Source organism: Eurosta solidaginis, chromosome 5, assembly GCF_040869045.1.
Source record: "Eurosta solidaginis isolate ZX-2024a chromosome 5, ASM4086904v1, whole genome shotgun sequence".
NCBI classification, from domain to species: Eukaryota; Metazoa; Arthropoda; class Insecta; order Diptera; family Tephritidae; genus Eurosta; species Eurosta solidaginis.
In genome coordinates, this window is record NC_090323.1 from 26,633,573 (window position 1) to 26,740,074 (window position 106,502).

The 106,502-nt window shown below is 39.2% G+C and overlaps 7 protein-coding genes and 1 long non-coding RNA gene across 30 annotated transcripts in view; 5 read left to right on the top strand and 3 right to left on the bottom strand.

The window, feature by feature from the left end:
- The window catches only part of LOC137254054 (hydroxyacylglutathione hydrolase, mitochondrial-like), a 141,825-nt gene extending 135,532 nt beyond the window's left edge, over positions 1-6,293 (bottom strand). For 4 of the 5 annotated variants that reach the window (XM_067791750.1, XM_067791746.1, XM_067791749.1 and 1 more), the window contains exon 1: positions 5,948-6,267. The gene's annotated coding sequence lies outside the window, so the exon portion shown is untranslated. Of the gene's footprint in view, positions 1-5,947 lie in introns of all 5 variants that reach the window. The other variant, XM_067791747.1, reaches the window with a different exon arrangement.
- Positions 4,866-5,680, top strand: LOC137254058 (vacuolar ATPase assembly integral membrane protein VMA21 homolog). Its single transcript, XM_067791756.1, has 2 exons — positions 4,866-5,022; positions 5,089-5,680. The coding sequence occupies exons 1-2, from the start codon at positions 4,969-4,971 to the stop codon at positions 5,341-5,343; spliced, it is 309 nt and encodes a 102-aa protein (XP_067647857.1). The 5' UTR covers positions 4,866-4,968; the 3' UTR covers positions 5,344-5,680.
- LOC137254053 (glutaminyl-peptide cyclotransferase-like) lies at positions 5,952-20,589 on the top strand. 2 transcript variants are annotated; one of them, XM_067791742.1, is made up of 2 exons: positions 5,952-6,099; positions 19,190-20,589. In XM_067791742.1, exons 1-2 carry the CDS (start codon positions 5,962-5,964, stop codon positions 20,126-20,128), a joined length of 1,077 nt encoding a protein of 358 aa, XP_067647843.1. In that variant the 5' UTR covers positions 5,952-5,961; the 3' UTR covers positions 20,129-20,589. The 2 variants fall into 2 exon arrangements, with proteins under 2 accessions (XP_067647843.1, XP_067647844.1); XM_067791743.1 differs by lacking the exon at positions 5,952-6,099 and adding an exon at positions 18,737-19,068.
- Positions 8,965-9,635, bottom strand: LOC137252927 (uncharacterized). Its single transcript, XR_010953685.1, has 3 exons — positions 9,508-9,635; positions 9,248-9,443; positions 8,965-9,171 (listed from the first exon to the last, which is right to left on the bottom strand). It is a non-coding gene; the product is annotated as an uncharacterized lncRNA (long non-coding RNA).
- A 44,362-nt stretch (positions 20,590-64,951) lies between the features above and the next one.
- On the top strand, positions 64,952-65,962 carry LOC137254014 (glutaminyl-peptide cyclotransferase-like). Its single transcript, XM_067791671.1, has one exon. It carries the CDS (start codon positions 65,132-65,134, stop codon positions 65,897-65,899), a length of 768 nt encoding a protein of 255 aa, XP_067647772.1. The 5' UTR covers positions 64,952-65,131; the 3' UTR covers positions 65,900-65,962.
- A 485-nt stretch (positions 65,963-66,447) lies between these two features.
- Positions 66,448-76,123, top strand: LOC137253577 (tRNA (guanine(26)-N(2))-dimethyltransferase-like). Of its 18 annotated transcripts, none has more exons than XM_067790768.1 (11): positions 66,448-66,470; positions 66,835-67,507; positions 67,564-67,950; positions 68,019-68,396; positions 68,466-68,634; positions 68,821-69,271; positions 69,668-70,140; positions 70,214-70,379; positions 70,442-71,417; positions 73,533-73,917; positions 73,977-76,114. In XM_067790768.1, the coding sequence occupies exons 6-7, from the start codon at positions 69,069-69,071 to the stop codon at positions 70,071-70,073; spliced, it is 609 nt and encodes a 202-aa protein (XP_067646869.1). In that variant the 5' UTR covers positions 66,448-66,470; positions 66,835-67,507; positions 67,564-67,950; positions 68,019-68,396; positions 68,466-68,634; positions 68,821-69,068; the 3' UTR covers positions 70,074-70,140; positions 70,214-70,379; positions 70,442-71,417; positions 73,533-73,917; positions 73,977-76,114. The 18 variants fall into 18 exon arrangements, with proteins under 18 accessions (XP_067646869.1, XP_067646885.1, XP_067646884.1 ...); XM_067790772.1 differs by lacking the exon at positions 66,448-66,470 and having other exon boundaries at positions 66,558-67,302; positions 67,380-67,507; XM_067790773.1 differs by lacking the exon at positions 66,448-66,470 and having other exon boundaries at positions 66,558-67,238; positions 67,380-67,507.
- A 4,546-nt stretch (positions 76,124-80,669) lies between these two features.
- Positions 80,670-82,306, top strand: mRpS31 (mitochondrial ribosomal protein S31). Its single transcript, XM_067792320.1, has 3 exons — positions 80,670-80,938; positions 81,002-81,478; positions 81,539-82,306. Exons 1-3 carry the CDS (start codon positions 80,901-80,903, stop codon positions 82,209-82,211), a joined length of 1,188 nt encoding a protein of 395 aa, XP_067648421.1. The 5' UTR covers positions 80,670-80,900; the 3' UTR covers positions 82,212-82,306.
- Positions 82,307-88,779: 6,473 nt separating this feature from the next.
- Positions 88,780-103,224, bottom strand: LOC137254134 (uncharacterized). The gene is made up of 3 exons (XM_067791873.1): positions 99,499-103,224; positions 94,885-95,764; positions 88,780-89,383 (listed from the first exon to the last, which is right to left on the bottom strand). Exons 1-3 carry the CDS (start codon positions 103,222-103,224, stop codon positions 88,800-88,802), a joined length of 5,190 nt encoding a protein of 1,729 aa, XP_067647974.1. The 3' UTR covers positions 88,780-88,799.
- Between the last annotated feature and the right edge of the window lie 3,278 nt (positions 103,225-106,502).

Sequence of the window (106,502 nt, forward strand, 5' to 3'; positions counted from 1 at the left end):
GAAAGTCACAATGACCGTAAAATGACTAGTCAAATGGCGTGGAGCGTTTTTGTAGGGCGCTTAAACTTTATATGGACTGCTAAGCGACAAACTTTAAATACACCTCTGAAATTACTACGCATAAAATTAGTACTACTAAATTTCAATACGCATTATACTCGGATGTAATTGAAATATGTGTCTATGTTTCACCCTCTGCACTAATTCTTTGTATTCTTGTATTCTATGCGCGTCCACTATTTATCAAAACTGATTCAGCTATATATATATATATATAACAGCATAAACCTACCTACAACAAACGAACAAGACACACTGAAATAATCTTGATTAAAAATTATAGAAGAACCTAATAATTCTTTTTTTCCTACGTTCCTATTCTAAGCTTTTTATGCTCTTATTAAAATAATATTCAACAATCTCGTAAAGTTTGCAAAGATTTTTAAAGCAATTTAAATGCAATGTATAACAAAAAAGTATTTTGACTATAAATATTTGTGATGAACTTACCTGAAATATTTCAAAGTTTTTTCCTACGTTACTAAGCTTTTTATGCTCTAATTAAAATAATATTCAACAATCGCACAAAGTTTGCAAAGAATTTTAAAGCAATTTAATTGCAACGAATTTGTCAATAATTTTTAACCAAAAATTTATAAACTAGATGTATAAGAAAAAAGTATTTTGAATATAAATATTTGTGATGAACTTAACTGAAATAATTCTAAGTTTTTTCCTACGTTACTAAGCTTTTTATGCTCCAATTAAAATAATATTCAACAATCGCACAAAGGTCGCAAAGATTTTTAAAGCAATTTAAATGCAATGTATAACAAAAAAGTATTTTCACTATAAATATTTGTGATGAACTTAACTGAAATAATTCTAAGTTTTTTCCTACGTTACTAAGCTTTTTATGCTCTAATTAAAATAATATTCAACAATCGCACAAAGTTTGCAAAGAATTTTAAAGCAATTTAATTGCAACGAATTTGTCAATAATTTTTAACCAAAAATTTATAAACTAGATGTATAAGAAAAAAGTATTTTGAATATAAATATTTGTGATGAACTTAACTGAAATAATTCTAAGTTTTTTCCTACGTTACTAAGCTTTTTATGCTCTAATTAAAATAAAATTCAACAATCGCACAAAGTTTGCGAAGATTTTTAAAGCAATTTAAATGCAATGTATAAGAAAAAAGTATTTTGACTATAAATATTTGTGATGAACTTAACTGAAATAATTCTAAGTTTTTTCCTACGTTACTAAGCTTTTTATGCTCTAATTAAAATAATACTCGAATTTCAGAACCTGCCTGAATATTCAACAATCGCACAAAGTTTGCAAAGATTTTTAAAGCAATCTAATTGCAACGAATTTGTCAATAATTTTTAACCAAAATTTATAAAATAGATCTATAACAAAAAAATATTTTGAATATAAATAATTGCTGATGAATTTAACTGACAGTACCAATACCATCAACTAAATAGTCCTTATAAATATTGTAATCACATAATTCAAAACAAAAAATTACTATGAGTACCTACGTTTATTATTGCAAAATCACGAAGAAAGAAAATTGCATGAAGTACATTCAATCTAAAATTATGCCACAGAATGCATATATCGCATTTTAAACTAAAAAATATGAAAACTTAAAAAAATTTCAGATCGGTATTTAAGTGTAAATCGATCCATGAAAGCATCGTGAAATAACTTTTTTTTTGGTAGTTAACGTTATCGTTTAGCCTGGTTTTGTTACCAATTTTGTTATTTTCGTGGTATAAATCAACATTCAACACAAATCTTCTCTGATTATGGGTTGAAATACTTTTTGGTTTAGGTTGTGATATGTAAAATTACATATTTTTGTACACAGTTCTAAAATGTAAAGGGAAAAAATTTATATTTGTGTATTAATTGAATTATTAAAAAGATATTGTTATATTAATGATATAGAGAAGCGCCAATACGAATGTAAGTGGTTTCAAACCACTGGTAGGCAATTCACCAATTTAACTGTCAAAAAAATGTTAAATTGTTCATTTTATGTAAAAAAAATTTGAAAGTTGCAATTGAAGTTCTGAAAGCTCGGAAATTTCAATTGAAGTTCAAATAATTACAATTGAAGTTCACAATTTTCAATAGAAGTTCAGTAAATTATAATTGAAGCTCAGGAATTTCAACTGCAGTTCAGCAAATTACAACAGAAGTTCAGAAAATAACAATTTAAGTTCAATTATAATTTTCTGAACTACAAACAGAAATTCTGAACTTCAATTTTAATTTTCTGAACTACATATTGAAATTCTGAGCTTGAATTTAATTTTCTGAACTTGAATTGAAATTTTTGAACTTCAATTGTAATTTTCGAACCTCAATTGCAGCTTTCTGAACTAAAATAAAAAAGTTATAGCATTAAAATTGGCGAATTACAAGTCAACTTACCCAAATTGTGAATTGCCTACTCACGATTTGATGGTTTACTGCAACAAATAGTTCTGTTAGTTCTTTTCTTTTGTTTTCTATATCATTAATTAATTTATTTAAGTTTCCCTTAACTTTGTATGCATACAATCGCATATACTAGGTTCAAACACACACCAAATTGGCAATTTATACTATTTGGGCAATTTATTACGCAATTTGTCATATAATAAATTGTAATAATAAATTGCCAATTTAAAAAAAATTGCGTAATAAATTGTTTCAAACTGCAAATGCAACATTGTAAAGTGTGTTTATTGAGTATATTTAAACGTCAGCTACGCACGGCTGAACTATATGGTTGGCTCATCTCACAAGCTGATTTTATGTCTTTCATTTCACTGGATTAGGGATTGTCAAAAGAAGATGGCAAACTCAAAATGAAACCAAAACATTGAACACAATTTCTTACAGCACACAAAAATTTCAAAGTTTTATGTTTTCATTCCATTTCATTCGCCTAATACCAACACGCACATTTTGACAGTCTGAACAAAGGTATGTTCTTGCTGCAGAGATGAGCCAACCAGCTATCAAATTACTATTGTGTAAGCTAAATCGAGTTGTATGAACAGCACTCAATTCAAATCGAAATTTCCTCAATTTATTTTTCTGTTTGAACATAGTAATACAATAAAATTTGTATTTATGGGTCACCAACAAGACTGAAAAACTATTCCTTAAGACTTATAGTTAATAATTTACAACTATTATAAATAATGTAATATATTGTAAAAATGTTTAATAAAAGAAATGTTAATAGATTTGAATTAAAGAAATATTTTATTTATATAGCAGTATAATCCAAGTAAAAAAACGGTCATAACACTAGTCAAAAGACGGTCATATTAACGTAAAAATACTCGTAAAGTTACAGGTATATAACTCAAAAAATGATTGCCAGAACGTGAATGTAAGAACAGTACAGCACTATAGTTTGTTTACTTTTCGATAACCTAAAACCGTATATGTGTGAGCAGTATGGACAATCACATAAATAGGTACGACGAAATGGACTGGTCACGAAAGTTACCGCTGCCCTGTACAAATGCTACTTAACGATTTACGTGTTCCATCGACACAGCTGTTAGTCATTTTCCTAGTCAATTTACGGGCACATTTTTGCTGGGTTGTGTTTAAAAATCTATCGACTCAAATACTTTGTTATCAAATATCAAACTATAAATGTGTTATCGAAGCGACATCGCATCTTATGCGGCAGTTACTCACGAACGTACGTACCAAAAACGTGTCAGCTGACACGACCTATCTTATGAGTGTACAATGTAAACGAAAACTCACCGACGTGCAACGCCCGTACGTACGTAGCCCGGAACGTAGAAATCAAAACAATTTTGATTTTTTCCGTAAGAACGTGTCAGCTGATCGCTCTCTCACTAGACAGAGTTGCCTAGTAAACTTTTGTGCGCTAATTTTTGACCGTTTGCAGTTTTATGCAAAAACACCAAATTAAAGTTTGAAAAATTGTGAAAATAATTCGAAATAATTATGTAAAAGTGCAGATTATAAATATGTGATCTATTTATATTTATTTAATATTAATTCCAGCCTTTTACAACATCAAAAATTAAATTGGAAAAATTTGATGTTTCCAAAGCATGCTTGCAAAATGGTCAATGGCAACAGTGCTTATCTGTAAACAATACACACACAAATATGTTATGTGCATGTACACAGACTCACACATTGATTCCTACGGGCTTGAGGGTTCGGTCAAACGTGTTTCGTACGACAAACGTTCGTACGTACGGCACACGTCGATGGGTAATTGCCGCTTTATGAGTGTGCAATGTAAACCAAAACTCACCTACGTGCAACGCCCGTACGTATGCAGCCCGGAACGTAGAAATCAAAACAATTTTGATTTTTTCCGTAAGAACGTGTCAGCTGATCGCTCTCTCACTAGACAGAGTTGCTAGTAAACTTTTATGCGCTAATTTTTGACCGTTTGCCGTTTTATGCAAAAACACCTAATTAAAGTTTGAAAAATTGTGAAAATTCGGAAATAATTATGTAAAAGTGCAGATTATAAATATGTAATCTACTTATATTTATTTAATATTAATTGCAGCCTTTTACAACATCAAAAATTAAATTGGAAAAAGTTGATGTTTCAATGAGCATGCATGCAAAATGGTCAATGGCAACAGTGCTTATCTGTAAACAATACACACACAAATATGTTATGTACATGTACACAGACGCACACATTGATTCCTACGGGCTTGGGTGTTCGGTCAAACGTGTTTCGTACGACAAACGTCCGTACGTACGGCACACGTCGGTGGGTGATTGCCGCTTTAGTTGAACCTGCGTCAAATGTCATCACGTGACGTTTTGACATTTGCCATTTACGAAAGAGAAAACAAAGCAAAAACCAAAACGCATTTAAAGGCTGTAGTTGTTGAAAGAAATTAAGTAAATATAAGAAATTTCATTTATTATTAATTATAATGGCTAATAAAAAGGGCAATAATATATGCTATCGAACGCAGCAACAAAAAGATGTAACTTAAGTGCACGCATCTAAAATATTTCTCTACCAAACTAATTTCTACTTTCTTCCACAACAGGACTCTAAAGATTATAGCACATTCAAAGTTGTATTCTTTTATTGTTCACTAATTGTTTTCCTGCCAGTCGCAACCTTCTTTCTACTCAAAGCAATAGTGCTGGATAGATTCTTTACTATGTCTGAAGTGACGGCCAATATTTATTCAGCTGTAGGCGCGGTTGTGGCGCTGCATGTAGCTTTAGGCTTATACATTTATCGTGCCTACTTCAGTGGTGATGGACATACGCCGGAAACATATAAAAAAGTTGACTGAGCGATAAGGAACATACAAATGAGAAAGGTGTTCATTTTAGTAAAAAATGGTGTAGCCAACTATTAACATGTGACACCATTTGGGTATTACATATGTATATTCATAAAAGAAGTAGGTAATTTGTATGCCGGTAAATGCACAGACTAACACTTATACAAACTAATAGTATATAAACTAAATCTTATTTCTAATTATGATTGTTTGATATTTAAAGAGTTTAATTTTTTTTGAACTATTGTGTGAGCTGCTAGTGCTGTTGAAGTGTGTATGCAAAAGTACGTCATTTTGTAAATAAAATACATTTTTGGGGAACAAACTGCATTTTCATGCGTCTTGACAGTCATAGCGTGTTGGTATTGTTGTAACAATATATGGCTGTGAGCACACGGAATATAAACATAAATAGGTGAGCAACATTCATTCTCATTTATCAGTGATTTACTTTATCTTCAATTTTCTGTTTTGTTATACAAATCAGGAAGAATACTGACAACACTGTTTACATAATTTGATACTGCTTCTAAACCACATTGTACTTTGTGGTTTACACGAAACGTTAACAATTTATTAGCCAACAAATATCAAATAATTAATTTGTTCTTACCTAAACAAGTGACTATGAAAGTTTTGCCTTTGTACCTTGCTCATACTTGGCGTCTTTATAGTCAATGGCTGAAGCAGCTGGGTGATACAATTTGTTTGCGGCAGCGCCCGAAACTATACAATCTTGGTGCTTGCTTCGAATTGGACGACTTAGTAAGTTAGTCAATTGTTGACGCTGATTTAGTGATACATCGTTGATTAATTGTTTATAGTAAGTTAAGTGTATTTTGCAAGTTATATCAAGTATTATGTATAATTTTTATATTTTTTATAAATACCACCCACCAATTGCGACCCATATGCATTGTTTACTATATAGTTTGGCAGCTTAAATTGAGGTTATGTTACGAATAGAGTGGAAGGCCATTAGGGGGACTCATGAAAGCATATAAACTTATAAGGTGTAAAATTATATCCATTTACACACGCTGTTATATGAACGCACCTAGAAATACTCTTGATATACTTGATTGTTTATCAGCTGTATTATTGCCAAACAAAATTTTTTGGATTTTTATACAAATTAAAAAATGCCAAGATTAAGTGAAAAATCAAAACTAAAACGTCTTTACTAAGATATTCTTTTAAATGACTTGCTGATGTTGGAGATTTCTGATGAAAATGCTTGCTGCAATGTCTGCAAGGTTGCATTCCTTTGAGTTTACCGCGTTTACACAATGAAATGTGCGCGTAAATTTATACAAATTGTGTAAATGATTTTTCATACAAAATTTGACTGTTCGTTTACGCACTAGATAAATTTATACGTTTACACACTATAAGGCATTTATACGGTTACATGAGTCCCCCTATTGTAAAGGTCTACAAGTAGGATATGTAGCAGCACGCACATACGCAGCCACGCTCACCTGATAAAATGCTTGTTCTTGTTCGTTTTTTTGTGGATGCTATTTGGCACTGTTGTACTTCTTAGGTCCAAACAAAAGTGTAGTAGCTGCTAACGAAAACTGCGTAAAATTTTTGTCGTAAAATTACAAAGAAATATCCTTGTTTACTTTCAAACGAGCACTTAATTACATCTCTCTTTAAAATTCATATGTTTTGGACAATTTTAATTAACAAATTGTGATACTTTATTACTGGGGACGTTTGCTAAAACACGACCAAAACCGTCGGGGGAGGTATTAATATACGCGTTTTTGCCTCGGTTCGACCTCGGTTTCAAACTGTTTTTCGCGGAGAACTTTTGAACGGGTAGAAAAACTTAGCACCCGTGTTTGTATTTTTAATACTGGAATAACTACGCGTCCTCAGATACCCCAATTCAAGACTTTTGTATAATTTTCTGTAGGACCCATATAGGTGCGCTACATTTTCATACTAAATTAGTTCAAAAAAGTTTACCATCACAGCAACCCATATCTTATATTCCGGTCCTTTTTTTGTTTCCCTGCGTCGCTTTCCACGACAGCAACCCCGGTAATTTTGACACTTCGTTCAGTGTCAAACGCATGTTCCACTGAGTTCCACAATAGTTTGACACTGACCGAATTGTCAAACGGCAGTGTGTTAGAAAGTGAAAGGAATTGTTTCCTTCTCATACATATCATACTTGTAAACCTGTACTATGTGGAAGGCACTCGAATGAAGTATAATGAAAGAATGATGTTCGCAGTTTTTTTCAAAATTTGCCCAAAATCCTGAATCACAAAAGGGAGTGTAGTTAAGTAGGAAAATGAAAATATATAGTTAAGTTTTGCTCCATTTTTAGCAGGAGGTTTTCATTAGGGGGAGTCATGTAACCTTATAAAAGCCTTATAAAGTGTGTAAACGTATAAATTTATCTAGTGCGTAAACGAGCTGTCAAATTTTGTATGAAAAATCATTTACACAATTTGTATAAATTTACGCGCACATTTCATTGTGTAAACGCGGTAAACTCAAAGGAATGCAACCTTGCAGACATTACAGCAGGCATTTTCATCAGAAATCTCCAACATCAGCAAGTAAAGACGTTTTAGTTTTGATTTTTCACTTAATCTTGGCATTTTTTAATTTGTATAACAATTAAAAAAATTTGGTTTGGCAATAATACAGCTGATAAACAATCAAGCTGCGTTCATATAACAGTGTGTGTAAATGGATATAATTTTACACCTTATAAGTTTATATGCTTTCATGAGTCCCCCTATTTTAAAAACATTTTACAATAACCACCCTTCAAAAAAGCGAGTACTCCATAAATAATGTAAGGAATACTCCTTTGGGAGTATAGGAGTATTCCAAAACTAATCTGTATTCATACAAAAAATGTGCTCCAATTAACATTGCGATGTCCTAGGAGAGGAGTAGGTGATCCCACTCTCGCTTTGTTTGTGAGTATTCCATAGAGTACAACTGTTGATCGGAATCTCATGCATTCAGACACCCCAAACGCTAGAAATCCTATTATTATTAAAATGTATTTAAAATTTGTAATAATTTAAGTTTTAGGCTTAAAACGCCGTTATAATAAATAAATAATAATAATAATACGTGAGAGTACTTTCACTCTAGTACTCCATGGAGCACCCACAGAGGATCATATGCTAAAGTACTAAAGAGGAATTGTGTCGGAAAGAATTATCGGAGTGAATTTAATTTAAAATGAAGGTAAATGAAGAGGGGCAATACAACTTTTATATTGTTTACTACGAATATTCTTATGTTATTTAGCATTTCCGTGAATAAAGAAACTAATATTTCTCTATAATATAGTATGTATACATAAAACCAGGGCTCGAATTACATATTCCGTGATCGAAATGGCAATCGTACGAATAAAGATTACGTGACTGATCGTACGAATGGCAATATTGGTATTATGAGGTACGTTCAGTAACGTATCGTAATTTATGACAGGCAGTAATAGATTGAATGGTGATTTGTAATAGATACTTTGACAGTTAAATGTCATATTCTGATTGTAAATAATAAAAATTATTTATTTACATTGTGGAATAAATTCCTAAGCAACTTTTAAAAGAAAAAAAGGGGAAAAGAATTGCTTACAAAGAAATTAACACAGGTAATTCTAGTGATGAGTGCACAATTAATAATAAATATAAAAAAGAGGTGGAAGAGAGTTCCTCCTCTTGCTTCAATGATATTTTCCTCCGCTGATGTTATCAATTTCTCCTCGTATGGTCCACCACCAGTCCGAGACTTTGAGCCCGGGTTAAAAGTTAGTTTTCGCTTCGCTTGGTATTTTTGGTCAGCATATACCTACAAATTATAAATATCACAGAATTACAAATTATCATACCAAAAGATGTGTGTTCCGATCGGTTGTTTGATTTACCTTTCTCCACATTTTTGCATCTTTCATAGGTGGGCCTACAGCGTTAAGTTTTTTAGATAGATCCTCCCACAATCGTTGAGATGTCGCCTTTCCTTGGGCACAATTTGGTATGATGTTTTTGGCCAGGTTGGGGTGCTGCTGCATAAATTCTCCCATCATCTCCTTTTGCTTATAATTAAGCTTATTTAGATGCGTCCTTTGGGGAAACAAACATTTTATATTATAAATACTTTTAACTAATTTTATATTTATTTACTTACATTATTAAACTCGAAATTTTCCTTTTAATGTTTGATAAAATTTTCCTTTTTAGTTGTGCTAATATCACTTTACTTTTTTAAAAACAAATTTAAAACGTAAGAACTATAAATTAATTCGTTTAATTTTCAAACTACAACCAATTTTTAATGCACTCGAACGTCTTTTTGCTATCGTATGAAATTTTTTGACGTTTACGATTTGTTGTGTACGTTCACTGAACACATAATACCGAATTTCGATTGCAGCTATTCGTTCACGTATCACGTAATACCAAATAAGTACTTTTAAGAGACGAGTGTTCAGTTCACGGAATACGTAATTCGGGCCCAGTGCGCTGTTGCATTTTATCAGAGTTGCCATAGTAAAATTTTATTATCAGTTATTTGTATGCAATATTTTACTTTTAGCAACTCTGTTCGATCGTCATCGTGTCGTGATCACGGTTGTTATAAAACGAGTAATGATCGGCTGATGGTGGTCCGCAAACGCATTGCAAAGGAGTATTATTAGAGTACTCCAACATGAAAAAATGGAACACGTAATCCAACAATTTTTTCAGGGCAGGTAAAAGCATCAGAGTTGCATTTTAAATGTTTTTTCATTCGAAGCTAGTTATCATTGTAAATTTTACCAAGTTGCGCAACTAACAGCTGATCGGTGAAAATTAACACATTCACACGCACAGTTCTCGACTCAGTTTCCAAAAAAAAACTTTAGATTATTTAATTCAAATTTTAAAGTGAGATAACCCTTACAAATTTATGTATACAGAATATATATTGCGTGTTTGTTGTTATTAAAACAATAGTTTTATTTATATTAAAGCTTTTATCATTTTTTTTTTTAACTTTGAAAAACTCCGAACACCATTCCTTCATTATATGACATTCGACTGCCTTCCACTCTATTCGCAACATAACCTCTACTTAAGCTGCCAAACTATATAGTAAACAATGCTAGCTATAAAATGTCAAACTTTGTTTATGTTTGCATTTTTTGTTTATTTACTTTTTATGTGAAAATTTATTAGGTAATTCTTTACTTTAGCTCATAACTACTAAAAGTCGTCCAAAAATATCGGGAGAGGTGTCAAAAGACGCGCTTTGGACCCAGGACCATGAATCCGAAAACGGAAATTGAAATTTTTGTTTCCTTCCAGATATATTTACAAACAAAGTTGACAATTTTCATGTGGCTGTTGTAATTTTGATGGTGTTGTGTTCCCACAAAAAAAACTGTGGGTACAAGTGTTTTGCGCGAATATAGATTTGGTCTCTCATGGTAATTTTTTATAAGCAGGAAGGTGATCTGCGCAAAGATACTATGTATTCCACCGCCGCTCTCCGGTGCCATTTTTCAGTTTTTTGGGAATATTTTTTGACAGAAATAAAATTTTCGCTTTCGGATTCGTCGTCCTGAGTCCAAAACGCATTTTTTGACACCTCTCCTGATATTCTTGCACGAGTTTTTGCAGTTGTGAGCTAAAGTAAAGAATTACCCCGCAATATCAAGGAAGAGGAAATATTGGGAAAAGGTTTGTGGCGTTAGCTTCCCTAAAATGGCTTAATTTGTTCGCTGAATTTTCAGGTCTGTGACCTTATTGTGGGAGCTCAGAGAGTAAATTTGATGCCCAACTCCACTCCATCGCTATATTTACCGTCTTTGATATAAATATTCAGTTTCCCGAATGTTGTAAGATAAAAAATGTAATAGAATTTTATGTATAACTTAGCAGTGCTAATCAAGAGTTTGTAAAAAACGGAAGTTGTCTCATGTTGTTGTTGTTGTAGCAATGCTCGCCCCACCTAATAGCCGCGACCGATCACAAATTGCCGTTTCAACAGGGGTGGACCATAAGGAAAGGGGTGTTAGAGGCGTTGGTTCCACATTACAATTGAAGAGATGGTTGGTGTCATGTGGGGACACGTTGCAAGCGGGGCATACATTTTGTATGTCGGGGTTGATTCTGGATAGGTAAGAGTTTAACCTGTTACAGTATCCAGAACGAAGTTGAGCAAGAGTGACACGCGTTTCCCTGGGGAGTATGCGTTCCTCTTCCGCAAGTTTTGGATAATTTTCGTTAAGCACTGGATTCACCGGGCAATTCCCGGCATAAAGGTCCGACGCCTGTTTATGGAGTTCACCAAGGACCTGCTTGTGTTTTTTCACTTCATACGGCTGGGTTCTCAGGTGCCGTATTTCCTCAAAATGCTTACGGAGATGACTCCTTAAGCCCCTAGGCGGTGCTGGTTCATCAATCAGATGTCTGTTGGGATGCCCAGGTTTCTGGGTATTCAACAGGAACTGTTTGGTCAGCATCTCATTTCTCTCCCTGATGGCGAGTATTCTCGCCTCATTATGCAGATGGTGTTCTGGGGACATAAGAAGACAGCCCGTGGCGATTCTGAGAGCAGTATTTTGGCAGGCCTGTAGTTTCTTCCAGTGGGTGATTTTTAGGCTTGGCGACCATATGGGTGACGCGTAGCACGTAATCGGCTGGCTAAATGCTTTGTATGTAGTCATGAGCGTTTCTGTATCTTTTCCCCAAGTACTGCCAGCGAGGGATTTGAGGATTTTGTTACGGCTCTGAATTCTCGGAACAATTGCGGCTGCGTGCTCACCAAAATGTAGATCCTGATCAAACGTCACACCCAAGATTTTGGGGTGTAGGACAGTCGGTAGCGTAGTGCCATCGACGTGGATGTTCAAAATGGTCGACATTTGGGGCGTCCATGTTGTAAATAAGGTCGCGGAAGATTTAGTCGGCGATAATGCCAGGTTTCGCGAGGCGAAAAAACTGGAGAGATCAGGGAGGTAGCCGTTTATTTTATTGCACAGGGCATCGATCTTTGGGCCTGGGCCTGTGGCCATTATTGTGCAGTCATCGGCGTAGGAAACGATTGTGACTCCTTCCGGTGGTGAAGGTAGCTTAGATATGTAGAAATTAAACAAAAGTGGGGATAGGACACCACCCTGTGGCACCCCTTGTTTAATTCTCCTTGGTTTTGATGTTTCGTTTCTAAATTGCACCGATGCCTGCCGACCACCCAGATAATTTGCGGTCCACCTTTTAGACATGGGGGAAGGGTAGACCCTTCCAGGTCCTGCAGTAAAGAGCCATGGTTGACCGTATCGAAAGCTTTTGATAGGTCTAGCGCTACGAGTACTGTTCTATGGTGGATTTAAACCGCAATTTATCTGAGTGCTAATGACATTTAGCGCGGTGGTAGTGCTATGGAGTTTTCTGAAGCCATGCTGATGAGGGGATAGCTGCAAATTTGCTTGGAAATAAGGGAGCAAAATGGCTTCAAGCGTCTTTGCCACTGGCGATAGGAGAGATATCGAAAGATACGACTCACCTATGTTAGCTGGTTTCCCAGGCTTTAGTAGCGGGACCACCTTGGCCATTTTCCATTTCTCAGGTATGACAAAAGTGGAAAGAGACAGATTGAAGACATCCGCTAAATATTTGAAACCCTCTTTCCCTAGGCTTTTAAGCATCGGCATGGCTATGCCGTCTGGGCCCACTGCTTTGGATGATTTAGCACGACCAATGGCGTCCTCAACCTCTTTAGCGGTGATGGTGATTGGTGACGCGCTGAATTTGTGTTTATGTGCGTGTCTATTGGCTCTCCGTCTATCTTTGTCGACCGTAGGATGCATTATATATTGTCGGCAGAAAGCGCTCGCGCATTTTTTTCGCGTCTGACAGCACTTTGTCGCCAAAGGCGATGGAAACTTTGTCTTTGTGCTTAGTCGGATTCGATAGGGACTTTACGGTGGACCAAAGTTTACCCACACCGGTAGAGAGGTTACAACCTCTTAGGTGCTCCTCCCATTTCGCCCGCTTGTGTTCATCCACAAGCAATCTGATGCGTTGGTTTATATCCCTTATTTGGGGGTCGCCTGGATCAAGCTGTCTTATAAGGTCAGTTATCTCGCTAAGTTTGCGGCCTCCGCCGGGAAGTGGGGCCGGATTTCGGGAATTCTCCCGGCGGGAATGAAATGTGCCGAGGCGGATTTAATGACCTTACGGAAGGCACGCTCCCCTTTGACGGGCATCAGTCGGGATAGGGAGGGCAGCAAAGCGGCTGTCTGTAAAGGATTTATATTCTTCCCACTTCCCTTTTTTGAAGTTTATGAAAGTGCGTTTTTCAGTGACGATGAAGTCGGCGGTACGCTCAAGCGAAATAAGTATGGGCAGGTGGTCGGATGCCAATGTTACCATCGGCTGCCAGTTGACGCAGTTTACGAGTTCTGCGCTCACGATTGAGATATCTGGCGAGCTGTGACAGCTTCCTACCATACGTGTGGGGGCGTCTCCGTTTATTGTGCAGAACGTCGTTTCTTCTATTTGATCCGCCAACATCTCACCCCTACTGTCCGCCCGCAAGTTTGAATGCCATAGATCATGATGGGCATTGAAATCACCTAAGATAATGCGATTGTTGCCAGTGAGTAAGGCCCTGATATTAGGGCGGTATCCACTGGGGCAACAGGTGGCAGGGGGGATGTAAATGTTGATGATTTCTAGGTTTGCATCGCCTGACCGGACAGATAGGCCTTGACGTTCTAAGACATTGTCCCTGCGGTCGATGCCAGGATCAAATATATAATATTGCACAGAGTGGTGTATGATAAACGCGAGACCGCCTCTATTTCCGCTCTCGCGGTCTTTTCTGTGGACGTTATACCCAGAGCAGGTCTGCAATGCAGATCTTGCTGTGAGTTTAGTCTCTGGAATCGCAGCAATGCGGATGTTGTGCCGCTTCATGAAATCGGCTATCTCCGTAATCTTCCCAGTTAGTCCATTACAGTTTAACTGCAGGATTCTGAAGTGCATAAGGGGAGACGTCGCCACTCTGGGGGTAAGTGACGGGTGACTACGCCTGGGTTGTGGAAGGCCAGGACGCAATTGCTGTTGTGGCCCTGGGACTGGGCGTCCTTGGGCAAGCATTGGGGTACCCGGATGATTTGGGTTTGCGACCTGGCAACATGGCGCGATGAAACCCGTCGGGGGAGCAGGGGCTGATGCTCAGCATTGCTACCGACTCTACTACGAAGGTAGTAGTTATGAGTGGTATCAGCTGTTTGAGTTGTTGGCGCCGTGGGGCGCGAGCAGCAGCGGGTACTTGTTGTGGCTTGCTGGGCAGCGGGTCTGCTGGAAGGTAGTGGGGGCGCTAAAGCGTAGACTACGGGACGCTCTTGGGCGTGAACAGCAAGGAGCCACAAAAGATTTATAAAAGTTACGTGGACGTCGGGTTTTGGGATCAAGCCCAGAACAACCTGTCCGATGCAACCATCCCTTGCACGAGACACACTGAACAGAGTATGACCGTCCTAAAAAGATTCTTTCCCGGCAGATGCAGCAAAACCATTTCTCAGGACCGGGGTCAGGAGACGGACCCGAATTGGATTCGATGCCTTCCCGGAGTAAGAGAATATGGAGCAGTCCTGCTGCAAGGAGCTGCTGGGAGGATGACAATTTGTGGGAGGGATGAAACAAATTAGATGGGGTCACACTGAAATGACAGTCCTTGGTCGGGAAAAATCCCGTGTCGGTCCGGTACATAGAACCGACTGCCTTGGGAAGAGAAGTCTGAAATTACAGAAGGGTTGAAGAAACTGATTGAAATTTGAGCAATTATATAAAACAGAGATGAAGTTGTCTCATGTTGTTGTTGTTGTTGTAGCGATTAGGTTACTCCCCGAAGGCTTTGGGGAGTGTTATCGATGTGATGGTCCTTTGTCGGATACAGATCCGATACGCTCCGGTAACACAGCACCATTAAGGTGCTGGCCCGACCATCTCGGGAGCGATTTATATGGCCACATTAAACCTTCAGGCCGTCCCTCCCTCCCCACCCACAAGTTCCATTAGGAGCTTGTGGTCGCCAGAGCCTCGTCTGTTAGTGAAACGGGATTCGCCGCTCGAAGGTGAGGTTGACAATTGGGTTGGAGAAGCTATATATTGCGGTACACAACCCCTTGAATGAGTTGTCTCATCGTACCCAACGGTCATTCCTACAGTTGTCTACCAAAATATCGGACAATACTTTCGCCGCTACAACGTGAAGAAAGGACAAAGGATAAATAATAAAGTCCCTCTTTAGTTCTTTGGCATATGATCCTCTGTGGGTGCTCCATGGAGTACTACAGTGAAAGTACTTTTTTTAATCAATGAGGTATACGGAACTTTCAATTGACAACATACGGCATTTTGTGTCATGGTTTGCGTAGTTTCAGTTAAAAACTTTATGGAAGTATTTTCTTAGCTTATTGAAAATAAAAAGGAATAAAGAATTCCTTATGTTTTTGTTATTAGGTTCAAAAAGGGTTCTATAAAAGCTGTTGATGAAGACATTTCCATCAACGTTGGACGTGACCGCTTCAAGTGATTTAACAAATTGGTTGTATTTCCACCTGTTTTGCATTTTTTTCCATACGATTTCGCCCTGCCTTTGACTAAAATACTTCCAGACAACAGATCTGTGAATCTTTGGATTACTTATAAGATTGAATTTCCCTTCAGTCACTTTCAATTGGCTTACTAGAATCTAAAACTGTTTCGTACTGAACACAATCAAAGAGGTTAAATACAATAAGAGCCGTCACTCGTTATTTAGTGACGAGTATTTCGCTGGAAATTGAAAAAATTGATGCCGAATGTTTTCTGAGAGGGACATTTTTAATTGTCTCGCATTTACCCATGCCGTGTAGGCCCCTTGTGCAACTGTGATTTTTGGAAAGAGAATTAAATAAGTTAGTTAAATACAGTCGGAAAAATAAACACAAAAGACCCACGAAAATGTATAGAAGACATTTATAAACATCCCGCCCAAAAAAAAAGTAGCGACTACCTCTCAGTATACATCGAGTAAATGCCTAAAAAATAACGAGCGACGGCTCTTATTGTATTTATCCTCTTTGACACAATATCATACCACAAAATAGATAAACTCATGTCCAATATATTGCTTACCAGAAGTGCGAAGAAATTTCTTCATCTTCTTTCTCTCGAAGCCACCAACACAATAAAGCTAAATTTATAAAAACAAAAATTACAGAATATGAATTTCCTCAAACATCCGTAAAGTAGATATTGATGAAAATTTCAATGCCCAAAGAATCGAACGATTTAAAGCAGAGTCATTGGTGCCGTTTGTCGTATCGCTGTAGTCATATCCCTAACGTAATCAGCTATTTATTGTTACGGCGGAAAACCAAAAACCAATTGGTTGGCTACAATACGGTTACGACTTTAAGCGCCAAATACACGACACGAACATTCCGCAATCTTGTTCGCAGCTTTGGCCATACACCATACGAACTTTTTGCCGAACATTAGTTCTCTTTCAGACAGCGATGAATACGGACAACAATTGTGCTGCAGCAACATTGATCGGTGTGGCAATTAAGCGTAAAAAAAATCAATAATCATAAAATCACTCAGAAATTTTTTATTGTCCATTTTACTTTTCCGCGCATGTCCCGTTCAGAAATTACTACGATTATGAGCTATTTCGTCATACACGCACGAACAGTTCGCGCAAATGTTCGCCAAAAATTAAAATATTTTGATTTTTGGCGAACATTTGCGCGAAATGGCAAACACCACCATACACGACAGAAAAGGTCGCAGAAACATGACATAACAGGAATATTCGCGGAAATGTTCGTGTCGTGTATTTGGCGCTTTAGCGGCACCAATAATCGATTGCATTGATTCTCATAAACGCCAATTACACGGCTCAAGTATCCTTGTGCCAATTACCAATTTGCACAAGGATTTGCCTGGTGTGTGCACTGGTTGCGCTATTTGCGCAGAGAACTGCGCTAAAATCAAAACGATTTTGATATTTACGCATGTCTGCAAATATTGCACATGCTTTTTTCTTCATGTGTGGTGAATCTTACACAGTTTACCTGTGGTTCCTGATAATATAACATCAATAATTATTGCTTAAAAATGTTAATATCGAAGGCGCAAGGACCATCTCTAGCTTGTAACAGGAATTCACATAAATTCAATAATACATAATAATTTTTTATACAATTAGAACACATGTTTCATTTGGTGCGCTAGTTGAAAAATGAATATTGCGCAGTGCTGCAATGAGTTGAGCTGGTATTGCAACTAAAATATAAAAATTATAAATACAATGGAAAATAAACGCTTCTGGTGCGAGTTTTCGACTTATACTGTGAATTACCAGCACTGTGGAAAATAAATAGTGTTTTTTTATACAATTAGTGCCTTTTTTATACAATTAAAACACATGTTTCATTTGTTGCGCTACATTAAAAATGAATATTGCGCAGTTTTTTTGAGCCGTGTATGTCAAAATTTTCATTTGCACAAATTCCGTCGTTTTATATTTGCGCATGGCTTTTGTGTCATGTATGTGCCGTCTAAGGTTGGTCGAAACAGCTGTTATAAAGTTACCGATAGACGGCCCATACATGACACAAAAGCCATGCGCAAATATAGAACGACGGAATTTGTGCAAATGAAAATTTTGACATACACGGCTCAAAAACACTGCGCAATATTCATTTTTAATGTAGCGCAACAAATGAAACATGTGTTTTAATTGTATAAAAAAGGCACTAATTGTATAAAAAAAACACTATTTATTTTCCACAGTGCTGGTAATTCACAGTATAAGTGGAAAAACTCGCACCAGAAGCGTTTATTTTCCATAGTATTTATAATTTTTATATTTTAGTTGCAAGACCAGCTCAACTCATTGCAGCACTGCGCAATATTCATTTTTCAACTAGCGCAACAAATGAAACGTTTTCTAATTGTATACAAAATTATGATTTATTATTGAATTTGTGTGAATTCCTGTTGCAAGCTAAGATGGTCCTTATGCCTTCGATATTAACATTTTTAAGCAACAATTACTGATGTTATATTATCAGAAACAACGGGTAAACTGTGTAACATTCACCAAACACGAAGAAAAAACCATGTGCAATATTTGCAGACATGCGTAAATATCAAAATCGTTTTGATTTTAGCGCAGTTCTCTGCGCAAATAGCGCAACCAGTGCACACACCGGGCAAATCCTTGTGCAAATTGCTAATTGGCACGAGGATACTTGAGCCGTGTAATTGGCGTAATACGGTTACCGATAACTCAACAATGTCTGCAGCTTAAAAAAAAGTCGATTCTACATTTCTATAAAAAAGATCGATTAAGAATCGAATCTAGATCCAGCTCTAATGAAATACACACGAAAACTTTAAAGTAAACAAGCATGTGAGAAATGCGAAGAAAAACACCTGTTTTTAAAAGTAAAAATAAAAAAAAGTGTTCTATACAAAGTACTTGTTGCTTCTGTAGGGCAAACATCTACCTTCAATAATACAAGAGAACGACATGTTTAGTTTACCATTTTATACCGTGCCTGTGACATAAGTACTGAAAACTATTTAAAAAATGAGCTTCAATATGGCATGCACTTCAAATTTTATCACCTTCTTCATACTAAGCATGAGTGTATGTGCTAAACAGGATTTGGGTGATGACTTTTTTGTGGGACGTAGTCAGGTATTAATTAATGACATACATACTTCTTACTTATTGAAATACGGTGCATTGATAATTTTTTTAGAGCGTAGTAGTTTAGTATAAAATATATGTAATTATTTATAATTCCATATACTTACAGATAAAATATCGTGCTGAAGAGCTATCTGAGGACAAATTCTTAGAATATGGACCACTTAAAAACGTGACACATTTACGTGAAGTAGTGAAAAATATACTTATACCACGTGTCATAGGCACAAGCGGGCATAAGCAAGTACGCCACTACATCAGTGATAATTTACGTCAGATGCAATGGTCTGTTGAGTATGATGAATTTCATGAGACAGTGCCTATTTTGGGCAAAGTACATTTTCATAACATAATTGCAAAACTCAATACAAACGCAGAACGTTTTTTAGTGCTAGCCTGTCACTATGATAGCAAATATTTTGCAAATTTTGAATTTCTAGGCGCTACAGACTCCGCCGTACCATGCGCTATGCTACTTAATATGGCGCACGTTTTACAATCACCGCTTGAACCATTTCGTAAAACAAAGCTAAGTTTAATGTTTATTTTCTTTGATGGTGAAGAGGCTGTAAAGGAGTGGGGACCACACGATTCCATTTATGGGGCGCGTCATTTAGCTAAGCGTTGGGAAGCGGATGGTACTTTAAATAGTTTAGATATATTAGTACTATTGGATTTGATTGGTTCAGCCGATCCGACATTTTATAGTTTCTTTGCAAATACAGAAGCATGGTATTCACGTTTTATAGCGTTGGAAGAGCGTTTATCAAATGTTAATATGTTAGATCGTTACATAAGTAATGGTGTTTCACGTCAATATCCAAATCGTTACTTTCAACCGAATACATTACGTTCTTCACATATAGAGGATGATCATGTACCATTCCTAAAACGCAACGTACCAATATTGCATCTAATACCATTGCCATTCCCAAGCGTATGGCATACTAAAGATGATAACGAGTCAATAATTGATTATGCTGCTACCGAAAATATAGCGCGTATAATACGTTTATTTACAATGGAATACCTGTTGAGCGGTATATAGAAAAAATTAATGTATTATTACAGACAAATAACAGGAATAGAAAACACGTGTTTTCGATGCGTGCTATGATAAATGTAATCAATGTGATAAATTTAACCTAATTGTTGAAAATGGTGAAGCGTTAATATTTATTTAAGTAACCATATAAAAGCTCCACGATAGTAAGAGTAACCATAATGTGTGTATATGCACAAGTGTTTGTACACGTCACAGTATATCAATTTATATCTATAGATAGGTAAATAACTAATTAATATGTACAAAAATATGATCATGTTTAACGTGCAATAGAGTTGACTAAACTGGATTTAGTTTAAGTAAAATTTATAAAGACATACGATCGCCATCGAGTAATTATTTATAAATCTTAATTTTAAACTGATCGTTTTATTTAAGCATACGTAAAGATCTAACCACTTGATAAAAAAAAAAAATACAAAAGTTACATAAAGCTATTTAAATGACATTTTTATAAAAATTTACAATAATAAGGGCTTGATTAAGGATTCGGTGGATGAAATGCTATCCAGCGCTACTACGGTTAGGGAATTTAACATCTACTCTGATAGCCAAGCGGCTATAAAGCCCTTGAGCTCAACTACAGTGGGATCGAGGGTGGTTTGGGAGTGTCTGGACTCACTTGCGATTGCATCGAATTATTTTACAATTAAGATTATCTGGGTCCCGGGCCATAGTGATATTCCGGGTAACTGTGAAGCGGATCTCTTAGCCCGACGGTATAACTGAACCGGATGAAGATGGCTGTAGGGATTTCGGAATTCCGTTAGCCACCTGTGGATTGCTCCTCCATAGCTGGCCTCGAGTCAGCTCAGTAAACGTTGGGCGGACACTACGTCTTGCAGGGTGGCAAGATCTTTCTGGCCGAAAGTGGATGAGAGGAGGTTTGCTGAAATAATTGGGTTCACTAAGGCTCACCTATCAATGGTCATTGGGGTTTTGACAGGGCACTGTCCCATGTGTATCCATGCGGTACGTCTCAATATATTGGAAACTCCATCCTGTTGTTGTTTATTTATTTATTTATTTATTTAGTCTAGTAACAAATGTTTAGTACAGACACTTATGACTAAATTACAGAGACCAGCAATGGAGAACATTAACAAGAAGAATTTATATTATTACAAATTAAGTAATTTTTTAGTTTAAGTTGAAAAGCGTATTTTGAGTCGGAGAAATCAATATCCAAAACACTAGAGAAGCAATTAATTTCTGATAGGGCTCTGTTAATAGGCGCTTTTGAGTTATAAACAGTTCTACACAGCCCTATGAAAAAGATTTCAAAGTGGCGGAGGTTTCTACAGGGAGTATTTAAGCATAGTCTTTCAAGAAGCAGCGCGCAGTCAATTTTGCCCGTGAAAAGATCGAAAATGAACAACGAGGCCAAAAGAATTCTGCGATTGTTAAGGGATAATAAGGATATTAGTTGGCATCGAGACTCATAAGACGGGATCGGTTCAGAGAAACGTAATGAAATAAGCGCGAAGCGCATAAAGATTTTTTGAACCCGCTCCAGGCGGTTGATGTGAACTGTGTGGTAGGGCCGCCAAATGAAAGCCGCATACTCAAGTTTGGACCGCACAAAGGACGTATATAAAACTTTGAGTGTGTAGGGGTCAGAGAAGTTTGCGGAATGGCGTCTGACAAAAGCAAGCATTGAAAGCGCCTTAGAAATTGTGAAGCTGACGTGAGTGTTAAAATTAAACTTTGAGTCGAAGTATACCCCCAAGTCTTTAACTTCAAGATTCGTTCGAAGAAAGGTTTCTGCAATATGATAGGAGGTATGAAGTGGCCTCAGCATTTTACCATACGTCACAGTGTGGCACTTACTTATATTAAGGAAAAGACGGTTCTTAACACACCAGATATAAAGCTTATTAATCTCAGATTGAAGAACAACGACATCATTATAACAACTGATCTCAGATCTTGTTGTAGCAATGCTCGCCCCACTTAATAGCCGCGACCGATCACAAATTGTCATCAATATCCTCTAACGGGAGTCCAAGGAAAGTTGCCGTTTCAACAGGGGCGGACCATAAGGAAAGGGGTGTTAGAGGCGTTGGTTCCACATTACAATTGAAGAGATGGTTGGTGTCATGTGGGGATACATTGCAAGCGGGGCATACATTTTGTATGTCGGGGTTGATTCTGGATAGGTAATAGTTTAACCTGTTACAGTATCCAGAACGAAGTTGAGCAAGAGTGACACGCGTTTCCCTGGGGAGTATGCGTTCCTCTTCCGCAAGTTTTGGATAATTTTCGTTAAGTACTGGATTCACCGGGCAATTCCCGGCATATAGGTCCGACGCCCGTTTATGGAGTTCACCAAGGACCTGCTTGTGTTTTTTCACTTCATACGGCTGGGTTCTCAGGTGCCGTATTTCCTCAAAATGCTTACGGAGATGACTCCTTAAGCCCCTAGGCGGTGCTGGTTCATCAATCAGATGTCTGTTGGGATGCCCAGGTTTCTGGGTATTCAACAGCAACTGTTTGGTCAGCATCTCATTTCTCTCCCTGATGGGAAGTATTCTCGCCTCATTATGCAGATGGTGTTCTGGGGACATAAGAAGACAACCCGTGGCGATTCTGAGAGCAGTATTTTGGCAGGCCTGTAGGTTCTTCCAGTGGGTGATTTTTAGGCTTGGCGACCATATGGGTGACGCGTAGCACGTAATCGGCTGGCTAATTGCTTTGTATGTAGTCATAAGCGTTTCTTTATCTTTTCCCCAAGTACTGCCAGCGAGGCATTTGAGGATTTTGTTACGGCTCTGAATTCTCGGAACAATTGCGACTGCGTGCTCACCAAAATGTAGATCCTGATCAAAGGTCACACCCAAGATTTTGGGGTGTCGGACAGTCGGTAGCGTAGTGCCATCGACGTGGATGTTCAAAATGGTCGACATTTGGGGCGTCCATGTTGTAAATAAGGTCGCGGAAGATTTAGTCGGTGATAATGCCAGGTTTCGCGAGGCGAAAAAACTGGAGAGATCAGGGAGGTAGCCGTTTATTTTATTGCATAGCGCATCGATCTTTGGGCCTGGGCCTGTGGCCATTATTGTGCAGTCATCGGCGTAGGAAACGATTGTGACTCCTTCCGGTGGTGAAGGTAGCTTAGATATGTAGAAATTAAACAAAAGTGGGGATAGGACACCACCCTGTGGCACCCCCTGTTTAATTCTCCTTGGTTTTGATGTTTCGTTTCTAAATTGCACCGATGCCTGCCGACCACCCAGATAATTTGCGGTCCACCTTTTAAGACATGGGGTAAGGGTAGACCCTTCCAGATCCTGCAGTAACGAGCCATGGTTGACCGTATAAAAAGCTTTTGATAGGTCTAGCGCTACGAGTACTGTTATATGGTGGGGGTATTGATTTAAACCGCAATTTATCTGGGTGCTAATGGCATTTAGCGCGGTGGTAGTGCTATGGAGTTTTCTGAAGCCATGCTGATGAGGGGCTAGCTCATTAGCACCCAGATAAATTGCGGTTTGAATCAATATCCCCACCATAGAACAGTACTCGTAGCGTTAGACCTATCAAAAGCTTTTGATACGGTCAACCATGGCTCGTTACTGCAAGACCTGGAAGGGTCTACCCTTCCCCCATGGCTTAAAAGGTGGACCGCAAATTATCTGGGTGGTCGGCAGGCATCGGTGCAATTCAGAAACGAAACATCAAAACAAAGGAGAATTAAACAAGGGGTGCCACAGGGTGGTGTCCTATCCCCGCTTTTGTTTAATTTCTACATATCTAAGCTACCTTCACCACCGGAAGGAGTCACAATCGTTTCCTACGCCGATGACTGCACAATAATGGCTACAGGCCCAGGCCCAAAGATCGATGAGCTATGCAATAAAATAAACGGCTATCTCCCTGATCTCTCCAGTTTTTTCGCCTCGCGAAACCTGGCATTGTCACCGACTAAATCTTCCGCGACCTTATTTATTTATTTATTTATTTAGTCTAGTAACAAATGTTTAGTACAGACACTTATGACTAAATTACAGAGACCAGATTATATTAAGCAATGGAGAACATTAACAAGAAGAATTTATATTATTACAGATTAAGTAATTTTTTAGTTTAAGTTGAAAAGCGTATTTTGAGTCGGAGAAATCAATATCCAAAACACTAGAGAAGCAATTAATTTCTGATAGGGCTCTGTTAATAGGCGCTTTTGAGTTATAAACAGTTCTACTCAGCCCTATGAAAAAGATTTCAAAGTGGCGGAGGTTTCTACAGGGAGTATTTAAGCATAGTCTTTCAAGAAGCAGCGCGCAGTCAATTTTGCCCGTGAAAAGATCGAAAATGAACAACGAGGCCAAAAGAATTCTGCGATTGTTAAGGGATAATAAGGATATTAGTTGGCATCGAGACTCATAAGACGGGATCGGTTCGGAGAAACGTAATGAAATAAGCGCGAAGCGCATAAAGATTTTTTGAACCCGCTCCAGGCGGTTGATGTGAACTGTGTGGTAGGGCCGCCAAATGAAAGCCGCATACTCAAGTTTGGACCGCACAAAGGACGTATATAAATCTTTGAGTGTGTAGGGGTCAGAGAAGTTTGCGGAATGGCGTCTGACAAAAGCAAGCATTGAAAGCGCCTTAGAAATTGTGAAGCTGACGTGAGTGTTAAAATTAAACTTTGAGTCGAAGTATACCCCCAAGTCTTTAACTTCAAGATTCGTTCGAAGAAAGGTTTCTGCAATATGATAGGAGGTATGAAGTGGCCTCAGCATTTAACATACGTCACAGTGTGGCACTTACTTATATTAAGGAAAAGACGGTTCTTAACACACCAGATATAAAGCTTATTAATCTCAGATTGAAGAACAACGACATCATTATAACAACTGATCTCAGAATAGATCTTGAGATCATCAGCATAAAGCAGAAATTTGGTAGATGAGAAGCAAGAGCTAATGTCATTAATGAACAAGATAAATAGTAAAGGGCCCAGAATACTGCCATGGGGCACTCCAGAGGTGGCCCAAAATGGTTTCGAATAAACACCGTCAATATTTACAACATTACTTCTGTTGTGCAGGTAAGATTTAATCCACTGTAGGAACGTAGAGTGGAACCCATAACAAGCTAATTTCGCAATTAAAATTTTATGAGAAATTTTATCGAATGCTTTGGAGAAGTCAAGGTATATTGTATCAACCTGAAAACCCCGCCTAAATGCCGCGTAGCAATCCTCAGAAAAGACAGCGAGGTTCGTTAATGTGGATCTGGCCGGGACAAAACCATGTTGATTGGCGCAAATCAGGCGTTTAATGCTAAAGTAAAGCTTGTCATTGACAACACATTCAAATAGCTTCGAAGTTGTAGACAATTTGGAAATAGGCCTGTAATTAGAACAGTTACTTTTGTTGCCAGACTTAAAAATGGGAGTGACGGATGCTTGTTTCCAGTCATCAATAAAAATACCCGATTCCAATGATTTATTGAATATAATCATTAAGGGTCGTACTAGAGAAGGACAATTTTTCAATAGAATAACTGAAAGATTATCAACATCAGTTCTGGAGGAATTTTTAAGTTTTATAATCCCCTCAATTATGTCTGCCTCAGTGAGAGTAAGTGACCCAAAATTATTAGCAGAGGGAGACTTAATTAACTTGTGTATGTTATCTGTATCTTCCACAGTTAAATCATTATCTGTGATAAAATTCGCCAAGAAGAAGTCAGCAAAGAGATTAGCAGCATCATTAACAGAGTTGGCAGTAATATTATTGTAGCTTACTGATTTCGGTATGCTAGATACGCTCTTCATGGAGTTAATGTAATTCCAAAAGTTCTTCGGATTGCTCTTGATGTTTACCTCAAAATTTCTGACGTACTTAGCATATAAAGACTTATTAAGATTGTTAAATTTTTTCTTATAAACAATAAACAAATCATAAAATCGACGCTGATTAGTAAACTTATATTTTTTAAAGAACTTGTTTCTCAAATTTTTTAGATGTTTGAGCGCACTATTGTGCCAGGGAGATTTGTAAATTTTATTTTTATATATCGGCACGATTTTTTCGCAAATCTTATGAATTTCATTTTTAAATACATTGAAAGACTTTCCAACTTCACTTTCGCCAAGCATAGCATCCCAATCAACTCCACGTAAAGCAGAATTTAAACGATTAAAATCACATCTTCGAAAATTGAACGATTTTTTCATATTTGATGTAGGAATACAGAAATACTCAAAGAACTGAATTTCAAGCTTTAAGGGCAGGTGATGCAAGTTTTGTGGCGAAATTGAAGACGCAGGTTCCGAGATAACAAAACTAATATTATTAGTTACAAAAATTTAATCAAGAGTGCGATGTAAAGAATTATGGAAACTGTTAATTTGAGATAAACCAACCCCTCCACAATTATCAATAAGATACGATTCATAAGAGCTGTTAATATTAGTAGGAGTTAAATAGAGATTGTTTTCAAGAGAGATCCAGCTAACATTACTTAAATTAAAATCCCCCAGAACACATAGCTGCGTTTCTCCTGAACTTCGCTTAAGATTTAAGATATTATTTACATGAGCCTTATAAATACTTTCTGGGCTGGACGGCGGAATGTATGAAGCACAAATGAGCAGTTGACCCAGAGAGCCATGAATCCGCACACAAAGTTGATCAAGAAGCGTGTCACTAACAGTTAAAGAAATAAGCGAGGCCTGGAGACCGACCCGGGCGGCAATCAGCACACCACCTCCTCTATTTAGGCCAGTCTTTGTTGCATCTCTATCCTTACGGAAAACATGATAAAGCTTAGGATCAAAAAATTCAGCATCTAAGAAATTACTATTCAGCCAAGTCTCAATGATGACAAATACATCATACTCCAATAAAGAACTAAATAGGCGCACATTTTCGGTCTTGCTTCTAAGGCCAGAAACATTTTGAAAAAAGATATTGATATATTTGCATGGCATGTGATTGACACTATGAACTAAGTCCGCTGTTGTAGTTTTGCGTCCTTTTGAAAAAAACGGAAGTGGCTGATCGTTACATTGACTGGCCACAACTCAGCCTTCAGAACTTTATCAAAGTGCAATTCATCTACACCAAGTTTAAAATTAACATATGTACGGTTAATCGACTCCGATTCCTTAGCAAGCTTGAAACACTGCAGTTGACGCTTATTTAGATTAGTATGTTTAATCACATACTCAATAATATCCTCAGGTTTGACCGAGAGTAAAAAAGAAGAAAGATGAAACCATCTGAAACGAGCAGCTACCCCAAGTTCAGTAGACACACAAGAGCCAATCACGCGCCTCCGTGAACGCCTATGATTGTTATTAACATTATTGTTGGTGTTACCGACATTGTTGTTGTTGTTGGCATTCTTGTTATTGTTATTATTATTATTGTCATTAGGCGAGCTAGGTTGGATGTCCAATCCCGACGATGTACTTGATTGCATATTAGGATTCCCACCACTAGCAGTAATATTTAACTCATCAGGGTTAACAGCAATTGCAGCAGGTATTTCCTTAAGTGTGCGCTTCTTTGTAGATTTTGATGCTTTAGCATTAGCAGTATCAGCAGCATCTGATTTAACAGGATTCGTAGAAGTATAAGTAGCATTGTTACGATTATAAACATCGTCAGCTGAAGAAGCCATGCATTCACACTGTTAGCAACAGCAGAGGCAAACGTTTGAGCACCAGTCGAAGCAATAACAGTCCCATCGGCAGAAGGTACGTTGCTCACGATAGCATTATTAGCAGACATTGCATGACCCTTAGTAACATTTGTTAAAGAACATGTATTTTGCACACTCACACCATTTGACTGTACGAATGCCGAAGTGCCGTTGACATTGCAAAAAACAGGTGATAACATTATAGGTATAGGGTAAACAGAAGGTGTAAAAGACAACGGCAAAGACGAAAGCGCAGCTGTAGCAGACCCGTGGTTATTGTTGTTTGTATTTTCGCGCACACTAACACAAGATGGACTGACGGCACTATGTAAGAATTGTAGGCCATTGGCATTGTTGATGTTATCACTGTTAAAGCTTTGAGGTTGCTCATCTGATTTGATAAGCGATTTCAGCCCCTCAACTTCCTTCATCAAATCCTCGAATTTAGAGCTGAACATATCTTTTAAAAAATCTATGCCAAGCTTTTGCGAAGCAGCAATAGAGCCTAAAGAGGATATAAAGCGCTCAGGCAAGTTAACACACCCTTGACACAAGTACACGATGTTACGATTAAGCTTAAATAATTTCACATCATATTCTGAAATCTGGCCATCACAACAGTTTCTATGAAATCTTTTTTGGCCCCAAATGTCGACCATATTGAACATCCACGTCGATGGCACTACGCTACCGACTGTCCTACACCCCAAAATCTTGGGTGTGACGTTTGATCAGGATCTACATTTTGGTGCGCACGCAACCGCAATTGTTCCAAGAATTCAGAGCCGTAATAAAATCCTCAAATCCCTTGCTGGCAGTACCTGGGGAAAAGATAAAGAAACGCTCTTGACCACATACAAAGCAATTAGCCAGCCGATTACGTGCTACGCGTCACCCATATGGTCGCCAAGCCTAAAAACCACCCACTGGAAGAAACTACAGGCCTGCCAAAATACTGCTCTCAGAATCGCCACGGGCTGTCTTATTATGTCCCCAGAACACCATCTGCATAATGAGGCGAGAATACTCCCCATCAGGGAGAGAAATGAGATGCTGACCAAACAGTTTCTGTTGAATACCCAGAAACCTGGGCATCCCAACAGACATCTGATTGACGAACGAGCACCGCCTAGGGGCCTAAGGAGTCATCTCCGTAAGCATTTTGAGGAAATACGGCACCTGAGAACCCAGCCGTATGAGGCGGAAAAACACAAGCAGGTCCTTGGTGAACTCCATAGACAGGCGTCGGACCTTTATGTCGGGAATTGCCCGGTGAATCCAGTACTTGAAGAAAAATATCCAGAACTCGCAGAAGAGGAACGCATACTCCCCAGGGAAACGCGTGTCACTCTTGCTCAACTTCGTTCTGGATACTGTAACAGGTTAAACTCTTACCTATCCAGAATCAACCCCGACATACAAAATGTATGCCCTGCTTGCAATGTGTCCCCACATGACACCAACCATCTCTTTAATTGTAATGTGGAACCAACGCCTCTAACACCCCTTTCCTTATGGTCCACCCCTGTTGAAACGGCAAGTTTCCTTGGACTCCCGTTAGAGGATATTGATGACAATTAGACGTAGACTACGGGACGCCCTTGGGCGTGAACAGCAAGAAGCCACAAAAGATTTATAAAAGTTACGTAGACGTCGGGTTTTGGGATCAAGCCCAGAACAACCTGTCCGATGCAACCATCCCTTGCACGAGAAACACTGAACAGAGTATGACCGTCCTAAAAAGATTCTTTTCCGGCAGATGCAGCAAAACCATTTCTCAGAACCGGGGTCAGGAGACGGACCCGGATTGGATTCGATGCCTTCCCGAAGTAAGAGAATATGGAGCAGTCCTGCTGCAAGGAGCTGCTGGGAGGATGACAATTTGTGGGAGGGACGAAACAAATTAGATGGGGTCACACTGAAATGACAGTCCTTGGTCGGGAAAAATCCCGAGTCGCTCCGGTACATAGAACCGACTGCCTTGGGAAGCGGAAACTCCATCCTGCTGTAGTTGTATGGAGCATGATGAGGTGGAATCACCAAATCACTTCATGCTTGATTGCCCAGCTTTTGCCAGAACTAGGCGAAAGTATTTCGGTCGCGACTCACTTGGATCTCCCGAGGAGCTATCCAAGGTTGAGATCGGCATCATTTGGAACTTTATCGTTGCTACCGAACGATTTTCTAAGTAGTTATATTTACGTCACCGTTATTTTAGTTTATTATATGTGGTATCACAACGGACCTTCATGTTGTCCAAGTGAGCTTCCCCTATCAGGGAAGCTACCACCCAACCTAAGCTAAAGAGCTTGATAAACCTATTTTAATTTTTATGAATAAGGGGGTAACAAAAAGTCGCCATAAGCAAAATTTATTCTTACTGAATACAAAAGTTGAAACGAAGGAAGTTCAGTTGTGTTGAATTGAATTGGTTGGTTATAACATGATCGACAGACAAGGAGTGTCCAAAATAAATCTCCCTGGGGACATGAATATAGATGTTATTGTTGTAGCAGCCGCCGTGGTAGGTATAGAGGTAGTGGCTGAGCGTGCCATACTAATGATCCTATGTGGGTTCAAGTGACTGGACAATTTATATCAAACAGCACCCCAAAATCGATAAATGTAACCCTGGCCCTGAACTCATAACTGTTTCAAAATCCATGTTAAACTAAATCTGTTACCTGCTCCAGTTACTTTGGGCGGGTGGCTTGGAATCACGTCCTTTCCAACCTCCCACACATCGCAGCCCTACTCATTGTGTGTTAAATATACATCAGCTGCTCGAAATCAAGTCCATTCCGACAGCACTAATAATGAATAGTTACTTTGTGCGGGTGGCTTGGAATCACGTCCTTTCCAACCTCCCACACATCACAGCCCTACTCATTGTGTGTTAAATATACATCAGCTGCTGGAAATCACGTCCATTCCGACAGCACTAATAATCAATAGTTACTTTGGGCGGGTGGCTTGGAATCACGTCCTTTCCAACCTCCCACACATCGCAGCCCTACTATTGTGTGTTAAATATACATCAGCTGCTCGAAATCACGTCCATTCCGACAGCACTGATAATCAATTCCGTTGCTCGGCATGACAGTCCATCCCGACAACTGATTCAATAATATATGTATATACATATTTTATAATATAATTTTCCTCACTATGTATGCTTGTTAATTTTACACTGTAATCCGCATATATATTCATTTATTCATTCATATTTAGTCTGATTGATTGTAAAATTTGTAGACTAACAAATAAATAAATGTGTTTGTATGGCATGGGTATCAAATGGAAGATATTAAAGAGTATTTTAAAAGGGAGTGGGCCATAGTTCTATAGGTGAGCGCCTTTTCTAGATATCGCCATAAAGGTGGGCCGGGGGTGACTCTGGAATGTGTTTATACGATATGGATATCAACTTAAAGCTATTAATGAGGGTTTTAAAAGGGAATGGCCCTCAGTTTTATATGTGAAGGCGTTTTCGAGATATCGCCCAAAATATGGACCAGGGTGACCCAGAACATCATCTGTCGAGTATCGCTAATTTATTTATATATGTAATACCACGAACAGTATTCCTGCCATGATTCCAAGGGCTTTGATTTTGCCCTGTAGAACTGTTTCATTTTCTTCTACTTAATATAATAGGTGTCACACCCATTTTACAAACTTTTTTCTAAAGTTATATTTTGCGTCAATAAACCAATCCAATTACAACGTTTCATCCCTTTTTTCATATTTGGAATTATGGCATTTTTTTCATTTTTCGTAATTTTCGATATCGAAAAAGTGGGCGTGGTCATAGTCGGATTTAGGCCATTTTTTTTACCAAGATAAAGTGACTTCAGATAAGTACGTGAACTAAGTTTAGTAAAGATATATCGATTTTTGCTCTAGTTATCGTGTGAAGGACCGAGCGGAAGGACAGACGGTCGACTGTGTATAAAAACTGGGCGTAGCTTCAACCGATTTCGCCCATTTTCACAGAAAACAGTTATCGTCAAAGAAGGTATGCGCTTACCAAATTTCACAAAATTTTTTTTCAAGTGGGCGTGTTCGTCAATCGATTTTGCTAATTTTTATTCAGCACATATATAGTAATAGGAGTAAAGTTCCTGCCAAATTTCATCATGATATCTTCAACACTGCCAAATTACGGCTTGCAAAACTTTCTAACTATCTTCTTTCAAAAGTGAGCGGTGCACGCCCATTGTCCAAAATTTTACTAATTTTCTATTCTCCGTAATAAGCTCAACCGACCTACCAAGTTTCATCGCTTTATCCATCTTTGGTAATAAATTATCGGACTTTTTGGGTTTTTCGAAATTTTCGATATCGAAAAAGTCGGCGTGGTTATAGTCCGATTTCGTTCATTTTAAATAGCGATCTGAGATGAGTGCCCAGGAACCTACATACCAAATTTCATCAAGATACCTCAAAATTTACTCAAGTTATCGTGTTTACGGACGGACGGACGGACATGGCTAAATAAATTTCTTTTTTCGCCCAGATCATTTTGATATATACAAGTCTATCCCCCCTATTGCGAGTGGCGATCGCTGAGCGATAATCGATTATCTTTATAATGTATACAAATTATGTTATATACATCGAAAAGTTGAAAAAATAGCAAAATCTGTCTTGTATAAAATAACTTTTTATAATGGTCCAAAGATTTGGCGATTAATTTGTATAGTAACAATAGCTGTGTTTTTTTTTAAACGCGTATACGTTTGGTTTGCGCGTGAAAAAACGCCTATCCACGCTTAGATAATGCTTAGAATACCCATCTAGCGGCTGTGGTTAAACAACTAGCTACAGCAACAGGGTGTACCGAAAAGCGGAGACACAACGCTCTGATGGCCATAGGGTATAACATCCCTACAAGACAGGTACCCGTTACCTAATCGATTACTTAATCGTTACCAATAACTTGGTCACCAATTATCGTCTTAATGACTTTTACATTGCTGTCGTGAAAAAGGTAACGCATGCGCTCTCTCAAAATAGTGTACGTGTGACTCGCTTTCTCGCTCTCACCTATTGTGTTTTCGACATTCCTTCTCGCTCGATGTTATTTACATTTTTAAGTTACTTCATTAGGTATGTTTTCGTTATCGCTAACCAAAACATATGCAACAACAACAACACGGGTAACTGGCCTATCGGTTACCCGTACCGGTTACCTTCTGTCAATTCCCTTTTTATATGAATGAAACGCGTCCCTTTTGTTTAAATAATATTTAATTATGAATAAATTATGTATACAATAGTTTTTACAAATAATTTCCTTAATTTTCTAGTAAACCTTACATATGTGCATATTTATATGTACAAACTACATATGTAAAGACATAAACTCATTCGTAGTCGTGCCCTTTCTGAAACCATTTTGAGTTTCGAACATTGTAAACCTTACCAAGTAGCGCAACTAACAGCTGATCGCTCAAAATTTGCACACACACACAAACATCACTAATGGCCATATTACGGAAATCTTAGGGAAATTGAAGTTAAATTTTTAAACAGACATAAAATGTTATAATTTTGGAATATATAGCATCTAGGACACCTTAATTGCAGTAATTGAAAGAAAATGTTTGCTTATACTCAAGCATTTAATTATTTTTTCTAAATGTATCTTTAATATTAATGCAATGATTGATCCAATGTAACTCTGGTCTTCCTACTGTTCTTCATTCCATTCGATTCGAGTGCCTATTTTCACGGCCTGCGAGTGCCTTCCACTCTATTCGCAACATAACCTCGAATTAAGCTGCCAAACTATATAGTAAACCATGGTTCAATTATGTACAGGTTGGCTCATCTCATCAGCTGATTTTATTTATGTCATTGCAAGGTCGAAGGGATTGTCAAAAGGAGATGGCAAACTCAAAATGAAACCAACACATTGGCAACATTTTACTTACACATACAAAAACTGCTAAGTTTTATGTTTCCATTCCATACCATTCGCACCAACACCAATACACAGATTTTGACAATTTGAACAGACATATTTTGTTGCTTTACAGATGAGCCAACCTGTATATAGTTGAACCATGATAGTAAACAAACCAAGCTGCGTAGTTCCACCCTTTTTTGGGTAAATACATCCAACCAATTTTGTACCGCATTCCAAAGCATGTTGGTTGTGGAAAGTACCTTGTTTACCGGTAAATCCTTGGCAAATGACACGTGAATCTGCATTTAATTGTAATATAACATTTTTTTTATTATTTAAAAATACACATACGTATGAATGAAAAGCAGAGTAAATAATGTTGCTTTGGTTGTAGCGATAAGGATACTCCCCGGGAGCGATTTAGTATGACCACCTGAAGCCTTCTAGGCCATCCCGTCAACTTTCAAATTCTAAAAACGGATCTCGACACGCGTCTTTTGATACCACCTTTGTTTAGGTTGTGCACTGTCTTGAAAACGTTACCTTTTTTGGTTTTGGAAATCGAATCTTCCAATTCCAATTGGTGGCAAGAGGACTTGGCTGTCTCTAGTTAATGCGCCAGGTTAATTTAGAATTGCCTAAACAGCTAACACATGTCACACCTAAAAGCCCGTAGCACAAGCACTTTTTTAGTTTAATTACCACAATTCTAGTTTTTCATCGTTTTAAAATGTTTCCCGGAATAATTAATAAATTGTCGTATTCATTGTTTACTATATAGTTTGCCAGCTTAAATAGAGGTTATGTTGCGAATAGAGTGGAAGGCAGTGGACTAGGCAGTCGAATGGCATATAATGAAGGAATGGTGTTCGGAGTTTTTTCAAAGTTTAAAAAAAAATATGATAAAAGCTTTAATATAAATAAAACTATTGTTTTAAAAACAACAAAAACGCCTTATATAAATTCGTAAGTATTATCTCACTTTAAAATTTGAGTTAAATAAACTAAAGTTTTTTTTTTTAAACTGAGTCGAGAACTGTGCGTGTGAATGTGCGAATTTTCACCGATCAGCTGTTAGTTGCGCTACTTGGTAAAATTTACAATGGTCGTATTAAGATGACGCTGTCATTTCGATGACAGGAAGAAACGTCGATGTGTTAGTGGAGAGCGAAAAAAGCTTTGAATGAGTGGGTGAACTATTTACCTCCGTCTTGTAGGGATTTGGCTGAACTAGTTGCGATGAATTGTGGACACACATAGAATACATAGAATTAGTGTAGAGGGTGAAACAAAGACACATATTTCAGTTACATCTGAGTATAATGCGTATTGAAATTTAGTAGGAGAAAATTTATGCGCAGCAATTTCAGAGGTGTATTTTGGCGCTTAGCAGTCCATATAAAGATAAAGCGGAAACGGATATTCGCATGTTAAAAAACACGGCCAATATTAAATGCAAAAAATGGATTCGACAAATTGTTGATTCTATTCCGATCGACACTCGCAATAGGGGGGTATATCTATCTCGATTAGTTTATGCCGTTACGGATTACCGTTATGCGAACAAAGTTAATATACATTGTGAGCTCTGCTCATCTGAGTATAAAAATATTTGATATAGTACGCAAACTGTATCATTGTGGTTACGTGGTACACTATGCACTATGAGCGGTGTTAAAGAAGAACAAAGCTATCAACATAAAAAACGATAACAAGCAATCAAGCAATATGCATACGAATACTAAAAAATATTCAGGCATGTGAATAACACGAAGAAAAACGCGCTATACAAATTTAGAATAAACAAATGTCTAGACGAAACGACTTGTTGCTTCTATGGGGCAAACATCTACCTTGATATAATACAAGAAAATAGCAAGATTAGTTAACCATTTTACACTGTGACATAAGTACTTAAAACTCTTTAATAAAAATAAGCTTTAATATGGCAGGCAGCTCAAATTTTATCACTTTCTTCATGCTAACCATCATACAAACACATACACTGTTAAAGAGTATTTGTGTGCTGAATATCCTGTGGGACGCCACTGTCAGGTAATAATCAAATAATTAAATAAGAACGCTACTTAATGAAATATGTTGCATTGATACTTTGGTAAAAGTCTAGAATAGGGGTCGACTTCTAATATCGATAGAGGTATTAAAAGACGCGTATTAATCCATTGTGGAAAAGAAAATGTATTGACGGTTACATCTATACAAAACCGTTTTTATACTCAGCGTGCTTTGCACACAGAGTATATTAACTTTTGTTACGTACAACAAGCAAAATAAATGTATGTTGTGTTATTAAATTATTGATGTATACGACCTTAGATGCAGGAACTTCTTATTGTACGCAACTTTATGCATTTGTAACGATAGCGGTTGTAAATGAAGTAACACACAAATTTGTATAAACTTTTAACTTTTTAATTACTTCAGCGGGTTGCACTATATAAAAATTACATTCAATAAAAGCAAAAGCAAGAAGAAGATCTAAAACAATGACATTTCATATTCTTTCATTACATTCCTTCGCATTGGAATAACAGGGTTGCCAGATGGGCACGAACATGCCGGCCGCCTTGAACGACCGATAAGAGTTCGAAATTAAATTCATGTTTACAAATTGAATTCACATTTCAATTACTAAAAATATCTTAGATAGTTAAATATTTACATTTCAAATACATATGTATTAAGAGATCAACATTACATTACAGACTCATCTTGTGTTAGCAGCAACGTTAGTTTCGCTATAGGCCGAACCAATTCACCATCGGCAGTCTTCAGTCTTACTACGCGTACTAATCCGTCTGTGCCAGGATGACACTGAATGACACGCCCAAGTCGCCATTTAGTAGGTGGGCTAGTTGGATCGTGAATGATAACGACGTCATCTTCCTTTATATTTGCGGAGGAACGAAATCATTTAGCCCTTTGTTGTAGGTTGACGAGATATTCGTTTCGCCAACGGGACCAAAAATGTTGTCGCATTGCGCTAATAGCTTGCCATCTTTGACGCAACCTTCCTGAGAAATTTTCGGTATCAGGTTCAGGCAGCGCCTTGATTGGCTCACCAATCAGGAAATGACCAGGGGTGAGAACTTCCAGGTCATCAGCATTAGCAGAGTGCCAATAGAGCGGTCGAGAGTTGACGCAAGCTTCAATTTCCGTCAACAGCGTAGAAAATTCTTCGTATGTTAATAATGAATTACCCAGAGCTCGTTTCAGGTGATATTTAACTCGCTTCACCCCTGTCTCCCAATAGCCACCCATATGTGGCGCGCTCGGCGGGTTAAAGTGCCATGTCAATTGCATATTTGCCAGATACGAGGTAACTTTTTCATCTCAAGCAGCGGTGGTAGGCGGCGTATAACTCTTTCTCTGCACCTACGAAATTGGTGCCGTTGTCCGAATAGATATGCTGGCAATAACCCCTTCTATTTATAAATCTCGAAAGAGCGGCAATAAACGCTGGTGAGGAGAGATCTCCGACGAGTTCGAGATGCATTGCCCCGGTACTCATGCATATGAAACTGCATATATATGCCTTGCATGATTTAGCTCCTCTGCCTTGAGAGAACTTGATAAAATAGGGTCCTGCAAAGTCGACAGCGCTGTGCAAAAAACATCGATAACTTGTTAGGCGGCTGCTTGGCAGATCCGACATCGCTTGACTTAGCGGTTGACGGTTTATACGTTTACATTTTACGCAGTTGTGGTAGACTGCGCGAACGAGATTCCGAGAACTCATAACCCAAAAACGACGTTAAAGAACGGTTTGCATAATTTGCGGACCGGCGTGAAGCGTGCTGCGATGAATGTCGAGAACTATTAGCTTAACCAGGACTGAGTTTTTCGGTAGAATTATAGGGTGTTTGACGTCTGCAGAGACCGAAGCACGTTTTATCCTCCCGCCAACACGGAGAATGCCCTCAGGATCCAAAAACGTTTGAAGCCGGATTAGAGTACTTCGCAATGGTATAGGTTTGTTTGACCTGCAAGAAACAATCTCTTTCAGAAAAGCGTTAGTTTGGATATACTTTACCAGAGTATTTTCAGCGTGACAAATTTCACCGCAGGTGAGAGCGCCAGTAGTGCGTTGACTGCTGATTGTTTGTAGATTTTTGATGAAGCGTATAGCGTAGGCCATAACCCTCTTTAGTTTAGTGTACGAATTATATCTTGCTAATAGGTCCCACTCTTCCATTGCTTGAGTGAGATGCGATGCGGACTTGGTATTTCGTAATTCGGAGCTAGCAGTTGGATCGAGTTTCATCATTTGTTCCAAATCTTCGTTCGTCTGATGTTGCCACTGATTTTCACCTTCGGATAACCAACTTGGGCCTTGCCACCAAAGACAATGCGCGAGTAGATACGAAGGAGTTAATCCTCTAGATGCGCAGTCCGCTGGATTATCCTCTGAACGGACGTGTCGCCAACACTGAGGAGCCAAAACTTCCTGCACAGCGGCTACGCGGTTCGCTACGAAGACTGACCATCGACTTGGATGACTTTTTAACCAAGCTAGCGTTATAGTCGAGTCAGTCCACGCATATAACTTTGTCATATTACCACCGAAGCTTAGCTGGATCTGCTTAATAAGTTTAGCGCATAGATGCGCTGCGCACAATTCTAAGCGTGGAAGGGTCGTACTCTTTAAAGGCGCGACTTTTGCGCGTGCGGCGACTAAAACTACCTTAAATTTTCCATCGAGTATTTGCGTGCGACAGTAAAGTGCGGCAGCGTAGGCGCGTTGCGATCCGTCCGTGAAGACATGGTACTCAGCGTGATCGTAAATTTCGCCGGTGCCAATCCAACGATTTAATTTGAGTGCAGTGAGTTCAGGCAACTGCTGACGATAAGCAAGCCATTCCTTCGCGACATCGACAGGCACTGGTTCGTCCCAATCAACATCCGATCGCCAAATTCGCTGCAGCCAAATTTTCGATAAAATTGTACAAGGTGCGATTAATCCGGGTGGATCGAAGATTTTTCTTGAATCCGACAAAAAAGCTCTTTTCGTAAGAACTGCAGGCAGTGGTGTTAAGTTCACTGCTATCGATAAGTAATCGTCGCTCGTGTTCCAAACAGTACCCAATGTACGTACTTCATCGCCGTCAGCCAACAAGTGCGAAATTTGCTTCGATGCGTGCGGTATATTTTCCTTAAGCTCATTGCAATTTGAGGCCCATTTACGTAACTCGAACCCAGCGTTAGATAGAACTACGGTTATATTACTTTGCAGCTTCATAAGTTCGTCGATAGAAAACGATCCCGTGAGGAGATCGTCCATGTAAAAATCGCGCATGATGACTCTAGCGGCTTCTTTGTGCTCTTCATCGGCATCTAAAGCTGCTTGGTGCAGAGAACGTACGGCCAAGTGTGAAGCCGAAGCGACGCCGTAAGTTACACGGAGCATTCGATAGTCTCGAATAGGTTCGGTTGGTGCATCACGCCAAACTATGCGTTGGTAGTCAGCATCTTCTTCATATACGTGAACTTGTCGATACATTTTTCGACGTCGGCCATCATAGAGTAGCGATGAGTCCGAAAACGTACCATTATAGAGAACAGACCCTCTTGTAACTGTGGACCTATCATCAAAGCGTCGTTTAACGAGAAACCGGTCGATGTTTTCATCGAAGCGTTAAAAACCACTCTAAGTTTAGTGGTGGAACTAGTGTCTTTCGCCACAGCATGGTGTGGCATGTAGAAGCTTTTATGCGGCGGCGCGTCGCCCACGAGCTCCATGTGACCCATACTTAAGAGCTCCCGCATAAACTCGGAGTATTGTCGACGTAGCTCGTCATCCATAGCGAAACGTTTTTCCATTCGTAGCAAACTTCGTATAGATATGTTTCTCGACTCACCTAAGGGTACAGACTCCTTAAAAGGCAGGCGAACTATATAGCGCCCGTCTTTGGCGTGACGGCAATGCTGGCGAAAGTGCTTTTCGCAAGCCTCTTCTTCAACAGTTAAAAATTGCTTAGGCGGAAACTCCTCGAGTTCCCAGAACTTACTCCCCATTCTAATGAGTGGCACATCACAATGAAGTGAGAGAAGACCAGTATTGGGACTAGATGAACGCATGGCTTTTCCGAAAAGTACCCAACCGAAAACTGTGTTTTGTGCCATAGGTGTATTAGGCGGCCCCTTACAGAGCCCAGATAGCAAAAATGTATCCATTTCGTCCATCCCTATTAAAACATCGACAGGGCCAGGTTTGGCGTAGTGCCGATCAGCGAGATCGAGATTCTGTATGTGCGGCCAAGATGGCATCTGTACACAAACGCTAGGTAGATCGTTTGTGATCTTCGATAATATAAGCGAATTGATTGTAAAATTCGTAGCAAGAGATCGAGGTGTGAGTGAGAGCACGGTCTCTCCTTTAACTTGACCGCCATCTGACGAACCAATCCCAGTGACATGAGCTGCCGAAGGTTTTCTAGGTAAACGAAGGCGTTGGATGCAGGCCTCTGTCACGAAGGATGCATGTGAGCCGTTGTCAAACAACACTCGTGCGGGTTGCCATCGACCTGCATGGTCTTGCAGGTAGACTTCCGCAGTTGCCAACAAGATGGCCTTGTCAGCTTCAGCGTGGTGAGATGCTACACAACCAAGATGCGGTGCATCAGGGTTGGCATTTATAGACGACGTTGCGGTTGAATCATTCGTTGTTGAAGACGGATAATTTTGTATAAAAAGATTGCGTTGCGGCTTTACGAACGGAGAAGCATGCACATTTAGATCAGCACCGGAGGTGTTACTTTCATTGCCACCATGAAGTAGGGTGTGATGTCGACGTCGGCAGATGTTGCATACTGATGAACTACGACACTTTGCTATAAAATGGCCTTTGCTCAAACAATTGAGGCAAGCGCTGTGTTTCTTAATAACTGCAAACCTAGAAGCAACATCTAATTTACGAAAACTTGGGCAAGCGTAGATGTTGTGTTTGGCATTGCAATGCATACAGGGTGCTACGTTCGCTACGGCACTAGAGTTGGAAGACGGTGTGCGCCTTTCACCAACCGCATGAAGGAAGTTTGTTGTAGTCTTCGCTGCTACTTTGAGCTGACGCGCTACTTGGGATGTCGTCGACAGTGTAGTAGTCGTCGGCAACATTTCCAGCGAGCGAGCGCGTATTTCTAAAAATTCGACCAACTCTTCGAAGGTAGGCAAAGCATCCTTCACTAACGAAAGCTCCCATTGTTTTCTGGTCTCGTAAGCCAGTTTTGAAACAGTGATGTGAATGAGCCAGTCGTCCCAATATTCGACAGGCCTACCTAACGCACGAAGTGAACCAACGTGCTGCATAGTGAAGTTTAGAATTTGCTTAATAGCCTTACCAGTATCTCGCGGTGCTTTTTCGATCGCGAAAATAGCTTTAAATGAGCGTCGACCATGACACGCAAAACTTTGTACCGTGCGGTGAGTAAGTCCCAGGCCGCACTGTAGTTGGCATCGCATATTTGTAGACTAATTACAAGTTGAAGTGCCTCACCTTGAAGACAGTTACGCAAATAATGCAATTTCTGACTATCAGACAAGCTCGCATTTTTATGTACGAGTGACTGAAAGGCGTCGTGAAAAGCCAGCCAATTTGTAGGATCGCCGCTAAACGTGGGTAACTGTAACTTGGGTAGTTGAACTGGAGACGATGAAAAACTTGTTGCCGTAGGTATACGCGGGGTTTCAGGGGTTCCGATGAGACGTTTGAAATTCGCCTTTGCTGTAATGTACCATTCTTCTGCCTGTGCACGCGATTGCTCTTCAACCGCTGCGCTTTCTTCACCGCACGACAACTATACTTCTTGTTGAGCGTCAGCGAATCGGAGCCACTGCTCCTCGAGAAGTTGTAGATATGTTTATACCGATTCCTTATCTAAGGCTAACTCATCCTTTTTGCTTGTTACCACATATCGCTTGATTGCATTCAATGCAGAATCGCGCACCTTTAGTTTTGACATGGCGTGATTTGCAGATTTGGGGATATGTTATACACGTGAAAATGTTACTACTAAATGTGTATTTAAACCCGCACTTGTACCAGCAAAAACCTTTGATTAGCTTTAGAAAAGTTTTACGTAGGTTTATAACCTTTTTTCAGCACAAAAGATTCAATTCCGATGAAATTTAGTTGCAGATTGTGACTCGCAACTATGTATGTATGTATGTACGTGTGCCGGCAGTATCCGGCTCGAAGGACCAGCTTGTTGCGTACAACAAGCAAAATAAATGTATGTTGTGTTATTAAATTATTGATGTATACGACCTTAGATGCAGGAACTTCTTATTGTACGCAACTTTATGCATTTGTAACGATAGCGGTTGTAAATGAAGTAACACACAAATTTGAATAAACTTTTAACTTGTTATGGAAACGCATCTATGATGGAAGCAGTAAGGAAGGCGGTCGGCATGATGTGTTGGTGCACAGTGGCTAGTAATTGTCGGCTGGGGCGGGTCCTTGCCAACCTTACTGTTCCTGCGCCATAAGCAGAGAAAATGGTCATATCATGCCTGTTCAAAAGCAACAGCTGTCAGATTCAAAAAACCTGACAGAAGCGCAGAGACCGACTCAAAACGCTTATAACTCAAACTAAAACAACATCCGGCTGAACCGGATGTCACGGACAGACCGTTAACATTCAAAAAAATTCAAAAATCTAAAATTAAAAAAAAACTGGCGCAAAAAAAAAATTACCGAACCGGACATGACCGGTTACTAACTCTAAAAACCAAATTCAAAAAAAAACTAAAATAAAATAACTAAAGGGAAAATAAACATAAAGGGCCGAATATATATAGGGGGCGCCGCGGGTGGTGTTGCGACGCCCGGTGCTTGTCCCTCCCTCAATAACCATGGCCACCGACGCACCTGTATTTCGGTGGCCCCTTACCTGTATGCCCTAAGTGCCTTCTAAAAGAATAGGGTAGTCAACATTCCCATTTTAATTACAATATTTATTCACAATTCATTATAGAAAAAAAATATATATAAAGTTCTAGCTAGTTTTGGTTAATATCGTAGGGGGTTGGTGATTGTGTTGGTGTTGTTGGTTGCGAGTGTATATAAGTTAGATACATACATACTTGATCTATGCACATACTATTTTAGTGTTATATGGTTTAGCCCCTTACTCATTTAGCCCTTACATTAGTACGTTGTTACAATAATCACTTATTATATGCTTGTGGTAGAACTTATTTTTTTGAGTGTAACTAAATATCAGTTTGGTATAACGCGCATATTACAATGATAATAATAATATGTAATATGTACTAAGAAAATTTGTTACAAAAGCAATAAAGATAAATTTTATATAGCGCTATGCATTATATGCACGTATATTACCTTCTTCTGGTGGTTCGAACAATATTGCTAGCAATAGTAATTCATATGTGTAGATATATATATATATATATATATATATATATATATATATATATATATATATATATATATATATATATATATATATATATATATATATATATATTGTACTTGAATGATATAAGAAAAGAAAGTTTAAATCTTCTAGCCGATTCGTGCATAAAATTTCCTTTTTTTTTCCTAACATTTTATGGGTGAGCTCCAAAATGAATCGCTAAAACGTTTCACGTGATTGCGTGAGCTAACTTCAAACATTTTAAAGCGCCAAAATATATTCTTAAAATGATAAAGAAAAGGGTATGCCTTTTAAAATTTTTTTTTTTAAATCTAATGCTTAGGTAGGTATTAGATAAATGGAATTATGCTCGTGAATTGCTGAATACAATTTTAGTTATATCTAAAGAGTTTTGTTCAATATAATGTGTCTAAGATGCATTCACAAATAAACGGCGTATGTTGGAATTAGGGTTAGCGTTCTAACAGGTAGGTGCTGCTTGACATGACTGAGACAAAACTGCCTGTTTATTTGTGAACAAACCTTTAAAATATGTAAATATATTAACTGCGTTTACAACCTTTAATGTCTTGTCAAGTGGCAAAACATACGCGTTCATGTGGTAATTCTTTTGGTTGGATAAATATTACAAGCTAAAGTTACATAGTGGCAATCATTTATGTGTGACTTTTCTTCTATAAAACGTTAAACTACCTTTTTATCTTTTAGGTTGATAATTCGAAGGTAAAAATGTCGTAATTTTGACAAAAAAAAATCGATCCTTGTCGAATGGTTCACCCGGGCTATATAAAACCCTCCAAGTACCACTTGGAAGTTCTTTTAACTATCCTGCAAAAAATGCTCTAGTCATTCCACGCCGTTGGACTAGTTACTATACATCATATGTTATGTTCTTAGTCATATTTGCATGGGCGTGGGTAAGTTTCGTGACCAGAATTTTTTTGTAGGGTAATTACATCTAAATTTATACCTTGATGTTTGCTTCTTTTGCTGCGCCTCCAGCTGATGTTTCAGATGTTGGAGTCTTGGTTGTAATTGTGGTACTAATCCAATCATGCAAGTACCAAATTTTGTGATTATTAAAGATTTTTTAGCGCTGGGATTTGGAATTTTAGCCAATCTGCGTATACAAGTACGATGGTGGCAGGGCGTTGAATCTCGTACACGTCGTCGCAAGCGTTGGGAAGACGAGGAGCAAGACGCTGCTGTTATTTCTTGTTTATGCCTGTGATACGCCCCTTTGTTGCAATCTGTAAAGACACTATTACGCTGAGCCAAGAAACCAGTGATGTACTATATAAACGTAATGATATATGTATGATGAGGATCCACCCAACTTGCTAGAACAGCAGGGCGCCGCGACAATTGTTTAACGCGATTCCGTATTGTTGGTTTATGACTAATTCTACGTTCAACAAATATGTGCATATGTAACACATGCAGTTTTAAGGTTTAGTTGATTGGCGTTGATCACCATAACTTTTATAAGTAATTATTGGCGTAGTTGAATTATTTAAACTTTTCAATACATAGCAGCAATTCCACAAAATAGTTCCCGCTTTTATTGTGCATCAGCCTTCGCAGTATGTATTTGTGTATATTTTCTTTTGCTCTTCCAATCTTCCTTGCACCAGTAAGGGATTATTTCATAGAACTTTGGAAAATGTTCAAGTTCTACCCATTGAGTTTAAATTCTTATCAAGATGACTTACTCGAACTTTACGCTGCTGGAACCTCGTGCTAAAAGAAGGCATTTTTTCGTAGTGATGGCCGGCCTGTCTTTTTTCTTGTCTTCGATATTATTTTTTATCGCCACTTTCGCCACATCGCTAGGTGTGTTCGCGTGAACACGCTCCAAAGTGGGTCGTAGCCGTAGACCGTAGCAGCAGACCGTAACAAACCTGCTTCGCTTTGAAGACCTGACGATGAAGCGAACAGGAAATCGGATCATCTGTGGGAAGCTACTGCCAGGGATCTCCGACGACAAGCAACGTGGGGCACGACTCACCCCTGAGATAAGAGTCTCAAAGTCCTACTACGAAGCTAGCCGGGCAACATAGGTCTATCAAAAAAAATTAAGTCAAGCTGGGAATAATTTCTGTTTCCTAGTTATAAGGGCTTTGCGGCAATTAGACATTTGTTATGGAGAACTCGTCAAAACTCCTAAAGATGATTTCTAGTTGGTATCGCTCCCACAGGAATGCAAAACAAAAAAAGTGTAGACATTTTGATCTGGAGAACTCGTCAAAACTCCGAAAGGCTAGTCCGACCTAAGTGTGGACTGCCAGGGTGTTCACGGTCCTCGGTGAGTACGCGTGTGAACAAACTATGAGGTCATTGCTCGGGGAGAATACTGGGCGAGAGGTCCCCGACCGCCAAAACGCCCAGACAAAAAAAGTCCAATTGGTGGGTATATAAAAAAATCAAATTGTAAATTGGCAAAAGAAACGCCCTTGTTGGTTCATTGCGGACGAATATCCGAAGCATGGAAGCGACCTATCAATTTCCCGTTTAGGCCCTCGAGATCATACAATGCATTGCCTATCTTTCGAAGCACGCGACACTTCAGGTATTTGGGTAGGAATTTGGCGTTAATGCCCTGTTTGAAATTACTTAAGGCAAAGTTTTTTCGGAAAACTTCCTGACCTTCCTTGTAGTTGACCTATCTAGAGCGCTTATTATAGGTGGTTACTCCCCTATCCTTGGCCTGATCTAAATTTCTACGGATCTGCTCGCGAATATTAGTCAACTTGTCAGCTCGGCTTACTACCGTAACTTGGTCTTTCCGAAGGCTGCCGAGTTTCCCTAAAATGTTGTACGTTGAGGCATGCTGGACCATGTTTTGGCCATATAATGCAAAGTATGGAGAACACTGAATCGCCGTATGAAAATCACTTCTCAAACCTGATAAAATCTCGGGTATATGCTTATCCCAATCGGTATGGTCAGGTTTATCCTTCAGGAAAATCCTAATCTTAGAAACAATTTCTCTGTTGACGCGTTCGGATGCGTTCGCTTGGGGAGAATATAGCCCCGTCCTCACGTGCGTCACCCCGTAATTTACTAAAAATTGGTTCATTTCCTTCGAAATAAACTGTTTACCATTGTCACTGTGAATAAACTCAGGGACCCCTACAGCTGGGAAAATTTCTGAAGCGAAGTAATGTATAACGTTAACAGTGGTGGCTCTCTGCATGGGCTTTAGCCAAACGTATTTTGAAAAATGGTCTAGTACTATGAAAAGAAATTGATTTCGCCGCTTAGATCTCGGATACGGCCCTAGAAAGTCGCAATATAACCGCTGAAATGGCCTTTCGGATTCAAAGGTACTCCCTATAGGTGGTCTCGACTGCTGATTGGTGGGTTTTACCGTTTTGCAGGTGTCACAACGCTGGACGTAGTCCCTGACGTCCTTAGCCTGCTGCGGCCAGAAGTACTTCTGCCTAACACGTTCTAAGGTTTTCTGCCATCCGCCATGGTAACTCCGGTTAGCGTCATGTGCTAATCTCACTGCTTCCTCAGTCAACCCTTTTGGCAACCATAAACGCCACAGCGAGTCTTCTTCCCCTTCCATCCCCTTACGAAACTTAACTCTTTTGAGAATTACACCGTCCACAACTCGTAAATCCGGAAGTGATTCCTCGTTTTCGGTGACGGTCCGAATTAAGTCTAAATACTCGTTGCTGCTAAATTCGGGAGAGACTAAATCTATTTCTCCGGGTGTGGTAGTGAAAGTTAACTCGTCAGCATCAAAACGCGACAGTGCGTCTGGTACTACATTCAGGGTGCCCTTACTATGTTCCATTCTAAAGTCGTATCTTTGCAGTAAGAGTGACCATCTCGCTAACCTCCCGCTTAAGTCTTTCTGTGTCATCAACCACTTGAGACTGGAGTGGTCCGTAATAATCCGAAAAGGTAATCCTTCGACATAGGGTCGGAAACGCTTCACGCTGATTATGGCTGCAAGACATTCCAGCTCGGTTACTGTATAATTGCGTTGAGCATTATTCAGCTTTTTCGACACGAATGCGATTGGATGCTCAGCGCCCTCATCATCGACCTGGAACAACACTCCGCCAACACCTACTTTGGAAGCGTCACATTGTATTACGAATTCCCTTGAAAAGTCTGGTTGGGCCAAAACAGGGGCGGAACTCAAGGCTACTTTTAGCTTTTCGAAGGCCTCTATAGCTTCAGAGGTAAGCTTGAACGGGCCTGCTGACTTACGAAGACAGTCGGTCAAGGGACCTGCCAAGTCAGCAAAATTGGTAATAAACGCCCTGTACCAATTCGCCATGCCCACAAACCTACGCACTTGCCGAGGGGATTTAGGGATCGGGAAGTTTTGCATTGCTTCTACTTTTCCCGGATCCACTTTCAGACACCCGCTGCCTATCAAGTATCCTAAGTAGCGTATTACCTTCTGACAAAATTTACTATTTTCCACGTTGATTGTCAGCCCTGCGTCGCTCAAACATTGGGCCACTTCCGCTAGCAATTTCAGGTGATCCTCAAAATTAGTGCTACATACCATCAGATCGTCCAGGTAGACAAAGACGTTCTCTCGCAGACGCGAAGGGATTGCCTTGTCCATCAGCCTACTCATAGTCTGCGGTCCATTGCACAGACCAAATGGCATTACTTTGAAGTGGTACAGAGGCCTCCCCGGAACTACGAATGCTGTTTTTTCCTTAGAGGACTCAGTTAATTTGATCTGGAAGAACGCGTCCTTCAGATCAATGCCACTAATAAAATGCGTATCTTTCAGTCTGCTCAATAAGCCGTTGATATGAGGCAGGGGGTACGAGTCCTTCTTAGTCACCGCGTTGACCTTCCTCGAATCTATGCACAGCCTAACTTTACCTGGTTTCCAGACCAGTACTACAGGACTACACCACGGGGAGTTGGATTCTTCTATAACTCCTAATTCGAGTAACATGTCTAGTTCTCTAAAAGCTTCGGCTTGCCTCGGTGGCGAAAGAGGGAAATGTTTGCTTTTTATAGGTACAGCATCACCGGTGTCGATGTGATGCTCCACTAATTTGGTTTGTCCTAGGCCTAAATTCTCGTACGAAGGGAACGTCTCGATGACCTTTTGCAATTCTAATTTTTTTGTTGGTGACAATTCGTGCAGATTAAGTTCTTCTTCCTTCTCAAGTCTAACCTCTAAACACTCTACGCTTGGGAATATTTCGGGAGCTAACGCAAATGCTCTCCAAAAATCTACCCCGAAGTATGCTTCTTGGAGAAGTGAGGGGACAAGGTAAAAACGAATAACCTTTGTGATATTTTTAAAGGTGACCGGTAGAGATACTGAGCCAAAAATTTTTTGCTTGTTGCCGCCCGCGGTATATACGAACGCATGTAAGGGTTGATATTCAAAGCCGTTATCCTCTAGGAATTCTACTCCGTTTTTCCCTAAGATGGAGACGTTGGCTCCCGAGTCCAACAGCCCTACAAGGAAACTATCCTTAATTCTAGCCTTTACTAAAGGCCTTTCATCCTCGGTAAGCGTTAACGTGGTGGCTTGCAGCAGTCTACGCTCCTGTACTCTCCTGTGGTATCTCTTCCTACACTTCAAAATATTGTCCGATACCGGATATTGTTCAACAATGGTATGTCTTATTTGTTTATACCTATGTTCCCTTTCTTCTAGGTTTGGTGAAAGTTGCGTTTGGCAAGCGACATCCCTATGCTGGTGTCGCAGAATTCTAATGGGCTCGCTCATCGCGGATGAGGACGTTTGACTCTCGGATTCAGAACTATTCGAATTGTCAGTACTGTCAGGGAAGGTTATTATCACGTTTGAGGGCTCTTCTGCCAGGGTACTACTGCACCTGGGAAGCTCACCACCTCCATGCAGAGATTCACCCTCTGGTTCAGCGCACGGGACGACGCCTCGAGCACTGGCTGATGTGGGAGCTATGAAGCCGAACGAGGTTCCCCCGCCTTCTCGCTCGGGTACTGGTTTCCCTGCCTGCGATGGTCCTTAGGGCATTTAGGAGTGAATACACCCTTGTACCCACATTTAAAACAAAAAGGATTTTTTATGGGTTCCTCACAATATATATAGGAGTGCCCCATTCCCTGGCAATTCCAGCATTGGATTCCCGAGTAGTCCGGTCTTCTGTTGCGTCGATATTCCAGCGCTTCTATCTGCGGATCCATCTCGCCGTCCTCGTTTTCCGTCCTCATGTCCGGGGTTGTCACGCGTGCTTCGCTTACATGCCGTCCTGGGTAAGTAGCTCCCAACAGCTTGCTTTCTTTCAGCACTTGTTCACCTCTGCGTGCTACATCCCGTAAATCATGAAGGTTCCTTACATCTGCGTTGAAAAGCATCAGCTTAAGGCTACTGTTGACGTTTCTTTTTATTATGTCAATCAGTAAAAGCTCCGACATTGGCTCCCTTAAGCGCGCGTTCAAGGAGATTATGTCCGCGTGAAACACGTCATAACACTCACTTGCTTTTTGCTTCCGCATGGAGATCTCCATCATGATCTCGTGGTCAGTCTTCAAAGTGCCAAATTCCCTTTTCAGTGAGTAGCACAAAAAGGCATATGTCGCATTTGGGTTTTGTTTTGTGAACAGCCAGTACCATTCTTCGGCTCGTCCAGAAAGGAACAAGTGGAAACTAGCCATTATCTGTTCGTCAGGGCATTATGTGCGCTCACACAAGGTGTTCAGTTTGAAAAGGAAATCGGCTACGCTCCCAGTGCCGTCGAATGCGATTTTCCACTCCTGCGGTTTTACTGCTATGCTGCTTGGAGTCGGGTACATTGGTGGTACTCCCGTTGGAAATGGGTTACGGTCCATCCTACTTGCGTTCCTATTTTGCTGATTTGCATATTGGCTCTAATTGAGCCCATCTCTCTCCGCATTTCCTCCTGCGAAGCCTGGAACAGTTGGTGTAGCACGTCCACCCGCGAGCCTCCACGAGTGGCTTCGTCCTGCATTCCTAAGGTATTCGTCCGATCACTTGTAGCGTCTCCAAAATTTCCTATTTCCTGATTTGGTGGTAAAGCACCAGCTCCTTCGGGTGCGTAGGTCGCCACATTGGCCACTAGCCCCGAGAGATCGTGCGCGTTCACGTGACTGGTGCTTATAGGTCCGTCCAGTTTCTCGCGAGGGTCATTCAGGTCCGAGCCCATGTTTATTAACGCGGGATCTCCATATTGTCCGCCTACTGGGGTGTGCACCACCAAGGGACGCCTGGCCTGAGGGAAGGCCCTTCTATTTTTACTGCCCCGGTTCTGGTTTCCCCGGTAATTCCCTGCACTCCCAAACGGGGTATTCCGGCCCGGTTGCCCGAACGACTGGTCGCGCGACATATTAAAAAAAAAATGGTCAGCTATGGGTCAAAACAAAACTTTTGCCACGTAAGGCAGTTAGGAATTCAAACAACAAGGTTTTTGTATATAAATTTATACGCAAAAAAAAAATGAATAAACTTTCAAAAGCTGAAAAAAAAACAGAAGCGATTAAGCAATTTAAATGTGTCGTGCAATCAATGGGAATGCTGACATTCCCTTCCCGAAGGCATTCGGCTACAGGCGAAAAAAGGAAAAAAAAAATTACATAAACTCATTCATACTTGTCCCTAGTGCTCCCAACCGCAGTGCGAGGGGGTCTTAAGGCCCCCCTCCGAGACTGGTTGGGGCCACTAGGGTCACTCCAGGCACACACGGGTTGGTCTCAACACGCCCAGCCGCAACGCAGGAGCAGTCTCCAGGGGCTTGCCCCTGGGACTGGTTGGGGGTGTGAAGGCCTCCCGTCCATTCTCGCTGGACACCCCTCCTGCCTCCGCCGCAATGGGTGGAGCGGTTTCGGAACCGCTCCCCCAGTCTGGTGGGACAGGAGGGAGTGCCACTCTGAATCCCAGCTCAACCCGTCACAATCCAGGTGGCACTATGGGTTGCCACCTGAGACGTGGGATGAGCTGGGGTCCTTGCAATTCACACACACACTCACTCTAACAACACACATTCGGCACAGAAAAAAAATTAAACATTACAAAAAAAAACCCAATTAGCGGACAAAATTATTCCAAAGCCGACTAACGGACAAAATTCCGGGAAAATAAAAAAAAACCCAATTAATAAAAAAAACTAAGTGCGTTCAGCACTGCCTCACCGGGTGAAATAAAAAAAAATACCGGAGACTGACGTGAAGTCACGTGGAACCGTTGGCCACTGCCCCCGATGACCAGCCCGGACAACCTGATCCGTCTAACCATCCCACCGCAACGTAGGTGGCAGCTCCTGTGGCTGCTCACTCGGAGTGGTGGGATGGTCAACTTCACAGGTTGACCCGACTGACCCTCGCGACCAGCGCCTCAGGCGCCGCGTTGGGCGCCATCTGTTATGGAAACGCATCTATGATGGAAGCAGTAAGGAAGGCGGTCGGCATGATGTGTTGGTGCACAGTGGCTAGTCATTGTCGGCTGGGGCGGGTCCTTGCCAACCTTACTGTTCCTGCGCCATAAGCAGAGAAAATGGTCATATCATGCCTGTTCAAAAGCAACAGCTGTCAGATTCAAAAAACCTAACAGAAGCGCAGAGACCGACTCAAAACGCTTATAATTCAAACTAAAACAACATCCGGCTGAACCGGATGTCACGGACAGACCGTTAACATTCAAAAAAATTCAAAAATCTAAAATTCAAAAAAAACTGGCGCAAAAAAAAATTACCGAACCGGACATGACCGGTTACTAACTCTAAAAACCAAATTCAAAAAAAACTGCTGAAATTAAAATAAAATAACCAAAGGGAAAATAAACATAAAGGGCCGAATATATATAGGGGGCGCCGCGGGTGGTGTTGCGACGCCCGGTGCTTGTCCCTCCCTCAATAACCATGGCCACCGATGCACCTGTATTTCGGTGGCCCCTTACCTGTATGCCCTAAGTGCCTTCTAAAAGAATAGGGTAGTCAACATTCCCATTTTAATTACAATATTTATTCACAATTCATTATAGAAAAAAAATATATATAAAGTTCTAGCTAGTTTTGGTTAATATCGTAGGGGGTTGGTGATTGTGTTGGTGTTGTTGGTTGCGAGTGTATATAAGTTAGATACATACATACTTGATCTATGCACATACTATTTTAGTGTTATATGGTTTAGCCCCTTACTCATTTAGCCCTTACATTAGTACGTTGTTACAATAATCACTTATTATATGCTTGTGGTAGAACTTATTTTTTTGAGTGTAACTAAATATCAGTTTGGTATAACGCGCATATTACAATGATAATAATAATATGTAATATGTACTAAGAAAATTTGTTACAAAAGCAATAAAGATAAATTTTATATAGCGCTATGCATTATATGCACGTATATTACCTTCTTCTGGTGGTTCGAACAATATTGCTAGCAATAGTAATTCATATGTGTAGATATATATATATATATATATTGTACTTGAATGATATAAGAAAAGAAAGTTTAAATCTTCTAGCCGATTCGTGCATAAAATTTCCTTTTTTTTCCTAACATTTTATGGGTGAGCTCCAAAATGAATCGCTAAAACGTTTCACGTGATTGCGTGAGCTAACTTCAAACATTTTAAAGCGCCAAAATATATTCTTAAAATGATAAAGAAAAGGGTATGCCTTTTAAAATTTTTTTTTTTTTAAATCTAATGCTTAGGTAGGTATTAGATAAATGGAATTATGCTCGTGAATTGCTGAATACAATTTTAGTTATATCTAAAGAGTTTTGTTCAATATAATGTGTCTAAGATGCATTCACAAATAAACGGCGTATGTTGGAATTAGGGTTAGCGTTCTAACAGGTAGGTGCTGCTTGACCTGGCTGAGACAAAACTGCCTGTTTATTTGTGAACAAACCTTTAAAATGTGTAAATATATTAACTGCGTTTACAACCTTTAATGTCTTGTCAAGTGGCAAAACATACGCGTTCATGTGGTAATTCTTTTGGTTGGATAAATATTACAAGCTAAAGTTACATAGTGGCAATCATTTATGTGTGACTTTTCTTCTATAAAACGTTAAACTACCTTTTTATCTTTTAGGTTGATAATTCGAAGGTAAAAATGTTGTAATTTTGACAAAAAAAAAATCGATCCTTGTCGAATGGTTCACCCGGGCTATATAAAACCCTCCAAGTACCACTTGGAAGTTCTTTTAACTACCCTGCAAAAAATGCTCTAGTCATTCCACGCCGTTGGACTAGTTACTATACATCATATGTTATGTTCTTAGTCATATTTGCATGGGCGTGGGTAAGTTTCGTGACCAGAATTTTTTTGTAGGGTAATTACATCTAAATTTATACCTTGATGTTTGCTTCTTTTGCTGCGCCTCCAGCTGATGCTTCAGATGTTGGAGTCTTGGTTGTAATTGTGGTACTAATCCAATCATGCAAGTACCAAATTTTGTGATTATTATAAGATTTTTTAGCGCTGGGATTTGGAATTTTAGCCAATCTGCGTATACAAGTACGATGGTGGCAGGGCGTTGAATCTCGTACACGTCGTCGCAAGCGTTGGGAAGACGAGGAGCAAGACGCTGCTGTTATTTCTTGTTTATGCCTGTGATACGCCCCTTTGTTGCAATCTGTAAAGACACTATTACGCTGAGCCAAGAAACCAGTGATGTACTATATAAACGTAATGATATATGTATGATGAGGATCCACCCAACTTGCTAGAACAGCAGGGCGCCGCGACAATTGTTTAACGCGATTCCGTATTGTTGGTTTATGACTAATTCTACGTTCAACAAATATGTGCATATGTAACACATGCAGTTTTAAGGTTTAGTTGATTGGCGTTGATCACCATAACTTTTATAAGTAATTATTGGCGTAGTTGAATTATTTAAACTTTTCAATACATAGCAGCAATTCCACAAAATAGTTCCCGCTTTTATTGTGCATCAGCCTTCGCAGTATGTATTTGTGTATATTTTCTTTTGCTCTTCCAATCTTCCTTGCACCAGTAAGGGATTATTTCATAGAACTTTGGAAAATGTTCAAGTTCTACCCATTGAGTTTAAATTCTTATCAAGATGACTTACTTGAACTTTACGCTGCTGGAACCTCGTGCTAAAAGAAGGAATTTTTTCGTAGTGATGGCCGGTCTGTCTTTTTTCTTGCCTTCGATATTTTTTTTTATCGCCACTTTCGCCACATCGCTAGGTGTGTTCGCGTGAACACGCTCCCAAGTGGGTCGTAGCCGTAGACCGTAGCAGCAGACCGTAACAAACTTTTTAATTACTTCAGCGGGTTGCACTATATAAAAATTACATTCAATAAAAGCAAAAGCAAGAAGAAGATCTAAAACAATGACATTTCATATTCTTTCATTACAATCCTTCGCATTGGAATAACAGAGTTGCCAGATGGGCACGAACAACTTTGATTGGATAACGGTTGGTTGTACAGTATAAAGGAATCGAGATAGATATAGACTTCCATATATCAAAATCATCAGTATCGAAACAAAAATTTGATTGAGCCATGTCCGTCCGTCCGTCCGTTAACACGATAACTTGAGTAAATATTGAGATATATATCTTCACCAAATTTGGTACACGAGCTTATCTGGACCCAGAATAGATTGGTATTGAAAATGAGCGAAATCGGATGATAATCATGCCCACTTTTTATATATATAACATTTTGGAAAACACAAAAAACTTGATTATTTAGTAAATAATACACCTAGAATGTTGAAATTTGACGTGTGGACTGATATTGAGACTCTTGATAAAAATTTGAAAAAAATTATTAAATGGCGTGGCACCGCCCACTTGTGATAAAATCCATTTTACAAATATTATTAATCATAAATCAAAAATCATTAAACCTATCGAAACAAAATTCGCCAGAGAGGTTTCCTTTACTATAAGGAATGCTTTAAAGAAAAATTAACGAAATCGGTTAAGGACCACGCCCACTTTTATATAAACGATTTTTAAAAGGGTCGTGGAATAAAATAAGCTATATCTTTGCAAAAAAGTGCTTTATATCAATGGTATTTCATTCCCCAAGTGAATTTATAACAATAAATAGGAAAAACTTCACCGTGCGGGCGTGGCACTGCCCCTTTTGTGACTAAGCAATTTTCTATGTTTCGGGAGCCATAACTCAAAGAAAAATTAACGGACCGTAATAAAATTTGATACACAAATTTTCCCTATAGCGGGACATATTTCTAGAAAAATTTACGAAATTGGTTAAGGACCACGACCACTTTTATATAAAAGATTTTTAAAAGGGTCGTGGACGAATAAAATTAGCTATATCTTGGCGAAAAAGAGCTTTGTATCAATAGAATTTTACTTTCTAAATTCAATTATAACATTAAATTGGAAAACACTTCGGCAAGTTACTAGAGTGTATTAGTTGTAAAAAGCAAAAATTGTAGGTTGTTTCCGTGGTTTCCTTTTAAAAATTTGGATAAAGGAGACACTTGGCTTTAGTTCAAACTGCACAAACAAAAGTAAAGTGTACCTTTAGGTATTACATTTTTAAATTTCTAAGATAAGAACGTTGTGAACCTAGTTTTGCTTGAATGCATTGAAATAAAATGTATAGCGCAGTTAGGTTTTAGTAAGGAACGGTTAAAAAATTCGCATTATAGCAAACTCAGTAAATCGTAAATGAAACTAAGCAATTGTGTTAATGCAATTTTTATAGATGATTACTTGTTCCCTAACCGTTCAAACTTCATACCACAGCCTAGATTCAGTAAGTGTGAGTTTTGGACTCAGACTAAAAATGAAGCGTGTTGTTTGCCACTTCCCAGGTGAAATGTCATTGTTCTGCTACATTTTATTGATAGACACATAGCTGAACGATACAAGGTGGCAGCATGGTGACATACCTACAAACATAAATAAAAATCCCATTTACTTTGTTTTTGTAAATTCGATGGACAAATGTCCTGCGTACTGCGCCAGAAGTTGATGTATCAAATCAAATAAAAAAAGGTTATAATCAGCTGTTCCATGCTGCCACCTTGTATCGTTCCTCCATGGATAGACCAATTTTCGTGGTAAGAATTCAATTGAAGTAAATTGAAAATTATATGTGGGTAATAGGTTTGTCGCAAATTTTTTTAGCAGTATTTTGAATTTTTGTTTCAGTGAAAAAGAAATAAAAGTACAAAAAGCGTGCCGAAAAAGAACTAAAATTGAGAAAAAGGGACCAGCGGACCATATGGGGTTGGAAGGGACCATTTTTGGTCCAAATGGACTGAAGTGGCAACCGTGTTCTCAAATGCAAGCAAGGCGAATCTATACCAGGTGGTAGCAAAGCGAATTTAATCAAATCGCCGTTCAGATGAATGTCAAGTCAAAAGAGAATTTTCATAGATTTCGATTAAATGACATTTTGTTGTACAAGGCTTTGTATGGAAAATAATCAAGAAGAAGCAATCAGCTGATGGGATAACACCACCTGTACTGAATTCGCCTTGGCATTTCGTAATGTCGAAGTACTTATATCAAGGCGAATACATACTAGGTGGTGGCAAAGCGAATTCAATCCACCATAAGAACCATAATGGGCCCATTGTAATACCCTATACTGTCTCAAAAGAGGACCCCTACCCTGACTAAAGCGGGTCAGACCACGTCGTGGAAATTATAAATTTTGCCAGAGCCTTTACTTCATAGCAAGAGACCTCAGCGAGGTCATGTAGAAAAGGTTTACCAAGGATAGCCATCCTACGCCTACTAAGCGCTGGACAGTGACAGAGAAGGTGCTGGACGCTCTCTTCCTCTTCTGTACATCTGCAGCTGCGACAATAGTCGAAGGTCGTTACCCCCATTCTAGCACCATGCGTGCCTATTAAGCAATGCCCTGTTAGAACCCTTTTCAGGGACGATAGAGCTGATTTGTTTAAAATCAGAAGCGCTTCTGTGCGCCCCTTGTCATATGAGGGCCAGGTTTGCCTGGATGTCTCACACGATGATATGGCTGACCATAGTCCATTTGCGATTCTTATAGTGTTTGTGTTCACACGAAGCCTGAAAGTGGTCATGGGTATGCCTACCGAATCATTTCCCGGAAGGATATAGTCGGTGGTGCCTCTTCTGGCCAGCTCGTCTGCTCTGCAATTGCCTTCGATATCCCTGTGCCCAGGTACCCATATAAGGCTGATACTGAAGTGCTGAGCCATCTCGTTAAGAGATCTGCGGCATTCAGTGACCGACTTTGCGTTTTCGACGAATAAGTCCAGGGCCTTTAAGGCGGACTGGCTGTCTGAGAAAATAAACACCCATTTACCATCCTTAGGCATAGACCCTAGATGGTTCACAGCCCTGTGTATCGCCAGCATTTCCACTTGGTAAACACTACAGTAATCTGGTAGGCGAAAAGAGACCTCTAGAACCAGATCCGGCGAAAAGAGGCCTGCTCCTACCTTCCCGTAAAGCTTAGAACCATCCGTGAATATGTTGATGGCACCCGGTACCTTATGTTGTCTGGTATTCCAGTCCTGTCGCGATGGTATATATATACTATAATTTTTAACGAAGACGTTTTTTGGCGTGCAGTAGTCAGTGCGCACCGGTATTGGGACTGGGGCGCTCGTGCCCAGGATTGTTGCGTGTCCACTAGATCCATTTGACCAGAGACCTATTTCCCTTATGCGTAGAGCGGCGATGACCGCTATTTCCTCCGCCACCAGGTCAAGAGGTGGAAGGTATAGCATTGTGTTGAGTGCTTCAGATGGAGTGGAGCTGAGAGCCCCGGTGATGCAGAGCTCCGAACTCCGTTGCACCTTTTCAAGCGTCTTAAGATAGGTAGTTTTAGCTAGTGCGGGCCACCAGACCAAGACACCATAAAGAAGAATCGGGCGAACAATGGCTGTATAAATCCAGTATGTTACCTTGGGGGAGAATCCCCAGGAGGTGCCAATTGCCCTCTTGCAGGTGAACAGCGCTGCTGCTACCTTCTTGCATCGCTCCACTATATGGTCACTCCATAATAGCTTCCTATCCAGAATTATTCCCAAATACTTGACTCGATCGCTAAACGCTAAAAACGTACCCCCAATTCTTGGCGGTGTTAGATTTGGTACCTTATACCTCCTCGTGAAGAGGACAAGCTCAGTTTTATCCGGGTTGACTTCTAAGTCTGTGGCTGTGGCCCAGTGCGAAATTTTGGATAGTGCCCCTTCCATTAAGTTGCAAAGAGTTTGCGGAAATTTCCCCCGCATGGTGACGCAGATGTCATCTGCATACGCGATCACTTGGTGACCTTCTGATTCCATGAGGCGGAGTAGTTGGTTGACGGTAACCACCCAAAGTAGCGGAGAGAGAACACCTCCCTGCGGAGTGCCTCTGCCGACCGGTCTGCGGATCACGCATCCACCTAGCTCAGTTTTAATCTGCCTACGCGTAAGCAGATTGTATATAAACTCCGCCAGGCACGCGTCCACCCCCAGATCGGTCAGCGCCGAGGTGATGACCTCCGGGAGAACGTTGTTGAAGGCACCCGCTATATCTAGAAATGCCACCCATGTGTATTCCTTGAGGTCTAGTGACCTTTCGATAGCGGATACCAGTGAGTGCAAAGCCGTGTCAGTTGACCTGCCCTTAGTATAGGCATGCTGTGCTTGCGAAAGAAGCGACGGCTCAATCCTCCTCCTGATGTGGTCCTCTAGAAGTCTTTCGAGCGCTTTAAGCAGAAAAGAAGATAAGCTTATAGGCCTATAATCATTTGATTTAGAGTGGGAGGGTTTCCCTGCCTTGGGGATAAAGACCACGTTGACTTCCCTCCACGATACTGGTACGTAATTGAGCCTAAGACAACCTATAAACATCCCTTTAATCCAGGGCCTTATAAGTTCGGCAGTATACTGGAGCTGAGCCGGAAAAGATCCATCCGGCCCCGGCGATTTATAGGGCTTGAAGGTCTGAAAGCCCAATTTATCCTTTTACCATCTGTGATTTCACTTATCAGCTGATCATTAGGTGACCCCCCGCTGACAATACTTGAAGACACGCCCGTACTTGCTGGGAAGTGCGTATCCATTAGCAAGTTTATGGTTTCAGCGCTGGAGTCCGTCCAGTGCTCATCCGGCTTTTGGACGTAACTTAGCTGAGTTGGAGATTTCGATAGCACCTTCCTTAACCGGGAGGCCGCGGATGTGGATTCAATCCTGCCGCAGAAATCCCTCCAGGAGGATCGCTTTCCATTCCGGATTGCTTTTTTATATATATTTATTTTCGCTTTATAAGCAGCCCATGAGGATTCATGTCCATCATGCTTTGCTTTATTGAAGGCCGCCCTACATGACTTCCTAAGTTTATCAAGATCAGACGACCACCATGGTGGTTTGTGAGTTTCCAAAACCTCTTTAGCCGGGCAAGCCTTTCCTGCAATTTTGACTGAAATTATTTACAAACACGTCCAGCTCCTCCTCGCTTTCTGGGACTCGTACCTCCTCAGATAGCTTTTTACCTATAATCTTCTTATAGTAGCCCCAGTTGGTTCTTCTAATATTTTGTATGTACTTAGGACTTGCGTGCGCCTGCGATATAGAAAAACTTATATATCTATGGTCAGAAAATGAGTGCTCCTTTAGAACTCTCCATGAAACGATCAGGTCACTGAAAGAGTCTGTGACCAGTGTTATGTCAAGGACCTCTTCGCGGTTCCTCGTAATGAAAGTGGGATCATTTCCCCTATTACATATACTCAGATTAGTGCCTAACAGATAGTTGAATAGAGACTCACCTCGGTCATTTGTATCTCTGCTGTCCTACTGGGCGTGATGAGCATTGGCGGCGCCTCCGAGTAGGATGAAATCGTTTCGTGGATTTGCCGCTCTCACGAACTCCTTGAAATTATCCGGTGATAATGAGCCTTGATGATCGTGCGCTAGGTAGAAGGAGGCAAGTTTAAAGCACCTCCCTAGCACCGCTGTCAAATCCCCATCGCTATAATTGGGTAGAAGAAAAACATTAAGAGTAGATTTAGCCAATATACATCTGCGAGGCTTACCCTTTTCCTGAGCGCTGTAAAGCTTATACGTTGGTGTCCGCAGACCACAGATCATATTGCCAGCGATCCACGGCTCCTGGACTAGAACGATGTCTACCGCACCTGAAGACAGGTACAGTAGGAGTGCAGCTGATGCTGCTTTGCCATGATGCAGGTTTATTTGGAGGACCCGGATCACTTCTTGTTTGTGCTCTCCTCCGTGAGCGTCGCTTCGGAATCGCCATCCTCCAGGAGGGGGTGGGGGGGGGGGGAGTTCAGTCACCTCCATACGAGATACAAGGTTTACCAAGGCTTCAACGTCAGCCTTATAAACCTTAAGGCTTATATTTTTGAAGCCGTAGCTTACCCTGAAATCCTGCCTTTTCAACGCTTCGACGCTTGCGCTATCGAGCAGCAGGACTATCTGCATCGTGGCCCGTTCAGTCTTCTCCACGTTAACCACCTTCCAGTTTTGGGTCGGTAGATCCGGGTTGTACTCCTGGAGCAGTTCCAGGATATCAGCGGGGTCCGTTGGCGTCACTGGAACCCAGGCTCTCGCCCTTGGTCGTGAGGGGATATCGCACGCCTCCACTTGAGGCTCGCGCTCGGATACACCTCCCCTATCAGCGAAACGGCGGCTTTGTAAAGCTTCGCCGACCTGGCGTCGTCACACGCAATTAGTTTTATATTGCCCTGGAACCACCCCGCATCGGTATAAGAAGGCGGCGGACCATGGTTATCTTTTTTGACCTTAACAGCCACAGTAGCGAGCGCTGCCTCAATTCACTTCCACTGCTGTTTCGGGATCCTGCCATCTTCGCTGCTCTCGTCCATAACACCAATGATCTGCCGATCTTTGGCTATTTCGGCGAAAGACCGAGTCCAGCCTCCCTGCATCTTGGCCCTTTTCGGCGCCGTAGGGTTGGATTCATCTATAGACCGCTGGCGCTTCGAGGCTTCATCGCTCTCGACCCAGTCCGGCCTGAACTCCGGCAACATCTGCTTCGCCCAAGCAAGATCGCGCTGAGCCTTCGCCCAATCCTCCGCGGAAACTTCCCCCTCCCTTATCGGCGAGGCGGCATTCCTACGCAGGATCCGGGCAGCCCAGGGCTTGTCCTGATGACTGGGCTTTTTGACTCCCTTGACCCTGGAGCCGGCCCCCACACCCCTGGAGCCCCCAGCAGCCAAACCGCCAGACGCTTAACGCCGAGTGGCAGCCGTGCTGGTGGCTACGAGATGGGCGGCAGCCGCCCCAAGGGCCTCCCGGTCGGTGGCCCCTCCCCGAGAGGTACCGGCCTTTGGAATACCCTGGCTGGATTTTCCCTCAGCTCTTTCCTGCCTAGATTGGCCCTTGGCCCTATAGCCGACCCCCCCCCCCCCCCTCTCCCTGAGGCCCCCAGCAGTTGACCCACCAGACGCTTGTCGCTGGGTGGAGGGTTTGCTGGTGGGGCCCAAGGGAGGGGCGGTAGTCGCACTGATGGCCTCCCGGTCAGTACCCCCTCCATGAGAGGTACTGGCCATCGGACTGCTCGAACCGGATAAACTCTCGGCCCTTTTCTGCCTATCTGCCGCTGCAGCAGCGAACCTCTGAAGAGTTCTCTCAGCTAATTTGAGGCCCGGCTGAGCCGTAGCCTTTGCGGAGCAAGCTGCTACCGACTTCCTATTTTTTGGAGAGTCGCCCTCCTTACCAATTCTTAAAAATTTTTCCTCTATACTTAACATCCCACGAGTAGCGGAGAAGGGGAAAGGTCCAGCCGGACAGAGATCCGCGATGTCCGGGTAAGGCTTAATAGCATCGAAGGTCGCCCGGTATTCGATGCACTCCGTTAACGACTGGGCTATTTATGGGCCCCCAGCCAGGCTGATCCTCGGCACGGGTCATATAACACCTTGATCCAGCCCATTAAGGAGAAGGGGAGAGAAAAAGGAAAAGGGAGAAGAAGGGAAGATAGGGTTGAGGGGAGTGGGAAGAAAGGTCGCCGCTCGAATTAGCCGCCGAAGCGTTACCAGGTGCCACCACGAGGAGGCTCCGCCCCTACATGAGGGAGGGAGGGTGTAAAAACACCTACGAGTCGACGGTTTGGGGTGACGCCGGTGAGTGCAAGGCGCAAACACCCCCATGAAAGGCACCCAAAATATGATATGAGTACTCCGACATTACGAAATAACAAGACGAATTCAGTACCAGGTGTTATTATTATTATTATTATTACGGCCAAAAAAGCCTAATTCATTGTATAGTACAATTTACAAAATTCATAATTGTTTCTTAAAACTATTTCATTAAAAAGAAATGAGTAAATTTATTGTTTAACTAGTATTAAATATTTAAATTTTTACAATATAGAAATAGTTTTTCTTTAAACTTAACGTTTTCACAGTCTTTTATCTCTGCTGGTAGTTCATTATACATTTTATAGCCTACGTATTCTAAGGTCTTTTTTGCGAGCTCGGTTCTTACTTTGGGCAGTCTTAAATTTCTGCTACTCCTAGTTCCATAGTTATGGATCTCATAATTGTACTGTATCCTATCACTCAGATAATTTGGTAACATTCCCTGTGTTATGTAATGTATAAACTTCAAAGAGTAATAACAGATTAATTGCTTAATACTAAGCCAATTTAACATAGGAAGCATAATACTTTTTGATGTTCTATAAGAGCATTGCTTTGTTTTGCTGTATTTGGAGCTTATTAATTAACGTATCATTTGTTACTAGTAGTATTGATGGGCAGTAAATAAAATGTGGTTCTACAATTGATCTATATACTAATATTTTATGATGTTGGCTAATATGCTTACATGTTCGATACATAAATCTTTTCTGTGCAATTTTCTTCTCTAAATGATTCATGTGTTCTGTGAAACTTAGTTTCTCATCAATTATTACACCTAGGTACTTCATTTGACCTACTCTTTCAATTGCATTGGTTTTTATTTTCAGACTATACTGGATTAAGTTATTGTGGTTCTTGTTAAATATCATATACTTAGCTTTATCAATATTAAGTTTTAGCTTTCTACTGCATAGCCACTTAAATAAATTATTTAAGTCTTCTTGTATTTTCATGACAGCGCAATCTACATTTTTGTCACTAATGCTAACTAATGCATCATCCGCAAAAAGACTTATTTTACAATTTCTCAAGCAAGTTTTTATATCATTGATGTAAATTATAAACAATATCGGAGCAAGTACTGAGCCTTGTGGCAGCCCAATGTTAACATCAACAACCGATGAAACTGCGTCTCCAATTACCGTCCTCTGCTTTCTGTTACTGAGGTAACTACGAAACCATTCCAAAGCTTTTCCCTTGATCCCAATTTTATCCATTAACTTCAGCAATTCATTTCGATCGATTGTTTCAAACGCCCTCTTTAAGTCTAAGAAGCAAGATACTACTACCTTTTTATCAGCAACAGCCTCTTTCCACTCTGCAATTACCATATTCAATGCTGTTTCGTAGGAGTGGCCTTTCCTGAAGCCTGATTGCTCTGGTATGATTATATTATGATCGTCTAGGTATGCTACTAGTTGCTTTTTCACCACTGTTTCCATAATTTTTTCATCAATAGGTAGGGTATTAATCGGACGCAGCTCGTCAGGTTTCATTGTATTTTTTACTTTTGCCACTGGTATTATTGTGGATATCTTCCAACAGCTGGGAACAATGCCACTATCAAACGATTCGTTTATAATGTCCTTATATAAGTGTGCAATGTACACCATAAAGTCCTTGATAACACCCTCTGACAATAGGTTTTTACCGCCATATTTGTTTTTAAATGATTTTGTTATGTTCATTATATCTTCTAACTCGATACTGGTGAGCTCAAATGTTGCTACCGAGTTGGTTGTTTCACTTTCATCGACAAGTTCAATTGTTTCAATACTATCATTGATTTGAATTATGCTCTGAACAAAGTAACACTTCAAGACATTGGCTATATCGTTGCTATTTTCTAGACATTCACCGTTAAATACTATTTTTTTAATATACTCTTTATTATCTGCAAGTTCCACAGCATCTTTCAAACATTTCCACATTCCCAACAGCTGATTGCTTCTTCTTGATTATTTTCCATACAGCGCCTTGTACTACAACATGTCAGTTAATCAGAATCAATGAAAATTTTCTTTTGGCTTGACATTCTTCTACACAGAGAATTGGTTGAATTCGCTTTGCCACCACTTGGTATGGATTCGCCTTGCGTTCGCGTTGTGAGGCAAAGTATTGTTGCATAAAACCATGAAATGTAATGTCAAAACGTATAAGCATACGGTTGTATTTCAATGAACGAAAATGCTTTAAAAACGCATGAAATTGTTAAAAGAAAGTTGAAAAAATTGATTTTAATATAATGGAAAGGTTCTTTTAATAACAACAAATACACGTTATTATTCTATATATACATCAATTGGGAAGGATTGCCTCATTTTAAAATTTAAGTTAAATAATCTTAAAGTTTTTTTTTTGAAACTGAGTCGAGCACTGTGCGTGTGAATGTGTGACTTTTCAGCGATCAGCTGTTAGTTGCACTACTTGGTAATATTTACAATGGTAGTTGTGCACAGAAAAAAATTTTGTGTACAAAAGGCATTCTCACGCATTTAATTTTGATCACACGCCATTGGTGGGCCGGTCAGGGTAATTTTTTATAAGTGCAGCCGAATTCCGCCAACGCAGAAAAGTGTTCTGCGCAAAAGTACTATGGATCCCACCCCGGCGTAATTTTTCGTGTTTTCGTTAATATCTTTTGGACGACTTAAAATTTTTATTTTCCGTATTAGCAGTCGACCCCTGTTCTAGACTTCGTTTAAATCAGGACACTGACTAACTAAAATATTTACTTAAAGACAATGCATCCTGTTATAGAGCTAACTGTAGAAGAAATCTCATATTATGGATAACTTCAAGACGTGGAACATTTACGTAATGTCGTGAAAAGTATACTTATACCACGTGTTGTTGGCACAGACGGGCATACGCAAGTAGGCAACTACATCAGTGAAAGTTTTCATCAGATGGGATGGTCTGTTGAGTATGATACATTTTGTGCGACAGTGCCTATTTTGGGCCCAGTAAGTTTTCATAACATAATTGCAAAACTCAATCCAAACGCGGAACGTTTTCTAGTACCAGCGTGCCACTATGATGGCAAATATTTTGCAGATTTTAAATTTCTAGGCGCTACAGGCTCCGCAGTACCATGTGCTATGCTGCTTAATATGGCGCACGTTTTACGTGCAGCGCTTGCACCATTTCGTAACACAAAGCTAAGTTTAATGTTTATTTTCTTTGATGGTGAAGAGTCTACAGAGGGGGTCGGTGGCCCCGCCTATTCCCTTTATGGGTTTCGTCATTTAGCTAACCTTTGGAAAGCGGATGGTACTTTAAATAGTTTAGATATATTAGTAACATTGGATAATATTGGTTTAGGCGATACGACATTTCATAGTTTATTTGCAAATACTGAAGCATGGTTTTCACGTCTCATAGCGTTGGAAGAGCGTTGGTCAAATGCCAAGCCTCGCATTAATCCAAAACGCTACTTTAAAACTAATCCCATTTCTCATATTTTAGAGGGTGGTCATATACCATTCCTAGAACAGAACGTACCAATATTGCATCTATCACCACCGTATCTCCCAAGAGTATGGCATACTAAAGACGATGAAGGGTCAATAATTCGTTACGTTGCTAAGAATCAAATATCGCGTATAATACGTTTATTTACAATGGAATACCTGCTCAGCGGTTTAAAGCAATCAATGCATAATACACAGAACTAACAGCAAAAGTGTATAAAATTAATTTATTTATTTACAACAGCTTAATTAAGCCAGCTAATACCTACTTACAATGTATCATATATATTATTTCTAATTGCTGTTTTTATGTACGGGTCCCTTTTTCGCTCTTATTTGGAAACCAAATCTATAAATAAAGTTATGGTTGTAAAGATGGACATTCGGGCTATTGGCGAGTTTTGGGCATTATTAATCGTAGAGCTTTTGTTTAGCTATATTTTATTAAAATAATTTGTTAAAAATAAACGATTGTGAGCACACAAAGAAATCTTTTTGTACTATGGCACTATTGTGAATATTTGATTAAACACTGCATTACCGGAGGCATTGTTGATAAGTACAAGTGTGTTGACTTCTTTCTGACAGGCACTCGCTTAAGTTAGCATAACGGGTAAATGTGAGTTGCCATTGTTGTTTCGGTTGAAAACGGTCATTGTTTACTATATAGTTTGGCAGCTTAAATTGAGGTTATGTTGCGAATAGAGTGGAAGGCAGTGAAATAAGCAGTCGAATGACATATAATGAAGGAATGGTGTTCGGATTTTTTTTCAAAGTAAAAAAAAATTATAAAAGCTTTAATATAAATAAAAATATTGTTTTAAAAACGCCTTATATACCCTGCAAAAATCGTGTGACCAAAAACGCACACAGCCACACGAATTTTTGACAGGGGTGACGATTTGGAATGAAAAATTGTGCAAATGAAATAGCATGCTGACAAATTTTGCTTTCCCACAATATATCGTGCTCTCTCGCACCTATTATTTTCTTAGGGATAGCAAAATACGTCATTTTTGCGTGCAAAAAATCCGCCATTTCTAATTCTGCAGAAAAGTGGAAAATTTTTTCAATTTGTGTGATTTACATTTTGCAGAAATTAATATACGGATTCTTTAATATTTTTTGGTCTACTAAAGTGTGTTTTAGCAAAAAAAACTCATATCAATGTGTGCATGTTTATAAAGAAAGAAAGTGAAATATGTAATTGCATAGTATAAATAATCGTGAGCAATTTTAATGCAGAATAGTAAATTTTGATTTCCACATACATACAAGAAAAAAATTCTTATTACCATTAAGATTTATTATCCAAAATTGAAAAAAAAAGATTAGAAAATTCGGTGTAAAAAAACGGCAATGTGTGCAATAAAATATCCTCTCTTGTTGAGATACCCCTCCATGGTCTCCATTAATTATTGTGACGGAGGTGTGTTTGCAGCAGCAAAGTGAACCCAAACAGTGTAGGTCGTGGTGGTTGTTGTTCGTGATCCGCATCAACTGGACCAGGTGGGGCAATGACGCCACATCCAGTTATACCAAGGTATATACAACAACAGCAACCGGGTAATGCAAGGCCAAGATAGCAGCAGCAACAACCTCCCAAGGCTGGCTATCATCGTTGATTTATAAAAAAACAGTGTTGTGCATCTGTAATGTTTAAATATTTCCTCTGTTGAAACAGTTTCCACGATTCACTGTTCAACGAAAGCAGCAGCCAGCGTATGCCACCACCGAACAGCTGATAACAAAAACTTGTATGCACAGCAGTTTAAAGCCAAAATGGAAGTTGAGGAAATATCTGAAAATAAGGTAAATATATGTTTCGCGTTATTAACAAAATCGCCCTAAATTTTATGAATTAACAGATCGCTACGAACGACAAAGCACCCGAACGTGTGATCAAAGAAAGCACTACAGAAATTATTGCCGGCGGGGCCGTATTCTACAATCCAGTACAAGAATTTAATCGTGATTTAAGTATTTCAGTACTTAATGTATACACAAAGCGGTTGATAAGAGAGCGGGAAGCGGCGGCGCATAAAAATCCACAAAATACAAAGGAAAGCAAGCAATGCTAATGACAAGAAACCATACACGGCTGGTGGTGTAAAATACGACGGTGGACTGCGAATATTGGAAGCGCTTGCTGCAACAGGTTTACGTAGCATAAGTTATGGAAAAGAATCCATTAGCGTAAATATGCGACACAATGGAGTGGAACATTTAATTGTGCCAAGCGAAGGGGATGCAATGTTGGTTTGATATACGAATCAATAGCTAGTGATTTAACTGTAATAATCAATAATAAAATTCGCAATAGGACTCTCATGTACCTTTCAACTTCATATGAGAAGCGTTTCGATGTTATAGACCTAGATCCTTATGGTTGTCCGAATCGCTTTCTGGATGGCGCTATACAATCACTGACGAGTGGGGGTTCATTACTTGTAAATGCGAATGATATGGCTGTGCTGGCAGGCAATACGCCTGAAGCCTGCAATGCCAAATATAGTTCTGTGCCTTTGCGTATGAAATGCTGCCATGATATGGGATTGCGTATACTATTGCATTGCATTGAAACGCACTCTAATCGTTATGGAAAATATATTGAGCCACTTTTGAGCATTTCTGCCAATTTTTATATACCCGTATTTGTGCGTATGCATAGTAGTCAAGCGAAGTGTAAATATAGCATGAGGTTGGTATACAGCATTTTGGCCTTTTACCACAATCCATTACTTACCATATCTTTATATTATGAACACAGCAAACAATGAATGGTATTTCAATGCACTGGTTGTGATACCTATACGCTACAGCCTATGGGTATTGTAAAAAGCAAGATCTCAGATAAAGGCAATGCGGAAGTAAAATTCGGTATACCAACTGGACCAAATGTTAATACAAATTGTGCGTATTGCGGTGATAAACATCATGTAAGTTTCAACTATCCCACTTAAGTATTTAATCTCGAATAAATCAAATTATTTCCTTCTTACTTAATTGGTGCTTAACCGTTTAAACGGTTATGTCCGTTCAAAAAGGCGCGTCAGTCGCTTTTTCAGAGGGTTAACTGGCACCAATTGTTCACACCAAATTGTTTCTTATATTCCCAAATATAGATGGGCGGTCCACTTTGGTCGCATCCCATACATGATCCAACGTTTGTTGAAGAATTGCTACAAATCATAGAAGAAAAACCGCTAAGTGATTTGGACACACAACGTCGTTTAAAAGGTGTGTTATCGGCGGTATGCCTGAACTTGTATTGGGTACATGAGTTTTTATGTAAAAAATATTCATCATATCCAACATCAATACCTCGCATTCAATTGTGGACGCTGTGCGCACTATATTGGGTTCATGTAATATGGACAAGCATATTCTTGATTCCAGTGGCAAGGCCACAATTTCAAATGATGGGGCAACCATTAAGAAACTATTGGATAAAATAATAACACAACGTAGCGTGCTCAAGTGGTATAAGCTTATCTGGAAAAGATATTTCGTAACGAAAACCCTGGAAGATTACCGCGCCTTGTCTGCTGTGGTTCAACAAAATATAACTTGGATGTTTGTTGCTCTTTTTCAATTTTCCTGAATACAAATGTCTGGATTGGAAAAATTTCAAGCAAATAAAGCTTGACGTGCAAAAGTCAAGAAATTACTTGTCATGCAACGGTAAATGCTTATAAATGTATCATTAAAATTGCATGCTTGTTTATGATGAGCCATTCGAGTGAGCATGGAGATGGATGTTTTAAATACTGTAGAGTAAATTGGCTTAATATATAAGAATTTGAAATTTTTCCAAATCTTTGACTAAAAAGTAGCTACTCGCTTGTAGAACTTTACTACTTTACTTTTAAAAAGATAAATCACTTTAGCATGGGTAATATATACCTATTATTAAAAATTAATACAAACAATATCTTCAACATTTTTTTCTCGATTCACGAACACATTTAGAAAGGCTACAACGCCTGCTAAAGAGCCGGTATCTTGCCAACGCTTTAGCTTGGATTTAGAGGAGGATCTACAAACTTTGCTAGAAGCACGCGCAGCTCCTCGTGTAGCGAATGTGGATCAACACGAGAGTAACGTTGCTGTTAGCGGAAATGCAATGAACAAAATATTTGAAATGGAGGATGAAAATAAATCCAACAATGCAAACACTATAAAGAGGATTCCTTATAATAATAAACGTACGTCTGATGAAAGTTTTATGGCTTTGGAAAAAATGTGTGATAAAACAGCATCCGATCCTGACAGCACACTATTTAAGTACATACATAGCGAGAACAAGGATATGGTTAAAGAAGATGCTAAAAAGCGCAGCGCCGATGGAAATTCGGTAATAATGATTTCAGGATGATTGGCATATTGGAGCAAATAACTATTGCTTGGCTACTGACTGCAGCCGCCGCCTTGTGGTTTATCAGGTAATCATGAATACGCACATTTTAAATATTTAAAAATAAGCTGTATGAACTAATACCATTTGTCTCTGTGTAGATCCTATATGCAAGGTGGGAAGTATCGAAAGAGTACGACGGCGTTAGGGAAAGTTGTTCTTATTACTAGAGCAAATACCATCATATGAAAGGAGACAGCCGGGGAACTAGCTAAACGTGGAGCCACAATTTATATGGCGTGTCGTGACATGGAAAAATGTGAAAAGGTATCAACAAAAATAAACCAGATAATAATTGTTATACAATTTTTGGTAATTCTTTACTTTAGCTCACAACTGTCAAAAATATTGGGAGAAGGTTCAAAAGACGCGTTTTGATCCCTGGACCACGAATCCGAGAGTGGAAATTAAGAATTTAATTTCTGTCACAAGATATTTCAAAAAACCGCAAAATGGCCACGGAGCGCTCCGAAACCGGAGGTGGGATCCATAGTATTTTTGTGCAGAACAGCTTTCTGCATTGGGGGCCTTCGGCCGCGCTTATAAAAAATTACCCTGGGTGGGTCCAACACCGGTTTGGAGACCCAAACTATATCCGCGCAAAACACTTTTACCCACAGTTTTTCTTGTGGGTACCACAAAATCATCAAAATTACAATATCCACATGAAAATTTTTAATTTTGTTTGCAAATATCTCCGAAACGAAATAAAATTTCCAATTTCCGCTTTCAGATTCGTGATCCTGGGTCCAAAGCGCGTCTTTTGACACCTCTCCCGATATTTTTAGACGAGTTTTAGCAGTTGTGAGCTAAAGTAAAGAATTACCCAAATTTTTTATTATGATGTCATGGATGATGTCATACTGCCGACGTCGGAGTTAAAGCTGCTGCAAACCTTTGGGGTGTCTTTACCGTTAATACAACAACAACCTCAAATAAAGCCGTAACATCCGTGATCGTTGGACTTTTACGTAAAAATATGGGTTCGCATAATAACATATCGCTCATTTACTTCAATGGTGTCATAACTCCAAAAACACAATTTTCCAGGAGAGCCATTCAAAGATTTTAACTGCCATATGTTGCCCATATAAAGGCTTATTTTCATTGTGCTATAGTGGTAAAGTTTTAACTGATCACAAAGATTTTTTTATACAACATAGATTATGATATTGGGTACGTTTATATGTTATTAACTCAAAAGTCATGTTTTTTGAGTTATGACACTATTGAAATAAATGAGCTATATGTACGTGCTCCTACTACTTTGTTCGTGTTCGGCACGATGTGAACGTGTGATTGAAGGTAATTTTCCTTATCGTATTCTATCGGTGACTATTCGGCCCCTTAACGCATGACACATATCAGAACTTAACAAAAATATTCTTACCTTTTTCCTCTCCATTTTCTTAACTTTTTAAATGAATAGATTTCTTAACTCATGTAAGAAGGCCTTCAAATCAGGCATTTGCACTCCTTATCATATTAGACTAACAAAGTTGCTCTTGCCTCTGAAGAAAGAAGACTTGAGGCTCATGAGGCGAGTGTTTACGAGGACATTCCCTCCGGGGGTTTCATGCTTAGTGCATGCGTTCGTTTCTTGCGCGCGCGTAGCTAAGGCTCCGTTCCCTCGAGGAAGCATAGTTATCAGACTTAGAGGCAGGATTTTAGTTGTTACCTTGAAAACTTCTAGTATTTGCCAATCGGGCTTTTCCGTTTGGTCATCACACCGATTCTGGTAACATTGCGGACACATACACCCTATATGAAGTGCTTTGACCGGCCAGCTCAAGTAAACCGTTTACATTAAGGCTCGTCAAGAACTAATTAAAATTATGTAGAAAAGTAATTCATCTGAAATGAAATGTACAAATGAAGCTCATGTTCGGTTACACCCGAACTTAGACACCCTTACTTGTTCTACCTGTTTCAGAAGTTATTTTATTCATGACTTACATTATTGGGCGCTAAAGTAAAGAATTACCTTTATATTTTAATTGCCTGATTAAGAGAATGCGAGAGGTACACATGATCTACCAGCAGGAAAGGCGCGGATCCAAGCACGGGGCTGTAAAGTGTCGAAGATTATGTGTAGGTCTTACAACCTTAGACAAACAAAGTTACTTATATCATTAAAAAGGGAGGCCTGTAGACTCATGACTGGTATTCTGACTGGTCACTGCTTTCTGGCGTCACATGCCTTTAAATTAGGCTTGGTCAGTGCTAGCAGATTTTGTATGTCGGGGTTGATTCTGGATAGGTAAGAGTTTAACCTGTTACAGTATCCAGAACGAAGTTGAGCTAGAGTGACTCGCTTTTCTCTGGGGAGTATGTGTTCCTCTTCCGCGAGGTTTGGATACTTTTCTTTGAGTACTGGATTCACCGGGCAATTCATAGCATAAAGGTCCGACGCTTGTTTATGGAGTTCACCAAGGACCTGCTTGTGTTTTTTCGCTGCATACGGCTGGGTTCTCAGGAGCCGTATTTCCTCAAAATGCTTACGGATATGGCTCCTTAGGCCCCTAGGCGGTGCTGGTTGACCAATCAGATGCCTGTTGGGATGCTCAGGTTTCTGGGTACAGGAACTGTTTGGTCAGCATCTCATTTCTCTCCCTGACGGGGAGTATTCTCGCCTCATTATGCAGATGGTGTTCTACGGACATAAGAAGACAGCCCATGGCAATTCTGAGTGCAGTATTTTGGCAGGCCTGTAGCTTCTTCCAGTGGCTTGGCGACCATATGGGTGACGCATAGCACTTAATCGGCTGGCTAATTGCTTTGTGTGAAGTCATGAGCGTTTCTTTATCCTTTCCCCAGGTACTGCCAGCGAGGGATTTGAGGATTTTGGTACGGCTCTGAATTCTCGGAACAAATTGCGGCTGCGTGCTCACCAAAATGTAGGTCCTGATGAAAGTCACACCCAAAATTTTAAGGTGTAAGACAGTCGGTAGGGTAATCATATGGTCGACATTTGGCGCGGCCATGTTTTAAATAAGATCACCGATGATTTGGTTGGTTACAATATCAGGTTTCGCGAGGCGACAAAAATGGAGAGATTGGGGAGATAGCTGTTTATTTTATTACAAAGCTCATCGGTGTAGGAAACAATAGCATAGGCGTAGAAGCAATAGTGACTCCTGGTGGTAAAGGTAGCTATTGATATGTAGAAGTTAAGCAGAAGTTTGAATATGAGTTTTTTTAAGTTATTGCAAAAAAAGCGTTGAGGATTTTTATTATCTTACCAGGTACCTTCGTACATGTTTCTAAGAATGAAGAATAAAGCCAATTCAAACTCAATTTTGACCAGGACAAAGCCGCTGAGACTTCGCTATACTTTAACATACAATACAATACCCCATTTTAGCACAACTATCATTTTTTGATTTTATTAAATTTTAATAAATGTTTCTTCCTCTACAGTTCCATTTCGGTATTGGATGGTAAATATGGCTTTCGCATTTTCTCCATCAATAATTGTGACGAGGTGGAACAAATCTATGCGCGTAAATCGCAACATATTATCTTGGTCGAGCGTTTCTTCAATAGCTCTCTACTGGTGATGGAACAGCAGAGAAACCTAACTGTTTACAAATGTTACACTTCAAAAAGAATCAAAATATCTGTCATTGCGTCTACGGCTCAATTCCCCACAGTATATGAATGAATCGAACGCACCTAATTGTCTGCCTAACTGATAGTATACATATTCATCAAATCGAAAATATTGAACCAAACGAACTGGGTCTGAATACTGAAACAGTACACATATTCAAAATCGATGAGAACGCTGTGATGATGGTATAGGGTGAGTTGTTGAATAACATACGAAAACCACTTTAACCCATCTATATATTTGCATTACAGCTAAAGCTTTACAAACAGCAAAAATTGCTTGCGCCAAGCAATTGGAAAAGGCAGTGAAGCATTCATCACACTGTACGGATGGTGCAAAGTTAGAATCTGCTGTTGTAACTGCTGCCACCGACACAACGGTCATTCTACTTCGCCGAGTAGCGGCTCGTCCGACTATCTATCGAAGACAGTATAATCATATCTTTTGCCAACACAGGTTAGCGATGTGCTTGCACAGGAAAAGATTTCAATTGGAAAACGAAACCCAATTAAGCGAGTTTATGTTATTATTAAAGTACGTACTTCTTTTTTATATGAACTGTATTAATTTAAGTTACAATTTCATGTACATATACAATAAAGTATGTCGTGTTACGATTGCTGTTGGAATTAGATTTGAAACCAATCAATATTTCTGCTAAGGGTTGCAGAATTATTGCTGGAATGATTAGATTTAGAACAATAATAAGTCTTACTCAATTACTAGTCCTACATTTTTAAATTCATATTTTTTTTTACTTTATTACTTTCAAATTCAATTACGACAGCAATCGGTTTCCACGACACCTTTGAATATTCTTGATCAGAAAAAAAAGTGTAAATCTAATCTGAATTTCTAATTAGCTTTAAGTTTTAGATTTAAATTGATTCAAATAATTATAGTTTTTTCTAAAGCTTAAAATTATTTTCTGTTCGCTTGGAAAAGATTTCAATTGGAAAACGAAAACCAATTAGGCGAGTTTATTTATTATTAAAATACTTACTTTTCTTTATTTGAACTGTATTAATTTAAGTTACAATTTCATGTACATATATAATAAAGTATGTCGTGTTACGATTGCTGTTGTAATTAGATTTGAAACCAATCAATATTTCTGCTAAGGGTTGCAGAATTATTGCTGGAATGATTAGATTTAGAACAATAATAAGTCTTACTCAATTACTAGTCCTACATTTTTAAATTCATATTTTTTTTTACTTTATTACTTTCAAATTCAATTACGACAGCAATCGGTTTCCACGACACCTTTGAATATTCTTGATCAGAAAAAAAAGTGTAAATCTAATCTGAATTTCTAATTAGCTTTAAGTTTTAGATTTAAATTGATTCAAATAATTATAGTTTTTTCTAAAGCTTAAAATTATTTTCTGTTCGCTTGGAAAAGATTTCAATTGGAAAACGAAAACCAATTAGGCGAGTTTATTTATTATTAAAATACTTACTTTTCTTTATTTGAACTGTATTAATTTAAGTTACAATTTCATGTACATATATAATAAAGTATGTCGTGTTACGATTGCTGTTGTAATTAGATTTGAAACCAATCAATATTTCTGCTAAGGGTTGCAGAATTATTGCTGGAATGATAAGATTTAGAACAATAATAAGTCTTACTCAATTACCAGTCCTACATTTTTAAATTCATATTTTACTTTACTTTATTACTTTCAAATTCAATTACGACAGCAATCGGTTTCCACGACACCTTTGAATATTCTTGATCAGAAAAAAAAAGAGTAAATCTAATCTGAATTTCTAATTAGCTTTAAGTTGTAGATTTAAATTGATTCAAATAATTGGAGTTTTTTCTAAAGCTTAAAATTATTTTCTGTTCGCTTGGAAAAGATTTCAATTGGAAAACGAAAACCAATTAAGCGAGTTTATTTATTATTAAAATACTTACTTTTCTTTATTTGAACTGTATTAATTTAAGTTACAATTTCATGTACATATAAATAAATAAAGTATGTCGTGGTACGATTGCTGTTGGAATTAGATTTGAAACCAATCAATACTTCTGCTAAGCGTTGCAGAATTATTGCTGGAATGGTTAGATTTAGAACAATAATAAGTCTGACTCAATTACTAGTCGTACATTTTTAAGTTCACCAATTACGACAGCAATCTGATTCCACGACACCTTGAATATTCTTGATCAGAAAAAAAAAAGAGTAAACCTAATCTGAATTTCTACTAAGCTTTAAGTTGTAGATTATTCAAATAATTGGAGTTTTTTCTAAAGCTTAAAATTATTTTCTGCTCCCTTAGAAAAGATTTCAATTAAGCGAGTTTATTTATTATTAAAGTACTTACTTCTTTTTTATATGAACTGTATTAATATAAGTTCCAATTTCATGTACATATAATAAAAATAATAAATATTGAAAATTCAATTTTTTTGGTTCATATTTTAATCATATGGCTGCTCCAGGTAAAGTAAATCTGCAGGTAAAATTCACGTTATATGGCGGTTATATAAATGGTAAAACCGCAGTAAAATTGATTGTCAAATGGCTCGAAAATGTAGAGTGAAATGACGGAAAAATGACCGCCATTTGACGAGCATTGTGACGTGTGTGAACAGCACAGTACTATGCTCACATCCTATAGGTGGGAGCGGAATGCATGATCACATTAATAGGAACGAAACGGAAAATTTGGTCACAAAACCTAATCGCCCCATGCAAAAATGACTATGAATATAACCGCTGCAGAAAGTCACAATGACCGTAAAATGACTAGTAAAATGACGTGGAGCGTTTTTGCAGGGTATGTAGGATCTTGGTATTTATTTAATAATTCATAACGCGTTAGCACAACGCAATAGTCAAAATCCAACTGGTTTTTGACATTGCAGTAAATTCTAATTAGACATTGCTGTAAATTCTTGTTGGAGTAAATACGGAACATCAGGTGATGTCTTGTACATTATTGAGAACAATAATATAATAGCTTAATTCATATGAGTGAAAGAGATAGCATTATTATGCTATATTAAAATGTAGTTGGAATAATAATGTAAAGTAAAATATAAGATGACTTAACCTTTAGTTATACCCATTAGGTATTAATTCTAAAATGAACACTAAGAAACTATTATAGCTATTTATGTAAATTCGTAATATGTGGTTGCCGCCACATATATTCTATATATACATAAATTCGTAAGGATTATCTCACTTTGAAATTTGAGCTAAATAATCTAAATTTTTTTTTGAAACTGAGTCGAGAACTGTGCGTGTGAATGTGTGAATTTTAACCGACCAGCTTTTAGTTGCGCTACTAGGTAAGATTTACAATGATTAGGGTTGTGTGCAGGGACTAAAGCTGGAGACATTGGTGCTTTATCGGTAACCGTATCGGTAATCATATAACAGCTGATTCCACCAACCTTATGAGAATCAATGCAATCGATTATTGGTGCCGCTAAGGTCGTAACCGTATCGTAGCCAACCAATTGGGTTTTGGTTTACCGTCGTAACGATAAACAGCTGATTACGTTAGGGATACGGATACAGCGATACGACATACGGCACCAATGACAGGCTTAAAGCCGGAGTCATTGGTGCCGTATGTCGTATCGCTGTATCAGTATCCCTAACGTAATCAGCTGTTTATCGTTACGACGGTAAACCAAACCCCAATTGGTTGGCTACGATACGGTTACGACCTTAGCGGCACCAATAATCGATTGCATTGATTCTCATAAGTTTGGACGAATCAGCTGTTATAAGGTTACCGATACGGTTATACTGTTTTCACACAGAAACTTAATGATCTCATTTCACCTGCTAATGAAATCGTAAATTTTTTGCTTTCACACAGAAGTAATTGCTCGATTAGTATGAACGATGAGACAAACAATCATGGCGGAACGATACAAGGTGGGAGCATGGTGACATACCTACAAACAAAAAAAATTTCATGTACTTGTAAATTCGATGGACAAATGTCAAAATCGTAGTTGATGTATCAAATCAAATAAAAAAGGTTATAATCAGCTGTTCGATGCGGCCACCTTGTATCGTTCCGCCATGCAGACAATGACATTTACTTTGACAAATGATATTTTTAAGCACTGAACACACCAAAAACTAAGAAGCGGAACGCGGCCAACAGAGTTGCATTGTGCTTTTGACTTCAGTAGGCATTCGATTAGCTACTAATGAAATAATTATAGATTCGAATTTTGTAGGGAAGATTGAGCTCAATAAGCGTCTTAATGTAGAAAACTGCCTTTATTATTCAATAAGCCGTCTGTGTGAAATTAGTATTACCGATAAAGCACCAATGTCTCCAGCTTAAGAAATTGAATCAGGGTTTACGTAGTCACAAAAGTGTTGCCCCTGTTCCAAAGCATTTTAATTTAATATCATGGCGAAAACTGTTCAGTTCAGAGTTATTGATTTTCAGTAAAAGTTTAATTTATTACATAAGGTTACTCCTCTAAGCGTAAAAAGCATAGAAAACGTAGTTTTTCAAATTATTGTGAAAAACCGTCTAAACTCAACAACAAAGTATATCGGTAAAATATTTTCTAGGATTTCTGAATTTCTGTACCCAAGTTCATTATATTTGTGTAATACAAGAATCTGGTAACAGTATTTTTAAATGAAAAAAACAACATTATTATTGCAAAAAAACGTATCTAAAGTGGAACTTTCATGCATTCATATTTTAGCTTGATCCTTTGGTTTGCTTCCACTCACAGCACCGTTTTATTTGCGGGAGAATTTCACAGCTACAGAAATTAAGGCGGATTTACATAGACGCTTTGGTTGTGTTTCATCTATTTGATGCCTTGGCAGGCCCATAATATAAAAATAAGACTCCTTGCCATTTTCTTCGTTTTGAAGCGATGAAAGAGTTGTAAATCCTCGTCTGAGAATTTCCCAACTTTTTGAGTCCCTTAAAATTCAACAAACTTTGCTTAGCAAGATATACACTCATGGCCGAAATAATAGGTATACACATCTTTGGTTCTATACATATATGTAATACTCCAATATTGCTAATAGAAAATGCTCGCAATGTGTTTTGAATTCGAAATCAAAACAAGACAGCCTATAAAATTTTTGTGATTGTAGCAACATAAGTGTGACAAGAAAAAATTTAAATTTAGGTACATTCGAGTATTGAATAAAAAAACAACTACGTTCAAACAGCAATATATCGGCACGCTGATGTTTTGTAGCAATATAAGTAAGTATTACATATATGGTTTTATATCATTTCAAGTATTTGCGAATGAAAACAAATTTTGTATGGTAATATTAATAACTTTAGTTACCTATACTAAATATATGAAAATTATTATAATTCATCCATTTCAAAGATAACTGTATCACAATAAAAAAATTTCGTTGGTCAAAATAACAGGTGTATGAAAATTTACTTAAAAATGAAAGTACACCATTGAAATATAATTCCTTACTCCATTGTTATTTTAATCACCGGTATCTCCTCCATGTTTTGTATAACTTAGCCTTTTCCATTGGTCACGACTTTAATTAATTTTTGGCCGGTTTCCAGTGAAGTGCTATCCCATCCGAATCCTTCATCTTCTGCCAAAATAACTCGCTTTTTTTGAAATGAAAAGGACTCCAGTCATCTTCTAAGGTTACTTCACAAGTTCGCAATCGGGTTGAGGTAAGGGGATTGACTTGGTCATTGCATACGTGTGAAAATTCCGTTTCTGAACCACTCAGATACGAACCGAAGAGTATGTTTTGTACCGTTATCTTGCTGATAACTCAATCTGAGTGGCATGCTTTTCTCCGCATATGTCAGCTTAACATATTGCAAAACATCCTTGTACTCTACGGTACACAAACAGAAGAGACAAGTTTATGCCACTGTACATCTGCATTGGTGCGATCCCATTAAAAAAAAAAAAAAAATTAATTTAAGGCGCGATAACCTCCGAAGATATCTAAGGCCGAGCTTCTCTTCCAATTTGCGTCGTGCTCCTCTTGATTTTTCCCTACAAATTGGCCGGACGGGACCTACATGTTTTATGCCGACTCCGAACGGCATCTGCAAGGCAGATGAGTTTTCACTGAGAGCTTTTCATGGCAGAAATACAATCGGAGCGCTTGCCAGACACTGCCGAGGGGCGACCCCGCTTAGAAAAATTTTCTTCTAATTGAAAAATCTTATTTCTAAAATTTTGATGTTGCTTTGCGGGAGTTGAACCCAGGGCATACGGTGTGATAGGCGGAGCACGCTACCATCACACCACGGTGGCCGCTGCGATCCCATTGTAGGAAAAAAATTGCGAAATATTTTATTAAGCATCGAAGTGAAGATTAATTTGTGTGGAAAGGACCCAAAAGTAATGTACATGGCGCGAAGGGCAAATCTTTTTCTTCTTGATGCACCAAAAGGACAATCAGGCATAGACAAGGAAACGTAATATTCGAGAGGCTTCTCTAGTTAAGGTTTGGGTTCTTTATTTTGGATAAAGGCCGCAATAATTATATTTCAACGGTGTTCTTTGATTTTTAAGAAAACGGTTATTCTATGCGACAGCATGACACTGCTAATACGCGTCCTTTTCCGATTTCGGATTATTAATACTGATGTCAATACGCGTCTTTTGACACCTCTCTCGATATTTTTGGACGCATATTAGCAGTGTCATGCTGTCGTACAGAATTACCAAGACAACTTTAATACACCTATTATTTTGACCAACGAAATTTTTTTATTAATATACAGTTAACTTTTAAATGGATGAATTATAATAATTTTCATATATTTAGTATGGGTAACTAAAGTTATTAATATTACCATACAAAATTTGTTTTCATTCGCAAAATCTTGAAATGATATAGAACCAAAGCTGTGTATACCTATTATTTTGGCCATGAGTGTAGGTGCTGCCATAAATATAACTCATCTGTTGGGAGAAGCATCGAAAGATTTACATAAACGCTTTGGTTGCGTGCTTACGGTTTGACAACGCCATACGAAAAACAATGAAACACCTTGTGTTATTTGCTTTGAAGCAACCAAAGCGTATGGCAGCATTTTTCACATCACTAAGAAACACCCATATGATTTTGACATTTTGGAAATACATAGAAATCCGTGCCGTAATCAGTTCGAACTAGGAATTTTGCTCACATTTAAACAAAAACTATAATAAAAAGATGATCTTTCTACGCTGGACTACACCATTGCGTCTACGGTAAGTTCTATAAACTATAAAAAAAAAAATATATAGATAGTTATAAATAGTCCATGCCAACAGGGTGCTGACACCGCGTGTATCTGGCGCACATCATTTCAGAGAAGATACAGCAGACGAGTCTAACAAAACAAAATCAAAATCAGAAAAGAAAACTGAAGCAGTACAGCAAGAGCAGGAAACAAGCAAAGCTGCTGCTGATGCCAGTGAAGAGCCAGCCATTACCAGACTTAACCGCTTATTGGCTAGCATGCCTACGGAAACACCGTACTCTTTGAGCAATAAAAGTGCTAATGCAACCATAGCTCAACCAGGAAGTGCTCACAAGAAGCGAAAGGAGGCGTCAAAAGACGAATTGAAAAAGAAAGATATTTTTGTAGCAGCCAAACGTGTAGCTGATCTAGCAACTGGAGGTGAACAAAAACAGCTAGTCGAATCAGAGTTGTTGGCAAAATTATTGGGTCATAATCAAGAGGGAAGTGTTAAAAGTACAAGTACAGATGATACACAAACTAAGCCAACTAACGATTTAAGCTTAAGGTAAATCGCACTCTATTTTTACGAAACTTATTTTTAATGCAAGTCAAATATTCCATATAGCGAACTAATTGTTGGCATGAAAATCGATCGTACGCAACATCCCAAAGAGCAAACGCGTGGTGAATTTGTTCGACGCTCCATTGCATCCAAGTCTAAACAACAACAAGAATACCAGCAATATCAAAGGCAGCCACGCGAAGCGTCCAAAGAACGTAAACGAGAAGCTGCCACATACACTGGTAGCGTGAATTTATACGGCTCTGAACCCTTAGGTATTTTCAAAAATCCAGGTGAATTACGTGATATGCCCGATATGCTTACCACCTGGGCACATTTGCAAGAAAACGAACTAAAACTATTAGTAACACATCCACCGGCAAATTATTTTGAAAAAATTGCGCTATGGACAGAGCAGGGTAAAGTATGGCATTTTCCCATTGATAATGAGCAAGATTTAAGTATTGAAGTAGATGTAGACTTTTCTGAGCATATTTTCCTCGAACAACACTTAGAAGGCTGGTGCCCTGAACGGGGACCTATACGCCATTACATGGAATTAGTATGTGTGGGTCTTTCAAAAAATCCGTATGTAACAGCAAAAGAGAAGAAGGAGCACATACTTTGGTATCGAGATTATTTTGAAAGCAAAAAAGATATACTTAAAGATTTGATAAGCCAAGAGACACAAAATAAAGCAGGTACAGCAGAGGTTAAAAAAAAGGTGACAGCGTAGGCTAAATATATTAATTTAAAAGAAGTTAAATGCTTTTGTAATAAATAAAAATTGAAAATGATTTGGTATATATTTCAAGGGTGCCAACTCAAAAATTTGACCTTTCGATGCAAGGTACACTACCCAAGGCAGTCGGTTCTATGTACCGGAGCGACTCGGGATTTTTCCCGACCAAGGACTGTCATTTCAGTGTGACCCCATATAATATGTTTCGTCCCTCCCACAAATTGTCATCCTCCCAGCAGCTCCTTGCAGCAGGACTGCTCCATATCCTCTTACTCCGGGAAGGCATCGAATCCAATCCGGGTCCGTCTCCTGACCCCGGTCCTGAGAAATGGTTTTGCTGCATCTGCCGCAAAAGAATCTTTTTAGGACGGTCATACTCTGTTCAGTGTGTCTCGTGCAAGGGATGGTTGCATCGGACAGGTTGTTCTGGGCTTGATCCCAAAACCCGACGTCCACGTAACTTTTATAAATCTTTTGTGGCTCCTTGCTGTTCACGCCCAAGGGCGTCCCGTAGTCTACGTCTAAGCGTCCCCCCCCCAACTACCTTCCAGCAGCCCCGCTGCTCCGCAAGCCACAACAAGTACCCGCTGCTGCTCGCGCCCCACGGCGCCAACAACTCAAACAGCTGCTACCACTCATAACTACAATCTTCGAAGTAGAGTCGGAAGCAATGCTGACCAACAGCCCCTGCCCCCGTCTTCTCCCCCCCTCTTTTCTGGCAGCAATCGTGTAGGTCAGGGAAACAGACTCTTAGTCCCTACCTCCGTTTGCACCGTTTGCCAGCACAGAATATGTATATATGTTTGCGACATCCGCCCAATGCAGCTCCTGCCTTGGGTGGTGCCACTTCCCTAGATGTTCTGGTCTCCGCGACGGCAACCCCCCGACGGGTTTCACCGCGCCATGTTGCCAGGTCGCAAACCCAAATCATCCGGGTACCCCAATGCTTGCCCAAGGACGCCCAGTCATAGGGCCACAACAGCAATTGCGTCCTGGCCTTCCCCAACCCAGGCGTAGTTACCCGTCACTTACCCCCAGAGTGGCGACGTCTCCCCTTATGCACTTCAGAATTCTGCAGTTAAACTGTAATGGACTAACTGGGAAGATTACGGAGATAGTCGATTTCATGAAGCGGCACAACATCCGCATTGCTGCGATTCAAGAGACTAAACTCACAGCAAGATCTGCATTGCAGACCTGCTCTGGGTATAACGTCCACAGGAAAGACCGCGAGAGCGGAAATGGAGGCGGTCTCGCGTTTATCATACACCACTCTGTGCAATATTATATATTTGATCCTGGCATCCGCAGGGACAATGTCTTAGAACGCCAAGGCCTATCTGTCCGGTCAGGCGATGCAAACCTAGAAATCATCAACATCTACATCCCTCCTGCAACCTGTTGCCCCAGTGGATACCGCCCTAATATCAGGGCCTTACTCACTGGCAACAATCGCATTATCTTAGGCGATTTCAATGCCCATCATGATCTATGGCATTCAAACTTGCGGGCAGACAGTAGGGGTGAGATGTTGGCGGATCAAATAGAAGAAACGACGTTCTGCACAATAACCGGAGACGCCCCCACACGTATGGTAGGAAGCTGTCACAGCTCGCCAGATATCTCAATCGTGAGCGCAGAACTCGTAAACTGCGTCAACTGGCAGCCGATGGTAACATTGGCATCCGACCACCTGCCCATACTTATTTCGCTTGAGCGTACCGCCGACTTCATCGTCACTGAAAAACGCACTTTCATAAACTTCAAAAAAGGAAAGTGGGAAGAATATAAATCCTTTACAGACAGCCGCCTAGCTGCCCTCCCTATCCCGACTGATGCCCGCCAAGGGGAGCGTGCCTTCCGTAAGGTCATTAATTCCGCCTCGGCACATTTCATTCCCGCCGGGAGAATTCCCGAAATCCGGCCCCACTTCCCGGCGGAGGCCACAAACTTAGCGAGAGAACGTGACCTTATAAGACAGCTTGATCCAGATGACCCCCAAATAAGGGATATAAACCAACGCATCAGATTGCTTGTGGATGAACATAAGCGGGCGAATCGGGAGGAGCACCTAAGAGGTTGTAACCTCTCTACCGGTGTGGGTAAACTTTGGTCCACCGTAAAGTCCCTTTCGAATCCGACTAAGCACAAAGACAAAGTTTCCATGAGGCTGTGTTACCGGAGCGTATCGGATCTGTGTCCGACAAAGGACCATCACATCGATAACACTCCCCGGGGCCTTCGGGGAGTAACCTAATCGCTACAACAACAACAACAAAAACAAAGTTTCCATCGCCTTTGGCGACAAAGTGCTGTCGGACGCGAAAAAATGCGCGAGCGCTTTCTGCCGACAATATATAATGTATCCTACGGTCGACAAAGATAGACGGAGAGCCAATAGACGCGCACATTAACACAAATTCAGCGCGTCACCAATCACCATCACCGCTAAAGAGGTTGAGGACGCCATTGGTCGTGCTAAACCATCCAAAGCAGTGGGCCCAGACGGCATAGCCATGCCGATGCTTAAAAACCTAGGGAAAGAGGGGTTCAAATATTTGGCGCATGTCTTCAATCTGTCTCTTTCCACCTTTGTCATACCTGAGAAATGGAAAATGGCCAAGGTGGTCCCGCTACTAAAGCCTGGGAAACCAGCTAACATAGGTGAGTCGTATCGTCCGATATCTCTTCTATCGCCAGTGGCAAAGACGCTTGAAGCCATTTTGCTCCCTTATTTCCAAGCAAATTTGCAGCTAGCCCCTCATCAGCATGGCTTCAGAAAACTCCATAGCACTACCACCGCGCTAAATGCCATTAGCACCCAGATAAATTGCGGTTTAAATCAATACCCCCACTATAGAACAGTACTCGTAGCGCAAGACCTATCAAAAGCTTTTGATACGGTCAACCATGGCTCGTTACTGCAGGACCTGGAAGGGTCTACCCTTCCCCCATGTCTTAAAAGGTGGACCGCAAATTATCTGGGTGGTCGGCAGGCATCGGTGCAATTTAGAAACGAAACATCAAAACCAAGGAGAATTAAACAGGGGGTGCCACAGGCTGGTGTCCTACCGCCACTTTTGTTTAATTTCTACATATCTAAGCTACCTTCACCACCGGAAGGAGTCACAATCCTTTCCTGCGCCGATGACTGCACAATAATGGCCACAGGCCCAGGCCCAAAGATCGATGCGCTATGCAATAAAATAAACGGCTACCTCCCTGATCTCTCCAGTTTTTTCGCCTCGCGAAACCTGGCATTATCACCGACTAAATCTTCCGCGACCTTATTTACAACATGGACGCCCCAAATGTCGACCATTTTGAACATCCACGTCGATGGCACTACGCTACCGACTGTCCTACACCCCAAAATCTTGGGTGTGACGTTTGATCAGGATCTACATTTTGGTGAGCACGCAGCCGCAATTGTTCCGAGAATTCAGAGCCGTAACAAAATCCTCAAATCCCTCGGTGGCAGTACTTGGGGAAAAGATAAAGAAACGCTCATGACTACATACAAAACAATTAGCCAGCCGATTACGTGCTACGCGTCACCCATATGGTCGCCAAGCCTAAAAATCACCCACTGGAAGAAACTACAGGCCTGCCAAAATACTGCTCTCAGAATCGCCACGGGCATCCCATCAGACATCTGATTGATGAACCAGCACCGCCTAGGGGCTTAAGGAGTCATCTCCGTAAGCATTTTGAGGAAATACGGCACCTGAGAACCCAGCCGTGTGAAGTGAAAAAACACAAGCAGGTCCTTGGTGAACTCCATAAACAGGCGTTGGACCTATATGCCGGGAATTGCCCGGTGAATCCAGTACTTAACGAAAATTATCCAAAAACTTGCGGAAGAGGAACGCATACTCCCCAGGGAAACGCGTGTCACTCTTGCTCAACTTCGTTCTGGATACTGTAACAGGTTAAACTCTTACCTATCCAGAATCAACCCCGACATACAAAATGTATGCCCCGCTTGCAATGTGTCCCCACATGACACCAACCATCTCTTCAATTGTAATGTGGAACCAACGCCTCTAACACCCCTTTCCTTATGGTCCACCCCTGTTGAAACGGCAAGTTTCCGTTAGAGGATATTGATGACAATTTGTGATCGGTCGCGGCTATTAGGTGGGGCGAGCATTGCTACAACAACAACAACAACAAAGTAAAACAAAATGAGCGCTCATAATTTATTAATCCGATATGACTCCGAAATATGTAAAAAATATGAGCCTCAGCATTCCACTGTTGATTTTGGTATCAGATTTCTTTTTAGCCTATATGTCTTAACTGGGTTCGCATCCAATTCCCGCATCTATTAGAAATGTAACTGACTACTGAATACAATCACACCCCAATGCAATCCATCCCGGGACAAATCCGAACAGTTTAAGGCATGGTCGGACTTTACTCTTTTTGTCTAGGGAACGCACCCGGATAGTTGCAGTATTATCAAAGAACGTAAGACAACAAGAAGTTTCAACTCTTAGAATCTAACATGTTATTAGCTCGCTGAAAAAAAAATTACCATGCCGTTGTATATAAGGCAGTTTTTATGCACATTCCATACTCACGCAATGCTATCGCGTTGGTATGCGATTCTGACTTCTCTAGTTATTCTATTCTTTTTGGTAGTAATTGCGGAGCTATTTTCAGCGTTCTCAGAATCAGCTCAAGACTTTTTGAATAAATTCGCCCAGTTCTCTCATTTTTGGGGTTTTTTCAAATAGTTTACACTATTTTATTTTTATACTCAGCTGACCAGAGCTCACAGAGTATATTAATTTTGTTCGCGTAACGGTAATCCGTAACGGCATAAACTAATCGAGATAGATATAGATTTCTATATATCAAAATGATCTGGGCGAAAAAAAAAAAATTCATTTAGCCATGTCCGTCCGTCCGTCCGTCCGTAAACACGATAACTTGAGTAAATTTTGAGGTATCTTAATGAAATTTGGTATGTTAGTTCCTGGGCACTCATCTCATATCGCTATTTAAAATGAACGAATTCGGACTATAACCAGGCCCACTTTTTCGATATCGAAAATTTCAAAAAACCGAAAATGTGCGATAATTCATTACCAAAGACGGATAAAGCGATGAAACTTGGTAGGTGGGTTGACCTTATGACGCAGAATAGTATTAGAATAGAATTAGTAAAATTTTGGACAAAGGGCGTGGCACCGCCCACTTTTAAAATAAGGTAATTTAAAAGTTTTGCAAGCGGTAATTTGGCAGTCGTTGAGGATATCATGATGAAATTTGGCAGGAACGTTACTCCTATTACTATATGTGTGCTAAATAAAATTAGCAAAATCGGATGACAAACATGCCCACTTAAAAAAAAATTTTAGAGTCAAATTTTAACAAAAAATTTAATATCTTTACAGTATATAAGTAAATTATGTCAACATTCAACTCCAGTAATGATATGTTGCAACAAAATACAAAAATGAAAGAAAATTTCAAAATGGGCGTGGCTCCGCCCTTTTTCATTTAATTCATCTAGAATAATTTTAATGCCATAAGTCGAACAAAAATTTACCAATCCTTGTGAAATTTGGTAAGGGCATAGCTTCTTTGACGATAACTGTTTTCTGTGAAAAATGGGCGAAATCGGTTGAAGTCACGCCCAGTTTTTATACACAGTCGATCCCGTCCGTCCTTCCGCTCGGCCCTTAACACGATAACTTGAGCAAAAATCGATATATCTTTACTAAACTTAGTTCACGTACTTGTCTGAACTCACTTTATCTTGGTATTAAAAATGACCGAAATCCGACTATACCCACGCCCCTTTTTCGATATCGAAAATTTCGAAAAATGAAAAAAATTCCATAATTCTATACCAAATACGAAAAAATGGATGAAAAATGGTGATTGGATTGATTTTTTGACGCAAAATATAACTTTAGAAATAATTTCGTAAAATCAGTGTGACACCTACCATATTAGGTAGAAGAAAATGAAGTTCTGCAGGGCGAAAACAAAAGCCCTTGGAATCATGGCAGGAATACTGTTCGTGGTACATATATAAATAAATTAGCGGTACCCGACAGATGATGCTCTGGGTCACCCTGGTCCACATTTTGGTCGGTATCTCGAAAACGCCTTCACATATAAAACTACAAACCGTATTATCTCAGAAATGGTTTCAATAACACACTATCTCAGCATTCGGTTGAAGAACGACCTAACTCAGATTTTGTTTCGAAAACGCCCTATCCAAGCTCAATATCAGTCCATTTTGACATTAGCTGGGGTGTTCATGATAATAATTCTGAGATAGGACGTTCTTGAGTCGAATCTGAGATAATGCGTTTTGAAAACAAATTCTGACGTCATTCAAATGTATTCTGAAGTCGAAATACACGAAAGATTCGTTTCTGCAGTAAAAGAAGTATTTCAGAATCACTTTTGGATTGTTTGGAAAAGGCATGAAATGAAAGTCAATCTTAAGAGTGTTTCTGCAAATTTCGTATAAAATTCTAAGAAAAGTATTTTAAAAATATCAAATAAATACACACATAGAAAACTTGTCGCTCCTTACCAACGAATGCCAACAATTCAAAAATTAACATTTTCGTACATCTTTGGATTACGTTGAATATTATCCTCCATAGTGCGCTTTCGTACTGACTCCCATTTATCAAGTCTCTCTAAAATTTCTGGCACTACAGAACGTACAGCGACACGTTGTATTTCCGGTCCGTCACGCAGCTCAATTTGTGTCTTGAAATTATAATTTGGCGTATAACCATTCAATTTAAGGAAATGATCAAAATAGAATGGTACAATTTGTTCTTGTATGGTGTCCATGACAAAAATACTATCGCGAGCATCTTGCAGCTGCATAACATCACCTTCATCGTGGAAGGCACGAAAGAAGAATTTGGTATGTTCCGAAACGCGTTGCTCCTTGAAGGATATCTTACGTTCCTTCCTCTTGATAAGGTAACGTGGTAATTTACCGACACGCTTCGGTTTTACGTAGGGTGGCTCCAAATTCTTACGTACCTTTTTCATTTCACTCTCAATACGTTTCTCTACTTGGTATGCTTGTCGTGACATTTTACGGTCGTATGAACGCCGGCGACGTAATTGCGATTCTATACGACGACTCTCCTCGACTGGTATTGATTCAAATTTAGCTGGAAGTAAAACAAAGGCAAACGTTTACTTACATACAAATAAATGCAAGAAGCGCGATGATCTCAGAAAAAATTTAAGGTCGAACTTCTATTCCATTCTATTCTATATTCTGAACCCAGGATATTCGGTGTGGTAAGCGGTTTTTAGGTTGTGGATATGGCGAAAAACCAAAAACCAATTGATTGGCTATACTATGGTTATGGCTTTAGCGTTATGGTATGGCACCATTAATCGATTAGATTGATTTGCACAAGGTTGGTTCGATCAGTTGTTTTATCTGGTTATGGATAAGTCACCATTAATTGGCCCTTTAGGGGCAGATTTAAATTTATGGTATATATTGGAACGATTTTCCGTCATCCCTTGTCAAATTTGGTTTTGAGACAAACCGATAATCGACACTCATGATGGCACAACGCCGAAACCGAAAACCGAATACTGAGCGAGCGGATCGACCTTGAATGAACGCCACTGGAGATGGCGCTTAAATAACCGCAAATTGGAATTTGAAAATGATCCTCAATAATCCGACAGAGCAGCTCATAACATTTGATCGGCGCTAACCGTCTAGGCGACTTTGGCCTTAGCGTAGCTAGTTTCGCCAGTCAATTGAAAGCACCAAGGGAGATCAAGTCTTCCTGCACATGTCTCTCCCAAACCAGTGGATACCTTCCCTTTCTCTGCTACCAAATCTATGGGAATTTCTTCTGGCCCGGGCGTCTTCAATTCTATTATTACTAAATAAACCAATCAATCTTCAGGTCGAAGATTTCTTGCGCTTTTCTGCTACAAAGTAATGGTCCTAGTCGACATTTGAACTTCGTAAAGTCATTATCCACGTCGATCGCATCGTTTATTGGTGCGCAGCCGCAGAAAAATGCACTTGTTCTCGGCGTGAACGAAAATACTTCGAGGGGAAATCTCTTTTCATGTAAAACAAAATAATTTAAAAAAAAATGTAAGTTAAACGGGTTTATTGAAAACAATTCTTACATGAAGTAATAATAATACTGTGACGAATATTAACAACACTAAGGCAATCTATCATCTCTAAGCCGATACTAAGAGTCACTTGTATCTACATAAACAAATCAAGCATTATGTCTACACATTTGTACATACAGCAGCGGAGAGATACTCACAAAAGTATGCAATCTTCAGCGAACTAGTAAATTCTAGAAGGAGAAAGCCTAGAAATATGCGAACGAGGAAACCGAAAAGTATAAAAGCAGCACCAGCTGAGGCATGAGCAATCAGTTTGGTTTAAATACGCTATCAATTGCGAAGTAAGTATAAGTGTTATTGTGAAGTATTTTCAAAGTAGTCTAATAAAGACCATTTGCATTATTGAATATTGGAGTTATTTATTCAACAGTTTAGCGATACGAAATTCGTTACAATACTAAAAGCTAGAAAATAATTAGGTAGGTCCTAGGTATTAGTCATCAGTGATGACTCATCACACTCCTCATCAATCTAGGGCGTTGATCAGACAATTAAATAAAAGCGTTGGGCACGTGAAATTTCTAAAAATTTGAGGCGTAGCATATCCTTATTAAGGTTCAGTTGGTTTTTAAGATGACTCGATAGAAATTTGACGCGTGCAACGCTTTTATTTAATTGTCTGATCAACGCGCTATATTGATGAGGAGTGTGATGACTAGTACCTATGACCTACCTAATTATTTTCTAGCTTTTAGTATTATTCCCACTAAGCATTTAGGTGATTCAATTTTGAATTTCCTTACATATCAATACAATTTGATTACTCTTTCTGACTAAATAATGAGTTATCATACAATTGAACAAAAGAAATAATCAAATATGAATACTTTTGATGGTGAAAAACTAAAAAGCATTTTTCGATCACTTTTTGGAATCATTTTTGAAGTCCTTTAATGACTAAATTTTAATATTTCATAAAAACCAACAAAAAGAATAATCAAATATGCTTACCTTTGATGATCAAAAACTGAATATAGTTTTTCAATCACATTTTGGAATCATATTTGAATCAAAGTGTTTACTTTAGGTGATCAAAAATTTATAAACATTTTTCATTCAGCTTTCTGAATCTTTTATGAATATATTTGTTGACTGAATAATGAATTTTATACTTGTTGAAATTTTACTTTTCATTAAAAATTTTATTTTTTTCACATACACATATTTTTTCAATCATGAAGCTAAGAAAAAATATATAAAAATTTTATTATTTATGCAAAAGATATTCTTCAAGACAAAAATAATGTAATGCTGCTCGTGAACGAAGATTTCCCCAACCATTTCTCCCCTTCAGCTTCCCAGAAAATACATAATGATTGGACAATACATAGGTTGTTAGCTATTTGAACCCCAGGTAATTGAAACCATCTTGACATACCTGGATACGGCTTCAACATCCCGTATCGTATCCGTATTTTAAGATACAGACGACAATGCTGATGTTGGATGTTGTAGTCGCAGATGTATATCGGTCAAGTTTGTTTGCGAGTTAGCTGTGGTTCGAATAGCTCACTTTCGCATGCTTTCTTCCCCTGATGAAATAAGATTATTATGTAGTATCCTATTTTGAATGAGATATGAAGAATAAATGCATTATAATGGCATTCAAAAATGATTCAAAAATCTCAACCAAAACGATTGAAATATATTCAGGAATATGATCAGAAAATGACTGTGAAAAGCAGTCAAATATTACTTTAAAACTATTAAACCTCAATTTTACAATGATATCAAATATGAATAAAAAGCGTTTCGAAATAGGAATCATAAATGATTATTCAAGAATAATCACATTTATGGTACATTTTTCTCCCGACGATACGTTAATTTTCGAACAGAAAATGCTGTTAAATTTGAACGTTTTTAATCATCTTGGGGTATGATACCCTGCAAAAATCGCGAGTACTCCAAAATTAACCACACTTCATAGAAAAAATATGGTCCAATTAACATTGCAATGTCCTAGGACCGGACCATATACTCCAGCTCCGCATTACATCAGAGTAATCCATGGAGTACCCACAGTCCAATAAACATCGTGTAGTGATTACAATCGTTAAAAACGAGCAATGATCGGCTTACAACATGTTCGTTTAGAAACATGAGCTGGTCCATCGCTGCATTACAGTGGAGTAGAATGGTAAGTACTCCAGTGGACCACATGGTCCAACGATTTTTGCAGGGTATTTAAATATGTTTTGATCAAAATTTTCAAGAAATGCTGGCTGGGTTATTACTTCATGTAAGTATTATTTCAATAAAACCGTTTAACTTAAACATTTTTTTTAACTATTTTATTTTCAAGTTTTTAGTCTTTATTTAATTGTCCATTATTTCTCATTCTATTTAGTTCATTTAGTGACTCATTATTACAAGGACTCCTTCCTGACAATTTGTTACAATCTAAGTCCTCAATACATAATCCTTTCAAAGATTTTACTCGACTCTGCGCCACGTATGCTTGTCTCTCCTCGAACTCCAAAATATTTTGATGTCACTTCTACCGGACTGTATGTAATATTTGTTCCAAATATGAGCCAAATCTGACATCATAGGTCGCTTTCTATTCATGTTTGTATTATGTGTTGCAAATATGAGCAAAATCGGACCACAAATAAGATTTTTGTGAATATCTCGATACTTGCAATCCTTGTATATATTATGCGTTCCAAAAATGAGCCAAATCGGACCACAAATACGATTTTTGTGAATATCTCGATCCTTGTGCCACCTAACGGCAATTTTTTTCATAGGTCGCTTTCTATTCATGTATGCATTATCTGTTCCAAATATGAGCCAAATCGGACCACAAATACGATTTTTGTGAATATTTCGATCCTTGCGCCACCTAATGGCAATTTTTTTTCATAGGTCGCTTTCTATTCCTGTATGTTTTATGTGTTCCAAATATAAGCCAAATCGGACCACAAATACAATTTTTGTGAATTTCTCCATCCTTGCGCCACCTAGTGGCAATTTTTTCATAGGTCGCTTTCTATTCTTGTATATATTATGTGTTCCAAATATTAGCCAATTCGGACCACAAATACGATTTTTGTGAATATCTCGATCCTTGCGCCACCTAGCGGCCGATCGGGTTCTGAACTATATTCCAAGTTTCAAGCTTGTAGCTTATAGGGAAGTTACTTAAATTTCAAAATCAAAATTCGTTCCAAACGGCCGTGCAGCCTGTCAAGTCAAGCTAAATAAAACCGTTTAAAAATCAGCACCTTTGCTACGACCTGTACTTTCCTCTTTAAGGCCACTTGTGGTAAACGTTTCCGCAAACCAACGGGACTATTCTGCCGTCCTTAAATATAATGTGGGTATCTACATTCTAACTGAAACTGACATATTGAACATACATAGCTTGTTTGAAATTTTCGAACAGATGCTTTCTATTTTTTAAAAATATACATTTTGGACTAATTTAGAAGTGATCTTTCTATTTATGCAAAAAAAGTTTAAATTTTAATTCCTTATATGCAAATTGACACCTATGTAAATAGCTATTCTTTGGAAAAAAAAATGCAAGCACCCATTTATTTTGGCAATACAGCAGCATTCGTATGTGGGGAACCTCGACTGCACTTCTTTCAAAAGACGATGTGGTCTTAAATATAAGAACGGACTTAGTTCTCTGCTCCTCCATAGCTGGGCCTCGAGCCCGCTCAGCAAACGTTGGGCGGACACTACGTCTTGCAGGGTAGCAAGATCTTTCTGGCCGAAAGTGGATGGCAGGAGGTCTGCTCAAATAATTTAGTTCACTAAGGCTCACCTATCAATGGTCATTGGGGTTTTGACAGGGCACTGTCCCATGGGTATCCATGCGGTACGTTTCAATATATTGGAAACTCCATCCTGCTGCAGTTGTATGGATGATGATGGGGTGGAATCACGAAATCACTTTATGCTAGATTTCCCAGCTTTTGCCAGAACTAGGCGAAATTGTTTCGGTCGCGACTCACTTGGATCTCCCGAGGAGCTATCCAAGGTTGAGATCGGGATCATTCGGAACTTTATCGTTGCTACCCAACGATTCTCTAGGTAGTTATATCTACGTCACCGTTATTTAAGTGTATTATATGTGGTATCACAACGGACCTTCATGTTGTCCAAGTGATCTTCCCCTATCAGGGGAGCTACCACCCAACCTAACCTAACCTAGTTCATTTCTGAAGCATTTTTACCATAGCAATTAAAATACAAATGGTTCCTTTCAAAACCAGACCCAACTCGCTTTCATTAGTTATAGAGCTCTGTCAGCTTCTGCATCTACTCCTTCAAGCACTAGAGATCACTAGCGAACTTTTACTCCGATAGAAGGTCGTTGATTATATGATTGCATGGTTTTGGGAAATGTGTTCATTCCCTTAGTAACTTCTATATCAATTTTGTCAAAACAAAATGGTACAACCGACTGTCACGAAAATAAGTATGCCCTCCCCCAGAATAAACCGACAACGCTCAAAAGAGAAAACTACATGGAACTTACCAATCAGTTCCATTACCACTTCTGAAATCATAGCGACCATTTCAAAGGGTTCAATATCTTCACCACTAGCGCTACGCATATTCGCTGGTACAATTTCACGCCATAGTTCAGCTATGACAGCACGATGCTTGATGAAGCTCTCATCGCTGTATGACTCCTCAATGGGCAAACCCAAAAATTCCATAGTAAGTTGTTTCATTTCCTGTGCCCGATCAGCCATAAAATACAACTTGGCACATTTACGTGACACATATGCCTGCTTTTCACGTAAATCCTCTAAACACCATTCCTCAAAGGTCTCCAAACGACTCTGCAGCTCGGTGTGTATGGATAATGTGAAATGCATTTCGAGTAGCAGGACAAACGTTTTAATCTTCAAATTTTCTATGCCTTGCATAAAGATTTCGGCATCCGGAAATACAATTAATATCGGGTGTAAGTTTTGTAAATATACATCCTCATAATAGGCTTTTATAGCCCATGCGTCATCTTTGTCACGTCTACGTATATTGACTATGGTACGTTTAGCTATAGATTCTTCGAAATTTTCTAGTTCAATTCCAGTTTTTAAACATGTCCTTCGTTTACGACCACCGGCTCTGTCCTCCTCGCTATCATTTTCGCTATCATCATCGTCTTCTTCTTCACCTTCCTCTTCGTCGTCACACTCTGAATCACGTTGGACTTCAATACGATGTATCCAATCGTTTTCGTAACGCCATTCCGAATCACCAAGTAGATAGTGAAAGTTCTGCAACATAATACGACGTATCCAATGACCCTCAATAAAGACGATGTCCATGTTGAGCACAATCTGCTGACGTTCCAATTCACGGAACTCGCGCTTTAGTGCGTCTGTTCGATCGTAATATGATTTTACCTATGAAAAAATGGGAACGAGTTTATTAGATGCTCAAGGTGATCCCAGCGCAATTTATAGCTTCTCCAATTATCGACCTAACCTACCCGTGGTGAATCCTGTTTATTTAGCAAAGTGAGGCTCTGGACGACCCAAACTCTTCACGGAAGGAGGGGGTAGGATGACCCATAAGCTTCAACGTGGTCATATCAAACCCTTCCCGCAATGGCCTCGCTATATATTTATATACAGGAACATCACCTTTACCTTCTAGTTCTGGCAGTCTTAAACCTAGAATTGAGCTGATAGCTACCTCGGTACCGGAGCTAGCCCAATTAAGAAGCTTTATGGCCAATTTTGTTTACATTCGTAATTCTAAAACGCTGCCGTTTCGAAAACTCTCTTTCTAAGCAAACTTTAAAATAACGACCCCTAACAAAATTTGTTTTAAGCACTCCCCATTTAAAAAACACCCAATCTTAGAATATTATCGAATAAGGTCCTACCTTACAATCCCGTTAAAGACCGCCTTATCGTCTCAAAAACGACTTATCTCAACCTTTTTGAAACAAATTCTGAGAAAACCGACATAAAAAGTACTCCAATCAAGCTCTAATATAGAGGGTTAATTTTTTAATCTGACATAGAAACTCGCAGCCGTAAGATTTCAGTATTTGGAATACTCTCGCAGAAGTTCATATTTCACCCAACGTCCAGGAAATTGCGAAATACTTCAATAAGCCATATTTAGACAGGGGTTTCAGTACAAGTTCAACACAGTATGTCAGTTAAACTACATTTAAACTTATAAAGTTTAAACTGAGCTTAAGCGGCCGATCTGGCGGTGTTAAACTCTAGTTAACAGATCAGCTGTTTACATTCTTGTGTGTCTTGACTGTAAAATATTATATTAAACTGTGACGAAAGTGATCATACTGATGCTGAGATAAACGGTTTAATTTATTTACACACAGATTTTTATACTCAGCTCAGCACAGCTCACAGAGTATATTAATTTTGTTCACATAGCGGTAATCCGTAACGGCATAAACTAATCGAGATAGATATAGACTTCTATACTATATCAAAATGATCTGGGCGAAAAAAGAAATTCATTAAACCATGTCCGTCCGTAAACACGATAACTTAAGTAAATTTTGAGGTATCTTAATGAAATTTGGTATGTAAGTTCCTGGGCACTCATCTCAGATCGCTATTAAAAATGAACGAAATCGGACTATAACCACGCCATCTTCTTCGATATCGAAAATTTCGAAAAACCGAAAAAGTGCGATAGTTCATTAACAAAGACGGATAAAGCGATGAAGCTTGGTAGTGGGTTGACTTTATGACGCAGAATAGAAAAAAGAAGGTAATTTAAAAGTTTTGCAAGCTGTAATTTGGCGCTCATTGAAGATATCATGATAAAATTTGACAGGAATGTTACTCCTATTACTATATGTGTTCTAAATAAAAATTAGCAAAATCGCATGACGAACACGCCCACTTAAAAAAAATAATTAAAAGTAAAATTTTAACAAAAAATTGGATAACCTTGCAGTATATAAGTAATTATGTCAACATTCAACACCAGTAATGATATAAAAATAAATAAATGTAAGGCGCGATAACCTCCGAAGAGATCTAAGGCCGAGCTTCTCTTCCAATTTGCGTCGTGCTCCTCTTGATTTTCCCTACACATTGGCCGGACGGGGCCTACATGTGTTATGCCGACTCCGAACGGCATATGTAAGGCAGATGAGTTTTCACTGAGAGCTTTTCATGGCAGAAATACACCCGGAGCGCTTCCCAAACACTGCCGAGGGGCGACCCCGCTTAGAAAAATTTTCTTCTAATTGAAAAACCTTATTTCTAAAATTTTGATGTTGCTTTGCCCGGGGTGTGAACCTGGGGCATACGGTGTCGTAGGCGGAACACGCTACCATCACACCACGGTGGCCGCCACACAGTAATGATATGGTGCAACAAAATACAAAAATAAACGAAAATTCAATATGGGCGTGGCTCCGCCCTTTTTCATTTAATTTGTCTAGAATACTTTTAATGCCATAAGTCGAACAAAAATTTGTGAAATTTGGTACGGGCATAGCTTCTTTGACGGTAACTGTTTTCTGTAAAAATGGGCGAAATCGGTTAAAGCCACGCCCAGTTGACCGTCGGTCCTTCCGCTCGGCCGTTGACACGATAACTTGAGCAAAAATCGATATATCTTTACTAAACTTAGTTCACGTACTTATCTGAACTCACTTTATCTTGGTATTAAAAATGGGCGAAATCTGACTATGACCACGCCCACTTTTTCGACATCGAAAATTTCGAAAAATGCCATAATTCTATACCAAATACGAAAAAAGGGATGAAACATGGTGACTGGATTGGTTTTTTGACGCAAAATATAACTTTAGGAAAAACTTTGTAAAATGGGTGTGACTCCTGCCATATTAAGTAGAAGAAAATGAAAAAGTTCTGCAGGGCGAAATCAAAAACCCTTGGAATCATGGCAGGAATACTGTTCGTGGTATTACATTTATAAATAAATTAGCGGTACCCGATAGATGATGTTCTGGGTTACCCTGGTCCACATTTTTGTCGATATCTCGAAAACGCCTTCACATATACGCTCCCTTTTAAAACCCTTATTAATACCTTTAATTTGATACCCATATCGCACAAACACATTCTAGAGTCACCCCTGGTCCACCTTTATGGTGATATCTTGAAAAGGCGTCCACCTATTTAACTAAGGATCTCTCCCTTTTAAAATACTCTTTAATACCTTCCATTTGATACCCATATCATACAAACACATTCCAGGGTTACCCTTGGTTAATTTTCCTACATGGTGATTTTCCCTTATTTTGTCGCCAAAGCTCTCTTCTGAGTATGTAATGTTCGGTTACACCCGAACTTAGCCTTCCTTACTTGTTCAATTTACATTTATACTTTGGTTACATTTGTTTTTCTCACAGCAAGAAAAGCCAGATGTTGCCGTATCTACAAATTATCTCGATAATGAAAAACCAGTAATGTTGCGCAGAAAATCCTACCACAAAGATGGCCTTGAACTTACTGCAAAACTTCTCTCGATAGTTTACTTTAGTTCAAGCCATACATGTTAAATTCCAATTAGAGTTAGCAATTGATGCAATTGTTTTATATTCTCTAATTCATTAAACAATTAGAAATAGTTCAACTAATTCGCATTAGATAATTGAAATTTTTATTCTAATGGTAAATCTAATTGCAATTAGTTGCCATTAGCAAAAAAAATTGGGTTACCTTTACAATTAGAAATCTAACTGACTTCTGGTAATGCAATTAGATATTCAATTAGCTCGAATTAGAATCAATTATTTATATTTATTTACATCATTATTCGTTAACTTCAATAATTCTTTGAAAACAATTTATTTTCATCAAAATAATTAATTCTAATTCGAGCTAATTGAATATCTAATTGCATTAGCAGAAGTCAATTAGATTTCTAATTGTAAAGGTAAACCAATTTTTTTTGCTAATGGCAACTAATTGCAATTAGATTTACCATTGGAATAAGAATTTCCATTATCTAATAGGAATAAGTTGAACTAATTCTAATTATTTAATGAATTAGAGAATTTCGCAGATGAAGGTTAATTAGCAATCATTAGCATTATCTAATCATTACTTAACATCTATGGTTCAAGCTTAGCATATCCAACTACTGAAAAACTGGGCCTTAAACGCTTACTCACCTGATGCACCACTGACATTGCCGCTTCATACTCTTTCTTCTCCCAGTTGACAAATAGTTTCTCATACAGTGACTTCAGACCAAGCATATTTTCCCAATGATTTTCATTCAAGCGATCATATATCTTCGTACGCACTATTTGACCTTGTATGAGCATAGATTCAAATTTCAGACGCATCGCATCTTTAATGAAGCCTCTTCCACTTTTGAAATTAAACATTTTAATTGGTGGACGATTTTTTAACTCATCTACATAATTTTCATCGATATCAGTTGCAACAACACTAGGAAACTTATGCGGTCCACGTCCAATCAACTTTTGACGCACATCTTCGACAGGTACCTCAAGACGTAGACGCAAACCATTTTGTAATCGTGTATTAAATGTAAAGAAACCATCCTTGGATGTAATCAATTCTTGCTGTGCCTTACGTTGTCCCGCAAAAGGCATCACCATAAACGGGTTTTTTTCCTCAGTCTCGATATCGAGTGGTTCAAACTTAAAACGACAACGATTCATTGAGTCGAAAGGCACCACAGATTTACGTATATAATCGAGTGGAATTTTTGTTTTACCCTCCATTAATAGGAAACTACCGCTATCATTTGTTAGATTTGTACAAATCGAACTGCTGAGTGAGGTTAAACATGTTTCAATACTTTTCAAATCTTCTTCAATTTCCTGTATAATCTCCTCACGATTAACAGTCAGCTTTTGTTTCTCATCATCGTTATTAACTTTCGTTTCGTAGAGCGATTTACGTATTTCATGCAAAAAGTCTAAGTACTCCTTTCGTCCCGGATAGTCAAGTCCTTCGAAATCTTCACGTGGTCTACTATGAAAATAAAAATCCCGCGACTTACACAAATCTTTTGTGCGCAAAGTCTTATCGGTAATGACATGTTTGCGCGTACTCTGCAAATAATTATCAATCAAGGCTTTTGTATCCCATTTGGGCAGTGTTAAATCCATTTGAACAAATTGATTACATGGCGGCTGTGCCATACGAAAATTTTCCATAACTATACGATCTTCCTTACGTTTGACTTTAGTTATCTCGGGCTCAACAATTTTCGGTTGATAATGCACATCAACCGGTTTCTGCTGCATATGATTCCAATGATCATGATGATGCCGTGCTTCAAACATTTTCGAATAATCGCGTTTCTGCACTTCACGCAAATTACTAAAATGCATGTCGTCCGGTTTGAGCTTTAACAGGTGTGGTTTATGCGATTTAACTACGGTCTGATCAAATAGCTCCGAAGGCACGCGCTCACCTAGGTAGTCACGCGGTTTACGTGGATGTCGACGTATGGTCGTCTCCCGATGTTTTGGCGCGGGCATATTTCCTCGTAAATGCAATGGAAGCCTAATACTTTTAGCCGCTTTGGCGCGCTGATTCTCCATCTCCTGATCGTGCACTTCGGCTTCGGGTTCGGGTACCCATTCTGAGTCTGATTCTGAGCCTGATTGTTCGCATTTTGTTTGTAAGCTTGATTTTTTCACCTCCTGACAGGGTATACCCAGCAGTTTTAAACGTTTGGTCTTAATGTTTGCCATCTGCTGACGCTTGATTTCTTTTTTGGCCGCCATATACTCAATCGTCGTATTTTTCAAATCTACTTCAGCGCTATGCAATTGGTGTTGTGATTTTTTACTTTGCAAATCTTGTACATTATCAACGTAGAGAAAACGTATCAAATTGAATTTCTTCATTGGATACTCTAGACGCGGACGCACCATTCTAAATTTTTTACGCAAGTCGCGCTCATAGTGGCGTCCCAAACGCTTGTCAATAAACTCACGCACGGCGCTATTTTTTATTTGTGGCAACTTATAGCCGAATTGTGGTGTGAAAAGTTTCATTAGAGGATCATCTGGTCCACGTACTTTTGGCATGCCTTCATCGATATCCACCTTAATCATTTCTTTTTTTGGTATCAACTCGGCAAGCCATTGCTCGCGGGTTATACAAGTTTTTTCTTTACGCGCGCCTCCAGTTTTTTCGCTTTGATTCCGCTTACCACGCAAAGTATCGCCTAATTTGAAGTGAAAGCCGCGCAACTTATATTTGCTGCCATCTTTACCCACTTCAATATTATCCTCATCATCACTGGATTGTTCGCTAAGCTCTGGACTACCATCGCTTTGTTTAGGCGTATCGCTGCTTATCTCAATCTTAGCTTCCGGATAGTCTTTCAGTTTGCCGTATCTCTCTAGATAATATTCTTTTTTAACCTGCGCTCTCTCACGATTGACACGATTTTGCGCTTTAATTTTTTGTTTGAATTGCTTAGTTTCACGCATGGTATGTGGATATGTTTGTGGAGGCTTGGGTGGCGGACGTTTAAGTCCTTCCATTTTGATACCTGGATCCACTGCTGCATTTATAGTATTAAGTATTTCTTCGAAATGTTTCTTGGCCAGCATTGTTGGCTTTAGTTCTTCATTGGCTATGTCTTGCAATTTTTTGGCATCTTTTTCTTGCTCCGCCAATGCTTTGCGTCGCAAATAAAGTTCTTTATAACGTTCCCGCCGATGACGTCCCTCTTCGGCTATCTGCTCTTTATTGTAAGGCTTATCAGCTGCGCGATAGAGTTTGCAAAATGGCGCTGGTGGCTCGGGGCTTGGCTCTTTTTCTACGTAAGTGCGATCTTGCACTTCAAAACATTTAGGCACAGCTAAACGTTCATTTTGTAACTCCAACTCCACGCTATCTTCAATCTCTTTCTTGACGCGTCTACGCTCCATGTAACGCAAGATGCTGCGATAGAGGCTTTGATTTTGTATATCCTGCTCATCGGCTTGAAAAGTTGTTTGATAGTCAAGTCCTTGAAAATCCAATTGTACCGGATTCTCTAAATCAATTTGATCGCAAATGAAGGACGCTGACGTTTGTGATTGTGTCTCACCGCAGAGGTTGTCCGCATATTTTACCGTCTTTGTTAATATATTGAACTCGCGTTTTTCAGAGAAATCTTTTGTACGTAATGACTGCGGATTAACAAGGCAATATTTTTTACGTGGATCTTGTGTTAAAAAGAATTTTTGTCGCGTTGGTGATAGCTTAGAGAATTCCTCGAAATTTAATGGACATGTGCCGACAAAGGGTTTAGGTGCGCCTGCCACCACACTCTCGCGGCAAGGTTTCTTCCATTCGGGACCACGTATGTTCATGCGTTTTGGTCCGGACTCTTTATGTTGTGAATCCATCATTTCCTGCGATGTGACCAACTGTTCGTCGGACAATTTCTTCGTTGGTGTCGTTTGTATGCTAGGTGTGCTGGTTTCCCGCTTGGAGGAGGCTGATATACTTGACCGTTTTGATTTGAATTTCCGTGGTGCAGTTTCAATCCAACCTTGAAAATGTGAATTGGTCGAACTGGTGAAATCATAACCATGTTGCTTTGCCGGTAGCGTAGACGCTATTGGTTCCACATCAGTTAAACGTAGCTCGATCCTCGGCACGCTAAAATATGGCTTAGCACGTTGATCAAGAGCCCTATCGGTAAATGTAGTAGTTGTGGCTTTTTCTTTGGTTAGGGTTTGTGTTGATTCACACATTTCATGCCGTGTCCTTATAGTTGCTTTAGTTTTAGCCACATTTTTTCCTAGCGCTGATTGACGCAAACTAATAACGGACTTCTTATCCGTTGCATCTAACTTGACCTCTTGATACGATGGTTTCGGACTTTGGTAGTATTTAAATTTTGCTGTTGGCATTCTTTTTAAGAGAATTTAAGAAATTATTAATATAATATTGGGATTTTATCCGACCAACAGTCAGTGCTATAAGAAAAATATTTCGAATTAATTTTTTTTGTTTTTTCACAATAAAAAAACGTCGCAGGTTCCTAGCACAAATTACTTTTAACCAATTTTAATTACTATGCCTCCCAAGGGAGAGCTTCTTCAAAACGGTGTTCAGAGTAACAACAGCAATTCAAATGAGAGAAGCACCTGAGCATAGGTGGCGTTCAACTCGATGGCTGATGTTGTTGGATATGAGTCCGGTAAAAACAACGACGCCGGACCAGCGCTGGAACTATTTTAGATTCTTCAAAGCTTCAGTTATGTAAATTTTAGATGCGTTTTACTAAACTAAGGATTGGAGTTTCACTTTTAACTAAAATTCCCATTCACCTTTTGTTAATGTACGAATAGTAAATATACCATCTAAGGTAAGATGGGCGATCGACCAATCAATAGACAAGAATACGCCGTTTAGTGTAACTATGCTCACCACGAGCCGAATTGGCAGAGGTGTAATCACCTTAAACATATATTTTTTCCGGCAGACAGCAGAACCGATCTCTTAAATGATGGCTAAGTTTGATTTTTTTCGAGTAAAGAGAACATGGAGTTCTCTAGATGTAAGGAGCTGTTCCTAGGATGACAATTTTTGCCTGATGTGGGACAAATCAAATGCGATATAGTGAAATGGCAGCCCTTGTTCGGAAAAATTGCATCTTTGGTACGTAGAACCAGCTAATAAACAAAAGTGTTCTCAAAAGTCCCTTCTTATCATAGTCCGCCGTGTCATACTTCGATTCTGAATAGCTCCCCTCCACTGTCCTCTTTGGTCTAACAAGGCATTAGGTCACTGCGAAAGCACCATGGTCAGGGACCATTAAATTACCGGGCGGAAAATTTTACCGACAGCTCATCTGCCCGTAAAGCAAATCATGTCAAGCTTAAAAGTATGCAGCAAAAAAAACTAGTACACTTTTAATGTGAACGTAATTTACAGGGCATATGAGAAAATGAAAATCGTTAAAGTTGACTTTAAAGTGAGGAATCGTTTATCTGCCCGGTAAGTTAATTGAGCTTTATTGGGTGGATGAGAAAACGGATGAAACTTGGAATATGGTTCAGAACCCGATGACAATGCAATAATAAGAAAAAAACTTCGATAGGTGGCGCATGAATCGAAATATTTTAAAAAAATGTATTTGCGGTCCAACTTGACTCATATTTGGAACACATAATACATACATGAATAGAAAGCGACCTATGAAAAAAATCGCCGCCAGCTGGCGAAAGGATCGAGATATTTAAAAAAATCGCATTTGTGTTCCAATTAAGCTCATATTTTGAACACATATTACATACATGAATAGGAAACGACCTATGAAAAAAATCGCTGCTAGGCGGCACAGGTATAGAGATATTAAAAAAATCGTATTTGTGCTCCGTTTAAGCTCATATTTTGAACACATATCACATACAGAAATAGAAATCGCTTTATGAAAAAAAAATTCCACTAGGTGCGGCAAGGATCGAGATATTAAAAATACTCGTAGTTGTGGTCCGATTTGGCTCATATTTGCAAGAAATATTACATACAGTCCGGTATAAGTGACACGAAAATACTTTCAAGTTCGAGGAGGGACAAGCATACGTGGCGCTGCGGTGAGAGGATTATGTATTAAGGACTTAGATTGTGACAAATTATCAGGAAAGAGTTCTTCAGCCCAATTCTAAACGAAAATTCCGCGCGAGTTTTCTCCCTTCTCCCATTCCTCGTATTCTAAATAAAAATTCCTTGTGAGTTTTTTCACTTCTCCCTTTCCTCCTATTCTGAACAATGTTCGAAAAAGCGGAAACCGGTTATGGGAGAAAAGTAGGTATTATGAATGTGAGGGAGAGGGAGATTTCTCTGCCATTTCATAGGAGTTTTTTCACTTGTTAAATTAAAGGGAATTCATCAAAAAAGAAACACTTATTTGTACAAATTTGTGCTAAAAGATGTATTTATATTCTACCACAATATTCTCACTTCTAATACAACAACAACTACAACCACAATATTCTTTATTTTAAGTTGAAAAGTATATCATAAGCAACGGTAGAGCTCTTGGTATACAAATTTGATGCAGCCATCCAGAAATTGCGCAAGGATTTTTTAATAAGGCTTAAATAGATTTTGGCATATGATGAAGGACGAATTCAACTCAACTTGGCCGCCAGAAAATTGCTTTGCTGAATGAAAGCAGGCAACTCCGGCAGATTTGTGTTATGCGGCCTTCTTCTTCTTATGTTCCGCTGTTGATGTTGCTGTGGCACCAATTCATTACTCGTTTCAGTGAATACCACATGAAATGCAATAAATACTGTGCAATGTTTATATTTTATTTCTTAATTTCCAACAAATTTGCAACAATAATTACACTTTTCAATTTTTTAAACAAAATAAGAAATGTGCAACGAAATTTCAATTGACAAAACAGCTGACTTCGAAAATTCGAAATTCCTATTCCCCAATTATTGTTCTCCCTAGGAGAACAGAATTGGAGGAATTTTTCCGCGGGAATAAAAAAATCCGCGAGAACAAAATTCCGCGAGAATATTTAGAATTGGTCTGCTTGTAACAATGAGTCACTAAACGAACTAAATAGAATGAGAAATAATAGGCAATTAAATAAAGACTAAAAACTTCGAAATAAACTAATTTAAAAAAAATTTTCAAGTTAAACGGTTTTATTGAAAACAATACTTACATTAAGTAATAATAATACTAAAAGCTAGAAAATAATTAGGTTGGTTCTAGATACTAGTCATCACACCTTAAATAGTTGTGCGAAACAGACTAAACGAACAGATATCAGTTTGTTTACTTAAAATCCAATTTGGAAATACATTCGGCATCAACAAAAAACAAAAAATTATTTGAAAATCAATACTTGAAAACAGAAACAAAAAATTATGAATTTAGTGATTATAATACGAAGCTATAATTAACTTTAAAAGTATTTCGTTTTGAAAGTGCCTAAAACATTTACTATTGTGAAAATAAGTGAAAGTCCATAAACATTCGTAGATGTGACTGTGTGGAAACACCCGAAAACGGAAACCAAATTTTAGCAGATTTGATGAACAAAATAGTTTAACCAATTGTTAAAACTTTTAAAGAAACAATAAAAAATTAAAAAGTAAAATCATAGTACCATAATTGTAAATCGCACATCGATTTAAAAAAAAAATGAAACTTAAATATACTT

What these genes read in the sequence shown, in the direction of transcription:
- mRpS31 (XM_067792320.1), top strand. Translation starts at nt 80,901, where the DNA reads ATGATCTTTCTACGCTGGACTACACCATTGCGTCTACG. An exon ending in ACTACACCATTGCGTCTACG is followed by an intron (nt 80,939 to 81,001) that starts GTAAGTTCTATA and finishes CCATGCCAACAG; the next exon opens with GGTGCTGACACCGCGTGTAT. An exon ending in ACTAACGATTTAAGCTTAAG is followed by an intron (nt 81,479 to 81,538) that starts GTAAATCGCACT and finishes TATTCCATATAG; the next exon opens with CGAACTAATTGTTGGCATGA.
- LOC137254134 (XM_067791873.1), bottom strand. Translation starts at nt 103,224, where the DNA reads ATGCCAACAGCAAAATTTAAATACTACCAAAGTCCGAAACCATCGTAT. An exon ending in CAATGTCAGTGGTGCATCAG is followed by an intron (nt 95,765 to 99,498) that starts GTGAGTAAGCGT and finishes ATTTTTTCATAG; the next exon opens with GTAAAATCATATTACGATCG. An exon ending in AGTGGTAATGGAACTGATTG is followed by an intron (nt 89,384 to 94,884) that starts GTAAGTTCCATG and finishes TTTTACTTCCAG; the next exon opens with CTAAATTTGAATCAATACCA.
- LOC137254058 (XM_067791756.1), top strand. Translation starts at nt 4,969, where the DNA reads ATGGCTAATAAAAAGGGCAATAATATATGCTATCGAACGCAGCAACAA. An exon ending in GAACGCAGCAACAAAAAGAT is followed by an intron (nt 5,023 to 5,088) that starts GTAACTTAAGTG and finishes CTTCCACAACAG; the next exon opens with GACTCTAAAGATTATAGCAC.
- LOC137254014 (XM_067791671.1), top strand. Translation starts at nt 65,132, where the DNA reads ATGGGATGGTCTGTTGAGTATGATACATTTTGTGCGACAGTGCCTATT.
- LOC137253577 (XM_067790768.1), top strand. Translation starts at nt 69,069, where the DNA reads ATGGACAAGCATATTCTTGATTCCAGTGGCAAGGCCACAATTTCAAAT. An exon ending in CAACAAAATATAACTTGGAT is followed by an intron (nt 69,272 to 69,667) that starts GTTTGTTGCTCT and finishes GAACACATTTAG; the next exon opens with AAAGGCTACAACGCCTGCTA.
- LOC137254053 (XM_067791742.1), top strand. Translation starts at nt 5,962, where the DNA reads ATGAAAGTTTTGCCTTTGTACCTTGCTCATACTTGGCGTCTTTATAGT. An exon ending in GCTTCGAATTGGACGACTTA is followed by an intron (nt 6,100 to 19,189) that starts GTAAGTTAGTCA and finishes ATATACTTACAG; the next exon opens with ATAAAATATCGTGCTGAAGA.